At 36.9% G+C, this 129828-nt stretch overlaps 1 protein-coding gene across 6 annotated transcripts; it reads right to left on the reverse strand.

Moving 5' to 3' along the window:
* Nucleotides 1–16875: 16875 nt before the first annotated feature.
* Nucleotides 16876–81598, reverse strand: LOC148945823 (uncharacterized). Of its 6 annotated transcripts, none has more exons than XM_089098345.1 (4): nt 81503–81598; nt 29682–29786; nt 25769–25939; nt 16876–18297 (listed from the first exon to the last, which is right to left on the reverse strand). In XM_089098345.1, exons 2-4 carry the CDS (start codon nt 29722–29724, stop codon nt 17078–17080), a joined length of 1434 nt encoding a protein of 477 aa, XP_088954471.1. In that variant the 5' UTR covers nt 29725–29786; nt 81503–81598; the 3' UTR covers nt 16876–17077. The 6 variants fall into 6 exon arrangements, with proteins under 6 accessions (XP_088954471.1, XP_088954469.1, XP_088954473.1 ...); XM_089098343.1 differs by lacking the exon at nt 81503–81598 and adding an exon at nt 76712–76784; XM_089098347.1 differs by lacking the exon at nt 81503–81598 and adding an exon at nt 47593–47667.
* Nucleotides 81599–129828: the final 48230 nt, after the last annotated feature.

Genomic DNA, 129828 nt, shown 5'->3' on the forward strand with positions numbered 1-129828 from the left:
TGTGTGTCGTCTCTGTGTGTGTTTGTCGTATCTGAGTGTGTGTCGTCTCTGTGTGTTTGTGTTGTCTTTGTGTGTGTGTCGTCTCTGTGAGTGTGTCGTCTCTGTGCGTGTGTCGTCTCCATGTGTGTGTCGTCTCTGTGTGTGTGTCGTCTCTGTGTGTGTGTATCGTCTCTGTGTGTGTGTCGTCTCTGTGTGTGTCTCATCTCTGTGTGGGTGTCTTCTCTGTGTGTGTGTGTCGTCTGTGTGTGTGTCGTCTCTGTGTGTGTATCGTCTGTGTGTGTGTGTGGTCTGTGTGTGTGTCGTCTCTGTTTGTGTGTCTTCTCCGTATGTGTGTTGTATCTCTGTGTGTGTCGTCTCTGTATGTTAGTCGTCTCGTTGTGTCTGTCGTCTATGTATGTGTGTCGTTTCTGTGTGTGTGTTGTCTCTATGTGTGTGTCGTCTCTGTGTTTGTGTCGTCTCTGTGTGTGTGTCGTCTCTCATTGTGTGTCGTCTCTGTGTGTATGTTGTCTCTGTGCGTGTGTCGTCTCTGTATGTTAGTGTTCTCGTTGTGTCTGTGTGTGTGTGTCGTGTCTTTTTGTGTGTCGGGTCTGTGTGTGTGTTGTCTCTATGTGTGTGTCGTCTCTGTATGTGTCGTCTGTGTGTGTGTTTCGTCTCTCTGTGGTTGTCATCCCTGTGTGTGTGTCTTCTCTTTGTGTGTGTGGTCTCTGTGTGTCTTTCGTCTCTATTTGTGTGTCGTCTCTGTATTTTTTGTTGTCTCAGTGCGTTTATTGTCTCTGCGTGTGTGTTGTCTCTGTGTGTGTTTCGTCTTAGTGTCTGTTTCGTCTCTTTGCGTTGGTCATCTCTGTGTTTTTCTCGTGTGTGCGTTTGTCGCCTGTCTGTGGGTGTGACATCTCTATTTATGATTCGTGTCTGTGATTTTTTCGTCTCTATTAGTTTGTTGTCTCTTTGTGTGTGTCGTCTTTATGTGTGTGTCATCTGTGTGTGTGTATCGTCTCTGTGTGTGTGCGTTTCGTCTCTGTGTGTGTTTCGTCTCTGTGTGTGTGTCGTCTCTGTGTGTGTGTGCTCTCTGTGTGTGTTGTCGTCTCTTTGTGTGTGTCGTCTGTATCTGTGTGTAGTCTCTTTGTGTGTCGTCTCTGTGCGTGTGTCATCTCTATGTGTGTGTCGTCTGTGTGTTTGTGTCGGGTCTGTATGTGTTTTGTCTCTGTGTGTGTGTAGTCTCTGTGTTTGCGTCTTCTCTATACGTGTGTCGTCTCTGTGTTTGTTTAGTTTCTGTGTGTGTCGTCTCTGTGTGTTTGTTGTCTCTGTGTGTGTGTCGTCTCTGTGTGTGTTTGTCGTCTCTGTGTGTGTCGTCTCTGTGTGTGTGTCGTATCTGTTTGTGTGTCTTCTGTGTTTGTGTGTTGTCTCTCTGTGTGTGTCGTCTCTGTATGTTAGTCGTCTCTTTGTGTCTGTCGTCTATGTGTGTGTTTCCTCTCTCTGTGTGTGTCGTCTCTGTGTTAGTGTCGTGTTTGTTTGTGTATCGTGTCTGTGCGTTTTTAATCTCTGTGTGTGTCGTCTCTGTATGTGTAGTCTTTGTGTGTTTGTCGTATCTATGTATTTGTCTTCTCTGTGTGTGTGTAGTCTCTGTGTGTTTGTCGTATCTATGTGTTTGTCTTCTCTGTGTGTGTATCGTCTCTGTGTGTGTGTTGTCTCTGTGCGTGTTTTGTCACTGTGGTTGTGTCGTCTCTATGTGTGTGTCGTCTATGTGTGTGTGTCGTCTCTGTGTATGTGTCGTCTCTGTGTGTGTGTCGTCACTGTGTTTGAGTTGTCTCTGTGTTTGTATCGTCTCTATGTGTATGTCGTCTCTATTTGTGTGTCGTCTCTGTGTATATGTCGTCTCTGTGTGTGTGTGTTGTCTCTGTGTGTGTGTCGTCTCTCTGTGTATGTCGTCTCTATTTGTGTATCTTCTCTGTGTGTGAGTCGTCTCTGTGTTTGTGTCGTCTCTGTGTGTATGTCGTCTCTATTTATGTGTCTTCTCTGTGTGTGTGTGTGTTGTCTCTGTATGTGAGTCGTCTCGTTGTGTCTGTCGTCTCTGTGTGTGTCATCTCTCTGTGTGTGTCGTCTCTATGTGTGTGTCGTCTCTGCGTGTGTCGTCTCTGTTTGTGTGTCGTCTCTGTTTGTGTTTCGTCTCTGTGTGTGTGTTGTCTCTGTATGTGTGTCGTCTCTGTGTGTGTGCCGTCTCAGTATGTTTGTCGTCTCTGTGTGTGTGTCGTCTCTGTGTCTTGTCTGTGTGTGTAGTCTCTGTGTGTGTGTACTCTCTATGTCTGTGTCGTCTCTGTGTTTGTGTCGTCCCTGTGAGTGTCTCGTCTCTCCGTATGTCTCGTCTCTATGTGTGTGTCGTCTCTGTGTGTTTGTAGTCCCTGTGTGTGTGTTCTCTGTGTGTTTGTGTCGACTCTGTATGTTTATCGTCTCTGTGTTTGTTTCGTCTCTATTTGTGTCTCGATTCTGTGTGTGTGTCGTCTGTCTCCGTGTGTGTGTCGTCTCTGTGTGTGTGTCGTCTTAATGTGTCTGTCATTTGTGTGTGTGTATCGTCTCTGTGTGTTTGTTGTCGCTGTGTGTTTGTATTCTCTCTGTGTTTTTCGTCTATCTGTGTGTGTCGTCTCTTTGTGTGTGTCCTCTCTGTGTGTGTGTCGCCTCTTTGCTTGTTTGTTCTCTGTTTGTGTGTCGTCTCTTTTCGTGGGTCGTCTCCATGTTTGTGTCGTTTCTGTTTGTGTGTCGTCTATGTGTGTGTATCGTCTCTGTGTGTATGTCGTCTCTGTGTGTGTGTGTCGTCTCTGTGTGTGTCGTCTCTGTGTGTGTATCGTCTCTGTGTGTGTGTCGTCTCTGTGTGTGTGTCGTCTCTGTTTGTGTGTCTTCTCCGTATGTGTGTTGTCTCTGTGTGGGTGTCGTCTCTGTATGTTAGTCGTCTCGTTGTGTCTGTCGTCTATGTATGTGTGTCCTTTCTCTGTGTGTGTCGTCTCTCTGTGTGTGTCGTCTCTGTGTGTGTCGTCTCTGTGCGTTTGTCGTCTTTATGTGTGTGTCTTGTCTGTGTTTGTGTCGGGTCTGTGTGTGTTTCGTCTCAGTGTGTGTGTCTTCTCTATGCGTTTGTCGTCTCTGTGTGTGTTTGTCGTTTGTGTGGACGTGTCGTCTCTGTGTGTGTTTGTCGCCGCTTTTTTAGTTTGTCCTCTCTGTGTGTGTTTGTCCTTTCTGTGTGTGTTTGTCCCCTCAGTTTTAGTTTGTCGTCGGTAGTTTTGTTTGTCGTCTCTATGTGTTTGTCTTCTCTGTGTGTGTGTTGTCTCTGTGTGTGTGTCGTCTCTGTCTGTTAGTAGTCTCGTTGTGTCTGTCGTCTATGTGTGTGTTTCCTCTCTGTGTGTGTGTCGTCTCTGTGTTAGTGTCGTCTTTGTTTGTGTATAGTGTCTGTGCGTTTTTCATCTCTGTGTGTGTCGTCTCTGTATGTGTAGTCTCTGTGTGTTTGTCGTATCTATGTGTTTGTCTTCTCTGTGTGTGTGTAGTCTCTGTGTGTTTGTCGTATCTATGTGTTTGTCTTCTCTGTGTGTGTGTCGTCTGTGTGTGTGTGTCGTCACTGTGCGTGAGTCGTCTCTGTGTGTGTGTCGTCTCTCTGTGTGTATCGTCTCTGTGTGTGTGTTGTCTCTGTGCGTGTCTTGTCACTGTGGTTGTGTTGTCTCTATGTGTGTGTCGTCTATGTGTGTGTGACGTCTCTGTGTATGTGTCGTCGCTGTGTGTGAGTTGTCTCTGTGTTTGTGTCGTCTCTATATGTATGTCGTCTCTATTTGTGTGTCGTCTCTGTGTATATGTCGTCTCTGTGTGTGTGTGGTCTCTGTGTGTGTGTCGTCTCTCTGTGTATGTGGTCTCTATGTGTGTGTCTTCTCTGTGTGTGAGTCGTCTCTGTGTTTGTGTCGTCTCTGTGTGTATGTCGTCTCTATTTATGTGTCTTCTCTGTGTGTGTGTGTTGTCTCTGTATGTTAGTCGTCTCGTTGTGTCTGTCGTCTCTGTGTGTGTTTCCTCTCTGAGTGTGTGTCGTCTCTATTTGTGTGGTGTCTCTGCGTGTGTCGTCTCTGTTTGTGTTTCTTCTCTGTGTGTTTGTTGTCTCTGTATGTGTGTCTTCTGTGTGTGTGTGTTGTCTCTGTATGTTTGTGGTCTGTGTGTGTGTGTCGTCTCTGTGTATGTTTCGTCTCTGTGTGTGTGTCGTCTCTGTGTGTGTGCTGTCTCTGTGTGTATGTCGTCTCTATCTGTTTGTCGTCTCTTTGTGTGAGTCGTCTCTGCGTTTGTGTTGTCTCTGTGTGTGTGTCGTCTTTGTGTGTGTGTCGTCTCTGTTTGTGTTTCATGTCTGTGTGTATGTCGTCTCTGTGTGTGTGTCGTCTCTGCATGTGTCATCTCTGGGTGTGTCGTCTCTTTGTGTTTGTCGTCTGTGTGCGTGTGTCGTCTCTGTTTGTGTGTTGTCACTGTGTGTTTGTCGTCTCTGTGTGTGTGTCGTCTCTGTGTGTGTGTTGTCTGTGTGTGTGTGTAGTCTGTGTTTGTTTGTCGTCTCTTTATTTTTGTCGTCTCTGTGTGTGAGTCGTCTCTGTTTGTGTGTCTTCTCTGTGTGCGTGTTGTCTCTCTGTGTGCATCGTCTCTGTGCGTGCGTCGTCTCTGTGTGTTTGTCATCACTGTGTGTGTGTCGTCTTTTTGTTTGTGTTGTTTCTGTGTGTGTGTCGTCTCTGTGTGTATGTTATCTCTATGTATGTGTCGTTTCTCTTTGTATCGTCTCTGTGTGCGCGTTGCCTCTGTGTGTGTGTCGTTTCTATGGTTCAGTCGACTGTGTGTGTCTTTCGTCTCTGTGTGTGTGTCGTCTCAGTTTGTGTGTCGTATCTGTGCGTGTGTCGTCTCTATGTGTGTGTCCTCTGTGTGTGTGTGTCATCTCGGTGTGTGTCGTCTCTGTATGTGTGTCGTCTCTGTATGTTAGTCGTCTCTGTGTGTGTGTCGTCTCTGTGCGTGTGTCGTTTCTGTGTGTGTGTCTGCTGTGTGTGCGTGTCGTCTCTGAGTGTGTCGTGTCTGTGTTTTTGTCGTCTCTCTGTGTCTGTCGTCTCTGTGTGTTTGTCGTATCTGAGTTTGTGTCGTCTCTATGTCTGTGTCGTCTCTTTGAGTTTGTGTCGTCTCTGTGTGTGTGTCGTCTCAGTGTGTGTGTCATCTCTATGTTTGTGTCGTCTCTATGTGTGTGTCGTCTCTGTGTGTGTCTGGTTTCTGTGTCGTCTCCGTTCGTGTGTCGTCTCTGTGTGTGTGTCGTCTCTTTGCGTGTGTCGTCTCTATTTGTGCGTCTTCTCTCTGTGTGTGTATTCTCTGTGTGTGTTTGTGTCATCTCTGTGTGTGTGTCGTCTCTGTGTGCGTGTCTTCTCTGTGTGTGTTTGTCAGCTATGTGTGTGTCGTCTCTGTGTGTAAGTCGTCTCCGTGTGTTTGTCGTCTCCGTGTGTCTGTCGTCTCTGTGTGTGTGTCGTCTCTATTTTTGTATCGTCTCCGTATATGTGTTGTCTCTCTGTTTGTGTAGTCTCTGTATGTTAGTTGTCTCGTTGTTTCTGTCGTCTATGTGTGTGTGTCGTCTCTCTGTGTGTGTCGTCCCTATGTGTGTTTAGTCTCTGTTTGTGTCGTCTCTGTGCGTTTGTCATCTCTATGTGTGTGTCGTCTCTGTGTTTGTGTCGTTTCTATGTGTGTGTTGTCTCTGTGCTTGTGTCGTATTTGGGTGTGTTTCGTTTCTATAAGTGTGTCGTCTCTGGGTGTGTGTCGTTTGTATACGTGTGTCGTCTCTGTGTGTGTTTCGTATCTGTGTGTGTCTTCTCTCTGTGTGTGTGTCGTCTCTGTGTGTGTTTCGTCTCTGTGTGTGTATCTTCTGTGTGTGTGTCTTCTCTGTGTGTGTTTTCTCTCTGTGTGTGTCGTCTCTGTATGTTAGTCGTATCGTTGTGTCTGTCGTCTATGTGTGTGTTTCCTCTCTCTGTGTGTGTGTCGTCTCTATGTTTGTGTCGTCTTTGTTTGTGTATCGTGTCTGTGCGTTTTTCATCTCTGTGTGTGTCGTCTCAGTATGTGTAGTCTCTGTGTGTGTGTCGTCTCTATGTGTTTGTCTTCTCTGTCTGTGTGTCCTCTCTGTATATGTGTCGTCACTGTGTGTGTGTGTCGTGTGTGTGTGTTTGTCGTCTCTGTGTGTGTGTTGTCTCTGTGTGTGTGTCGCCTCTATGTTTGTGTCATATCTGTGTGTGTGTCGTCTCTATGTGCTTGTCGTCTCTGTGTGTGTGTCGTCTCTGTGTTTGTGTCTTCACTGTGTGTTTGTCGTCTCTGTGTGTGTCGTCTCTGTGTTTGTGTCGTCTCTCTGTGTGTCGTCTCCGTGTGTGTGTTGTCTCTGTGTGTGTGTAGTCTCTGTGTTTTTGTAGTCTCTGTGTGTGTGTCGTCTCTGTGTGTGTGGGGTCTCTTTGCGTGTCTCGTCACTGTGCTTGTGTCGTCTCTATGTGTCTGTCGTCTATGTGTGTGTGTCGTCTCTGTGTATGTGTCGTCTCTGTGTGTGTGTCGTCACTGTGTTTGAGTCTTCTCTGTGTTTGTATCGTCTCTATGTGTATGTCGTCTCTATTTGTATGTCGTCTCTGTGTATATGTCATCTCTGTGTGTGTGTCGTCTCTGTGTATGTGTCGTCTCTGTGTGTGTGTCGTCACTGTGTTTGAGTCTTCTCTGTGTTTGTATCGTCTCTATGTGTATGTCATCTCTATTTGTATGTCGTATCTGTGTGTATGTCATCTCTGTGTGTATGTCGTCTCTGTGTATGTGTCGTCTCTGTGTGTATGTCCTCTCTATTTATGTGTCGTGTCTGTGTGTGTGTGTCGTCTCTGTATGTTAGTCGTCTCGTTGTGTTTGTCGTCTCTGTGTGTGTGTCATCTCTCTGTTTGTGTCGTCTCTATGTGTGTGTCGTCTATGCGTGTGTCTTTTTTCTGTCTGTTTCTTCTCTATGCTAACATCGTCTCTTTGTGTATGTGTCATCTGTGTGTTTATGTCGTCTTTGTTTGTGTGTCGTCTTTGTGTATGTGTCGTCTGTGTGTATGTGTAATCTCTGTGTGTGTCATCTCTGTGTTTGTGTCGTCTTTCTGTGTGTTTCGTCTCTGTGTGTGTGTCTTGTCTGTGTGTGTATCGTCTCTGTGTGTTTTTCGCATCTGTGTGTGTCATCTTTGTGTGTTTGTCATCTCTGTGTGTGTGTCGTCTCTGTGTGTGTGTCGTCTCTATTAATGTGTCATCTTTGTGTGTGAGTCATCTCTGTGTTTTTGTCGTCTCTGTGTGTATGTCGTCTCTATTTATGTGTCTTCTCTGTGTGTGTGTGTTGTCTCTGTGTGTGTGTCGTCTCTGTATGTTAGTCGTCTCGTTGTGTCTGTCCTCTCTGTGTGTGTGTCATCTCTCTGTATGTGTCGTCTCTATGTGTGTGTCGTCTCTGCGTGTGTCGTATCTGTGTGTGTGTGGTCTCTGTGTGTGTGTCGTCTCTGTGTTGGTGTCGTCTCTGTGTGTGTCGTCTCTGTGTGTGAGTCATCTCTGTGTTTGTGTCGTCTCTGTGTGTATGTCGTCTCTATTTATGTGTCTTCTCTGTGTGTGTGTGTCGTCTCTGTGTGTGTGTCGTCTCTGTATGTTAGTCGTCTCGTCGTGTCTGTCCTCTCTGTGTGTGTGTCATCTCTCTGTGAGTCGTCTCTGTGTTTGTGTTGTCTCTGTGTGTGTGTCGTCTCTGTGTGTTTGTCTTCTCTGTGTGTGTATCGTGTCTGTGTGTGTGTCGTCGCTGTTTGTGTGTCGTCTCTGTGTGTGTCGCCTCTGTGTGTGTGTCGTCTTTTTGTGTTTCTCGTCTCTGTGTGTGTGTCGTCTCTGTTTGTGTGTTGTCACGGTGTGTGTGTCGTCTCTGTGTGTGTGTTTCGTGTCTGTGCGTGTGTCTTCTCTGCGTGTGTGTCGGCTCTGTGTGCGTGTCGTCTCTAATTGTGTCGTCTCTGTGTGTTGTCTCTGTGTGTGTTTGTCGTATCTGAGTGTGTGTAGTCTCTGTGTGTTTGTGTCGTCTTTGTGTGTGTGTCGTCTCTGTGTGCATGTAGTCTCTTTGTGTGTGTCATCTCTGTGAGTGTGTCATCTCTGTGTGTGTGTCGTCTCTGTGTGTGTTTTGTCTCTGTGTGTATCGTCTGTGTGTGTGTGTAGTCTCTATGTATGTGTTGTCTCTGTGTGTGTAGTCTCTATGTGTCTGTCGTCTCTGTGTTTGTGTCGTCTGTGTGCATGTATCGTCACAATGTGTGGGTCGTCTCTGTGTGTGTGTCGTCTGTTTGTGTGTGTCGTCTCTGTGTGTGTATCGTCTCTGTATGTTGTTTCTGTGTGTGTGTCGTCTCTGTATGTGTGTCGTCTGTGTGTGTGTATCGTCTGTGTGTGTGGGTCGTCTCTGTGTGTTTGTCGTCTGTGTGTGTGTGTGTCGTTTCTGTGTGTGCGTCTGCTCTGTTTGTGTGTCGTCTCCGTGTGTGTGTCTTCTCTGTGTATTAGTCATTTCTGTGTGTGTCGTCTCTGTGTGTGTGTCGTCTCTGTGTTTGTGTCGTCTATGTGTGTATGTCGTCTCTGTGTGTATGTCATCTCTGTGTGTTTGTTGTCACTGTGTGTGTGTCATCTCTGTGAGTCATCTCTGTGTGTGTGTCATCTCTGTGTTTGTGTTGTCTCTGTGTGTGTCATCTCTGTGTGTGTGTCATCTCTGTGTGTGTGTTGTCTGTGTGTATGTCGTCTCTGTGTGTGTGTCGTCTCTGTGTGTGTGTCGTCTCTGTGTTTGTGTCGTCTTTATGTGTGTGTCGTCTGTGTGTGTGTCATCTCTGTGTTTGTGTGTTTCGTCTCTGTGTGTGTTTCGTCTCTGTTTGTGTGTCGTCTCTGTGTGTTTTTCGTCTCTGTGTGTGTGTCGTCTCTTTGTGTGTGTCGTCTCTGTGTGTGTGTCGTCTCTATGTTTGTGTCGTCTCTGTGTTTTTGTCATCTCTGTGTGTGTGTTTCGTCTCTGTGTGTGTTTCGTCTCTGTTTGTGTGTCGTCTCTGTGTGTTTCTGGTCTCTGTGTGTGTGTCGTCTCTGGCTGTGGGTCATCTGTGTGTGTATGTCGTCTCTCTGTGTGTGTCGTCTCTGTCTGTGAGTCGTCTCGTTGTGTCTGTCGTCTATATGTGTGTGTCTTCTCTGTGTTTGTGTCGTCTCTATTTGTGTGTCGTCTTTGTGTGTGTCGTCTCTTTGGGTTTGTCGTCTTTATGTGTGTGTCGTCTCTGTGTTTGTTTCGTCTCTGTGTGAGTGTCGTCTCTGTGTGTGAGTCTGCTCTATGTGTGTGTCGTATCTGTGTTTGTGTCGTCTCTGTGCGTGTATCGTCTCTGTATGTTAGTCGTCTCGTTGTGTCTGTCGTGTATGTGTGTGTGTCGTCTCTCTGTGTGTCGTCTCTATGTGTGTGTCGTCTCTGTGTGTGTGGTGTCTCTTTGCGTGTCTCGTCACTGTATTTGTGTCGTCTCTATGTGTCTGTCGTCTATGTGTGTGTGTCGTCTCTGTGTATGAGTCGTCTCTGTGTGTGTGTCGTCACTGTGTTTGAGTCTTCTCTGTGTTTGTATCGTCTCTCTGTGTATGTCGTCTCTATTTGTGTGTCGTCTCTGTGTGTGTGTCATCTCTGTGTGTATGTCGTCTCTATTTGTGTGTCGTCTCTGTGTGTGAGTCATCTCTGTGTTTTTGTCGTCTCTGTGTGTATGTCATCTCTGTTTATGTGTCTTCTCTGTATGTGTGTGTGTTGTCTCTGTGTGTGTGTCGTCTCTGTATGTTAGTCGTCGCGTTGTGTCTGTCCTCTCTGTGTGTGTGTCATCTCTCTGTATGTGTCGTCTCTATGTGTGTGCCGTCTGTGCGTGTGTCTCGTCTGTGTGTATGTCTTCTCTGTGTGTGTGTCGTCTCTGTGCGTGTTTCGTATCTGTGTGTTTGTCTTCTCTTTATGTTTATCGTCTCACTGTGTTTGTCGTCTCTGTGTGTGTGTCGTCTCTGTGTGTGTCGTCTTTGTGTGTGTGTTGTCTCTGTTTGTATGTCGTCTCTATCTGTTTGTCTTCTCTGTGTGTGATTCGTCTCTTTGTTTGTGTTGTCTCTGTGTGTGTGTCGTCTCTGTGTGTATGTGTCTTCTCTGTTTGTGTATCGTGTCTGTCTGTGTGTCGTCTCTGTGTTTGTGTCGTCTCTGTATGTGTGTTGTCACTGTGTGTGTGTCGTCTTTGTGTGTGTGTCGTCTCTGTGCGTGTGTTGCCTCTGTGTGTGTGTGTCGGCTCTGTGTGCGTGTCGTCTCTGTTTGTGTCGTCTGTGTGTGTGTGTGTTTGATGTATCTGAGTAGGTGTCGTCTCTGTGTGTTTGTGTCGTCTTTGTGTGCGTGTCGTCTCTGTGTGCGTGCTGTCTCTTTGTGTTTGTCATCCCTTTTTAATAGTCGAAAGTGAGTTGCGAGTAATTAACCCCCTTCTCACATTCACCATTTCCGCAAACACATTTAATCAAAGTTTAGAGATAGCCATTTTGTTCAATGTAGATGAAAGTTCTGAAAATTATGTATTTAAGGATGAGAAACCACCCAAAGCCCCCAGGGCAAAGGTTGTAAGTTATACCCTAGGGGCAAAAAAGGTTTTTATAGATAGAGTTGTCATAAAAACTTCAAAAGGGGCTCATTCAATTGGCAATTGAAAGAGCTAGTGCCCTTTTTAATAGTCGAAAGTGTTTGGAGTGTAACTAACTCCCCTCTCACGCCCACGATTCCCCCAAACACATCCAATCAAAATTTTCAGATAGCCATTTAGTTCAACGTACCAGACAATTTTGGAAATAAGGTCTTTGAGGAGGACAAACCCCCCTCCCAGCCCTCAGGGCAAGGGTTCTAAGTTATGCCCGGGAGGCATATAAGGTTTTTATTGAAAGTGTTGTCGTAGAAACTTCAAAAGGGCTCATTTGATTGGAAATTGAAATTGCTAGTGCCATTTTTAATAGTTGAAAGTGATTGGAGAGCGACTAATGCCCCTTTCACGCTCACCATTTCCCCAGACACATCCATCAAAAATTTGAGATAATCATTTTGTTCAACGTAGTTATAAGTCCCAGGGTTTCTGTCTTAGATGATAACGACCACTCTAATTACCCTTAAAGTAAGGGCTGATATTTATACCCTTGGGGCACATAAGATGCTTATAGAAAGCGTTGTCGTAGAAACTCAAAAAGGTCCCAGTTGATTTGAAATCGAAAGGCCTAATGCCCATGTTAATAGTCGATAGTGATTGGAAGGCTTGACATTTTTATAGTAGATCGATGTGGGTATAATGTATTATTTCTTTTTGTTGTTGTTGTTTAGACCAAGGCACTTCGTATCGAACGAGTTGTCGTGAGAACTTCGAAGAGGGCTCATTCAATTGAAAATAGAAAGGGCTGATGGCCTTTTTAATAGTCGAAAGTGATTGAAGGGAAACTAATCCACCTCCTACGCCCACCCTCCCATTAACCTTTATGTTTAAAAACTAGATGTTGCCTTAAGATTAAATCAAAATGCATTGTGTTAATGCTAATTGCCGATGTGTTAATGCTAATGGCATCTCAGCAGTATCCCAAGAACGACTGAGGGTATTATGTTCAAACTTTCGGGGCTACTTCTGCTCTTAAAATTTATCCAAATCAAAATAGCGTAGGTGTATCAAAGCTATAAAAGAAAGTAAACAGATTTTTTTGCGAATGGCATTTCGCAAAAAAATCTAAAATCAGAGTTTTTAACAGAATATACGAAATCTTTGCTGCCGCATGGCTGAAAAAATACCTTTTAAAAGTAACTGATCGATAGCAATTTGGTAACATCCCTAAGTGTTCGACAGTTCATTACCTCGCTAATTTAATTGATTTCATTTTAAAACACCTGGATGAACCTGGAAAATGGATAAATTTAATTGCAATTGATTTTACAAAAGCATTTGACCTTGTTGATCACAAAATCCTTTTAAAAAACATGGCTGAAAAAAAATATACCCGGCTTTATTATTAAAATCATCAAAGCTTCTTAACAAATAGAGAGCAAACTGTAAAGTATAAAGACCAATTTTCCACTTCACTGTCAGTTTTTTGTGGAATTCCACAAAGAACTGTGATTGGGCCGCTGGGCTTCCTCCTCATGATAAATGAAATTGCTGCTGAGCTGGAGGACAGATGGATGTACGTTGACTACTTGTCCTTAACGGAAGTCGTATCTGAGGATCCGAAGAGCAATGCTGCTGGTTTCGCCGACCAAGTTACCTCAGAGGTGGCTGAACTAAACATGGTCGTGAATAAGCACAAATGCTCGGTCACGACATTTTATTTTCTTCGGAAATCTTAACCGTCTTTTGAACCTCCTATAGCTAATAAGTCATAAAATAACGTTACTTGGCGTGGTGATTTCTTCTGACCTCTCATGGCGGGAGAATACAAAGACAATTGTAAAAAAAGGCTAACGGCGCAATCCAAGTGCTAAAAACACTACAAAAATTTTGAGGACAAGCTGAAACTAATATTTTGCACGTTCATCCGCCCCTTAGTTGAATATGCTTGTCCGGTTTGGCACTTTGCCCTTATTCGGGATGATAGTGATAAAATAGAACGAGTTCAGAAGAGGTTACTGCAAATCATTATTGACGGTTCCCCTCTACCTTTCTCCTTTTACCTCAAAGAATTTCAACTTGAATCCCTTTCTTCCCGCCGAGAAAAATTATGCCAAAGATTTGGCTCCTCCCGCCTCCAACATCCCATCTACCGATCATTCCTTCTACCCCCTTTTTTCCCTATAAGATCTCGTCCCCAAGGGAAATGGCTGAGAATGTTCCGAAACTGACCCCAGTCCACTGTAACACCATGCGCTACAGTAAAAGCTTTGTGAAATATTACAATGATCTCTAGTGTTTTTATTCTTTAGATTATTTTATCCTGACGAAGTTTTATCAGACAACTTTACTTTGCTATTTATGACTAGAGACATCATATTTGGGCTTTGTCCACGAGAGCTATGTCTTGTTTTTGAATTGAATGAATTTGAAATGCCTATCTTAGAATTTCTATCAGATCCATTTGGGGAAACACTACGTGTGGGAGGGGGGTAGATGCCGTTTCATCACTCTGACTCTTAAAATGGACACAATAATTTCTGATTGCCAATCCTTTGTCCAAAGTTTGTGACAATCCCTTTTGTAAAAACCTTATACCCCCCATGGCATAACTTACAACTCTTGCCCTGAGGGCTTTGGGGGGGGGGGGGGGGTGTCATCCTAAAAGATATAATTGCTGAACCTTTAACATTCACTGAACAAAATGGCTATCTCAAAATTTTGATTGGAGAAACGGTGAGAGTGGGGGACTGGTTGCCCTCAAATCACTTTCGAGTATTAAATAGGGCACTAGCCATTTCAATTTCCAATCAAATACGCCCTTTTCGAAGTTACGACAACCGCTCCTATACGAAGTGCCTTGGTCTAAAAAAAGAAGAAGAAAAAGGATAGCCTACATCGAACCCGCATCACTCTTTACTTAGGTAGCACTATTGAACTGCCTATCACTACACAAAGAGCAGCAGGATTTTTCAACAGAAACTAAGAAGCAACATTAAACTCAATACTCTTTATGGTTTCATTAGTATAAACTTTTTTTAGTATAAACTTAAGTTTGTAGAAAAGGAACCCTACTCATGAATGGAATAATTTCGGTTCATTTTAAGTTTTAATGTTTCTCCTTACTGTCAGAGATTTTTTTTTTTTTTTAATCTAAAACAGAAATAAAGTGAAAGATTTAAAGTCGAACTGGCCAGCTATAACAAAAACAAAGAGAAATCTCAAGATGAAGAAAACAGACAGGACTACCAGTAGAAGCATAAAATAAACAAATACGACACGGATATTTCGCCTGTATATGATAAGGCGTCTTCAACACAAAGAACCAAAGATAAAATCTAAACTAAACCAAAACTGAATAAGATCTAAAACCAAGAGATAAAAAAAAAACAATATCTAGGTATACCTTTTGTTGCTAGTGTGATTGAGCACCACGGAAACCAAATAGAGTTGCTTCAATAAGAACACTGAAACGACTGGATAATATGAAATGAAATATTTAGTTGCTAAATAATCCTCTTGCTTGCTTGTATGCTGCAATTCTCGTATGTTTCTTCCCCTGGTGATTTTGTAAGACATTATTACATTTATACATTCCCTTTTAAGAAGAATGTTATAAATTTCATCAATATTTTCATTACCAGTATGTCTGTTTATTTAACAATTAGCAAAATTTTTTAGCAAAATTTTTAGCAAAATTAGCAAAATTTTTTTTCAATATTTTAAGTACCACTCTGTTTATAGCAAAAAATTTTTTTTGCTTCCCTCGCGCACTGTGTCGAGGCTCTAACGTTAGAAATGGCTGCGGCAATGTCAAATTGTATGCAATGATCAGGATGGTAGCAAACGTGTTCGGCCAAAGGCAAAACAAACGTATCAGAAGGCTTAATAACTTTTAAAGCTTATCTATTGAGTTACGCTGCTCAATAAATCGTTGATCAAACTGTTGATGGGTTCGGCCAATGCAAAACCTTCCACAACAGCCAGGAATATTATACACACCACTGCCCAAATTTCCACGATTTCGATCGTTTCCAGAATTTAAAACATTGAAAATGGTCTAATTGGCACAATGCCTTATCAATGTTATATTTGCGTAAAATTCACTGAAGTTTTTCACTTAGACCAGGTACATAAGGTAAAGAAACATAAATTTTTGTCAAATTCAATTCAGAAGACGGTGAAACTGCAGCTGGTGAATTATTATATGTAACGTGTCTATATCTATTATTTCGTTTATGAATTTAATCGGATAATTATTACAAAATAAAATTTTTTTAAATAAAATAATTCTGAATCACGATATTCCTGCGAAAGAATTCCAAGAATTCAGTTTTAGTGTGAATTGAGAAGAAATTGCAGTTGTTGATGAAACTGTCGATGAAACTGCAGTTGCTGTTTTATAATAGCTTTTTGTCAAATTCAATTCGGAAAACTGTAAAACTGCAGTATTTGTATTATTAGGTTTGACGTGTCTATTTTCTAGTATTTTGCTTATAAGTTTCATTGGATAACAATTACAAAACAAAATGTTATTTTAAATACAATAATTCTGAATCAGAATATTCCTGGGAACAAATTGTAAAAATCCTATCAACTAACGAAATCACAACTCCTATTTTCACTGAAACTGGGTGACATGAGTGAAAATTAATATATCTGTCGCTATGTGTAGGTTTTCTATATATTATGAAAAGCAGATGGTTATCGATTTTAATTAACAAAATATTACGAATGGTAGTCTGTTATTTCCTTCAAACTCAAGTGCATATTTAATGTATTTATCAAGGCTATTAAATGTTAAAGAAAACAATTTAAGGACTCAAACCCCTATTTCCAAATACAATCTACCTCATCCAGCAATTTACCCCAAAAATAAGGAAAGAGTATAAACCCTGTATAGCAGACATTTCAACAAATTCCACGAAAAGGTTTGCCCACAGAGGTTAGATGACCATTTGCTTTTCACTAAATATAGAAAACCTAAACATAGCGAGAGACATCTAAATTTCGATATCAAGAATTGCAGCATTACAAGCAAGCAAGAATATTATTTCTCAACTAAATTATTGATTTCATATTATTTTATCCAGTCGTTTCAGTGTTCTCATTGAGGCAACTCCTTATTTAGCTTATGTGGTTCACGATCACAGTAGCAACAACTGTATATATAGATATTAATTTTTATTTTTAATTTGAGACTAGTTTGGATTTTATCTTTGTTTCTTAGCGTTGAAAACGCTTTGTTTTATACAGGCAAAACATCCTTGTCGTTTTAGTTTGTCTTTTGCTTCTACTGTCTTTAGTTCTATTTGTCTTTTTTCATCTTGAGATTTCCCTTTCTCGTTTTTTTCAGAAATGAAGTGTTTGACAGAAAAAGGCTGGTCTTAGATTCAGCTTATTCTTAGGAGTGGCGATTGTGGCATATATTCTACCACGGTGCAATTAGCTTTCTCTTTTACGAAGTACTTTTTATTAGGGTCTAACCCTGGAGTTCTCGGATATCCTATAGACGACTTTAAAAAAGACAATCTTTCAGATTGGTAAATATAAAGAGAGGAGAAACAAATTGACAAAGAAAAAGGATAATGATGTGGTAAAGAAAGGAGAATAGTCCAAGTTTGTGTTTTTCCTGCAGTTTTTTTGGAAAGTGGAGAGATGATTGTTTTTTTTTTAAGTTCTGATATTGCGATATGTTCTTTATAATGCTACTTAGTATGGTCTTATTTAGATAATCACAAAACTTATTATTACTATAAAAAAAGCTTTGTATTAGCATATCACATTTTAGTTTGGACATCCCGTAGATCTTAAAACGCCATCTTCATTCTTTCTCATTAAAGCTTAAAGCTAGACATTAAATAAACAAAACCTGAGTTGAACTTCAAAAATTTGAATTTACAGACCTTTGTTCTGCAAGCCCCATGGAAAAGACAGATGTAAACAACTCTTCAAAAACACACCAAACTTCAAATGTGTTAAATATGATCGTGGTTAAAAGCACAGCTTCTTTTAAAACAAGGATTAGCTATAGATTATAAAAAGATATCAGAAATGAAATTAAAGAAAAAATTGTGGAAAACAAAATACTTTGGAGAAAATAGTTTGTAGGTGTCATTTAGTCTTGAGAATGTTGTCAAATTCAACTTCGGTTATCTTGTGCTCTAATGTAATTCTTAATAAAAAGAAATTTTCAAGTAAATAGCATTATATTTAATAAAACTGCTTTAAAAAAGGCAAATCTTTAACAAATGTAATTAGAAACATGTTAACAAGCTGATAAATATACATTGCTGAATTTAATAAAGTGTTTTAATACCTATTGTTAACAAGATTTTCCAGATGAAAAAAAAACTATATACATACAAAAAAGTTTTTCTCCAGCATGAATTCTTTGATACTTTTTATTAAGAAAGTTTCGTGAACATACAAAACCCTTACACACTGATATACAAAAAGGGTTTTGACACAGTGTGAGTTCTTTGATGATTAAATAGGGTGGATCTTAACCTGAATTTGTTCTCACATCTATCACATTCGAAAGGTTTTTCTTCAGTATGAGTTCTTTGATGACGAGACAGGGTGGACTTTAGGCTGAATTTTTTCTCACATCTATCACATTCGAAAGGTTTTTCTCCTGTGTGAGTCATTTGATGACCAGATAGCTGGGATCTTCGGCTAAATTTTTTTTCACATCTATCACATTCGAAAGGTTTTTCTTTAGTATGAGTTCTTTGATGATTAGATAGAGTGGATCTTTCGCTAAATTTTTTCTCACATCTATCACATTCGAAAGGTTTTTCTCCAGTGTGAGTCATTTGATGACGAGATAGGTGGGATCTTCCGCTAAATTTTTTCTCACATCTATCACATTCGAAAGGTTTTTCTCCAGTGTGAGTTCTCAGATGCTTAAATAGTGTAGATTTTCGGCTGAATTTTTTCTCACATCTATCACATTCGAAAGGTTTTTCTTTAGTATGAGTTCTTTGATGATTCGATAGAGTGGATCTTTCGCTAAATTTGTTCTCACATCTATCACATTCGAAAGGTTTTTCTCCAGTATGAGTTCTCTGATGCCGAGATAGGGTGGATTTTAGGCTGAATTTTTTTTCACATTTATCACATTCGAAAGGTTTTTCTCCAGTGTGAGTCCTTTGATGATTAGATAGGTCGGATCTTCGGCCAAATTTTTGTTCACATATATCACATTCGAAAAGTTTTTCTCCTGTATGAGTCCTTTGATGATAAGATAGGTCGGATTTTCGGCTGAATTTTTTTTCACATCTATCACATCCGAAAGGTTTTTCTCCAGTGTGAGTCCTTTGATGATTAGAAAGGTCGGATCTTTGGCTAATTTTTTTGTCATATCTATCACATTCGAAAGGTTTATCTCTGGTATGAGTTCTGTGATGACGGGATAACCCGTACCCTGAAGTAAAATACTTCTTACATATATCACATTCGAAGGGTTTTTTCTTGGTATGAGAAACCTCCACTTTTGTCATATCATTTTCAGTATGAATGTTACTTGGCACCTGATGTTGACAATTCAAATTCATTTCTTTCTTTAGAAATATTCTGGTAAGACCTGGCATGCTGGATAATTCACATCCTTCTTTGCTGATATCGTTATCACAGAGCGTTGTAACTGGGAAAACTAAAATAATATAAAATTCATCAAAATGAATCCCAAATTCATATATATTTTTTTAGCCATTATTTAATTTGGTATTTAACTCAGCTTTTAATATTTCTAACCTTATACGACTACTATAAATTTAATTATAATTACTTTTACCTTGGCTACAAATTTATAAAATCCAATTTGATGCATCATTCATATTACAGTACAAATTCTTTGTCCCTTTTTTTGTTTGGTATTTTTAAAATTTTTAAGAATGGAGACTTTAATAAATCTTCTTAAAAGTGGATTTGTATAAAAAGCATTGTATTACTATAATATTTATATGCTATATTAATTTCCTACTTTTACCAACTATGCCAATTTCTTCAAATATAATAATCAAATAATTTTTTTTTTGTTACACAACATAATATTCTAAATAACTCTACATTCCATCAAAAAAATTTGTCAAGTTTGTCAAAGCAATCCAGGCTTTAACATAAATAAAAGTTCAAATAGGGATAAAATCCTTTTAATAGACAGTGATGATGATAACAGTGGTAGAAATTCACAAAAATACCAGATATTTCGGTCACATATACATTTACCGTCATCAGTATTAAAACTGTTTTACTACTTATGACGGTCACTGTATATGTGACCGAAATATCTAGTATTTTTGTGAATTTCTATCACTATTATCACCATCACTGTCTATTAAAAGGATTTCATCCCTATTTGAACTTTTATTTATCGTCATGGAAAGGCAGTGTGGTCTCCGAAATTATCTACGGCTTTATCATAGGAGCAAATAATAGATTTCTGATAAAACTCTTCTTAATTCAATGCTCTGAAAAAAACTTCTATTTAACATTTCTGAAATATTTTAGTAACATGAACTTTATCCAAGTAATAGTCAAGGTCGTAATCCCTTTTTCAATTTTGAAAAAGTTCAAATTTATGAAAAGCCCGTATTTTATTTTATTCTAAAATCATCCTTGCAGCGACAAGGCTGATTCCACTCCACATACATTATCCACTTATTTGGTGACATTGTTGCCTTAAAAGCAAGTGAAACCAAAGCCTTGTTTGAAAAGAATGCCGTGAGTAGGGAGAACACACACTGGCATATTATTTTTGTTGTTAACACCTCGTTTCTGGATATTAACCTTCTAAAAAAGTAAGATTTCAACCTGTGCGATTCCCTACACAGATTTATAATCGGCTTATTTTATTTACTTGCTATTGACAGTTTTGCTGCTTGAATTTAAATTCCTTTGGGATTTAGTGACTTAGTAAGTACTAAGATTCAGACAGAACGATTTAATTACCTTAGAGGATTGTACTATTTGTGCATAGCAGCGATACTGATAACATATATTAGGCAATAAGCAAAAGAGGGGAGGGTTCCTGTCGCAAGTGTCGTTTGTACCTGCCGGTATTTAGTTACCCTTAAATTGCGGGGAATTGGTGAGCGGGTCCCGACGCTTCCCTTGTTCCTAGTATTGTGTGATTCAGTGGACATCGGCTGTTTTTGTGTGAAAGTGATGACTGAAAAGCTGACTCAACCCAGTTCTGAACTTTTTGAGCAGATCACTCACTGAAGGGGTGAAATTCGATCAGACTGTGAAAAGCACAGTAAACTATTTCGAACATGATACAATCATACAAGCTAAAAGACCCTTCACAGCGAGTTGGACATTCAAAGCCGGATGGTTTCGTATGCCAAAGATGAGGACAACATTACTGATATGTGCAAGTCGCTAGTCTCTCCGGCAAAGTAAAATGTCCCGATCCCAAAATTTGTGATATTCAGTCCGTGTGAAGTACCTGCCATCGGTTAGGTAGTTCACACTACAGTGGTGCCCAAAGTAAACGAACTCTCCAGAACATTGGATGGATTTATGCTAAATACTGGCCGCTCTACAGTCACCCTGCCAGATAAATCTCAATCGTCCCAAACCGCACCCCCGAGACCGCTTTACTCTGTGATGCTACAAGACCCTCCAACAGACTTAAAATGCCCAAGCGAACGCAAAGCATTTATCGACAAATTGTGTCCATGTCCAGACGGCGATATAACCGAGTTATGCCGCTCTAATACCGAGTGGAAACTCTTGGTTCGTTCCAAGCAAACTGCGAGCCAGATAGTGGATGCAGCTAAACGTGCGAAACCATCGCTCAATATCTCCCTCAAGGAACCTGCTTTTTTAGCTGCGATCAAGCGAGTGCCGGAGGATCTAGACGAACAGTCTCTTAAACAGCTATTCCCCAAGTGCAATAAAACCCTACAGTGTGGCAAGTCTCGAACATTTAAAGTCTACTTTCCGACACGAAATGACCTCAATACCTATCTCAAATTTTCATTGAAAATCGGATAAGAACGCCTCCCAGCTGGAGAGTTTGTGTTCTTACCTCAGCGCTGCTTTAATTGCCACGCAATCAGTCACCTAGCCGAAGATTGTAAGAACGGTTCATTATGTTCCCAATGCAGCTCCGCCTATCACAAATCTACGTCCAATACCCCGTGTCAGAAGGCAGCCTTTTGTGTTGGTTGCAAGAAGCAGGGTCATACTTGCTATAGTGTGAAGTGCCCGAAAAACTGTAAACCCTTGAACTAATGACCTTGTCACTAACTCTTTTATCGTGGAATATAAACGGCTTTTTTATTAATAAACTTCCAGTTCTGGAAAGCCTTCGTTCTGAGTTTAGTGTGATTTGTCTCCAGGAACATTTTGTTACCAAACATGGTCTGAACATACTTGAGCTTGAGGATATGACAACTTATTATGTAACCGCTAGACAGCTGAATAATAGAGGCCGACCCTCGGGTGAACTTATTACATTTGTGAAATCAGCTCTCCGTTCTAGTATCTTCGAAGCAAATAATTATTATCTAGCAGTGAGAGTGGATTGTTCTGTGTGTATTATTGTGTATCTTCCCACAGACTACAATAATGACCAGTCTGAGCGTAAATTTGCGCTATCTTGTGAAAAACTAGGTTCATGTATAGACAAAATTCGACACTTAGGTTTACCTTGCATTATAGCCGGTGACTTTAATTGTAATCTATCAGAGCCGAGTTCTCAAGCTTCACCACGTACAACACTTGTTAAGCACTTATTTAGTGATTTCTTGTGTGTTTTAGATAAATCGTCCGATTTTACGGATGTTCAAACTTCCTCGCGAACTTCCAACCGGACCACGTTGTAGTATCGTGTGATTTGCGAGCAGATATAGTAAAGGTAGTGTTTCATTATCAGTTGTCTGATCATCTTCCCATAACTTGCTCTGTCGGTATGCCATCTTCTGGTCACCAAACCACACCTCTTGCTCCTTCAGCACCTCGACACCGTCGTAACTGGTCGAAAATTGATCAAGCCTTATTCATCGAGTCGTTAGATTCAGTCCTGAATAAAATAAGTGTCCCATTTCTTCTCCTTCAGAAGTCACTCCAGTTACCTCAAAAAGAGGTTTCGATTTGTCTAAATATACATTGCGCAGAAATCATCCATGCTCTCCGCTTCGCAGAAAAACAAGCTGTTCCTTTGCAACGAATTCGTAAAGGAATCATTCCCGGGTGGTCGTCAAATCCAGATCTCGTCATTTCACGTAGTCAAGCAAAATTTTGGTTCTCAGTATGGAAAGAGTGCAGACGTCCGAATATGGGTATTGTGAACAGCATAAGGGTTTTCACGAAGCGAAAGTTTTCTAAGGCCCTGGCTCGGCATCGGAAAAATCTAGTCAATCATTATTCTGCCCGTGCCAAACAAAATAGATATATGATCTTCAAGTTTGTCTCTCGTTCTGCAAAAAATTCTTCGTCACCATCCCCAGCCGACATCCCTGAAGATGAATGGTATGCCCATTACGAATCGGAGTTCTCAGCTCCTGACCCCTCCATCGAACAATCTTACGAGGCTGCCTTAGATCAGTTTCTATCTACTCATCCCGATGAAGATTTATCGTCAGTACTCGCTCTGTTGAATATGCCATCTGTAGACTCAAATGGAAAGGCTCATCGGGCATTGACGAAGTCAGAGCGATCCACTTGAAACACGGAGGTAAACTTCTCGCGGCACATCTCTCTCTGCTTATGCAGATGATTTTCTCTCAAGTGATTGTTCCTGCCTCTTTCTGCATCAGAGATCTGACTCACATTTCTAAAAAGGGAAAATCTGAAATTCAATGTACAACATTCCGTCCGATAACTGTAGCTACGTCACTGTGCAAGCTCTTCCAGTCACTGTTTATACAGGAACTCGAAAAAGTATACTACACTCCTCCAAATCAGTTGGGTTTCAAGCAAGGAACTGGGTGTGTTGATGCCTTAACAGTCGTTGCTAATGCCTTAATACATGCCAAATCTTCTGGAGAGCCTTTATCTGGCAGGACACGACATTAGACGTGCATTCAACTCTCTAATCCATGTTGCGATGCTTTTGAAAGCAGGTAAACGTGGGTTGAATCTAGATGTCATTCGTTCTCTCAGGAATCAGTATTCTAGATTAAGGATTCGACTGAAGCTACCTCCTGAAAAGGGTTTGACCCCCGTTCCGCGCACCCGACTAGTTCCAGTCAAGAAAGGAGTGCTTCAAGAAGCAGTCACCTCTCCCGACCTTTTCAATAACCTTTTCTAAGCCCGACCTTTTCTAAGGCCCTGGCTCGGCATCGGAAAAATCTAGTCAATCATTATTCTGCCCGTGCCAAACAAAATAGAAATATGATCTTCAAGTTTGTCTCTTGTTTTGCAAAAAATTCTTCTTCACCATCCCCAGCCGACATCCCTGAAGATAAATGGTATGCCCATTACGAATCGGAGTTCTCAGCTCCTGACCCCTCCATCGAACAACCTTACGAGGCTGCCTTTGATCAGTTTCTATCTTCTCATCCCGATGAAGATTTATCGTCAGTACTCGCTCTGTTGAGGATGCCATCTGTAGACTCAAATGGAAAGGCTCATCAGGCATTGACAAAGTCAGTGCGATCCACTTGAAACGGAGGTAAACTTCTCGTGGCACATCTCTCTCTGCTTATGCAGATGATTTTCTCTCAAGTGATTGTTCTTGCCTCTTTCTGCATCGGAGATCTGACTCACATTTATAAAAAGGGAAAATCTGAAATTCAATGTACAGCATTCCGCCCGATAACTGTAGCTACGTCACTGTGCAAGCTCTTCGATTTACTGTTTATACAGGAACTCGAAAAGGTATACTACAATCCTCCACATCAGTTGGGTTTCAAGCAAGGAACTGGATGTGTTGATGCCTTAACAGTCGTTGCTAATGTCTTGATAGATGCCAAATCTTCTGGAGAGAGCCTTTATTTGGCAGGACACGACATTAGACGTGCATTCGACTCTCTAATCCATGTTGCGATGCTTTTGAAAGCTGGTAAACGTGGGTTGAATCTAGCTGTCATTCGTTCTCTCAGGAATCAGTATTCTAGATTAAGGATTCAACTTACGCTACCTCCTGACAAGGGTTTGACCCCCGTTCCGCGCACCCGACTAGTTCCAGTCAAGAAAGGAGCGCGTCAAGGAGCCGTCATCTCTCCCGACCTTTTCAATAACTGTGTCCTTGATGCAGAGAATCAATGTCCATCTTCGCTGATTCTGTCATCTGCTAACTTGTCTTTGGTATGTTACGCGGACGACATCCTGAATCCTAGCCGATCCCCTCAGCGGATAATTGAAATCTTCGAAATTTTCGAAACCAAATATCTTAAAGTTGGACTTCAGTTCAACTCTTCAAAATCGGATATCATCCTATTCAATTTTAAAACGTATTTTCATGTTACAACCTTGGATCTTGGCTTTACCTCTGCCCTGAATGTGGATCACCTCATGCATCGAGGTGCAACCACTGCTTCGTGTGTCTGCAATAACTAAAAACGTCTACTCAAACAGCTTATACGACAAATTTCAACGTCTTACGCTTCAGATGTATCGTCCAAACTTCGATTCAGCCGGCTGCTTCTCGCAAGCTTGTATAACGCCACCGCTCTTCCTCACATTTTATATGCCACGCCCTTCTGGAAACGTCTCAATGAAACTGACGAGAATATAATCAGAGCAATGTATTTTCGTTTTGTGAAGTATTTTCTTCGTCTACCTCCGTGGTATAGGAATTCGCATTTAATTGAAAATTTTAAAGTCGCAGACGCTGACGTCGCTAGACGAATAGCGAAGCATAATAGAAAAATACACCGAAATCAACACGAATGGTCCCATCTGCTCATTCAATGAATCAGTGATTTGTTTTCTTTGTTGGTTCAGTTTGTTATAGTTTGTGTCTTCTTTTCTTTTTCTTTTTTCTTTTAAGTTATCCGTCTTGTTGTATTATTTGACGGGTTTTTCAATAAATAAATAAATAAATTGTACCCAAAACAACAGTAAATATCCCATATGTTTTAAATTGTCAAATAGTTCTAGAATTATGAAAGCTAGAAAAAAGTTCCAAAAAAAATTCAGTACAACGTTTTATAGAGGCGTTTAATTGGGATGGAAAATTTTATGCCCTAGTTGAAACCATCCTTGCCTATTATATACTAAATGTTTTTTAATGCATTTCACAATATCAGAGAACCCTACTGTAGAGATTTAAAGTTCCTATCTGCAAAAATGGGGAATTCTGTATTTTTTGCAAGAAGAAAGATCACGGATGCGTTTTTTTCTCCAGGGGTGATAGTATCTACCCAGTGGTCCTAGACAGTCGCAAGAGGACTAATTTGAACCAAAATTAAAAGTTGAGGTGCCCTTTTTAATTGACCAAAAAAATGGAGGGCAACTAGGCCCCCTCCCACGCTCATTTTTCCCAAAGTCACCCGATCAAAATTTTGAGATAGCTATTTTGTTCAGCATAGTCAAGAAATTTAATAGCTATGTCTTTGAGGATGACTCAATCCCCCACAGTCCCCGGGGGAAGATGTGCAAGTTATAAACTTTGTCCATTGTTTACATATAGTATTGGTTATTGGGAAATATAGACACTTTTAGGGGGTATTTTTTGGTGTGGGAGGGAGGGGTAGGGGCAGGGGCTTATGTAGGAAGATCTTTCTATGGAGGAAGTGTTCATGGGGGAAGGGACATTGCTATGAAGGGGGTGCCGGATTTCCTAGAATTATTTAAAAAACGATAAGAAATTAAATAATAAATACAAATTTTTTCAACTGAAAGTAAGGAGCAATATTAACATAAAACCAAAAGATATTATTGCGTATATTAAGGGGTTTGCCCCCCATTGAATACCTCGCTCTTTAGGCTAAAGTTTTCCTAGTACGTTCAAAAGAGCCATTTATTCTATTTAAACGACCTTTGTTATTCAGGGGTCATTCTTAAAGAATTGAAACAAAATTCGAACTTTAGCGTAAAAAGCGAGGTATTGACTAGTGGGCGGACCCCCTAATATACGTATTAATTTTTATTCGTTTTAATTCTTAATATTGCTCCTTACCTTGAGTTGAAAAAACTTTTTTTTTTATTTAACCATATCTGAAGCATACCTTTATCCTCGTCAATATTCGACTCCCGTTTAAGATGGTCAGCACTAAGTTTACAATTTGTAGAGATGTCAGGGGCAACAGCATACAGATTGGCTTCATGTTTCATTAATAAAAAAGAATAAGTACTTCCAAAAACATCTTTATCATCATTTAAGGATGTATCTTCAGGTTCTACAAAAATCAGAGTAAACATCATATAAAAGCACATAAGAAGTTTGTTACTTATAATGTGTTGAAACGCATTATAAATATTTAAAAAACCAAAATTTTAATAGGGTACTCAAAGGACGAGTAAAGATGAATTGGACCTTCTTGCATCTAAAGACCTTGTAAATATAAGAGCAAGAAGGGTTGCAAAGAGAGGTAAATTTAAAAATAAACAATTTTGCGAAAATACTGGCCGATTATAGTAAATTCTGTCAAAATATTTTTTCACTATAGTTGGAAGTAATAGCTACCTATTAAAAAACTAATAACAACCCATAGTAGAAAAAAGGTTAAGACAAGACTGGAAAAAAATTGATGAATGACTCACCATTTGGGTGAAAAATAAATAAAAATAGAAAATAAAAAGTATACAATTGAAATCGCCAACGTCAAAATGATGGAGTAGAGACTTCGTGCCCCACCCCCCTTACCAACAATAAGATAATTTTTATTTTGTTGCTGATTTGTTCATTTTTGGTATTTTATGATCTTTAATTTTTGCTCCTTGTCATCTTTGCTCCATCAAGTCAATTGTCATCTTTATTTTAGAACCAGACTCCTCGAAGTTTATCAAAAAACTTCTTATACAATATATCTTCTTTTTTTAATATATCTTATGTTGTGACCAAAGATAGGAAAGTTTCGACAAGAAAAGTTTTTAATATTTAAGGGTTTAGGTTTAAAGGGTTTGAAGAAAGAGATAGGAAACAAAAAAAAGGAAAAGAAGGGTTTAATTAAAGCTGAAATGCTTGATAATTCTTGCATATATTAATGCTTTTTACAATTTTTTAATGTATGCCTCTCCTCCAAAACCTGTTCCTAAAGTAAAAGTAAAAACCTATAAGAAAAAACCACAAATTTTAATAGAAACCAAAAGTTTAGCATTAACGAGAGCAGTTCGATCATTTGAAGCAAAATAGGACTGACATTCCTAAAACTACCATTCCTAAATATTACCATTCCTAAAACATTGCATCTTTTCTATTTTGACAAACTGGATTAATTTACACTCTTTTGATTTAGTTCAGCTATACAAGCAGAACTATTAATAGTGGCAGCCTTGAAATTTTCAATTTAACACCCTCAGTTGGCCTTGAGATATTGATGAGGGGTCTTAAGGACAACCAGCATGCACGTATTGCCATATGATTTAGTTTTCAAGCAGCATAACCTTTCCGTGAAAGTTTCTACTTTATACCTTGTTGTATTCCTAAGATATTCGGCCTGGATATATTGACGGCCTAGATGCACTTCTATTTTGACTTAGTTCCATTGTTGCGACAGAAATAGTGGTAGAAGTAGCAGTAAAAGTATCAAACCTTGAGATTTTCAGATACACTATACACTTCTTTGGTAACCCACATGTAAATAGTTTGCCTCCATTCAGTTCAACACCTTCCTCGCCATTTTCAGAAAGTTTAATTAATATCCTTAGAATTAGCACTAGCAGTAGGCATAGCAGCAGAATCAATAGTATGATCAATTTGAGTAGTAGCCTATTAGTGAAAGCAGTACTAGTATTATTAGTAAACAGTAATAGTGCTCATATTTGTGCTTTTTGGTCTAGTGCAATATCCGTGTCTCATGTCCTGATAGTTTCAACTTGATACTTCAAGCCATTTTTGACATATTGCTGATACGTCCTATTGATAAGCATCATGTACATAATATGTTTAGCTTAGCCCAACATCCCCTCAACAGTCCCTGAAAGTTCCACATTAATTCTATAAGCCTTAGTAATATTAGTACTAACAGCAGTAGTGGTACTACTACAACGAGTATTATTATGAACATAGTATGTTTTTATTAGATCAGCATACCCCTTAACATGCCATGATAGTTTCAACCTAATACTGAAAACCATTCTTGATATACTGCTGATATGGCATTTTGATAGCCTTCATGCAGGTGTTATGTTTCAATTTAATTTAACATACCCCCTGAAAACGTCTAATACCCTTAGTCTTATTAGAAGTAGTAGGTGTAACATTCATACAGTGTCTTTTGACTAGTTCAACATCCCCCTCAACACGCCGGAAAATTTCACCTTCAGCATGTTGAGGTACAGTTCAACTTCGACTTCAATATAGTCATAATAGTAGTAGAAGTACAAATAATACTAGCTGTAGGACTAGAAGTAGTACTAGTAGCAGCATGCAAATTTTGTCTTTTGGTCAGTTAAACATCCCCCTCCTCAAGCCCTGAAGTTTTAATTCAAAACAATAAACTGTTTAGATTATCTGTATGTTTATGGTATGTTTTAATTTAGATCAATTTCCCCCTTGACATTTTCTGAAATTTTTATCGTAATACACTTAGGCTTAGCAGTGGTTGCAATTGAAGTAGTGGTAGAAATAGCAGTAATAAAAGCCAGGGTCGTTACTAGCCAAAATGTTTGGAAGGGGAGCGAGGGATTTTACCACCTAGCTTGTCATTTTCACAAACAATTTTTTTTTTTTGAATAATTATCATAATGTCCGTTTTGAATACGATACGGAAAATCACTAAACAAGATGGTAAAACTGCTGCATTTACTAACCAAGATTGATATTTTGGTATATGTCATGTTACTATTTTCATGCTATTTACTAAACCAATTCGAAAATTCTGGCACCATCTGTAAAATCATGGCAGGAGTTGGTAAAACTGCTGTGTTTACTGAAAAACTTCAAGATTTCTTTAGATGATATGTCAGTATTTTGGTGGTTTTTAATCAACCAAACAAAAAAAAAATGGTGACGTCAGAAAAATTGTGGCACTTTGTGCCAAAGTAGTAGCCACAGTAATGATAGCAGTAGTAATATGTACATGTTGCCTTTTGGTCAGTTGAACATCCCCTTCATGGTTCCATGAAGGTTTACGTTTGATATGGTAAACTGTTCTAAAGATATTGCTGATACGCCCTTTAAAAAAAAATGTATGTAAAAGGTATGTTTGGATTTAGTTCAACTTTCCGTTCAACATTTCATCGAATTTTACCTCAATATGCTCAGCCTTGGTAGTATTCACAACAGAAGCAGGTTTTTTTTTATTTATTTCAACATTCTTTGAAAGGATCACATGAATGCCCTTTGTGTTTTTGGAAGCAAAAAGTCAAACATGCCACCTTTTCCCAATAACTAATACTATATGTAAACAATGGGCAAATCACATCTTTGGGGGGTTCAGATTCCAATAGAAATGGTTACTGGACAGTTCAACTATGCAGAACAAAAAAGATGTCTCAAAATTCTTATTGGATGTTTTTGGAGAATTGATGGGCATGGGAGATAAGCTGGTTGCCCTCCAATGACTTTTGACTCTTAAAAAGGACATTGGAACTTTCAATTCAAAATCAAATGAGCTCCTTCCAAAGTTTCTAAAATTACTCTTTCTATACAAAATGCCTTGGTTAAAAAAAAATATATTGTCCCCAAGTTGCTCTTCACACAGCCTAGGCAGCATTTTTTTTTTTTTTTTTTCATTAATTAGTAGCTAATCATATATCAAATTAGACAATAAAACAAATAATAAGCAGAACATTAGTTTGAACGATTTTTTGTGGAAGCTTTTATTTTAATTAAAAATACATCGGTTTTATAGTTTGTTTAATTTTTTTTAGATAAAAGTAGCAGAAATCATAGTAGAATTGAAATATCTGTTCTTTTTTTAGCAAAAGCACCATAATTAGGCATCATTGAGCTCAACCACCAATAATACCAATTACCTTCTTTAACAGCAGTAGTACCAAAGAGCTTGGATGCTTCCATGTTTCCCCAACTCAGTCAAACACAGTCAGCTTCTCTTGACTACTCTCGGTGATTAGAAATTTCTAGAATATAAACAGTTAATGATTAACAATATCATATTTTCAAAAGAGAAGTGCATTTCATATCTGCTGTACATAGTGCATTTCATATCACCTCAACATGCTGAAGGTGAAATTTTCCGGCGTGTTGAGGGGGATGTTGAACTAGTCAAAAGACACTGTATGAATGTTACACCTACTACTTCTAATAAGACTAAGGGCATGGGAAATCTGAATTTTCACAGACCCAACTTCAATAAAGGAGCAATAGGAAAGGAATGACCAAAGCTGAGGTGTTAAATACCATTTAAAACGTTTTTGCTTTTTTAACCAATTCAATTATTTCTCCTTCTGAAAAACCCCCTTGATATTAAAGTTTAGAAAAAATGTTCAATTTTTCTTTTTTTTATTACCTTATGTTAAAAAAAACAGTTCAACTGTTTTGAACCACAATTCCAAAATAAGAGAACTGCTTCCTTACACCCTCCTTGTCTTTGACAAAGAGCATAAGGGTCATATTGTTTACTCTAATATTTCAATCTTTAGCACCTGGGGGAATATTTCCAGAGAAATGAACATACGAGATAAGAACTATACATGTTATTAGGTATAAATAGTCTTGCCTAATATAGGTTAGCCCTTTGAATGTTGTTCTTGGCTTCTAGAACTTGATTTAGTCTATTCTTATACATTTGCTGTTTAAACATCTCATTTTACTTTTTTGTGCTTCAATGGCTGCTGTGAACTCTTTCTCTATGAACATTTTGTGATTTTCTAGCTGTGTGATTTTTCTACCATCATCTAGCTGTGAACTGTTTGGCATTACAAAGAATCAATACATCAATGGGAATCAAGGGAGAGACTGAAAACTAAAATTAAGGTATTATATTGTTGTCGTTTTTTTCAAAATTAAAGTGGCATAGACCTGTCAAGGTGGCAAATTTTTAAGGCTTAAAAATTAGAAAAGAATGGACGTAGTAGCTTGGCAATACCTTCGCAGAGTGTATTTTGGTCTTGAATTACTAAAATCTTCACTTCTCTAGGTCAACTACATTTCAAAATAGCAAGATGCGCCCTAAACTAGAATTTTCTGGACTCTTCCCCTTAACCCTTCTTATATTTATTTGAATAACCATGGAGAGTTAGACAACCGGCACATTAAAATATGCACTGCAAGCATTTTGACACTCCCTGCATAAACAATGGCCAGCCACCTCTCCTTCATTAGCGTATAGGTGATGCAGAATTACACATTGACTAAACATAATTACATGAAAAATCATTTGAGGTAGATTAATTTAATAGAGGAGTAAGATAAATGTTTATATAAATCATTTCTCTAATATCAACTACAGGACTTGGTGTTTACAAGCAAACCCAGGTGGATCTTATAAAATTGAGCCCTGGATTATAGCCCTCGGACTGTGAAATAAACACACTTATATGTGTCTTTATATGTATTTATATATACCATAATGTATGTGTTATCCCCAATCTAGTGGCACCCTAATTTGAGGCTCCCAGGGCATCAATAAAGTTAATAAAGTTAATAAAGTTTTTCATGCAATTGCTAACCATAAAGTTTATCCCACTAACACAAGGATTTTACCTTTTTTTTTCTTTACAGCAATTTTTCATATAATATAACTAAAATAATCAGAAATGAAGTTGAGAAAATTATCTTAATATGTAGAAACTAGTTTGTGCGTGCTTTGTTTGAAATTTTCAACAAGTCTTCTGCTATTTGCTGAACTTTGCAGACTTTCTAGAAAAAAATTAATGAAGTTCAACTTTTTTTTCATAGCAATAAAGACAACACAGTTATGGAAGGAAAACGGTTATTAACTTTGTGGACAGCTTTATTAACTTTATCGACACTGTGGGAGTCCTGAAGTAGACCTAAGTGGCTTACCTAGGTGCTATATTCTATATTTTTGGACTTTAAAGTTAAGCAGTTTTGCAATGTCAAAATTTTTATCTGTACCAAACAAAGCTCTAAAAATGTACTTTCCAGGAAAAAATGTACCAGACCCCAAAAATTTGTGCATATGTTGTGCTTTGTGCAACAAGTGCATCTCCCTACAAACATTACCGTGCAAAACATAAAATTCCTCCCTTTCTCTTTTTTATCATTGTTATTATCAGTTTATCTCCTTCACAAATGAGGAGTATCTAAAAAGAAAAAGTTGTAGTCAATGTAATACATTATGTCCTGATCATTTTCTTTTCTTTTCTATTGTACAAATTGTTGGAACGTCTCTGCAAACAAGAACACATAATCTAAAGTTGGGGCTTCACCTATGGGAATATCCAGATTCTGGGCTTTCTGGATAGTGAAGCTGGTTCAAAAAAAAGAGCTCCCAGATGGTTTTTCCTTTCCCAATGTCCTGCACTTTTCAGAGCTTCTATATTCTTTTTGTTTTCAAATTTAAGCAGTCACCTTTTAACTTATTCTTCTGTTTCTTTCACTATTAAAGATATTTTCTTCAGTGAAAAGGCTTCCAGGACCCGGAAATAAGAAAGTTCAAACGCACCTTTCATCTAAAATGGTCTTGGGTACTTTTGGTTGGACTTCACGCTCTAGATTATATGCAAAGGAAATGTAAACCCAGATTCCAAAAATTCAGGGTGAATCCCCAGCTCAACTCTTTTTCTCTTGGCTTGTACGACTCCGGTAAAAGCCCAAGAAAACACATTATTGTTAGGCTTATATATTTTTTTTCAGCTCTAGACTTTGTTCCAAGTCAGCAATAAATTATATAGAAAGTAACTATATCTGAGTTTTAGTTAAAGCAATTGGAAGGGACTGTTGAATAAAATAGACCCTAGGGTTTTAAAGAACATCTATTAAAAAAAAATTAATATTATAATTTATCAATTAAAGGCTTAAAAAACATTGAATTAGGATAGCAGTTACTTCCAATTCCTCCAGCTTAAATGCAGCCATGGGTACTTTTTATATACTTTTCAATCAGCCTGGAACAAACCTCTACATAATCAGGAGCATGAAAATTTGAGTTGCCCAGCTTAGTTTTATTGGATCAAAGATCAGGATTTTCTTAGAGACAGAAAACAAATCAGTTGTTCAGACACTAAAATTGTAATAAAAGACTTCAGAGCGTCACATCAAGGTCTCTGTAAGGTCAAGTTCATTATCCCTTGAAAGTCTGTGTAAGATGTGAAGCGTTTTTGGGGAATGCTGTATATGGTTGTATACATTGCAGAAAGACTTGTCAAATTATAGGAGGATTTCCTTGGAGGTGCTAGACATGCAAAGAGTGAGGCTATGGTAGACACGGCCAACAATAACAATATGTGAGTTGTCAACTTTCACCAGATCCTTCAACCCATTTATCTATCCCATTTATTCACCAAGAAATTATCCCATCCAAACCCTATTTCATAGGGTTTGGAAGTCTATGATGCGTTTTGGTGAATGCTGTATATAGTTGTATACATTGTAGAAAAACTTGTCAAATTACAGGGGGATTTCCTTGGAGGTGTAGACATGCACAGAGTGAGGCTATGGCAGACACAGCCAACTAGAACCACATGTGGATTGTCAACTTTCACCAGAGCCTTCAACCCATTTATCTCTCCCATATTCACATAGGCATTTTCCCATCCAGACCCTATGAAATTCTTTCTTGGAATATTTCTAATGCAAAGGCAACTTATCTACTTTTTCTTTCATTATTTGAGTCATTGCTGATAGCACCTCAACAAGCCCAAACAAGTCATTGCAGACACATTTCAACTGGGGACACCAGGAATAAGATACTGCAGCCATAGATTGAACAACAGATTTATCCATTAATTCATCATGCAAAATTAAAAACTTTCCTTTCTGAAGTTTTTCTGAGATGGACTGATAATTTAACCTACAATCATTGCTTAAGGGAACACACTTTTCAGGAAGCCTGGTAGTTACTCCATGACCCTGAAAGGCAGGTTAGGCTCTACTATTAAGTTGCTGAGCTTCAGCTTGACATTCTTCTGCAATATTACACTCTTCTGAAATTCAACATAATTTGAGTACATCTTTAATAGGTTGGTCCCATGCTGCTGTGTATTGAAGTTCTTGATGTGAAATTTCTTTTTGGTATGTCAAAGAGCAAGGATCTTTCCTCTGATAAAACTTTTATTAAAAACCTGGCAAAAAAACTACATACTATCCTTGTCATACTTCTGAATTCATTTCTGCAGGTCTTTGTGAGAAAGTCAATAGCTATTGAATTTGTATTAGCAATTTGTCTTTTTCTTTTTTGTCTTTGCCTTGATAGTCTTACCATCCTTTGCACAACTGTCATCAGTAACACTCATCAAATTTGCTGTCATTTTCTTTGTCTACTGAAATCATATCCTGAGCACCATTTTAGCTGTTATTATTACTGCACAGGTTTGCTAGGATATCAGCATTCAGTTATATGTAGTCTTCATTCCTGTCGGATTCTCTGGTTGCTTAGCTGTCACAACTGCAGGTCCAGGCTTTTTGAAAAACTGCTAAAGCTTTTGCTTGCTTCAGTTTGTCCTAAAAATTTTATATAGTATGAAACCTACTAATATTCCAATCTAGTAGGCCAAAGTCTTTTAAGGATAAAAAAAACAAAGGAAAAGAAAAAATAAATCTTCTTTAACATTTTTCACAGGAAAATAATAGTACATTAAAGAAAAGGAAGAAACAAATTTGCAAAATTCAAAGGTGAGTTTTATCAAACTTCTTATCTCCAAGCAGACTCTGCTTTGCAGTGGAAACAGAACCCCAAACAGAAAAACATTCAACTGGAACAGACAATGGTATGGTAGTACTGAACTTTTGGAAAGCTCTTGCAACATCTGAATATTCTTTCAAGGGCTCAATCAAATGGTTTTTATTGTCCATGAGCCTCAATAACTGAACTTTCATGCTACAGCCAAAAGAAGAATCTGTGCTTGTCTGAATACCATCACTGTCAAAACTAAAAAAAAGTCATTAGAATTGATCAATGTTACTTTCTTGTAATCGGCATCACAATCAGTCAACTGATCATCAGCTTTGGTTAGCAAAGTATGTTTCATTTCATCACAAATCACATCATTGATTCTGTCACAGATATATCCCATTATCCATCTTCCCTTGAAACCAGGATGACTTCCGCTGTCTATTGCTATCTCCTGAAAACTAGGTTCACTTATCTGTATTGTAAAAGGGCGTACAAACCAGTTCTCTAAACCATAAAAGATTGCTTTCATGAGAGCTTTAGCATACTTGATAGAGCATTTTGGTTTCATGTCAATTATTTTCTTTCTTAGTGCAATCAACATGGGCAACAGCATTCCCGGAATTCACGTCCCCCTCTAGTATGTCAAGTGCACAGGCAACAGGCTCAGTTACCTTGACATACTCCTCGAGAAACTCAAACTCATTTGCTTTCAACTTTGATAGGTTTAGTTTGGCATAAGCCTGCCCGGTCTGGTTCAACACTTCAGCAATCCTTTTTGCAGCATCATGACAAGAATTCCACTGAGCCAAACTTTGCACAAGGTTTTTGAAAGATTTTTTTTTTGCTACAGTCACAAGAGGCTGGATTTCTTCAATTATGTAGTCGACTATGACATCATCTATTTGCCTCTGAGAAAGGTTACTTCGAGTTTTCTCAATAAGTCTCTGCTTGGAGTTCTTTTTCTAGAAGGCTGGTCTGTCATGGCTTCAGAATCCAAACTGCTGCAATGTTCAGGTTGACTTCGAGTCTTGGTCTTTGAAAACAAGGTCTCCTGGTCTTTGAAAACATGCACTTTCTTCTTTTTTTCTTGTACTTTTACTTTTTTTTTTCTCCACTGTACTTAAGAAATAATAATAAGCCATTAATGAACAAACACTCTATAAAAAATGAAACATTTTCAGACATCTCTACCTGCCTGACAAAGCAATAAGTTGTAGCCAAACCTTAGTTGGAAGAGAAAGATGCAATGGGACACCAAATGAAGTAGTGTAGAGCTGTTCTGCAAGATCTATTCTCTTTCTACTGTTCTATCTGCAATACATTGCTTGTCTGCAATATAGGCTCCTATGTTTTACAGCAGTACACCAGAACTGCTGAATATAAGAAAAATGTTACCATATACCTAACACCAAATCAGCTTTGTCTCTTGGCAGCAGTGGCAGATCCAGGAGGGCGCCCCTAATGTTACCTAAAGTAGTTTAATTTACTTAATTAATTGACACAAGTTTTCATTAACTAATCTTGCTCCTAATGCAAGATTATTGGATCAACCTATTTTGCCCCCCCCCCCCCCTGAAAAAAGTCCTTGATCTGTCCCTGCTTGGCAGCATCTTCAATGGAGAGCAAAAAAGCAGCAAAACTGTCTATGCACATAGGTACTTATGTAGTGCTGAATGAAACAACAGTTATAGAAATTACATGGGCTCTGAAGACAATTGAGTCTGACTAGTCTGGGAAATCTACAGACAGAATATCAGATGTATTTGGAAAAATGTTCAGAGATATGGTGGTCAAAACTTGTCCTTCAGGAAAACTAAGTTTGCTTATTTTTTAACCAAAGCTCTTCAACCTAATTTCTGGAAGATGACCCTTGATGAAGTTGGCAACAGTTTTTGTACCTGCAAGATCCATTTGGTACCGTACACATAGCTTTTTGGATTTACACAAAGCTTGGCAATGATTTATCTCTCTCTATATAACAAATAAAACCACCTATAGAAGCCATGTCACCATTTGATTGGAAGGGAGTGATGATCATTTCAGCCTTGGTGCCCAGACAACAATTTGTGTGCCACACAACAATTTTTGGCGATATAGTAAAAAAATTGACTGTAATAGTCCTAAAAAAGCAATTTTGTCCTATTTTAGCACTATTTCAACAACCCTGAGCACATGCTATAGTTTTACACATAATAAAATATTGCTAAAACAACACTTTTGTGAAAGAGGCAGCAGCCCTGCTCTTACAAAATCTCCCCCTCCCTCAGAAAATGTCTGTATGCTTCCAAACACTATTTGTAAACAATAGGCAAATTTCATAACCTGGAGCCCTTTCCCAATGAGTTTTTTTTTCACTAAAAAAAAGAAATGGCACATATCAATACAAATAACTTTGTAGCAAAATTCAAGCATCACTTTCCTGGTGGCCACTTTAAAAATTATTCAGCATCTGACAAGCCATCTCATTAAAATGAAAGGTTGACAAGACATGCTCCCTTAATATGACTGAGATCTAAATAAGAAGTTTGGGCCTACTTATAAATCACTTTGAATGAGACTTTCAGAAATCAGAGTAAAAAGACAAGCTTAAATCAAGGTATGAATTAGAAACCAACAGTCAACACAAATTACATGACAACAGAAGATGAAAATAAGGCCTACTAAAAAAAAACAAAGGATTTCAAAATTTTAGAGCAAATATATTTTCCTTAAGTTTATTTTTCAAATTTTAATAAGTCAACTCACTCACTATAATAGACCAAAATAAAATAATCAAGCTTGTCAGCTTGATATGACATAAACTTCCCTCTATTTGAGTGTACTGGCCCTAAAATAGAATAAAAATTGTAAAAATAAACAATATGTCTGAAATCTGGGCTGACAAAGTTCTATTCCCCAAATGAGAGGATTTGACAATCTTCTGCTATTATGTGTATTCTGTATACTACTGTCCTATACTTTTGTGTTTAAAAGTGTGCTTTATGCCTACGCCACATCATAGTCATATCTATCAATAAAGAAAGCCAAGTATTATGAATGACATAGCAATTTTCTTGATTTTAAGGTCACACTTGTATTTAAAAAGCAAAAAATTAAAATAGCAAGAAATTAGTTTAAAGTTTGCACCAATAGTAATTTGTGTCCAACTGTTCTCTACTAATAGCAAGTCTTCTTAACTTTTGTCAGATTCCTCTCCCAGATAGAAAAACTGCTGTTCTAAGTTTTCATCTATTCTAGCTTTAAAAATTATGCCTTAAACCATGACTCTGATTGGTCAGTCAAGAAAATTAATGTTTGAAAGTTGAACAATGTTCAACTCAAGAAATTACAAACAGCAAACTTAATTGGTGCTGTAGTTGTGCATAATTTTGATTTCATTGACAAATGTGACTATAATGTGGCATGGGTATTAGTTTTTTTTTTTTTTAGATATTTATGTGACATTTTTGTGCCCTATTACATTACTCCTTAAGCAAATGTGAGAGAAAGAAGCCAAATAACCCTGCCTTTTAATCTGTTGTTGTAATTACCTGTTATTTGCATGTCAAATTTTGATCCAGTAAAGCAGTGTTCATATACATGTCTAGCTAGAATCCCATGTCTAGACAATTGGTTTCTTTTGGCTTTGCACAGACAAAGCAGTAAACTTTGTTGTTTTTTGCCTAATGGAAGTCAAATATAACATTACATTTGACCAACAAGATACCAAGTTATGTAAGGCTCTTTCAAATGGACAATTAGGGGGGGGGGAGATGAGGGCAGAAAAATTATATATATTTGCATATCTTTAAAACCTTATAAATGGAGACTGAGCAAAGTTTTGAAGCTGAGAACACTTTTATTGTACTTCATTTAAGCAGAAGATATATTTTGCAATGTTTTTATTTTATAACACACAGATTATTAAAGATCATCAAAGGTCAGGACCCTCTAGAGAGAGAAGTGGAGGTAGGTATTCAAAATACCTTCCAGGGACATGCTTTACCCAGTAGCTCCATCCCTGAAAGTTTCATTTTCCTAATCTAACCCCTTTTCAAGATATATGAAAGTAGCTAAAGTAGAATTTTACTATCATAAATTAAGGTTGACAAAAATTCAAAACAATTTCTCCATTATTCCAACCACCATATTTCTTCTGTTGGCTTTGATATTTTTATACATATAAGTGAAACAGCAATTTTTAAGTGGCCTCATAGATTAAGAAGAAAACATGGCAGGTTTGTTTGAATTTTTATTATTCAACTTTGGCTATCTTGACAAATCAATGTATTTGAATTATACAACTTTTACCAAATGGATTTATAGTAAGTTTGAAACAAATTTTATGACCCTTTACAAAATAATTATTTTCAAGGGCTCAAAACTGAATTTGCAAGAAAATTAGTTATTATATAGCCTACAAAAAAAAAAGCATAAATAAGGGCATCTAGTTGTATGTCCACTTTACTTTTAGCCTATTTTTAAAACCTTGTAAATTGGGATTGAGAAGTTGTGAAGCTGAAAACAATTGTGTTGTACTTCATTTAAGCAGAAGATCTATTTTGCAAGGTTTCACTTTCATAACACACATATTTTTAAAGTTTAGGACTGTCAGGACCTTCTAGAGGGAGAAGGATTGGAGATAGATACTTCAAAATACCTTCCCAGGGCATAGGCCTACTTTAGTCTGTAGACCCATCCCTGAAAGTTTTGTTTTCATAATTTAACCTGTTTCAAAGTTGCCAGAAGTGGCTAAAGTAGAATTTTACCCAGTTTTCTTGTAGGCTACTGTATTTGGTGTCAACCAGGGCTAGATAGGTGACTGGACATAAAGAAACATTCTAAAAATAATTCTTATTTTATAATATGCAGAATAAAGACATTTGACACATTTTTTTATGTGGACAACCTTTATTTTCACTTCTTTCATTGTTGTACAAATTTTTTAACAAATTTCTGGAAAATAAGAATAACAAGCATTTTCTATTTCTCCTTCTTCAACAAATCTGTTCTGAGTTTGTTGTACTACAACTACAAATTTTGAAAACCTGTGAAAAAAGTGCCAAAAACCTGTGAAATTTGTCTAAAATCTATGGTGCCAGATGGGCTTGTTTTCCACCCCGTGAGCTTGTTTTAGCTGTCAGGGGCTAAAACAAGCCCCTGACGGCGTCAGGGGCAACAAACTGTAGCCCATGTTATATTAAAAGACAATTTTAGTAAAGAACCAACTCTACTGAATTAATAATAATTCATTCAATCTTGAATGAATACAAGATTAATAATGCAAATAACAGGTAAATACAAGTATTTACCTGTTATTTGCATGTCAAATTTTGATCCAGTAAAGCAGTGTTCATATACATGTCTAGCTAGAATCCCATGTCTAGACAATTGGTTTCTTTTGACTTTGCACAGACAAAGCAGTAAACTTTGTTGTTTTTTGCCTGATGGAAGTCTTTTATAACATTACATTTGACCAACAAAATACAAAATTATGTAGGGATCTTTCAAAATGGACAATTAGGGGGGGGGGGTGAGATTAGGGCAGAAAAATTATATATATTTGCATATCTTTAAAACCCTATAAATGGAGACTGAGCAAAGTTTTGAAGCTGAGAACACTTTTATTCTACTTCATTTAAGCAGAAGATATATTTTGCAATGTTTTTATTTTATAACACACAGATTATTAAAGATCATCAAAGGTCAGGACCCTCTAGAGAGAGAAGAAGTGGAGGTAGGTATTCAAAATACCTTCCAGGGACATGCTTTGGTCAATATCTACAAAATCATATTATTGAGTTAGGACAAAAGTGAATACTCCATTCAGTGCCTTTTTTTATGCTGATTACAAATATAATAAGCATTTCTATCAGAAATGAGTTTCAGCCCCTCCCCCCTATATAGGCCAATTCAGGGTTAGGTTAGGTATAGCCTATATAGGGGGGGGGGGGGCGGAAATTCATTTATGATAGAAATGATTATTATATTCTTAATTAGCATAAAAAAAGGCATCAAATGGTGTATTCACTTTATTCCTAACTCAATAATATGATTTCGTAGATATTGACCCATGCTTTAGCCAGTAGCTCCATCCCTGAAAGTTTCATTTTTGTAATCTAACCCCTTTCCAAGATTGTTGAAAGTAGCTAAAGTAGAATTTTACTATCATAAATTAAGGTTGATAAAAATTCAAAACAATTTCTCCATTTTTCCAACCACCATATTTCTTCTGTTGGCTTTGATATTTTTATACATATAGGTGAAACAGCAATTTTTAAGTGGCCTAATAGATTAAGAAGAAAACATGGCAGGTTTGTTTTGAATTTTTATTATTCAACTTAGGCTAATTGGTCAATATATACCAAATCATATTATTGAGTTTCAAATAAAGTGAATACAAATAAAGTGTATTCACTTTAGTCCTAACTCAATAATATGATTTGGTATATATTGACCAGCTAATCTTGACAAATCAATGTATTCAAATTATACAACTTTTACCAAATAGATTTATAGTAAATTTGAAACGAATTTTATGACCCTTTACAAAATAATTATTTTCAAGGGCTCAAAACTGAATTTGCAAGAAAAGTAATTATTATATATCCTACAAAAAAAACCATAAATAAGGGCATCTAGTTGTATGTCCACTTTACTTTTAGCCTATTTTTAAAACCTTGTAAATTGGGATTGAAAAGTTGTGAAGCTGAAAACAATTGTGTTGTACTTCATTTAAGTAGAAGATCTATTTTGCAAGGTTTCACTTTCATAACACAGATATTTTTAAAGTTTAGGACTGTCAGGACCTTCTAGAGGGAGAAGGATTGGAGGTAGGTACTTCAAAATACCTTCCCAGGGCAAAGGCCTACTTTAGTCTGTAGACCCATCCCTGAAAGTTTTGTTTTCATAATCTAACCTGTTTCAAAGTACCAACGATACTTTAAAGCCTAGCGCCCACTAGCGCCCAAAGAACCCAAATTCATTAATACTTTAGCGCCCAGCGCCCAGATCCCACAGCTCCCAACTTGAAAAATATATACTAACATTACCTTTAGCACAGCACATTTATAGTCCATTTCTTCTTTAAATAGTGATTTAAAAAAGTATCATATCTAAAGTTCGCAAATCACAGATGGTACGGACCCATACAAAAGAATTCTACTAATAGTCCGGGCGCCACTAAAGCGTATCTCGCTTATTTCTGAGTTGAGGTGATAAGAAAAACACAGTCAGTTTGACAACAGTTTCCGACTATATCGACCACGCTGAATCTGAATATGGGTGGTGCCAAAGCTGGAGATCACGGCTTGACCTTGTAAAAGCAAAAAAACTCTCTTTTTAGGCCTATAAAACGTGTACAGACTGTTTATTTTTTTTCTAAGGTTGTACCACTCCGATGTAGTGGAGTGACATCTCATTTTGTTCCTGACATAGTACTCTCATAGAATATGTTCGATTTTTTCCGATATCTCGTATAGCCCAGGAGCTATAGGCTAATATTTATTGATTTTCCCCGAAAATCTCAAAATTCAAAGGTTCATTTTCCGCTAAACCACGTATCTTGGACCTTTCTATAATTTTTGGATATTTCATCCTTTTCCAGAATTTACCTTGAGTATTTAGCTTCACATTGCCGTAAAGTTCAAAGCTTCAACTGTTCGGTGAAGCCGTCTAGAATTTTTTGAAAAAGTATACGTCAAAATGTATATGCAAAAATACATTTTTCCAAAATGATGATATGACACATCTTTTATGCTAGAATTTAACTCCAAATCTGAATATGAACTTTACTTTTCAACCAAATATCAACTTCAGTTTTTATAGGCTAATTGTTTTACTACTCCACCTTGAGATTCCCAGGGACGTATTTTGTAGGAAGAAGAAGACGAAAATTATAAAAAGAGCTTTCGTGAAAGAAACAATCTTGTGAACTCTGTTGCTTATTAAACTTGAGGTTGGTAGTATGATTGAGAAGCTCTACTGTTAGTGGTTAGAGCTAAGAATAGGAACTGAACGACGCCTAATGCCTGCCTTATGTAACTGTGTAATGTCATGGACAGGTAGGCTAAATAACTTTCAGATTCCTGGAAATGAGTGAACAGAAACTGAGTATTAGGCTTCAAGATGAAAACTCAAGACCAGGTTGGAATTAAGAATGAGTTTTTATCTCAAACTGTTTGATCGACATTTTGTGACATTTCTATGTAGACTTGGCCTATACTGTAATTAGGCTAAGTTAGATCAGACATTTTTTAGGGTATGTTAGTCTTGATGTTGCTGAGGCCACCTTAAACCAATCTACCACAAATCCAATATTTTGGATACCCTACGCCAAATGCTGGGTATATCTAACAGTTGGCGCAGCCTACCCTTGCCTACAGTTAGGGATATTACTTGTCTTATGTACTACCATCAACATAATGTACTATTTCACCCCTGCAGTAGTACACCATGGGATCTGTACCTCAGAATTTGAGTACTACACCCCACCATCAGTACTACATTAAACATGGTGTAGGTCCTATTATGCTATACCTGGAGTAGTACACTGTTGGTTAGACATAGGTCTCAAATTTTGAGGTACAGATCCTGTGGTGTACTACTACAGTGTTGAAGTAGTACATTATATTGATGGTTATACATAAAATAATTAATATCCTTGACTGCTAGCCTATACCTAATCTAGTCGATGCCTATCAACAACTTAAAATATTTACAATAAATTGTTTGCCAGTTGAGCGAGCATGGCTTGAAAGTGAACTTGGACACTAAAGTAAGCCTCCTGTACTTGGCTTAGTTAAACTGCAATGATATTCTGCTCGATTTGGTAAATATGAAGACTACTGGCATGGTCAGCAATGAAAAAAAAAGCAATATGAAATGATTTTTGTGTAAAGTTTATAAAAAGTGGACTTTAAAGACAATTTCTGATGTTTTTCTTTCTAGTTCAACAATGGAAAAGCTGAAGGGAAAACATCTGAGCTTCATGCTTAGCCCCCAAAATAAAACAACGATTAATTTCTCTTTGTGCATTATTTGCCAGAACAAGACAAAGAATGAGAACTTGTATAAGCTTACAGACATGCGTCGAGTTGTGAGTGTCCTTCAAGTCAGGTGCAAGTGCAATTTAGATTACAGAGCATTAAAAAAACAATCTTATGAACCAGATTTTCATGAGAAAGAGCACAAGTGGCACAAAGCCTGTTTCAAAAAGTTCCTCCGTCGTAAGCACCACAATAAAACTGCTGATCAAGCATCAGCTACTGAAGAGAGCATTCAAATTCCACCAGCATTGCCAGGCAGGACTCAATCCCAAGCTGGGGATGTTGAATTTGACTATAAAACCTGCTGCTTATTCTGTAGTATGAAGGGAAGTACTAAAAATAAGAAACTGAATGTGTATCAAATTCGGACTCTTGATAGACAGAACAAAGTGCGTCGACAAGCAGAAGAACTATGGCAACAAAATCCTGAATTTCTTGCCAGGTGTAAAGATAAAGACCTTATTGCTCTTGAAGCCAAATACCACCAACGGCATTTTACTCCCTGGAACTGCGAAAAAAGCTATGACTGGAAAACCCTATTACAGGTGTATGCAGGCTCACATCATCGTAGTAGAGGCCTTGTACAGAGTATATTGGAATGCTCTTGAACAGTATTGCATTGAATCAGACGAAGAAACAAGTACTTTTGATGAGCTGTCAGATTTGATGTCTGCGTTCATGGATTGCGGAGGCTCATTCGACAACCTAGACAAACACTTGGAATCTATGAAGACTTTGATGAACCAGTTCAACAAGTCGCGTGACAAAAACCTTACAACGAAGCTGTGGATGGAGTATATGAATCTTGTGCTGATTCTTCTCCAGTTCCTGATGGCAGAGCGTGGGGGAGACTGGGAAGGTCATATTATGGGTGCAACCCGCATGTTGCCGAATGTGACAGACGCAGGGCATTATAAGTATACTGCATGTCTACTCCAGTATTTGAGTGACATGAAAACCTTGCCACCTAGCTTGCATGATATCTTTGTCAAAGGACTATTCAACGTGAAGCGGAAAAATTGCAAGATGAATTTCCCCAGATCATGCACTGGAATCCACACTCAACCTTGAATCATAACAAAAGGGAGGACTAAAGGGAATCACACTGAGCTCAATGGCAGTTGCCAAGTGGACTACCACCATACCATTCTGTGCTGAGGTTTCCTCTGCCCTTTGTCGACCTGCCGGACTTGAGAGCATGAGTGAATTTGACGGTGAAGGAAGCAAAAATGGAGTCTTTGAGAAGCGCCAAGAAAACCTTGTCAGTAGTGTGGTCTCTGTTGTCGAAGACCATATTGATCCGTTTACATGTGATGAGGAATCATTGGTGAATATCATTTCAAATCAAGTCGCTGATGAGGCAGTGGCAAAGAACCTCCTGGGTGCACGTGCTAGTGGTTTAAAAGCATTGGAAGCATACTTCGATGGAAAACCCAACCCCTTTTCCAAGGTTAAAGTAAAGACTATGGACTGCAAAACAAAACAGGCCAAACGCTCGACAACCAAGACCGGTAGCAGCGTTCATGCTGAATTGGAAGCTGTTAAAAGGATTTTGGTTACTGTTGGCACTAGTCAAGAATCTACGCTTGAGATGCTAAGTAAGATCATGCCGCATGAACTTTTGCCCTACGCCCCAGCAATATTTAAAGCAGGAGCTGGTGAACGTATTAAACTTCGATCGGGTACGAAGTCAAGTTTTCTCGAGTTCATTCGTACCTCTGCAAGTTTAGAAAGTTGGCCTAGCGAAGTACCTATTAACACGGTTACGGGAACTGGTGTGGTGGTAGATTTCATGCCGTTAATCCGGTCGCAAGTTCCAGAAAAAACCGAAACCGTTGAGGCATTTTCGAAACGAATCCTTGCAAGGATCTTAACTCGACTCCCAAAATCTACAACCGAGCTGCATATTGTAGCTGATGGGTATGACGGAGTGTTTGGCCTTGCAAACATGTCCGGGCATCCTATTGTTCTAAAAGACAGTAGTGGATGTCATGAGCGGAGAGGAATTACAGTGACGAAGAGTTTTATCATTACGAAGAGCATGGTGCTAGAAAACTGGGATATTTTGCTTATGCAGTCAGAGAGTAAGGCAAGACTTATCGAATGTATTTTTGAATTATGGAGCCATGTCTCTCTTTCTGAATTAAGATTTACCACTTACCTCTCTGGCGGATTCAGTGACAGAATGAAGGTCCTAAAACTGGTCCCATCCAAAACGACATTAGATCCGAACCCGGACTACGAAGCTACCTTGTGCAGCACACATGAAGAAGCCGACACGCGTGTGCCTCTCCATGTTGCCGAATGCTACAGAAATGGATGTTCCCAAGTAATTGTTGAAGCGAATGATACAGACATTGTGGTCATTCTATTACAGAACTATCGCGAAATATTCCTCTGCAGGTGTGACTCGGGCTATGAACCCGAGCTCTACGTTCAGTTCCGTGTAAAAAGTCTTTCCGATCCATACAATTGTGAACAGAACATCGTGGGCTGTTGTAGAGTCAATAGGACTGCTACATTGCATTAGTGGATGTGATACGGTCAGTTTTTTCTTCTCGAAGGGCAAAAAAACATTTGCTACATCTGCTGTTAAATCACAGCTCATTCAAGAAATTGCTGATCTTACACTGAAAGTGAGGAGTGATATCCGAAACATCATTATGTACGAGCCCGAAATCTTGCGTATCTGTACGAAATTGGCCGTATCGGTATATAGCAAAAAACAGTCCGAATTTGATTCTCTCAATGACCTCCGAATTAATTTATTTCCCAGAAAAAAGAACTTGAACAGCTTGCCCCCAACAGATGGTTCTTTCGTATATCACGTCAAGAGAGCTATAATTCAGTGGAGCATTATTCTTCAGGCTGTGATTCCTAAGCCCTTTGTCTTCAACCCACTTGAGTTTGGCTGGACCCATCACGACATTTTAGGAGTCAGTCCAGTGACTTCAGCGCTGCCCCCTGGCCTCTAACTGTCAACAAGGCTTCGACCTTTTGTTACTGTAAAACTGTGTGCAGTAAAAAGTGCCCTTGTTTGGGGATAAAGCCATGCGACATTCTTTGCGCATGTGGTGGGCGATGTGGTGCCGACAGCGACGATTCAGACGAGGATTAGCGGGATTTTTTTCGTACGTTGGGGGAAAACCGTTGGGATGCGCGCGAACTGTATTTTGACAGGCTTTACTTGTGTTTTTACTCAATTAATTTCAACCCAATAGTATTTTTATACAAGTATTTTAATAAAAATACAAGTATTTTTATATATATGTACAGTACTTCAAGAAAATCAGAGCTTATAGCAAATTCAATAGTATATAGCAAATAAAGTTGAAACACGATGACCAAGTCAACACTTCCGTTAGACTCGGCGTCAAAATTTAGCATATAAACATGTCTCGCTGTACCATTTAAAAAAAAAATTGGCCTACAAAAAATTAATTAGCCTATAACAAACTAACTTAATATTGGGTTGAAAATTAACGTTGATATTTGGAATCTACGCTAAATTCTAGCGTAGAATATTGTGTCATATGACTATTTGGCAAAGATACATTTTCGCATACATTTTTGGCTTACACTTAAAAAAAAAATTCTGTGCAGCTTCAACAAACAGCTGGAGCTTGGAAATGTTCGGCAATGTGAAGCTTAATATCCAAGGTAAATTCTGGTAAAAGATGAAAAATCCTAAAAATATATTAAGTTACGAGATACGTGCTTTACCTTGAAATAAACATTTGAATTTTGAGATTTTCAGGAAAAATTATTAAATATTAGCCTATAGCTCCGGGACTATACAAGGTATCGAAAAAAAAAAACCATTTTCTAAGAGACGACCATATTAGGAATAATATGAGATGCCATGCAACTAAATTGGAGTGGTACAACCTTAAAAAAAATAAACAGTATGTACACATTTTATAGGACAAAAAAGGGTGTTTTTTGGATTTTAGAAGGTCAAGCCGTCACCTCCAGCTTTGCCACCACCCATATTCAGATTCAGCGTGGTCGATATAGTCGGAAACTATTGTCAAACTGACTGTGTCTTTTTGATCATCTAGTTGTCACATTATAGAGGTCTGGCGCCCAAGCTATACTCACAAAGATATATTCAATTTATGTCAGCAAGTGCATTGTGTCGGTAAGGTGAATATGGCAAAGAGAGATCATTATCAATTACAGGAGGGGAGATTTGACTTCTGTTGGCAAACACATTTCACAAAGAGGCAATTTGCGTGTTACAAATATTCGAGATATGTCATTCAGTGTTGGCTCCTGCACCATCTGTGATTTGCTAACTTTAGATATGATATTTGGCTTCTGTCGGCAAACACATTTCGCAGAGACATATCAAGTTACAGGAGAGATCAAATTGGGGTTCTTTCTGGGCGTTCAGAAATATTTCAAATATGTCATTCATTTTTGGGTTCTGACAAATTAAAAATGCTTGTATTACATGCATGCGGGCGTTAGCCTTGGTTGGGCTTATGATGCCCTATACAGTGTTTTTGTTAAGTGAAAAATAATTCATACTTATATTTTCGGCCAAATAAGTATTCAAATAATCAATTTATTGTCAGTATAATTTTATTTTTAACTTGGACGCCAGATTGAAAGGTAAATAAAAACCAGATCGCATGGGATTTTGCGAGTTCGCGAGTTTTTCTTCGTTGCCTCCAGTAAAAATCACTATTTAAAGAAAAAAGAAGAATTTGCTGTACCAAAGGTAAAATAACTTAATATTTGGTTTTATGAATTGATACTTGGATGTGCTTGTATTTATCTTCCAAGTTGGTAGCTGTGGGCGCTATGGATTCTTGGGCGCTAAAGTAAATGTTGCTTTGATCCTGGAAGCTAGATCTGGTTTCAGCAAAGGTTTATATTTACCTTTGAATCTGGCGCCCAAGTTAAAAATAAAATTATACTGACAATAAATTGATATTTTGAATACTTATTTGGCCGAAAATATAAGTATGAATTATTTTTCACTTGACAAAAACACTGTATGGGGCATCATAAGCCCAAGCAAGGCCAACGCCCAAAGGCCCAAGCAAGCAAAGGTTTTTATTTACCTTTGAATCTGGCGCCCAAGTTAAAAATAAAATTATACTGAAAATAAAAATAAATCGAACAATCGAAAATAAATGGGATCTGCCTCAAGGAGAAGGTTCAGAGGCCCTTCCTTCCCCCATTTCTGAGGGCAGGGGTGGGGGGTAAATTTTGGAGGGAAAACAAAATGCTCAGAATCGAAAATACAGCGTGATCTGCCTCAAGGGAAGGCTCAGTGGCCCCTCCTTCCCCCATTTCTGAGGGCAGGGGGGGGGGTCAATTTTGGAAGGAAATCAAAAATGCTAAGAAGCTAAAATAAAGCATGTTCTGCCTCCAGGGGAAGGGTCAGCGGCCCCGCCTTCCCCCATTTCTGAGGGCAGGGGAGGGGGGGTCAATTTTGGAGGGAAAACCAAAAATAATCAGAACCGAAAATAACCGGGATCTGCCTCAAGGGGAAGGCTCAGAGGCCCCCCCTTCCCCCTTTTCTGAGGGCTGGGGTGGGGGGTCAATTTTGGAGGGAAAACAAAAATACTCAGAACCGAAAATACTGCGTGATCTGCCTCAAGGGGAAGGCTCAGCGGCCCCTCCTTCCCCCATTTCTGAGGGCAAGGGAGGGGGGGGGGTCAATTTTGGAGGGAAAACCAAAAATACTCAGAATCGACAATAAACGGGATCTGCCTCAAGGGGAAGGCTCAGAGGCCCCTCCTTCCCCCATTTCTGAGGGCAGGGGAGGGGGGTCAATTTTGGAGGGAAAACAAAAAATTCTCAGAATCGAAAAATGCTCAGGCAAACTATTACAGCTATATTATCGAAGTTTTCGCCACTTCGCAGCAGAGATTTTTGTTTTCAAACCATTTGCTTGATTTTATTAAAGATAAAATTTAAAATATCCATGCATTTTTTCTTTTATTTTTTTGAGGAATTCGTAGGTGCAATGGCGTTTTGTGGCGGCACCGTTTCGTCGCCCCCCCCCCCCCTCTAAAGGAAAATTGCTAGCAATGCCCCTGACCTTGGCTACAACTAGAAGTATTCGAGACAAGAGTATAATTTTATTTGGCAACCGAGTGTCAATCCCCCCCCGGAAATCCTGGATCTGCCACTGTTTCTAAGTTGTAAATATAATAGAAAATTCATTTTTTTTGTAGGGAATCTGCATAATTTTCTGCAATGACGTGGAAAAAACTTTTTGAAGTTCCCCCCAGGACTTTTCTGAAATTACGCCCCTGGCCACAACCTTATTATTTAACTATTACCTGTAAATACTTTTTTAATAATTTTTTGTTACTGATCTCTCAATTCAATGCTAATGCTAAAGACCCCCCCTCCCCTCTGTTGTTTTTTGGGGGTTAGGTGGGGAGGGGAGGTACCAAGTTTATGTTACGGATTTAAAATATCTTATTCTTTAACCCTATATTTTATGCTTCACCCGTATTTAATATATTTTATATTCGACTTTTGTATTTAACAAAACCAGTTGCCCAGCTCCCAAGAACCCAAACAAAGATAGATCATATCAAGTTCCAGGAGAGGAGATTTGACTTCTGTCAGCAAAAGCATTTCACAGAGATGCATCAAGTTACAGGAAAGATCAACTTTGGGTGATACAAATATTCAAAATATTGCATTCAGTGTTTGGTCTCATAGACATATTATTAAATAAACACCAGATCGCATGGGATTTTGCGACTTCGCGAGTTCCTTGCGCTTTTTCTTCTTTGCCTCCAGTAAAAATCGCTATTTAAAGAAGAAAGAAGAATTTGCTGTACCAAAGGTAAAATAACTTAATATTTGGGGTTATGAATTGATACTTGGGTGTGCTGTATGAGGGGGGTTGCTCCTGTCTCAGTACCTCTTTCTTTACGCTAAATTTTGACTTTTCTAGAATATTTTAAAAGGGTTATTATTCCGATTAGACGGCCCTTATGTTTTATGAGTAGTTTTCAAGAACTGGGGCAAATAGGAAAACTTCATCACAAACAGCGATGGATTGAGGAAGGCGCTACCCCCCCCCCTCATATACGGAGTAATTTCTGGTGGGTTTTAGTTTTTTTGTTCCTCCTTACTTTCAGCTGAAAAAAATAATGTTTTTTTTATTTGATTTCTGATTGTTACGGAATACTGGCGGGAAATCCGGCTCCCCCTCAGTAGAATTCTTTTGTGTATACCCGCACCATCTGTGATTTGCTAACTTTAGATATGATATTTGGCTTCTGTCGGCAAACACATTTCGCAGAGACATATCAAGTTACAGGAGAGATCAAGTTTGGGTTCTTTCTGGGCGTTCAGAAATATTTCAAATATGTCATTCATTTTTGGGTTCTGACAAATTAAAAATGCTTGTATTACATGCATCCGGGCGTTGGCCTTGGTTGGGCTTATGATGCCCTATACAGTGTTTTTATCAAGTGAAAAATAATTCATACTTATATTTTCGGCCAAATAAGTATTCAAATAATCAATTTATTGTCAGTATAATTTAATTTTTAACTTGGGCGCCAGATTCAAAGGTAAATAAACACCAGATCGCATGGGATTTTGCGAGTTCGCGAGTTTTTCTTCGTTGCCTCCAGTAAAAATCGCTATTTAAAGAAAAAAGAAGAATTTGCTGTACCAAAGGTAAAATAACTTAATATTTGGTTTTATGAATTGATGCTTGGATGTGCTTGTATTTATCTTCCAAGTTGGTAGCTGTGGGCGCTATGGATTCTTGGGCGCTAAAGTAAATGTTGCTTTAATCCTGGAAGCTAGATCTGGTTTCAGCAAAGGTTTATATTTACCTTTGAATCTGGCGCCCAAGTTAAAAATAAAATTATACTGACAATAAATTGATATTTTGAATACTTATTTGGCCGAAAATATAAGTATGAATTATTTTTCACTTGACAAAAACACTGTATAGGGCATCATAAGCCCAAGCAAGGCCAACGCCCAAAGGCCCAAGCAAGCAAAGGTTTTTATTTACCTTTGAATCTGGCGCCCAAGTTAAAAATAAAATTATACTGAAAATAAAAATATATCGAACAATCGAAAATAAATGGGATCTGCCTCAAGGAGAAGGTTCAGAGGCCCTTCCTTCCCCCATTTCTGAGGGCAGGGGAGGGGGGTCAATTTTGGAGGGAAAACAAAATGGAGGGAAAACCCGCACCATCTGTGATTTGCTAACTTTAGATATGATATTTGGCTTCTGTCGGTAAACACATTTCGCAGAGACATACGAAGTTACAGGAGAGATCAAGTTTGGGTTCTTTCTGGGCGTTCAGAAATATTTCAAATATATCATTCATTTTTGGGTTCTGATAAATTAAAAATGCTTGTATTACATGCTTGCGGGCGTTGGCCTTGCTTGGGCTTATGATGTCCTATACAGTGTTTTTATTAAGTGAAAAATGATTCATAGTTATATTTTCGGCCACATAAGTATTCAAATAATCAATTTATTGTCAGTATATTTTTATTTTTAACTTGGGCGCCAGATTCAAAGGTAAATATAAACCTTTGCTGAAACCGGATCTAGCTTCCAGGATCAAAGCTTTGATACTTTAGCTCCTCAGCTTCCAGAGTCCAAGCGCCCAGGATCAAAAAAGAGCTTTAGACTTTGGGCCTGGGAGCTTATGCTCAAAATTTCAGCTCAATCTGATCCTTCCTTCCTTATTTTCCGAAAACCAAATATCAAGTTTTGTGGGAATTCGCTTGCGTCAAAAATAGATACTGGACGCTAAAATAATAAGTCTGTTAGTGTCTCAGTGGTACAATGGTCGCTGTTCCTGACTGTCAGGCGGAGAGATCCGGGTTCGATTCCCTGTCAGAGAAAATTTTTATATACCGAATTTAAAGTTTAAAAAAGAAAATCAGTTTATTTTTTAAATCCAATCTATTACTTGGATTTAAAAAAGATGGAAAAAAAATGTTTTTTTATTTGATTTCTGATTGTTACGAAATAATGGCGGGAAATCCGGCTCCCCCTCAGTAGAATTCTTGTGTGTATACATGCACCATCTGTGGTATTTTAACTATAAAAATGATTCATGAATATAATTGACAAATATGCGTAATAGAGAAATATCAAATTATTGGAGAGATCAACTTTGGGGTCTTTTTGAGTGTTCAGCAATGTTTTCGACAAGTCTTTATTTTTTGGGTCCTGATAAATTAAAATGCTTATATTACGTGCATGCGGGCGTTGGCCTTGCTCGGGCTTATGATGCCCTGTACAGTGCTTTTATAAAGTGAAAAATAATTCATACTTATATTTTCGTCCGAATAATTAGTAAAATAATCAATTTATTGTCAGTATAATTTTATTTTTAACTTGGGCGCCAGATTCAAAGGTAAATATTAACCTTTGTTGAAACCGGATCTAGCTTCCAGGATCAAAGCAACATTTACTTTAGCGCCCAAGAACCCATAGCACCCACAGCTCCCAACTTGGAAGATAAATACAAGCACATCCAAGTATCAATTCATAAAACCAAATATTAAGTTATTTTACCCTTGGTACAGCAAATTCTTTTTTCATTTTTAAATAGCGATTTTTACTGGAGGCAAAGAGGAAAAAGCGCAAGGAACTCGCAAACTCGCAAAATCCCATGCGATCTGGTGTTTTTTTACCTTTGAATCTGGCGCCCAAGTTAAAAATAAAATTATACTGACAATAAATTGATTATTTGAATAATTATTTGGCCGAAAATATAAGCATGAATTATTTTTCACTTGATAAAAACACTGTATGGGGCATCATAAGCCCATGCAAGGCAAACGCCCGCATGCGTGTAATACAAGCATTTTTAATTTATCAGAACCCAAAAATGAATGACATATCTGAAATATTTCTGAACGCCCAGAAAGAACCCAAAGTTGATCTCTCCTGTAACTTGATATGTCTCTGCGAAATGTGTTTGCCGACAGAAGCCAAATATCATATCTAAAGTTAGCAAATCACAGATGGTGCGGGTATACACAAAAGAATAAGACTGAGGAGGAGCCGGATTTCCCGCCATTATTTCGTAACAATCAGAAATCAAATAAAAACACAATTTTTTTTCATCTGTCCATCTTTTTTAAATCCAAGTAATAGATTGGATTTAAAAAAGAAACTGAGTTTCTTTTTTAAACTTTAAATTCAGTATATAAAAAATTTGCTCGGACAGGGTATCAAACCCGGATCTCCCGCCTGACTATTAGAAACAGCGACCATTTTACCACAGAGACACTAAGAGACTTATTATTTTAGCGTCCAGTATCTATTTTTGACGCAAGCAAATTCCCACAAAATTTGATATTTGGTTTTTGGAAAATAGGGAAGGAAGGATCAGATTGAGCTGAAATTTTGAGGATAAGCTCCCAGGCCCAAAGTCTAAAGCTCTTTTTTGATCCTGGGCGCTTGGACTTTGGAAGCTGAGGGGCTAAAGTTTCAAAACTTTGATCCTGGAAGCTAGATCCGGTTTCAGCAAAGGTTTATATTTACCTTTGAACCTGGCGCCCAAGTTAAAAATAAAATTATATTGACAATAAAAATAAATCGAACAATCGAAAATAAATGAGGTCTGTTTCAAGGGGAAGGCTCGGAGACCCCGCCTTCTCCCAGTTCTGAGGGGGGGGGGGAAATTTGGGAAGGATAATCAAAATTGCTCAGAATCAAAAAAAAAGCCTGACCTGCCTCAAGGGGAAGGCTCAGTGGCCCCTCCTTCCCCCAGTTCTGCGGGCAGGGGAGGTGGGGGGTCAATTTCGGAGGGAAAATCAAAAATGATCAGAATCGAAAATACAGCGTGATCTGCCTCAAGGGAAGGCTCAGCGGCCCCTCCTTCCCCCATTTCTGAGGGCAGGGGGGGTGAATTTTGGAGGGAAATCAAAAATGCTCAGAATCGAAAATAAAGCGTGATCTGCCTCAAGGGGAAGGCTCAGCAGCCCCTTCTTCCCCCATGTCTGTGGGCAGGGGTGGTGGGGTTCAATTTTCGAGGAAAACAAAATATACTCATAAGCGAAAATAATCGGGATCTGCCTCACGGGGAAGGCTCAGAGGCCCCTCCTGCCCCCAGTTCTGAGGGCAGGGGAGGGGGGTCAAATTTGGAGAGACTACAAAAATTCTAAGAATCTAAAATACAGCGTGATATGCCTCAAGGGGAAGGCTCAGCGGCCCCTCCTTCCCCCATTTCTGAGGGCAGGGGAGGGGGGGTCAATTTTGGAGGGAAAAAAAAAAATGCTCAGAATCGAAAATAAAGCGTGATCTGCCTCAAGGGGAAGGCTCAGCGGCCCCTCCTTTCCCAATTTCTGAGGTCAAGGGAGGGGGGGTCAATTTTGGAAGGAAAACAAACAATCATAAGACTAAAAAATAAACGTGATCTCCCAGAATGGGTAGGCTCAGCGGCCCCTCCGACACCCCTGTCTGAGGGCAGGGGAGGGGGGTCAATTTTGGAGGGAAAACAAAAAATGCTCAGGCAAACTATTACAGTTATTTTATCGAAGTTTTCGCCACTTCGCAGCAGAGATCTTTGTTTTCAAACCATTTGCTTGCTATTATTAAAGAGAAACGTTAAATGATCCATGCCTTTTTTCTTTTCTTTTTTTTGAGAATTTCGTAGGTGCAATGTCGATTTCTGTCGGCACAGTTCCGTCCCCCCCTCTAAAGGTTTGAACGTCTAAAGTGTTTGTCTTTCTCTCTTTGTGTGGCTGATTTTATTTGTTTGTATGTCTGGGTTGTTGTTTGCAAGTCCAAGTATTTGTCATTGCTGGTTTGAATGTCTAAATTATCTGTCCTTATATGTTAGTGTGTCTCATTCTACTTGTTTTCATGTATGGTTTGTTATTTGCAAGTCCAAAAATTTGTCTTTGTTGGTTTGAATGTCTAAAGTGCCTGTCTTTCTCTGTTTACATGTCTGATTCTATTTGTTTGCATGTCTGGGTTTGTGTTTGCAAGTCCAAGTAATTGTCTTTGTTGGTTTGAATGCCTAAAGTGTCTGTCTTTCACTGTTTGTGTGTCTGATTCTATTTGTTTGCTTGTCTGGGTTGGTGTTTGCAAGTCCAAGTATCTGTCTTTGTTGGTTTGAATGTCTTAAGTATCTGTCTTTCGCTGTTTGTGTGTCTGATTCTATTTGTTTGCATGTTTGGGTTGGTGTTTGCAAGTCCAAGAATTTGTCTTTGTTGGTTTGAATGTCTAAAGTGTCTGTCTTTTTCTGTTTGTGCGGCTGATTCTATTTGTTTACATGTCTGTGTTGGTGTTTGCAAGTCCAAGTATTTGTCTTTGTTGGTTTGAATGTTTAATGTGTCTGTCTTTCTCTGTTTGAGTGTCTGATTCTATTTTTTTGCATGTCTGGGTTGATGTTTGCAAGTCCAAATATTTGTCTTTGTTGTCTTGAATGTCTAAAGTGTATGTCTCTATCTGTTTGTGTGTCTGATTCTATTTGTTTGCATGTCTGGGTTGATGTTTCCAAGTCCAAGAATTTGTCTTTGTTGGTTTGAATGTCTAAAGTGTCTATCTTTCTCTTTTTGTGCGTCTGATTCTGTTTGTTTGCATGTCTGGGTTGGTGTTTGCAAGTCCAAGTATTTGTATTTGTTGATTTGAATGTCTAAAGTGTAGGTCTTTCTCTGTTTGTGTGTCTGATTCTATTTGTTTGCATGTCTCGTTTGGTGTTTGCAATTCCAAGAATTTGTCTTTGGTGGTTTGAATGTCTAAAGTCTCTGTCTTTCTCTGTTTGTGTATCTGATTCACACCAACCCAAACATGCAAACAAATAAAATCAGACACACAAACAAAGAAAGACAGACAATTTAGACATTCAAAGCAATAAAGACAAATACTTGGACTTGCAAACACCAACCCAGACATGCAAACAAATAGAATCAGACACACAAAAAGAGAAAGACAGACACTTTAGACATTCAAACAAACAAAGACAAATTCTTGGCCTTGCAAACATCAACCCAGACATGCAAACAAATAAAATCAGACACACAAACAGAGAAAGACAGACACTTTAGAAATTAAAACTAACAAAGAAAAATACTTCTACTTGCAAACACCAACCCTGACATGCAAACAAGTAGAATCAGACACACAAACAGAGAAAGACAGACACTTTAGTCATTCAAACCAACAAAGACAAATTCTTGGACTTGCAAACACCAACCCAGACATGCAAACAAATAGAATCAGACAGACAAACAGAGAAAGACAGACACTTTAGACAATCAAAACAACAAAGACAAATACTTGGACTTGCAAACACCAACCCAGACATGTAAACAAATAGAATCAGACACACAAACAGAGAAAGACAGAGACTTTAGACATTCAAACCACCAAATACAAATTTTTGGACTTGCAAACACCAACCCAGACATGCAAACATATAGAATCAGACACACAAACAGAGAAAGACAGACACTTTAGACATTGAAACCAACAAAGAAAAATAGTTGGACTTGCAAACACCAACCCAGACATGCAAACAAATAGAATCAGACACACAAACAGAGAAAGACAGACACTTTAGACATTCAAACCAACAAAGACAAATTCTTGGACTTTCAAACACCAACCCAGACATGCAAACAAATAGAATTAGACATGTAAACAGAGAAAGACAGACACTTTCTTGTTTACAAGTCCAAGAATTTTGTGTGTCTCAGTCTATTTGTTTGCATGTCTGGGTTGGTGTTTGCAAGTCCAAGAATTTGTCTTTGTTGGTTTGAATGTGTTGTGTGTCTGATTCTATTTGTTTGCATGATGGGTTGTTGTTTTCAAGTCCAAGAATTTGTTTTTGTTGGTTTGAATGTCTAAAGTGTCTGTCTTTCTCTGTTTGTGTGTCTGATTCTATTTGTTTGCATGTCTGGGTTTGTGTTTGCAAGTCCAAGTAATTGTCTTTGTTGGTTTGAATGCCTGAAGTGTCTGTCTTTCGCTGTTTGTGTGTCTGATTCTATTTGTTTGCATGTCTGGGTTGGTGTTTGCAAGTCCAAGTATCTGTCTTTGTTGGTTTGAATGTCTAAAGTGTCCTTCTTTCTCTGTTTGTGTGTCTGATTCTATTTGTTTGCATGTCTGGGTTGGTGTTTGCAAGTCCAAGAATTTGTCTTTGTTGGTTTGAATGTCTAAAGTGTCTGTCTTTCTCTGTTTATGCGGCTGATTCTATTTGTTTACATGTCTGAGTTGGTGTTTGCAAGTCCAAGTATTTGTCTTTGTTGGTTTGAATGTTTAATGTGTCTGTCTTTCTCTGTTTGTGTGTCTGATTCTATTTTTTTGCGTGTCTGGGTTGTTGTTTGCAAGTCCAAGTATTTGTTATTGTTGATTTTACTTTATAAAGTGCCTGTATTTTTCGGTTAGAATGTCTAATTCTATTTGTTTGCATGTTTGGGCTAGTGTTTGCCAGTCTAAGAATTTGTTATTGTTTATTTGAATGTATAAGGTTTCTGTCTTTCTCTTTTTGTGCGTCTGATTCTGTTTGTTTGCATGTCTGGGTTGGTGTTTGCAAGTCCAAGTATTTGTATTTGTTGATTTGAATGTCTAAAGTGTAGGTCTTTCTCTGTTTGTGTGTCTGATTCTATTTGTTTGCATGTCTCGTTTGGTGTTTGCAATTCCAAGAATTTGTCTTTGGTGGTTTGAATGTCTAAAGTCTCTGTCTTTCTCTGTTTGTGTATCTGATTGACACCAACCCAAACATGCAAACAAATAGAATCAGACACACAAACAAAGAAAGACAGATAATTTAGACATTCAAACCAACAAAGACAAATACTTGGACTTGTAAACACCAACCCAGACATGCAAACAAATAGAATCAGACACAAAAACAGAGAAAGACAGACACTTTAGACATTCAAACCAATAAAGACCAATTCTTAGACTTGCAAACACCAACCCAGACGTGCAAACAAATAGAATCAGGCACACAAACAGAGAAAGACAGACACTTTAGACATTCAAACCAACAAAGACAAATACTTGGACTTGCAAACACCAACCCAGACATGCAAACAAACAGAATCAGACGCACAAACAGAGAAAGACAGAAACTTTAGACATTCAAACCAACAAAGACAAATTCTTGGACTTGCAAACATCAATCCAGACATGCAAACAAATAGAATCAGACACACAAACAAAGAAAGACAGACACTTTAGATATTCAAACAGACAAAGACAAATACTTGGACTTGCAAACGCCAACCCAGACATGCAAACAAATAGAATCAGAAATACAAACAGAGATAGACAGACACTTTAGACATTCAAACCAACAAAGACAAATACTTGGACATGCAAACACCAATCCAGACATGCAAACAAATAGGATAAAACACACAAACAGAGAAAGACAGACACTTTAGACATTCAAACCAACAAAGACAAATACTTGGACATACAAACACCAACCCAGACATGCATACAAATAGAATCAGACACACAAACAGAGAAAGACAAATTCAAACCAACAAAGACAAAAACTGGGACATGCAAACACCAACCCAGACATGCATACAAATAGAACCAGACACACAAACAGAGAAAGCCAGATACTTTCGACATTCAAACCAACAAAGACAAATTCTTGGGCATGCAAACACCAACCCAGACATGCAAAAAAATAGAATCAGACACACAAACAGAGAAAGACAGACACTTTAGACATTCAAACCAACAAAGGCAAATACTTGGACTTGCAAACACTAACCCAGACATGCAAAGAAATAGAATCAGACAAACAAACAGAGAAATACAGACAATTCAAACATTCAAACCAACAAAGACAAATACTTGGACTTGCAAACACCAACCCAAACATGTAAACAAATAGAATCAGCCACATAAACAGAGAAAGACAGACACTTTAGACATTCAAACCAACAAAGACAAATTCTTGGACTTGCAAACACCAACCCAGACATGCAAACAAATAAAATCAGACACACAAACAGAGAAAGAAAGACACTTTAGACAATCAAACAAACAAAGACAAATTCTTGGACTTGCAAACATCAACCCAGACATTCAAATAAATAGAATCAGACACACAAACAGAGAAAGACAGACACTTTAGACATTCAAACCAACAACGACAAATTCTTGGACTTGCAAACACCAACCCAGACAAGCAGACAAATAGATTCAGACACACAAACAGAGAAAGACAGACACTTTAGACATTCAAACCAACAAAAACAAATACCTGGACTTTCGGACACCACCGCAGATAAGCATAAAAAGAGAATCACACACACAAACAGAGAAAGACAGAAACTCACCTTAGATACTCAAACCACAAATGAAAAATACTTGGACTTGCAAACACCAATCCAGATATGCAAAAAATAGAATCAGACGAACGAACAGAGAAAGACAGAAACTTTAGACATTCAAACCAACAAAGATACATTCTTGGACTTACAAACATCAACCCAGACATGCATAAAAATAGAATCAAACACCCAAACCAAGAAAGACAGACACTTTAGACATTCAAACCAACAAACACAAATTCTTGGACAGACAAACACCAAACCAAACATGAAAACAGATAGAATCAGACGCACAAACAGAGAAAGACAGATACTTTAGACATTCAAACCACCAAAGACAAATTCTTGGACTTGCAAACACCAACCCAGACATGCAAACAAATAGAATCAGAAATACAAACAGAGAAAGACAGACACTTTAGACATTCAAACCAACAAAGACAAATACTTGGACTTGCAAACACCAATCCAGACATGCAAACAAATAGGATAAAACACACAAACAGAGAAAGACAGACACTTTAGACATTCAAACCAACAAAGACAAATACTTGGACATACAAACACCAACCCAAACATGCATACAAATAGAATCAGACACACAAACAGAGAAAGACAAATTCAAACCAACAAAGACAAATACTTGGACATGCAAACACCAACCCAGACATGCATACAAATAGAATCAGACACACAAACAGAGAAAGCCAGATACTTTAGACATTCAAACCAACAAAGACAAATTGTTGGGCATGCAAACACCAACCCAGACATGCAAAAAAATAGAATCAGACACACAAACAGAGAAAGACAGACACTTTAGACATTCAAACCAACAAAGGCAAATACTCGGACTTGCAAACACTAACCCAGACATGCAAACAAATAGAATCAGACACACAAACAGAGAATACAGATACTTTAAACATTCAAACCAACCAAGATAAATACTTGGACTTGCAAACACCAACCCACACATGTAAACAAATAGAATCAGACACATAAACAGAGAAAGACAGACACTTTAGACATTCAAACCAACAAAGACAAATTCTTGGACTTGCAAACACCAACCCAGACATGCACACAAATAAAATCAGACACACAAACAGAGAAAGACAGCCACTTTAGACATTCAAACCAACAATGACAAATTCTTGGACTCGCAAACACCAACCCAGACATGCAAACAAATAGAATCAGACACACAAACAGAGAAAGACAGACACTTTAGACATTCAAACCAACAAAGACAAATTCTTGGACTTGCAAACAACAACCCAGACATGCCGACAAATAGAATCAGACACACAAACAGAGAAAGACAGACACTTTAGACATTCAAACCAGCAAGACAAATACTTGGACATGCAAACACCAACCCAGAAATGCATACAAATAGAATCAGACACACAAGCAGAGAAAGACAGACCCTTTAGACATTCAAACCAACAAAGACAAATTCTTGGACTTGCAAACACCAGTCCAGATATGCAAACAAATAGAATTAGACATGTAAACAGAGAAAGACAGACACTTTAGACATTCAAACAAATAAAACAAATACTTGGACTTCTAAACACCAACCCAGACATTCAAACAAATAGAATCAGACACACAAAAAGAGAAAGACAGACACTTTAGACATTCAAACCAACAAAGACAAATACTTGGACTTGCAAACACCAACCCAAACATGCAAACAAATGGAATAAGACACACAAACAGAGAAAGACAGACAATTTAGAAATTCAAACAAATAAATAAAATTACTTGGAATTAAAACACCAACCCGGACATGCAAACAAATAGAATCAGACACAAAAACAGAGAAAGATAGACACTTTAGACATTCAAACCAACAAAGACAAATACTTGGACTTGCAAACACCAACCCGGACATGCAAACATATAGAATCAGACACACAAACAGAAAAAGACAGACACTTTAGATATTCAAACCAACAATGACAAATTCTTAGACTTGCAAACACCAACCCAGACATGCAAATAAAATAGAATCAGATATACAAGGAAAGAAGGAGAGACACTTAAGACATTCAAACCAACCAAAACGATTACTTGGCCTTTCATCCACAAACCCATACATTTAAACAAATATAATCAGACACACAGACAGAGAAAGACAGACACTTTAGATATTCAAACCAACAATGACAAATTCTTGGACTTGCAAACACCAACCCAGACATGCAAACAAATAGAATCTGACACATGAACAGAGAAAGACAGACACTTTAGACATTCAAACCAACAAAGACAAATAGTTGGACATGCAACCACCAACCCAGACATGCAAACAAATAGAATCAGACAAACAAACAGTTAAGGACATACACTTTAGATATTCGAATAAACAAAGACAAATAGTTGGACTTACAAACGCCAACCCAAACATTCAAACAGATGTAATCATTCAATCAAACATAGACAGATATACAGTTTATATAAACAAACCGACAAAGACAAATAATATGACTTGCAACCGTCAAACCAGACTTACAAACAAATAGAACCAGATATACAAACAGTGAAACACAGACAGTTAAGAAAATAAAACCAACAAAGACAAATACTTGTACTTGCAAACACCAACCCAGACATGCAAACAAATAAAATCAAACACACAAACATAGAAAGAAAGACACTTTATACATTAAAACCAACAAATACAAATACTTGGACTTGCAAACACCAACCCAGACATGCAAACAAATAGAATCAGGCACAAAAACAGAGAAAGACAGACACTTTAGACTTTCAAACCAACAAAGACAAATACTTGGACTTGCAAGCACCAACCCAGACATGCAAACAAGTAGAATCAGACACACAAACAGAGAAAGGCAGACACTTTAGACATTCAAACCAACAAAGACAAATACTTGGACTTGTAAACACCAACACAGACATGCAAACAAATAGACTCAGACATACATACAGAGAAAGACAGACACTTTAGACATTCAAACCAACAAAGACAAATACTTGGACTTGCAAACACCAACCCAGACATGCAAACAAATAAAATCAAACACAAAAACAGAGAAAGACAGACACTTTATACATTCAAACCAACAAAGACAAATTCTTGGACTTGCAAACACCAACCCAGACATGCAAACAAATAGAATCAGACACACAAACAGAGAAAGACAGACACTTTAGACATTCAAACCAATAAAGACAAATACTTGGACTTGCAAGCACCAACCCAGACTTTCAAACACACAGAATCAGACACAAAAGAAGAGAAAGACAGTCACTTTATACATTAAAACCAACAAAGACAAATTCTTTGACTAGCAAACATCGATCCAGACATGCAAATAAATAGAATCAAACACACAAACTGAGAAAGACAGACACTTTAGACATTCAAACCAACAAAGACAAATTCTTGGATTTGTAAACATCAACCCAGACATGCAAACAAATAAAATCAAACACACAAACAGAGAAAGACAGACACTTTAGACATTCAAACCAACAAAGACAAATCCTTGGACTTGCAAACACCAACCAAGACATGCAAAAAAATAGAATCAGTTACACAAACAGAGAAAGACAGGCACTTTAGACATTCAAACCAACAGAGACAAATTCTTGGACTTGCAAACACCAACCCAGATATTCAAACAAATAGAATCAAACACACAAACAGAGAAAGACAGAAACTTTAGACATTAGAACCAACAAAGACAAATACTTGGACTTGCAAACACCAACCCAGACATGCAAACAAATAGATTCAGACACACAAACCGAGAAAGACATGCACTTTAGACATTCAAACTAACAAAGACAAATTCTTGAACTTGCAAACACTAACCCAGACATGCAAACAAATAGAATCAGACACACAAACAGAGAAAGACGGACACTTTAGACATTCAAACCAACAAAGACAAATTCTTGGATTTGTAAACATCAACCCAGACATGCAAACAAATAAAATCAAACACACAAACAGAGAAAGACAGACACTTTAGACATTCAAACCAACAAAGACAAATCCTTGGACTTGCAAACACCAACAAAGACATGCAAAAAAATAGAATCAGTTACACAAACAGAGAAAGACAGGCACTTTAGACATTCAAACCAACAGAGACAAATTCTTGGACTTGCAAACACCAACCCAGATATTCAAACAAATAGAATCAAACACACAAACAGAGAAAGACAGAAACTTTAGACATTAGAACCAACAAAGACAAATTCTTGGACTTGCAAACACCAACCCAGACATGCAAACAAATAGATTCAGACATACAAACCGAGAAAGACATGCACTTTAGACATTTAAACCAACAAAGACAAATTCATGAACTTGCAAACACCAACCCAGACATGCAAACAAATAGAATCAGACACACAAACAGAGAAAGACACACTTTAGACATTCAAACCAACAAAGACAAATTCTTGGACTTGCAAACACCAAACCAGACATGCAAACAAATAGATTCAGACATTCAAACAGAGAAAGACAGGCACTTTAGATATACAAACCAGCAAAGACAAATTCTTGAACTTGGAAACATCAACCCAGACATGCAAACAAATTGATTCAAAAAAGTATTTTAAAAATATGCTGGGGCCCGGGGGGCTTTGGGGCCCCGGGAGTCTTTGGGGGCTCAGGGGCCTTTGGGGGCCCGGGGGCCCTTTTGGGGGATGGGGCCCTTTGGGGTTGGGGTAGGGCCCTCACAACACTGTTCAAATGGAACTTGTGTATTATAACGACCACAGAGTTTCACCCCAAATGATCTTCTAAATCGTCTCAAACTGTTTCGCCTAAATTATCTTCTAAAATGTCTCAAACGGTTTCGCCCAAATAATCACCTAAAAGTAATTTCTGCGTGTTACTTTTGTTTTGGCATTCCTGCGTTGTCACATTTGAAATTCCCAGGAAAAAATTCCCGCGTTAATCTCTTCATGTCTTAAGATGTTCCTAACTACACTATTATGGTTTCGATAGAATATCAATTTATCACTCTGACCTAAAGATCGGAGAAGCCATATTCAGAAATAGAATATTAATTTATGTCTGTCACTAAAGACCAAAGAAGCCATATTTAAAAATGGAATTTCTATCTCTTTAGAGTCCCGCATAATTCCTAGGAAACAAATGATGTTATTTATCATTCCGTTAGACTCGATCAATACATTCCCCACCGATTATGTAAATCAATTTTTCAGAAATCTACTTCCCCTCGATTATGCAATCAATTTCTCAGAAATCTTTCCCCCTTCGTGGATCAATAATCCTTGAATAAATTATGTATGCTTGGCGTTAGACTCAATTGTAGATGGCGGCACATGTGTTCTTACGGAAACTGTTGATAGCTTCCTACTTTAATCAACTATTATAAACTAATAGAGAAACTATCTAATGACTTTCAAGTTGAACCTTAAATAATTAGAATAATTGCGCCCTTCCTCTCTAATAGAACGCAAGTCGTAAAATACCTGAATGTATATTCTGGTCCCCTCCCAATTTATAAAGGTGTGCCCCAGGAAACCCTCTTAGGTATAATTTTATTTCTTACAATGACTAACAACTTTGACGTTGATATCCCAGATAGATGGAAATTCGTTGACGATCTAACTAATTTAGAGACATGATTCAAAAATTTAAAAAGTAGGCTAACCCAATAGACATCTTGGAATCGATATCAGCCGAAGCTCATACTAATGATATGTAAGTCAACCCTTTAAAGTCAACTGTTCCTACTATTAATTTTTTTTAAACTCCCCCTTCTTTCTCCTGTACAATCCCCCCTGAAATGTTTGTTTTCACTATGAAATTACTGGGTATTACTATCTCAAGCGACTTAAATTGGGATTACCATATTAATGACATCTTAAAACGTGCAAATGCCGCATTTTTCCCTCCTCAAACTCTTAAAAAAATACAAATGCCCCAATAGCATTGTTGGAGGATTTTACTCTCATTTGTACGCCCAACCCTTGACTGCACCAGTCCTGTTTCTTATTCTGCCATCTCCATGGAATTGTTGAACAGAATGGAAGCAGTCAAAAAAAGGTAGAACAACTCCCCTTTTATCTAGTCAATATTCACCCCTTCGACCTTGCCTCACGTGTTCTGTTTCAACAAAAATCCCCCTTCTTGTCCCAATAAGAGTTCTCACTTAAAGATATAGACAAACTTTTATCTCTTACATCTTCTTCTTCTATTTAACAGCAGGCGGGCTTTTCAGTAACACTATTTAGCCCTTTTCCTTGTGCTTCACTCTGTTGGCTACAGAGCTACTGGCTTTATTGACTCATATTTATTATATATATTCAGATATCTTTCAGCAGATCTTTCGACTCTAGGAGTTCAAATATAAGATGATAGATGTCGATTTCTATACTCTGTGTGCAGGTATAGTTGGCTAGGCTCTTGGCTGATAGTGGGATTTTGTGGTGTTTGAAGTATTTTAACAGTTTAGAAAGCAAGGTATGTTGTGCAGACGTCAGCATATTACATTCAAATAGGCAATGGTCAATTGTTTCATTATTCATATTACAATGCCTGCAAAGAGGGGACAGGGGAATTGAACCACTTGAATTAGAAAGCTTATATGAGAATGCAAGGAAATTTAGTCCATTTGTTCCAGAACGAATTCTATGATAAATTTTAGAAAGATACTTATTGGGAAAGGGGGAAAGGATAGGATTAATCTTATTAAAATTAATATCTGATAGCCTCCATCGGTAAATATCTCTAATTGGGATTGGTCTCCCACTTGGCTGGTCAATATTTATAGCATTTTTTGCTATTTCATCAACCTGATGATTACCACTTATGCCAGAGTGGCTCGGAATGTACTGAAAGTAAGTTTTTATGCCACTTGAAGCAAGATTATCAATAATACTGAGACAATGATAAGTGTCAATGTCCAACTTGTAGTGAGGAGCTGAGGCCAGCAACTCAAGGCTTGATAAAGAGTCAGAATATATGATAATATTATTCAAATTTTCAATCAAAGATTGATTTTGCTTAAGGTGTTCTAATGCCATGATTATGGCATTTAACTCAGCAGACATTATAGATAAATTATTAAATAATCTCTCGCCCATTGCAATTTTCAGGTGAGGAAGGAAAACACCACGTGCAACCTTCTCATTCATTTATGACCCAACAACAAATATTTGGAAGTGATTTTTATATGTAATTGTATTAAGTTCTGCAAATTTTGTCTGAACAAAAGCTATGGGGGTTAAATCTTTATTCCATTTTTGAAAAATCAGTATTTATTATGGGAGATGACCAATTCCATGGAGGGGATTGGGGGAAAGTAGGTGCAATAGACTTTGCTGGTACAGGGAACTTCTTTTGAATATTGGCATACTTATCTGCAATACCTCTATAGATGGCTGGATTTCTTAACCAATTATGTAATGTGTGTGAGCTATTTGATTCAATTTTTGTAAGATGTTTTATCAAGAGAAAGCTACGTCTCTCCCTTATTGTTGTTAATCCACTCTCCATAAGCAGAAACTTGGTGCTTGTGGGTTTCCTAAGACCAAATATGAGACGTATTATATCATTTTGTGTTGTTTCAATCATTTTGTGTTGTTTCAAAGAAGTCTTTTTAGTATATTTGCTTTTCTATAACATTTTTTTATTGTGTTTGAAATGTGGAGGTGGAAATTAAGTTTTTGGTCAAGCATGAGACCTAGGTAATTAATATTATTATCTTCTGGAATAGTTGTTTTATTTAGAGTTAGTTTTGCATTAACATGGTTTCGCTTCCTGTGAAATTGGATTATTTTTGACTTGGTGGGTGCAATGGGTAAATCTGAATGTTGAGAGAATTTTTCAAACTGGAAAAGTGACTTTTGCAGATTTGACTGTGCTATCTGAAAGGTGTTGCCAGATGACCATAGCACCAGATCATCAGCATATTGTAGATTCGTGTGGGGTAGGTTCATGTCCCAGAGATGTAAGGCAAATAGGAGGCAACTGAGGACTGCTCCCTGAGGTAGGCCTTTGGTTATTGTCTTTTGGGGTGAAGAGGCTGAACCAACACAAACAATGAAACTTCGCACTTCTATGAAGGATTTAATAAAGGATACTAGCTTGGGAGGTACTCCAAGGTTTGCAAGTTTATCTAAAAGGATTTGGTGGTTCACATTGTCATATGCTCCTTCAAAATCAAGGAAAGTTGCCACTAGGATATTATTTTTTGAGAAAGATTCATTTATTGCATTTGTTAGCAAAATGAAAGCATCTGTTGAGGAGTGGTATTTCCTGAATCCAGTCTGAGTGTGTGGGATCATGTTATTTTTCTCAACAAACCAGAGAAGTCTGTGATAAATCATTTTCTCCATTATTTTCCCCATCACAGGTGTAATCATTATGGGCCTATAGGACTCAGGGTTATCTTTTGGTTTATTTTTCTTTAGAATTGGTAGGAGGGACGAACATTTCCATATATTGGGGAACCTAGACGATGCCCAAGCGTGATTATAACAATTTAGCAGTTCTTGTTTGTATGAAGGTGTGAGATTCTTTATCCATGTAGGGTGTATATTGTCATAGCTGCTGCTAGTTTTGGACCTAATATGATGTATTGCATTATTCAATTCCTGGATTGAAAATGGATTAGTTATGTACTCGGATCCTGGGCGTGGTTGGTAACTAGGGTTCATAGGAATTGTGGACAGATTGCTTTGATTGTTTGATGTTAGCTTATTAACAAAAAGAGTTGCAAATCGGTTAGCCTTTTCAATATCATTGTCATAATGGGTATTATTATGTATAAGCTCATACAGGAGTGGGTTGGGAGAAGTCTTTTTCCCATATATGTGGCTTATGACTTTATGTATAATTGGCTCATGCATTTCTCTGGAGAGATTATTTGCAAAATTATTCCAGTATTTATATTTAGCATCTATTATAGTCCTTTTTAGATTAGATTCTGCTTGTAATTTTTTTAAATATGTAGTAGGTGTTGGTTTTTTTATGAATTCTGTCCTAGCTGCCTTTTTTATCTTCCATTTATTTAGGCACTCATTTGTCCACCATGCTTTAGGAATTTGTTTAGGGAATGTTTTCTTAGGTGTTGTCCTGGGGATAGCATGATTAGCTGTATTTATTAGTAAAGATGTCAAGGCTTCAGCATGTGTGTCAACTGTTGTGTTAGAAATGCATGAACTTTGGGTGAAAGTTGTAATTTCATCATTTAGCTTATTTTGGAAAATAGACCAATTTGCTTTAGTGTTGACATAATTGGAAGTATGAGAAGAAGTTTCAGCAGGTTCATTTAGGGAGCAAACTATAGCAAAGTGGTCTGTACACAGACTATCAATTTTATTTATGTAAATTTTGTTCAAAAAATTTAGAGACACAATTTGTAGGTCAATTGTGGAGAATTTGGCACTTTTGGGGTTAAAATATGTTTTTAGGTTTGGAGGGGTAGCAACAGCTAATTCATTATTATTTGAAATCATATGCTCAATAAATTTACCAGCTTTATTTGCTGGTTTATTCCCCCACAAAAGGCTGTGGGCATTGAAATCACCACAAATAATGATGTTTTTTATCATATTAGAATTATTTATATAATTAAAGAAATCCTTGGCATCTGAAGTTTGGCCATTAGGGTTATAAAAGCTTATTATGTAGGTTTTTAAATTATTCAGCCAAACACTTATACCAATTACATCAACATCATTTTCAAAATCTGGAAAATTGATGCCACAAAATTTTATATTATTATTAACTAATAAAGCTACACCACCTCCTTTTCTCTCTGAAGATCTATCCTTTCTCAGGATAGTGTATCCCAGAGACTTAATTTGTTGATTTTGGGTTAAATGAGTTTCCTGGAGGCAAGCAATATTAATCAAATTATTATTCATAAAAGATATTAGTTCATTTAGCTTATTTTCTGTGAGTGATCTTACATTCCATTGGAGTATTGATAAATGTTGTGTTGTTGATTTATTCTTCATATGAATGTGTATCAATGTTCAGCTTTGTTAAAAGTAAAGCAAGATCTTTTTTTGCTTGAATGAGCATATCATCTGGGATGTAAATTTTTGCCAATTCTGCAATAATTTTTGTTTTCTGTAGTTGATGTATGTTCATGGCCTGAACTGCATTACAGTTTAGAATGAATAAGCATATATTTGGGGATTGCATTTTTGGTAGTGCATCCTGGTTGTTGGTTAATGGATTAATTCCTGGTAGTGTTTCTGGTTTGTTTCTTCTTGGGAGGGAGGGCCAGGCTGGCCTCATTTCACCGGACAAGGAGGCTTGTTGGCTTGGTGATTGCTTCTGATAGGGATTTGCGCTAGGGGGCTTAGAAGATGGTGTTTGATATGGGGTGCTTGATGCATTGGGGGCATTTGACTTGGGGGTTTTGGTTGGTTTCATTACAGGCTTTATTTGGTATTGTTGGGCAGCATTTGCTTCCATGGCTGCAAAGGGGTATGGGATTGCCTTCTCTGTTGATATTTGAAGTGTTAGAGCTCTTTTCTTGTATGCAGGGCATAATGATTTATTTGTAGATTCATGTGGGCCTTTGCAATTGATGCATGTAAGCTGAGTGTTGTTGCAAGTTGTCAGCTCTTTAGGATGGAAAGATTTACAATTACTACACTCTTGGAGAATTTCATTGCATTTGTTTGTTGTGTGTCCCAGTTTGAAACACTTCTGACACTGAATAGGCTTAGGTTTGTATTCCTTGTGTGGTTTGATTTGCCCAAATAGGAATAATTTTTCTGGGATATCAATTTTATCCTTCAGTGTGAATAAGAAGGATCTACTTGTTTTTAGGCCAGTAGAGTTAGGTTTTCCAAGTTGGGTAACATCCTCAACTGGGATTGTGTTTCCAGCCCTAACTGAAAGGCCTTCTTTTAACTCCTGAGTAGATATCTCTGGGGGAACATTATAAACTACTATTTTTGTTGGTGATTGTTTTGGGTTCCAATTAGATGCAATAATTGGGGTATTCAGGAGGGATTGAAGGTTAATTATTGTATCTGCTGATTTCTGATCTTCTACAGCTATTAGCAGAGATCCATCACGGTTAATGTTAAGAGAGAACATTGATTTTAGCAATTTAAAAATTGCAACTCTTATTGCAGAGATCATTTTTATTTCAAAGGGGGTAGTGGGATTAATTTTAAGGTAAATTCTTAAGTTTTTGGAGGGATGATCTTGGGCAGGGAGAGGGGAAATGCTTTTAATTGGGGAGATTTTTTTCCTTTTTTAGAACTTCTAGAGAGGACCTCTTGAAACCCATTATCATCATTTATGGTTACATTAGCCCCTACACTTATCATTGTCCTATTCTCCGAATTGGAGCTATCATTTGAACTTTGAGAAAGTGTGCTTGACCAGCCAAGATGGGTATCTTTCACTATGGCACATTCACTGGAATTTGATTTGGGATCTGGGGGGACATTTTTTTTGGAGGACTTCTAAACATTGCCTATTGGAAAAAGCTTTAAACAGAGAAAAACAAAACTAAAGCAAGAAGGGAAAATGGAATGATATCAAACCGTCTGCACTATACTATGGGGAGAAGAACACCACAGTATAGCCCTGAGGATGAGTTGAGCAGGATTGGTTTGGTATAACTGCTGATTAGAAGCGATAATAATTCACAAGAAAATTTGTTTTAATTTTCTTATAGAGTTGCTGTTGCTTGGTCTACCTAGTCGACATTTTTTCAATTAGTGAATCTCCGCCGCCCCCCCCCCCCGCCGTCACTTTTTACCTCACGATTTTTAATTTTAATGTCCATTTTGCAAATTTGGAGGTTTTTTATTCTTTTTAGTCACTAACTAACTTAGGTTTTTGTTTTAATTATTTTTATCCCCATTTTAGTTTTAAGAGTTTTTTAACATTTTTGCTTATTTGACATTGACCTTCTAAATTTATGAGTTTAAATTGTTTTTGTTTTTAACATTTTACGTATTTGACATTGACCCTTTTATAATTCCTAGTTGTTTGTGTTGTTCTTTATTCATTTTATTTGATGCTAAAGTACGAATTCGGCCCTTTTGGGCTTGTGATAGCCGTTTTTCAGCAATAAATCTCATCTTATGTAACTTAATGCAATTTTAATTTCTCACTCTTTTTTTTGAACACGTGCTGTGAGAATAATGTAGACGGCTTTTCATTTAACAAAAACGGCCAGAAGCTTGACATTTAATAGAAATCGCAGAATCGATTCCATCCCTCTATAGGGTAAGTGCTACATACTGAGCATAGGTACATAGTGAGCCACTAAGCTTAACTGTCATCCACTGAGTTGAAAAAATGACCCCTAGGCCATGTGATATAGTTTACAAGATTATCGACTTTTTTGTCCACTTTTGAAGATATGTTTCTATCTTCGATTTTCAACAGCTTTCTTTAACCTTTTTGTTATACCCTAGAAAAAATATTTCTTGTATGCACTTCTTCATTTTTCACTGCCACGGTTTATCCTAGAAGGTTGTTTTTACCTTGTTTGAATCCTTATTTATCAGAGAGTATAATGAGTGACATCTTTTACCTGTGCTTACGACCAGCTTCAGGTAGTTTCACTTTTAAAGAACAGATGACCTGTGGTACATACTGAGCCACTCAGAAGTGGTACATACTAAGTCAGTGGCTCACTATGTACCATAGGATTATTCGCTCAAGTTTCTTCTAGAAACCGATTTGCTAATCAAAGTACTTTTGTTGTAGAAACTGATCTACAAATAGAAAAAAGTCTCAAAATACCAAGACTCCCATGGAGCCAGATAGAGCAGTACAGACAGAATGCAGCGGAAAAGCAGGCTGAATCCGAAGAGAATATTAGACTAGCTTTGAATAAGGTATTTGAAGGTCTTAGTGTCTGAAAGGCTGGAAGTATGTTTGGCATTCCCATAGCAACGCTTCAGCAGCGGTACAACGAATACAAGAATTTCAGTGATAACCAGAAGGTTTCATCTAGTCTTGCCAGAAAACATGGATTGTCACTGTGTTCTCTCCCAATGAAGAAGCTGATTTCGTCACTTATTTGATCACCCCTTTGAGTATGTGTTACAGGCATACTGAAATAGAGGCCAGGAAACGGGCTTATCAGTTTGTACTAGCAAATAGCTAAAAAATGCCTCAGGCATGGGATGACCACGAAAAGGCGGGTAATGAATGGATATGTGGTTTCAAAATTTGGAAATCTACTTGATCCTTGAGCAAACCAGAAGGAACCAGCCTCAGTCGAGTAACCAGCTTCAATCCTCACAATGTGATGCAGTTTTTCAACAATCTGCGCACTGTGCTTGAAAAAAACTGCTTTGATGCAGCTGATATTTACAACAAGGGACGAAACAGATGTTCACGACAGTTCACAAGCCCCCAAAGGTCCTTGACAAGAAAGGAAGAAAAATAGTAGGTAAAGTCACTTCAACAGAAAGAGGAGCTCCAGTGACAGTGATTGGAACAGTTGCTGTAACTGTACATTTTTTTCCTCCGTACTTTATCTTTCCCTGAAAGAAATTTCAGCCAGATATGCTCAATGGAAGTCCTTCTGGACTGGCAGGAGGAGCAAACCCATCTGGATGGGTATCCCAAGTATTGTTTTACGACTACTTGCAACATTTTGCCAAACATTCGCTTGCTTCAAGCGAGCAGAAAAAGCTGCTCATACTAGACAATCACGAATCTCATATCTCGGTAAATGTGCTGGAAATCTCCAAGAAGAACGGCGTAGTCCTACTGACTATTCCCCCACACTGCAGCCACAGGCTACAACCCTTTGATGTCAGTGTCTAATTTTCATTCACGGCCCAGTATAACAGGGCAATGGATAATTGGATGTTGAGGCATCCTGGAAAACCCGTCTCGATCTACGATATTGCTGGACTAGTTGGTTCAGCCTTTTCACTCGCATTCACCCCTTCCAACAACCACAGTGGGTTTGCTAGATCAGGCATTTGGCCTTACAACCCAGGCGTATTTACAAAACAAGATTTCCTGTGCTCATATATCACGGACAGACCCGAAAGTGATGAGAGTAGGGTTGCCAACCAAATATTTTTGGAAAAATATCCCTTAAGTATAATCACTAGACATAAATCACTAAACAAAATTCCCTAAACATAAATCACAGGCGTATTTACAAAACAAGATTTCCTGTGCTCATATGTCACAGACAGACCTGAAAGTGAGGAGAACAGATCAAGCAGTACCAGAAATCATGACACAGAAGCTGTAAACTCTCGCCCATTGGCCAACAGCACAAGTGCAAGTACCAGCCCTCAACTTGGGAGAGCAAGCATGACTGAAAATGTAAGACAGGTGCACATATCCTTATCTTCCATCGCCTTCAATCAAGAACAGGTGAGGACTTTTCAGAGGTGGGAAGAAAGGATGATTCGAAACCTTTATTGATACGCCTGTAAAGCAACAAATCGAATCAGAGGAAGTAGCAAGAGCCAGCAGAAAGGGGAAAGCTGCAAAGCCAAGAGGAGTGCGAAAGAAAGCAGCAAAGTAGGTTTTACAGTTTGACGAGGACAGTGATGGATGCCTTTCACTCTATGATGACAGTGATGAATTGTTGCTTCACATTGGACAGGAAGAAGACTTAAAAAATGAAGCAGCAAAATTGGGCTGCCACTACCTCAATAGGCCTAACAGTCAAAATATTTTTTGTTTTTGAATATAGTCATGTAACACCTCATTTGAAAGCTCTTGACAAAGCAATCTCAAATAACAATGAAAAATTCTATGAAGTAAAGAATTTCAGGCATTAATTTTAAGTTCACGCTTATATTTTTACTTTTAAGTAAAATATCAAAAACAGAAAGAAATTCAAAAACTTAGTATCATTTGAGAGCTGTAAGTGTTGGCAGTTTTTTTTAAGGATAATTTTTATTTTCAGAACTATAGGGTAAGCAATTTTAGGTCAGGGAGATAAACCTGGAGATGGGAGCCAGGAGATAACTTCATCCTGGTAAAATAAAATGAGCATACCACTAGATGCCATTATTTAGCCTAGGCTCTGTAATAATTGCCTTTCTTGGAAATTCAGTTTTAAGCCCTTGAAAATAATAATTTGCTAAATTCTTTGCAGTTCATATTATTGACTTACAAATAAAGTAAACATACGACTTGAGCCTCTTTTATGCTCTTTCCAAATAGCCTATAATAATCATTTTTGTTGGAAATGAATTTTACCCACACCCTTGTATATACCAATTCAGGGCATATTTTTGCACGTTAGGGGGTAGGGGTAAATTTTATTTTTGATGTAAATAAGAGGTAAGTTTAAACTGCAAAAAAATTACCAATAATTTCATTCTATATTTTCGGATATAAAAATATAATTTGTTTTAAACTTATTATTTTATTAAAAATTCATTTTGTAAAAGTTGTACAATTCTGACACATTGATTGGTGAAATTCTACTTTAGCTACTTTTGACTATCAGGGAAAGGGGTTGGGTTAGGAAAATGAAACTTTCAGGGATGGGTCTAAAGGCTAAAGTATGACCCGGGAAGGTATTTTGAAGTACCTATTTCCACTCCTTCTGCCTCTAAAGGGTCTTGACCTTGGATGACTTTTAAAAATTGGTGAGTTATAGAAGTGAAACCTTGCAAAATAGATCTTCTGCTTAAATGAAGTGCAACAAAATTGTTCTCAGCTTCACAACTTTGCTCAATTCCAATTTATAATGATTTAAAGATATGCAAATACATTTCTTAAATTTGGAAAAAAAATGATTGATATGGCTTAAAATTCTGCTCAAACAACAGGAATTGCATTTTTCAGAGCTAAAGCAAGAAAAAAGAAACTAATAACTGAAAATTAAGTTAAAATATTGTTTTGTCAAAATTTTAATGGGTAAAGATCTGTCATGTTGGCAAATTTCAGGACCCTCTAGAAGGAGAAGGAGTAGAGGTAGGTACTTCAAAATACCTTCCCGGGACATACTTTAGCCTGTAGACCCATCCCTAAAAGTTTTATTTTCCCAACCTAACCCCATTCCAAGATAGCCAAAAGTAGCTAAAGTAGAATTTTACCGTATTTTGGAAATTTTTCAGTTTGGGGGGAAGGGGGATTTTAAAAACCTCTTCCCGTGATATAACGTCTCCTCTGAAGTCGATTCTGATGTTTTTAGCACTCTATCTTTTAGTACTTTAGAAATACTTTAAAAGCTTCTAAAGTAGAATTTTGGAAAATTTTGAGTTTGGGTGGAAGAGGGATTTCAAAAACATCTTCCCATGACATAATTTGTCCTCTAAAAACGATTAGGTTATTTTTACTGGTCTCTCTTGTCCAAATCCTTTCCCTAATTAATACAGTTTAAATGGTCTTATCAACACAGAGGTGTTAGACATGTGCCTGCTACCCTCAAGGGTAAGGGTTTCTGATAAGCAAAGTTGTGACATCACAACAAGCCTGGTTTTATTATACCAAAACTTAAATGGTTTAGGATTTAAACAGGATTTTGGAATATATTTTAATGAACAAGGTTAAAAGCTGAAGTTGTGTAAGGTAAGCAGTGATTTATAATTATGATAGTAATATAGGATGAAATATGAGTTAAAACAACTAGTAATGTGCAGTAATTTACCATTATATAGAGGGGGGAGGAGGATTGGAGGTAAGTACTTCAAAGTACCTTCTCGGGACACACCTTAGCATGTACATCCATCCCTGAAAGTTTCATTTTCCTAACCCAACCCCTTTCCAAGATAGCCAAAAGTAACTAAAGTAGAATTTTACCGCCTTTTTTTATGCTGATTACGACTATAATAAGCATTTCTATCTGAATTGAATTTCAGCCCCCCCCCCCCTATATAGGCTATACCTAACCTAACCTTTCTTATAGGCTACATTATTTGATGTCAGCTACACCTAAATAGCCTAGGTGACTGGACATAAGGAAACATTTTAAAAAGTAATTCTTATTTTATAATATACATCTTCACTTCTTTCATTGTTGTACAAACTTTTTGACCAATTTCTAAAAAATATGCATCATTTTCAGTTTCCCGTCTTCAACAAATTCTATCTGAATAGATATATAGATAGATGGCATCCATGAAGTAGCCAGAATGCCAAACAGGACAGGCGTAGTTTTAACACTGCTCCTAATTTTCAGTTGAGAAAACTAGTCTTTTGTTTGTTTAATGTTTGATCATTTCTTCAAATAATGCCGGGGAAAAAGAAACTTTCAGGGATGGGTCTACAGGCTAAAGTATGTCCCTGGAAGGGATTTTGAAGTACTTGCCTCCACTCCTTCTCCTTCTAGGGGTCCTGACCTTTGATGACCTTTAATAGTCTACGTGTTATAAAAGTGAAACCTTGAGAGATAGATCTTCTGCTTAAATGAGGTACAACAAAATTGTTTTCACCTTTACAACTTTCAAATTTAAAAATTTCTATTTTAAGAGGTCAAAATAGACCTGTCATGTAGGCAAATTTCAGGACCCTCGAGACGGAGAAGGAGTGAAGGTAGGTACTTCAAAATAGTGGCCGGCATTTATACCCCCTCCAGGGATAATACCCCCCTCCCCCGGAAAATGCCCCCCGGAAAAAAAACGGGCAATACCCCCCCCCCCCACCCCCCGCGGAAAACCCCCCGTGGAAAATAAGGTTTTCCAAATTTGAGAATTTTGTTTAAGTTTTTTTTTTATTTCCGTAGGGGGAAGGAATTTTGGTACTTGTGGATTATGCACCACTCACTAAATTTTATGCTGTGTAAAACTCGAGAACAAACCTGTTTCTTCGTTAGTTTTTTCAGCTTGGCATGAGACAACACAATGAGAAGTGGCAGAATATATGGGAAATGTATAATTTGGGCTATATATTTGCACATAAGGGGGGGGGGGTAAAGTATTTGGAGAGTTTGAAGTCAGAAAACAATTTTTTCTAGGCATGGCCACATAAAATTACAGAAGAATAGTGAGGTATCAAGAACATTTGTTAACTAAAAAATAAAAATGAAAAAAAATCCCAATATAAAGTATATGTGATGTTTTATTTGAGCGTTTTTTCCCAGTGTTAAGTTTTTTTTCAATGACTTTTAGTATTAAGTACTATTATTAGGTTAACGTATTGTTTCATTTAAGTATTTTATGATGATCGCTGATCAAAGTTTATGTTATTTGTGCCTTTCATTTATGTTATTTTACTGTGTTCATGGCCGTATATTTGGCTTTAAAATACAATTTTCTAAATATCTATCTAATATGCAGAATGATTGTACCAAACACATTTTGCATGCAGACCTGCTATACTTTTCTCTCCCCCCCCCCCCCCTAATATGCAAATATATAGCCCAAATTTATTTCTAAGGCAATGAAGAAACTAACATAAAACTGGTGCGTTCTCGAATTTTACACAGCGTAAACTTGAGTGTGTGGCGTATAATACACAAGTAGTGTGTATTACTGTGGGGGTAATTCCCGGGGGTAAACGCCTAGAACCTTCAAAATACTTTCCCAGGACATATTTTAGCCTGTAGACGCTTCCCTGAAAGTTTCATATTCCTAAACCTGACCCCTTACAAAAAAGCCAAGCATAAAAACAAGAATATTTATTTAGGAATCAAAAGTATATACGTAGCCTCCCGAAAATAAATCAATCTATACCGCTTTTTATAGTCTAAGAGCAGATGTGATATCAGTAACTTTCAGTATACAATTAAAATTATCTTAAAATTTTGTCATAAAAATGAAAAATTTAAAGTCATTGAACAGCATATAAAATAATGGACTGATTCATCAGGCAACATCTTGGTCTTACATACTATTGCTCGAAAATGCAGAACATCAACCCTAATATGAACTTTGGAAATTTGGTCTTTAACGAGAACTATTTGACAAGAACCTTAAGAATTTTGTATAAAGACCGATGGTTGAGGAAGGGGTAGCCCTCCTCACATACAGAATAATTGCTGCTCATTTTAAGTTTTAATGTGGATTCTTACTTTCAACTTAAAAACTTTTTTTTTACTTGATCTCTCTAAAAATGAAGATTACGACGCGTTAAGATAAACTATTGTTCTATAAGAATGGCTCTTATTAAGTAAATATTTGTATATATTTTATATAGCATGACTATATCTCATTTTGATATATGTGTTAATATTAAAATCTCTTTTAGTTTCGGTTACTGTTGAGCCGCGTCACTCCTTACCTACACTTCGTTACGACGAACTGTATGAACAGTTATTGTTTTAGTTAATTTTTTTTACAGTCGGCACGGATCACTGTTTACACTTAATTTGCTGCCACAATTTTAATTCATATGCATTTATGTCTCGCTCTTTTTTTCTGTGTATAAGCGTTTATTCACCCCCCCCCCCCCTCCCTTTTTTTTATGTCCGTTATAATTCTTTTTCAGATTCGTATTTGTGTAAGTTTAGTTTGATCAGTTTTTATCTTTTTAACTTTTTCATTGACTTTTTACAGTTTTAATTATTGACTGTTAAATGATTGTTCATTATGGTTTTTCTATTTCATTGTTGTTGTTTCATTTTTGCCAGTTTTAGTGCAATCATTTATATTGTCGACTCCGAAGTCCGAATTCGGCCCTTTGTGGGCTTGTGATAGTGATCTTTTTGAAATAAATATCTTACCTTATCTTACAAGCTGTTTGACATGATTTCTAAAACAACTATGAAACTAATTAATATTTACAAAAGTAAATTGATAAAAAAAAAGACTTAAGAAAAGATTTATAAGGATTTCCGAGTTTTCTCATTACTATGTGCATCTGAGGTACTGTTCATCTTATTTCATTCCCCGTTTAACTACTATGGAAGTAATATATACTGTATAAAATCACATGCGCAATATTCCACCAGGTATAATATTTACATGTGCATATTTCTCTAATTTTTATACGTTAGAGAACGTCGTAAAATAAAAAAATCATATGATTAATTTTTGCCTATTAGGTGTTATTTCAAACCAAAAAATTCATAGAGTGGATGGAGACGAAAAGAGGAACACACTTGGAGGTTTGCAACGATCTTTGTGTATTTTGTAAGACACATCAACTTTGTATAGAATACTGCAAGGGAGGTGTAGTTAAGCCTGATGATTTTTGCACTGGATTATGAGGTAATCTAAGTGACCTAACAAGAGAGCAAAAATGTAGAAGAGAAATTTTAAAAGAGGGACTGTAAACTTTTGGTTCATGATTTCTTACCATTTAGATTTGTGCTGTATTCTTTTCATGCTTCCTAGCATGGCGGCTCAAGAAATCATGGTTGCAGCGGTACCTGCAACCTAGTAAAGAGCGAACTACACCGCATTATAACCAAAAGTTAAAAAAAAAACAAGTTTAGAAAAAAAAACTGCTGAGTGAAACAAAATTGTCATCTGACACTAATCTAGCAACAGTAACTATTATTTCGGTTGATCTTACAAGTAAATACCCTGGTCTAAATGCCTTGGTTGTATCTATGGTATTTACTCACCTTCCCCCCATTAACGAAATTACAGGACCAGCGGATAATTGCTAATATGCACAAAACATATACTCATTTTCTGGCCTGAAAACTTGAGAAATTCCCCTCCCCCAATTATGAACAAAAATCAGAAGCCTGTTCCTCCTTTTCCACAGAGAAAGGTCGTTGGGATCCAAGTATATGTGTTGTAAAGTTGTTGTTAATCTGATCCTTGGAGGAGGTAAGGAGTACTGTCTTAAGGTGACTAATACTAGGATAGTGTTTTCTTAGTTTTGGCCTGCCTAATTGTACGAGGGGCAGTGTTTCCACTTCTGCCGATTTTTCGGGATATCTACCGAATTTTTAATCCATCTCCCGACAAAAAGAAGATACTGAATCTTCAGAAAATTTAATCCCCAGAAAATTTTACTTTGTGGTTATTCTTTGTTTTTTATTACCAGACCGCTGTCTGTTGTCTCTTAGGAATTATTCTTGACGTCCCAGACAGTTAAGGCAGCGCAATTGGAATTTATTGCCGTTTGTATCAACATTGCCCATTATCCATCCAACAGTGATTGCATTGATTTTCTGTTTTTGATCATTTAAGCACCTTTAAGGTTTGTAATTAACTAATTATCTTCAAATCATAAGCTAACCAAAGAGGTCGGCTTGCACCAAGAAGATGAGAACTAGCACTATGTGGGTCCAGCTGACTCAGTAGGTTCAAAACGATCCAAAATTACTACAAATTTAAAGAAATATAACAAGTATTAGACTTTATCTGCAGCTGCTCTGTAGAATTGAAGGGGTTTGCTTCCTTCCTGATCTAGAAATGATCTAGTACAAGATACAGAGACGAAAATTACAGCATTTTGAAAACAATTTACCATTTTTGCTTGTTGACAAGTTAATCCCATTCCTGAAAAATATACCACATAAGAATGTTACTGATAAAGTAAGATTGGGTAAGCAGAAAGTGACGAATATAGTCCGCCAGGGCCTGTCAGTGTATTATAAAATAATAAATCGCGAAGAAAGGATAAAAAAGAGGACAATTAACAGCCAGTGAAAAACTTGAAATTAGTTTTATTGAACCCAAAAAAGCTAAGTCACCCACCCATCCGTGGCCCATATTTAAGACGCTACTCGTTGCCAGGGTGGTCGAGACGTCCCATTGACAAAGAGTGGCAAGAACATTCCGATAGTTCAAATGATGATGAAACAGTAACTGCGACAGCCGTGGATTACTGAAAATTGGCTTTAGGTGTGAGGGACCACCGTGGCAACCAAAATTAGCCAAGTTTTTACAATACCTGTTTTCCTTGCCATTTTTGAACGTAGCTTCAGAAAGACTGTTCAGCTTACTCAATGAAGTAAAGACAGACAGAAAAAATCGTTTGGTAACAGTAACTTTGGCTTCCACAATTCAGACGAAACAAGCCGGAGTTACAGCAGACACACTGATGGTTGACCAGCCCCTCAGAAAGAGGTTATAACGAATAGTAGTGTCTGCCAGTACAGCTGAGTTACTGCATGATCAGAGTGGGCTGCTCACATAAAAAGCCATGCGATAGACACAGATTATGGATGTAATGCGGTATCTGAAAGTTTTGCTATTTCTTGTACTTTTTTTCAAGTTATGTGAATACTAATGAGCAGCAACTTTGCGTTTTCTCTTTATCATTTGTGAATAACTCTGGCGATGGTGGTAAAAAAATATCCGCTTAACTCAAACTCAATGGTCTAAGGCCTGGTGTCCGTATTTCGTCCATATTTTCTGTCTCTGTCCTGAACTTCGCGGGCTGTCATGTGGAACCTGAAAGGGCGAGAAATAGTAGGAGTCGATGAAAAAAAATGTCTCAATTAAACAGCGTTAGAGTCTGAATGAAATACGACTGCACTTAGTTTAAAAATTAAATACATAACAAGCTTCTCGCTGACATGCAACAAACAATTTACAATTTTGATTTTATAAAGGGTAAAGAAAAAGAAGAAAGCAATAGCCCCTGAAAAATATTGGGGGGGGGCAAGTCCCCCTGGATCCACCCCTACCTATGATGTTTCTTTTTACAGACTAAAAACTGTAAAGCACTTTTATAAGCCGGCTTCTCTTTATTGAGAGTAGGGCCTACAGCACAATTCTGAAGACAGCTATGCATAATGAAAGAATAAAATGAAGAGCTAAAAGATTCAAACTCTAAAACTCAGAAACAAAAAATGCATACCGAGTATTTCATCAGTGTATTTTTTAAATAATGACAGGAAATCAGAAAATGTCCCTTTCGATATACTTATTAATATCAAAATTCGTTTTTTTTTAGTTTTGATTACTATTAAGCCGCGTCATTCCTTTCTTAAATTTCGTTATCAAGAACTGATTATTTTTTAGTGAGGAAGAAGGGGTGCCAGAAAACTTTTTCTCAGGGATGATGCTGCATACTCGCACTTGTTATAATTGTGGAGCAACTTCACAGGTCTGCGAGGAATTCAAAACGCTTACCCATGACCGTTACAGACACCTACATTAGCTGTCTTGAAAAGATATTTGGGTCTGAAGATATTGGATATAGGTAAAACCTTTTTAAAATACTTCTAATCAGAAAGTAAATAGTATTAAGAGGCTGCTCAAATGGATGCATTAATTAACTATTTTTCCACTATCTATAATTGTATAAAAACTTAAGCCAATTTCCATAATTTATTTTTACACAAATAATATTATGTAGTAAAAAATAGCCTAAATAAATTTCAGAACATGTTTCCTGAAGATATTGAATATGTAAGGTAAAAACCTTTTCCGAATTCTTATGATCAGTAAGTCGATAGTAACAATTAATTAACTGTTTTCCCATTATCTATAATTGTATAACAGCTTAAGCACATTCTCATAATGTATTTTTACACAAATAATAGTAAGCAGCCAAAAATAGCAGAAGTGAATTTCAAATCGTATTTTCTTACGACAAAATACCAGCCGCTTCTCCTGTAGCAAAAAAACAGAGAAATGGGAATAGACAAAATATCCTAGGTGCTCTTACAATCTATAGAATACAAAGTTAATTGATTGGTGAGAGACTAGCCGACATTGTTTTATTTATTTGTGTTACTTAAGAAAGTTAAATTGTAAATTATGTATTTACTTACAAGCAAAGTGTTAACATGAGCTGTTTTTTTTTTATGAACTTTCTTAGAAGAAGTTTCCTTTAAAAAGAAATTTACGCTGAAAATATTTTATTTGATTTTTTTTTTGAACATTTTATAAAAATGACAAATTTACCCCCCCCCCCCCCTAGGTGTTGACAGAGACATTTTGCCCCGTCTTCCCTCTATTTATTTGAATCGACTCCACTGTGTACGTGAACTGATATTAACCTAGAAAGGGTGCTTTGCGTCCTGTATGCATTGGATCCAAGGCTGCATCCAAGGAAGAGGGGAGGTTACAATGTGTGAGCTCCCCCTCCCCTGAAATATTTATTCGACTCGTAGAAACCTAATAAAAATGCAAAATAACATATTTTTGATGTTTTAAGTCTTTTAAACCCCCCCCTCCCAACAAAAAACGGATGCTTCCCTATCGTTAATCAATTCTAGAAAAAAAAATGGTTTATTTATTTGAATTTGCTTTTGAAAACCTCTCTTTAAATGCTTTTTATATCCGCTCATGTAAGTACTTGCTAAAGTTCTTTAGGATAGTCTAGAACATTAGTTTCGAGATATGGTCTTTATTGAGTATTAAGTTAAAAATAGATTTTTTTCTACCAGAAGTAAGGATCAATATAAAAATTAAAAGCAAACAAAAATTATTCGGTATATGAGGAAAGGATGCCCCCTAGCTACCACCCCCAAATCTTTTTAGTCACTTGAAAGCAGAACTATCAATTATAATTTCCGTTCGAATGAGCCGACTGCCAATCTTCTAGAAAAATTGGTTCGATAATATTCCCCTTATACCATCATAATTGTATAGCCCTTTTCCCTGGGTCAATGGATCATCACCAAAAGTATAATCATTGGGCTCTTGAACTATGCTGAAAAAATAGTTTTCCCTATTTTTGATGGGACGACTTTGGGGGAGGGAGGTCGGAAGCAAAGGTCTAGGTGCTCCTCCCAGTCCTTTTGGTTACCTCAAAAGGGCAATAGAAGATTTATTTTCCGTTTGAATTAGGCATTTTGCAATGTTCTAGGACCATTGGTTCGATACGATCACTTCTTCTGGCAAAAAATATATACAAAATTCCACATTTTGGCAGACAGGAGCTTGGAACCTCTTAGCTAGGGTTCTCTGATACGCTGAATATGATGGTTTGATTTTCATTAATATTATTCGACTTTTAGGGTGTATTTTTTCCTTCTTCAAATATTCGAAAAAAAAAATTCGACTCGTAGCCTTTAGTGTGTATCACAACAATAAATGAATATTGAATATTTGGAACCAGCATAATAAGCCAATTCTTTCGATACATCCATTGATATCAAAATTCCATCTTTTAAAGTTTCGGTTACTATTGAGTCTCATTACTCCTTACTTATAGTTCGTTACCACAAACTGTTTGATAACGGTAAAAGCAAATGTACAGTAAGTAATGGTAAAAGATAAGTGTAATGTTAAGAAGAAGGTGAAATATGGGCTAGTATCAACAGTACCCAATTTGCCACAATTCCTCCAAAACGGAAGTCCCTTGGATAGGTTATTTGACTAACACTGCCAATGGAGTTGTTCCCATGATTTAGCTGTGAGTATAGAGGCCCCCCTAGAAATGACGATACCTTACAAATTATTGACTAGACCTCCCTAGAAATTAGACACCCAGAACAGCTAGAATTTACTCTTCCGGATAAACTTAAGTCTTTAAAACGAATAGAGATTATTCAGTATGTGAAGACGGTTTCCCCCTCCTCTACCCCTCCCTTGATACAGAAAAATTTTTGGTGCTTTAAGAAATCCTTTTATTCTAATTCAAGGGCTTTTGTGTTTCAGCAGTTGTTCAAAAGAGACTGGCTCTCTTTTAAAAAGAGAGAAACATAAAAAGAGACTGGCTGATTTTTAGGATGATTTTAAGCTTCGGAAACTATCTCACTTGCTTTAATATAAATTTGTTTACTTACTTAATTACTTACTTGTTCCTTTAACCATATTGCCTTTATTTTATCTATTTTTCATATGAATTCAATTGTCTTAAAAGATTTTTTGTTTTTCAGCTGTGATAACTGTTCTTGTACATTACACAAGAGGATTTGTCAAATACTTGTATACCCTACCATCATGCTGATCCAAATTAAAAGGAAAGATTTATGCTGATACTACTACTACTACTAGTAACACCTCAATGCAGCACCCAGCCGACTGAGGCCAAAACAGCTACGTGGGCTCCTCCTACATCACGATCTTATCAAAGCCTCCCTCTTTACACCCTCCCTGGAAATTCCCATTTCCCTTAACCATTTTATGTATGACATCCACCCACCTCAATCGCGAACGACCTGCTTTCCATTTAATGGTTTGATGTGCTGAATATGATGGTGTGATTTTCATTAGGATTCTCTGACTTTTAGTGGGTATTCCCCTCTTTTTTCGAAAATCAGGCAAATTTTCTCAGGCTCATAGTATTTGATGGGTAGAACTAGACTTAATGAAACTTATATATTTAGAATCAGCTTAGTAAGCTGATTCTACCTTAACAAGTCTTCCAAATCAGCTTAGGAAGTCTACCTTAACAAATACAGGTTATCCACATAATCATATAGAGGACACAAAACCATGATTGAAAATAAAGCCCTTTAAGGACTCGAACCTTTGACGTCCTAATTCAAAGTCCAAGCTCTATCGACTGAACTACCAACTCTTTTAATCTAATTTAATCTATTGGATTTCGTAGGACCATATTTCCGTAACTCAAAACCGTTTTCCCAGGGACAAAAGAGTGTCAGGTCATCACCAAAAGTATGGTTATTAACCTTTCAACTATGCTGAAAAATTGCTGTCTCATAATCCTGATCGGACTACTTTATGAGAACGGGGCCTTTGGGGGAAGGCTAGCTGCCCTCCAATCTTGTTGTTCACTTAAATAGGGAACTAGCAATTTTCATTTCTGTTCAAATGAGTGGTTAATGATCTCTTTTATGTTATTCTGGTAATTCACTAGCCCTGGTTAAAAAAAAAGCAAAAAAGGACACATTAATGCTACCCATGCAAAAAAGGGATTTTCTTTGTTGTTCAAGGTGGGGGACTCTAATTTCCCTAAACAAGAATTTTGACCACACTGATTCCAATGGTACAACTTTGATTTTGATCTGATGCCATTTTCAAAGGGTTTCCGGCTCTTTCTAAAAATCATCTAAAGTTTATTTTCTCAGTAAGCTTTTACTTTTAAGATTAACCGAAATAATAGCTACTATTCCTGCTAAATCATAGGTAGCACGCTAGCGCTGCTAAGTAAAGAACGATGTGCGCACAATGTGTTTTTTTCTCCATACCCGGGCATTTCGTATCGAAGGAGTCGTCGTATAAACTTCGAAAAGGGCTCATTCGATTAAAATTGGAGTGGCCAGTGCCCTTTTTAACAGTCGAAAGTGATTGGACGGTAACTAGCCCCCCACGCCCATCATTCCCCCAAACACGTCCAATAAAAATTTTGAGATAGCCATTTTATTCAGCGTAGTTGATTTCCAGATAGAAAATATATTTTTGGGGAGGAAACTCCTCCACAAAAGGCAGGGCAAGGATTATAAGTTATGCCCTGGGGGCATATAAGGTTTTTATTGAAATCTTTGTCGTAGAAACTTGAAAAACAGCTCATTTGATTTGAAATTCAAAAGGGCTAGTACCCTTTTTAATAGTCGAAAGTGATTTGAGGGCAACTAATCCCCTTCTCGCACCCACCTTTTCCCCTAACACATCCAATCAAAATTTTGAGATAGCCATTTTGTTTAACGTAGTTGAAAGTTCTGGAAATTCGGTATTAGAGAATGACAACTACCCTAACAGGCCATATGGTAAGGGTTGTAATTTATGCCCTGGGGCCATATAAGGTGTTTATAGAAAGCGTTTTCGTTTCAAAAAGTGATCATTCGATTGGAAATCGAAAGGCCTAGTGCCCTTTTTAATAGTCGAAACTGATTGGAAGGCTGACTTTCTTATAGTAAAGATCGATGTGTGTAAAATGTATTATTTTTTGATGTTGTTGTTATTTAGACCAGGGCACTTCGTATCGAAGGAGTTGTCGTGGGAACTTCGAAAAGGGCTCATTCGATTGAAAATAGAAATGGCTGATGCCCTTTTTAATAGTCAAAAGTGATTGCAGGGCAACTAATCCCCCTCCCACACCCACCCTCCCAATTCCCAATATTGTTAAAAAACTATATATTGCCTTAAGATTAAATCAAAATGCACTGTGATAATCTTAATTCCCAATAAGGCATCTCAGCAGTATCCCAAGAACGACTGAGGGTATTATGTTCAAGTTGGGTGCAAAACCCCAATGCCTTCCCAAGGCCAGAACAAAATTTGCTCTTTACTGAAAAAATACAAATGATTGTGCATTGTAAGTTTAATATACATATACTGATATTTAGTAATCAAAATGTTGATATTATTTGATTTATTAAAGTTACAAAAGTAAAAAATATTTATATTTTTTTAGTAAAGTGCAAATTTTGTCCTGGCCTTGGGAAGGCATAGGGGTTTTGCGCCCAACTTATGTTATTTTTGCTCGCTTTGTGTTTGACTCTGTTATTTATTGTAATTTCTGTTCGTTTTGGGTTTCATTTATTGATCGATGTGGATTTGTGGTAGTTTCACGCTTGGTAGATTGTTTGATTTTATTTTCGCTCATTTTTTGTTTAATGGAGTTCTTTACTTTTCTTTGAAAAACTTATTTTGTGGAAAAAGTTTTTTTTTTAATTAATCAATGTCAGATGGTAATTTTGTCTCATTAAGCAGTTGTTTTTTTTTTAATATGCTTTTCAACTTTTGGTTACTATGGGCTGTGGTTTGCTCTTTACTAGGTTGCAATTTCAAAGATAAAACTTAAAAGATAACTATCATATTGACATTTTAACTTACGAAATCAAACGCTTCGGAACAGACTTAAGGAGTTTCAGAAAGTTTTATCAAATAATATATTATATATGATATGAATACAGTAGCTCTTCTTGTACCAGAAGCCAAAAATAAGAGCCACATAATCGTGCTAGCAACAGTTCCAATTAGGATGTATCTTTTCAATAGACATTGAAAAATGATGACAAAAAACTCTGAATATTTTGATCATATATGCAGTGACCATCAACAGCAGATATATGAGTTTTATGGGATGCGAGTTATCGTGCTAGCAACAGTTCCAATTAGGATGTATTTTTTCAATAGACATTTAAAAACGATGACAAAAAACTCTGAATATTTTGATCATATATGAAGTGACCATCAACAGCAGATATATGAGTTTTATGGGATGCGAGTTTTTGTCATTGTTTTTTTACTGTCTAATAAGTGGATTTATGCCTATTAGAACTGTTATTTGTAAGTGATTTAGGACAGTTTGGTCTTGGAAATACCAACATATATGTGTCAAGAAGAGTTTTAAATGATCCTTTTAATGTTTTTTTCCTCCTTACCACCATATCGATAAATAATCAATACTTCCAGGTTTTTTTATTACGGCATAAAACAAGCAACCAATTAGTTTTAACGAACATATTTGGATGAATAAACTAAACAATTCACAAAGTGAGATACAATATTCATTAATAGGCTTTATTCAGTATCAAGGCATAGACATTCAGCATTGGTAGGTTTTATTCAGCATTCAATAGACAGTGAAAAACGATGACAAAAAACTGAATATTTTGATCATAGATGCTGAATAAAACCTACCATTGAATATTAAATCTCACTTTGTGAATCGTTTAGTTTATTCATCCAAATATGTTCGTTAAAACTAATTGGCTGCTTGTTTTATGCCGTCATTAAAAAACCTGGAAGTATTGATTATTTATCGATATGGTGGTAAGGAGGAAAAAAACATTAAAAGGATCATTTAAAACTCTTCTTGACGCGTATATGTTGGTATTTTCCAAGACCACACTGCCTTCAATGACGTACAAATAATAGTTCTAATCGGCATAAATCCACTTATTAGACAGTAAAAAAAAAACAATGACAAAAACTCGCATCCTATAAAACTTTATTAAAAAAACGTTGCACTTTATTAAAAAAAAAAATTACTTTTAGAAAAAAAGGGGTAGCAGATTTGTCGTTTTTGATCCATTAAAATTCGATTAGTATTATAAAATGCGTCCAGTTTACTTTACCCAAGCGCTTGTCATAAGACTAGTTTCATTCAATCCAAATAAAAAAATTATTCATATAATTGTGGTTACTGAATATTATGTATTAGAATAACTGGTCATTCCTCTTATTCAGTGAACGTCGAATATATGTTAATCATTTCCTGACAGGAATATGTTGATCATTTACCGGTTCTATTTGTAAATGTATCTTTTGTACTATGCTAATGAGGTGTAGGTTATAATCATTAGAGCTTCAGGCGTTAGTTCTACCTCAACAATGGCCATACTACTTTCACCTGAATGCCCTTCATCTTTTTGGAATGTAAAGTTTGAAATATATACCTTTCTCAATAATATGTACTATATATAAGCAGTGAGTGAATTGCCTTTACGACTTTGGGTAGGTCAATATCCTCAAAGATATAATTACTAGATCTTTCAACAGTGCTGAACAAATAAGCTCTTTTAAAATTTTGATTGGATGTGTTTTGTTTGGGAATGATAGACTCGGTGGAGGATGGTTACCCTCCATTCACTATTGACTCTCAAAAAAGGCAATAGAACTTCCGACTTCCAATCAAATAAGCCCCCCCCCCTAATCCAAATTTGATACAAACACCCATTCTATAAAACCTTAAATGCCCCCCTATTATGTGATCTTTGGACTATTTTTTTAACTATTATTTGAACTATCTTTATGGTTTCATTAGATTTTTGTTTTGTTTTTCTTTTTTTAGTAAAAAACTTAAGTGTGAAGAAAAGCAACCCCACTCATGTAGGGAATAATTTCGGTTTGTTTTAAGTTATGCTGTTTCCCCTTACTTTCAGAGAATTTTTTTTAATCTAAAACAGAAATAAAGTGAAAGATTAAAAGCCGAACCGGCCAGCTATAACAAAAACAAAGAAAAATCTCAAAGCATAAAGCGCAAATTTTGTTCTGGCCTTGGGAAGGCAGAAGGGTTTTGAGCCCAACTTATGTTAATTTCTACTCGTTTTGACTTTGACTCAGTTATTTATTGTAATTTATGTTCGTTTTGAGTTTCATTTATTTATTGATGCTGATTTGTGGTAATTTCACGCTTGGTAGATTATTTGATTTTAGTTTTGCTCATTTCTTGTTTAATGGAGTTCTTTACTTTTCTTTGATAAACTTATTTTGTGGAAAAGTATTTTTACTTAATTTTTGTTCGTTTTATATTGACACAGTCTTTTCAAGGAAAAAGAAAATACTACTTAAAATCTTTTCGTTTTTTTTAAGACTTCATAGTTTGGCCTGCTATTTGTATGCTGGAGAAAAATTTGCAGCAATTTTTAACAAAACACACCATTTTAAAAATCTGGATACAAATAATAGTGTTTAATTTAGTTTCATACCTCCTCTAGTAGACCTGAAATGGAAAACTTGATACCATTTTCAAAAAAATCTGTTTACTTTCTTAGATAGCTTGGATACACACGCTCTTTTGATTTGGTTAAAATTTAAGAGCAGAAGTAGCCCCGAAAGTTTGACATAATACCCTCAGTCGTTCTTGGGATACTGCTGAGATGCTTTATTGGGAATTAGCATTAACACAGTGCATTTTGATTTAATCTTAAGGCAACATTTAGATTTTAAACATAATGGGTAAATTAGAGGGTGGGCGTGGGAGGGGGATTAGTTGCCCTCCAATCACTTTTGACTATTAAAAAGAGCATCAGCCCTTTATATTTTCAATCGAAAGAGCTTTATTCGAAGTTCCCAGGACATCTCCTTTGATACGAAGTGCCCTGGTCTAAACAACAACAACAAAAAATAATACATTATACCCATATCGATCTTTACTATAAAAATGTCAAGCCTTCCAATCACTTTCGACTATTAAAAAGGGTACTAGAATATTCGATTTCCAATTGAATGAGCCCTTTTTGAAACGAGAACGCTTTCTATAAACACCTTATATACCCCCAGGGCATAAATTAAAACCTTCACCCTAAGGGCTATTAGGGTGGTTGTCATCCTTTAAGACCTAAGTTCCAGAATAATTAACTACGTTAAACAAAATGGCTATGTCAAAATTTCGATATGATGTGTTTGGAAAATAGTGGGCATGAGAGGGGCGTTAGTCGCTCTCTAGTCACTTTCGACTATCAAAAAGGACACTAGCCATTTCAATTTCCAATCGAATGAGCACTTTTTGAAGTTTTTACGACAACGCGTTCTATAAAAACCTTATATGCCCCCAGGGCATAACTTACAGCCCTTCCCCTGATGGCTATGGGGGATTGTCCTCCTCAAAAACAAAATTTCTATCTGGAAATCAACAACGCTGAACAAAATGACTATCTGAAAATTTTGATTGGATGTGTTTGGGGAAAAGGTGGACGAGAGAGGGGGATTAGTTGCCATCAAATCACTTTCAACTATTAAAAAGGGCGCATGCATTTCAATTTCTAATTGAATGAGCCCTTTTTGAAGCTTCTACGACAACGCGTTCTATAAAAACCTTATATGCCCCCAGGGCATAACTTACAACCCTTGCCCTGAGGGCCGTCATCCTCAAAGACCTAATTTACAGAACTTAAAACTACGTTGAATAAAATGGCTATCTCCAAATTTTGATTGGATATGTTTAGGGAAAAGGTGGGTGTGAGAAAGGGGTTAGTTGCCCTCTAATCACTTTCGACTATTAAAAAGGGCACTAAACATTTCAATTTCCAATCGAATGATCCTTTTCTGAAATTTCTACGACAACGCCTTCTATAAAAACCTTATATGCCCCCATGGGATAACTTACAACCCTTGCCCTGAAGGCTGTGGGGGAGTGTCCTCCTCAAAAATATAATTTCTATTTGGAAATCAACTACGCTGAACAAAATGGCTATCTCAAAATTTTCATTGCATGTGTTTCGGGAAATAGGGGGCGTGGATGGGGTGTTAGTTGCCTTCCAATCACTTTCGACTATTAAAAAGGGCACAAGCCACTCCAATTTCCAATTGAATGAACCCTTTTCGAGGTTTCTATGACAACTTCTTCGATACGAAGTGTCCTGCTCTAAAGGAAAAAAATAATAAATAATACATTTTGCCAACATCGTTCTTATATGCCCTCAAGGCATAAATTAAAACCCTTGCCCCGAGGGTTGTGAGGGAGTCTCCTCCTCAAAAACATTTTTCTATCGAGAAATCAACTACGCTGAACAAAACGGCTATCTCAAAATTTTGATTAGATGTGTTTGGGGAATGATGCGCGGGGGGGCGGGGGGGGGCTAGTTGCCCTCCAATTACTTTTACTATTAAAAAAGGCGCTAGCCCTTCGAATTTCCAATCAAATGAGCCTTTTTTGAAGTTTCTACGACAACGCCTTCTATATAAACTTTATATGCCCCCAGGGTATAACTTACAACCCTTGCCCTAAGGCTCTGGGGGAGTGTCCTCCTCAAAAACATAATTTCTATCTGGAAATCAACTACGCTGAAGAAAATGGCTATCTCAAAATTTTGATTGGATGTGTTTTAGGAAATTGTGGGCGTGGAAGGGGTGTTAGTTGCCTTCCAATCACTTTCGACTATTGAAAAGGCTACAAGCCATTCCAATTTCCAATTGAATGAGCCCTTTTCGAAGTTTCTACGACAACTTATTCGATACGAAGTGCCCTGTTCTAAAGGAAAAAAATAATAAATAATATACTGTGCCAACATCGTTCTTATATGCCCTCAGGGCATAACTTAAAATCGTTGCCCCGAGGGTTGTGGGGGAGTATCCTCCTCAAAAACATATTTTCTATCTTGAAATCAACTACGTGAACAAAAAAAACTATCTCAAAATTTTGATTGGATGTGTTTGGGGAAATGATGGGCGGGGGAGGGGGCGGGGGCTAGTTGCCCTCCAATCACTTTCGACTATTGAAAAGGGCACTAGCCCTTTGAATTTCCAATTGAATGAGCCTTTTTTGAAGTTTCTACGACAACACCTTCTATAAAAACCTTATATGCCCCAAGGACATAACTTACAACCTTTGCCCTTAAAGCTGTGGGGGAGTTTCCTCCTCAAAAACATATTTTTTAACTGGAAATCTACTAAGTTGAACAAAAAAACTATTTCAAAATTTTGATTGGATGTGTTTGGGGGAATGATGGGCGTTGGGGGGGGGCTAGTTGCCCTCCAATCACTTCGACTATTAAAAAGGGCACTAGTCCTTTGATTTTCCAATCGAATGAACCTTTTTTGAAGTTTCTACGACAACGCCTTCTATAAAAACCTTATATGCCCCAAGGGCATAACTTAAAACCCTTGCCCCGAGGGTTGTGGGGGAGTATCTTCCTCAAAAACATATTTTCTATCTGGAAATCAACTATGCTGAACAAAATGGCTATCTAAAAATTTTGATTGGATGTGTTTGGGGGAGTGATGAGCGGGGCGGGGGGGGCTAGTTGCCCTCTAATCACTTTCGACTATCAAAAAGGGCACTATCCACTCTAATTTCCAATCGAATGGGCCATTTCTGAAGTTTCTACGACAACTCCTTCGATACGAAGTGCCCGGGTATGGAAACCAAAAAAATTGAAAATAAATAAATAATATATTTTGCCAACATCGTTCTTTACTTAGGCAGCGCTGTTGCGCTGCCTATGATGCTCAGTCTCCATTCAGTCTCAAAAGTGAAAACATCTTTTTTGGATATTTCGAACTTTAAAGCTTGCTCTCAACTAGTATTAATTCAATTGCTTTGAACTTGACCTAGATTCTTGATATTCATTAATTCACTGCTTGAATTTAGTTTGGAATAAATAACAGTGGACTTTTGGTGAACTTGATCTAAATTCTTGACATTCCGTGAGGACATAAACTGGATTGAACTTTGAATCTAATCGGATTGCGCAACAAGTGAAATCGAGTGCAGTAAGAGATTAAGGAATATTATTAATTTTGAGCATTCAAAGAGTGTAGACGTTAAGTGATTTAATAAGACATTAACGTAACCCTAATTGGTAAGCAGGAGAGGGGCAGTTCCCCCCGTCAATTAGAATCAATACTTTCCCTTTTATTAATGCCTAAATATTATTGTCCTGAATGTGAAAACCCAGCAACCAGTGGGACAGTTCAGTGCACTAAATGCAGCCAATGGTGGCACCCCAAATGTCCAAAGATTACTCTTAGTTTAAGAAAGAAGCTATAGAAATGGCTTTGCTTAAACCGTGATTTTCCTACTTCCTCTTTGATTAAAAGTGATGAAAAAATTTCTAGAAAAGTTACGGCAAAAGCGAGCCCTAGATCTGTTGCAAAAAATCCGCTTATAGTCATTCCCGGGTTCTCCAATCACCAAGTAAAGACAATAACTAGGCCCAGCATATAGCAGAAAACTCCCTGTGTCGATTGAGCAGAACATATACGAGAAATTTCAGCGTTAAGAAATAAATCCTCTACCCTTGAGAATGAAATTTCAGCCCATGATTCTGTTATCGATAAGCTTGGCAATGAAGTCAGGTCTGTTTCTAAGAAGCCTTCAATTGGTTTGCAAGAATACCGTAAGCTAGAAATTTTAGTCGACGAAAAAACAACAGCAATCGATTCTCTGAAGATGCAGTTAAATCAGTTTCAAAACCGGTTTCCCTTGGACCAAATCCCAAGTGGCCATGAACTTGGTACCCAGCCAGCCGCCCAAAATAACCAACAAGAAATGAATACTTTAAGTGTGACGTCAGTTACATCGGATGCGCCTCTTCCAAGTGCGGTGAATAATAATACTGACATAGCCGCAAGCAATGAGAATAATGTGATTTCAATTGACAAGTTACAGGAAGAGGACTTACGTATCATTTTCAAGAAAATAATGAAGCCACCATATAAAAGAGAGTGTTGATTCTTTCGGAATGGTTTTTGCAAGAGGGGAGCTAGTTGCAAATTTGCTCATGAAAATAAAATTACTCCGGTTAACAAAAATACAGTTCGACCTAACCCTGAACAGCCCAAGTCAAAAGGGGTGAGTAAATTTTTCAAAAAAGGAGCATGTAAATTTGGTATTCACTGCCGCTTCCTACATCTATGTTATAATTTCGTTGCTAAGTCATGTAGTAGTATTAAATGTGTCCTTGAGCATATAGAGATGTGCCCTCGTTTTAGATGCTTAGATGAAAATTGTAGACTAGCGCATTTCAACCTTACTGACCCAAGCTCATCAAAAAACATCCACCTTCGACGACGTGAACAGCAGAAAATCCAAAACAAACCATCTTGGGGTGTAGAAATGAGGAAACACTCTTGGGTTAAAACGCTGGGAATCCAGCACCCATTTTTAGTACACCACCCCTCCTATGACACATCTCAGGAACTTCTTAGATCCCCTCCCTCCTCCTCCCCCACCTATCAATTTTCATCAACAGCTAATCAACAACCCGTCCCTACTCTATTCCCCCTACCCTTTACCTCTTTCCCTGCAGTAGGAGAAAATTGTTTATGACTTCAGTTTAAATAATCCTGTTGCTGTTCCAGTCGCGATAAGGGGCAAGAAATTCCAAAATAAAACTATTACCCGGGAGTTTCACGACAAACGTTACGTATTTCCTTCCTTCCTTTACAACAACGCCGAAAGTTTAAATCTAGAGAAATTTACTGAACTTCAGGCCATGGCTCAAATGCATGGCTTTTCCGTTACCTGTGTTTCTGAGGTTCACCAACAAGATTTTAATTTATTGAAGGTTCCTAACTTTTCTTCTTTTATTAAACCTTGGCCTGATGACCATCCTCTTCGGGAAAAAGGAGGAGGAATTATGACCCTCATGCACGAAGATTTTAAACCTGAGCTTTTAAATATGCCTTTTCTTGAAGATAATGATAAAATTATTTGGGTCAAAGCCCAACCTAAGCGACTCCCTAGGCCGCTCTCTGCCGTAGAAGTGTGCGTTTTCTATTATTCACCTGGTCAGCCCGCTGCGGCAAGAAAGGCTTTTTGGGAGAAGCTGCAGGAATAGACAGATTACGTCCAGAAAACTCACCCATATTTTCGGGTAGTAATACTAGGAGATGCTAATGAACTCGATAGCAAATCGCTGGCCAGATCACTTAACCTTAAAATGGTAGTCAATTTCCCAACGACTAAGGGGAGTACTTCTCTGGATGTAATCCTGACAAATCTCTCGGAATATTACCAGAATCCAAGTAAAAAGCACCACTTGGTGGAAGTTATCATTATATGCTACATGGAACCCCTTGGAAAAAGTAAAAATTAAATATTCAGTAACCGAAGTTACTTCAAGGCCGATCATTGACCATGGTCTGCTGCAATTCGGTGACTGGATAACGGGAGAAAACTGGGTCGCGTCTCTTCAGCTAAATACTTGGATTCCCAAGTTGAAGAATTCCATAATAAGGTAAATTCAAAATTTCTCGAGTGCTTTCCTGATCGTAAGACTAAATTCTGTTTTAGTGATAAACTATACGTAAATCATAGCCAGCGCAATCGCGCTGCCTAAGTAATGAACGATGTTGGCACAATGTATTACTATTATTTTTTTTTTTTACATGCCAGGGTACTTGGTTTCGAAGGAGTTGTCGTAGAAACTTGGAACAGGGCTCATTCGTTTGGAAATTGGAACGGGTAGTGCCATAGCTACCTAAGTAAAGAATGATGTAGGCACAATGTATTATTTTTTTTTCTTTTTCCGTACCAGGGCACTTCGTATCAAAGGAGTTGTCGTAGAAACTGGAACAGGGCTCATTCGATTGGAAATTGAAACGGGTAGTGCCCTTTTTAATAGTTGAAAGTGATTGGAAGGCAACTACACCACTTCAACGCCTACATTTCCCCAATTAAATCCAATCAAAATTTTGAGATAGCCATTTTGTTCAGCGTAGTTGATTTCCAGATAGAAAATATGTTCTTGAGGAGGTCACTCCCCCCAACCCTCAGGGCCCGGGTTTTAAGTTATGCCCTGGGGGCATATAAGAACGATGTTGGCACAATTTATTAATTTTTCCTTTAGACCAGGGCACTTCGTATCAAAGAAGTTGTCGTAGAAACTTCAAAAAGGGCTCATTCAATTGGAAATCAGAGTGGCTTGTGCCCTTTTTAATTGTCAAAAGAGATTGGAAGGTAACTAACACCCCTTCCACGCCGAATATATTCTGAAACACATCCAATCAAAATTTTAAGATTTTGTTCAGCGTAGTTGATTTCAAGATAGAAATTATGTTTTTGAGGAGGACACTCCCCATAACCCTCAGGGCAAGTGTTGTAAGTTATGCCCTGGGGGCATATAAAAATTTTTATAGAAAGCGTGTCGTAGAAATTAAAAAGAAACTAATTTGATTGGAAATTCAAAGGGCTAGTGCCCTTTTTAATAGTCAAAAGTGATTGGAGGGCAACTAGCCCCCCTTTCGCACCCACCTTTTCCCCACACATCCAATCAAAATATTAAGATTACCGTTTTGTTCAACTTAGTTGAAAGTTCTGGAAATTAGGTCTTTGAGGATGAAAACCCCTCCCCCGCCACAGCCCTCAGGGCAAGGGTCTTAAGTTATTCCCTGGGGACAAATAAGGTTTTTATAGAACGAGTTACCGTAGAAACTTCAAAAAGAGCTCATTCGATTGGCAATTGAAATGGCTAGTGCCGTTTTTAATAGTTGAAAGTGATTGGAAGGCAACTAACACCCCTTCCACGCCCACCATTTCCCCAACCACATCCAATCAAAATTTTGAGATGCCCATTTTGTTCCACGCAATTTAAATTTCAGGAAATTATACCTTTGATTAGAACAATCCCCCCACAATCTTCAAGGCAAGGGTTATAAGTTATGCCCTGGGGGCATTTAAGTTTTTATTGAGATGTTTGTAGTAAACACTTGAAAAAGGGCTCATTCGATTGGAAATTGAAAAGGCTAGTGCCCTTTTTAATAGTCTCAAAAGTGATTTGAGGGCAATTAACCCCTCTCTCCCGCCTACCTTTTCCCCAAACACATCCAATCAAAATTTTTGGATAGCCATTTTATTCGACATAGTTAAAAGTTTTGGAAATTAGGTCTTTAAAGATGACATCCCCTCTCCCGTGGAGCCCTCAGGGCAAGAGTTGTAAGTTATGTCCTGGGGGCATATAAGGTTTTTATAGAAAGTGCTGTTGTAGAAACTTCCAAAAGAGCTCATTCAATTGGAAATTGAAAGGACTAGTGCCCATTTAATAGTCGAAAGTGATTTTAGGGCAACTAATCCCCCTCTCACGCCCACCATTTCCCCAAACACATCCAATCAAATTTTTGAGATATCCATTTTGTTCAACGTTGTAGAAAGTTATGGAAATTAGGTCTTTTAGGATGATAGCCCCATCACAGCCCTCAGTGCAAGGGTTGTAAGTTTTGTCCTGGGGGCATATAAGGTTTATATAAAAAGTTGTTGCAGAAATTTCAAAAGGGCTCATTTGATTGGAAATCGAAATTTCCCTTTTTAATAGTCGAAAGTGAGTTGAGAGTAATCAACCCTCCTCTTACGCCCACCATTTCCCCAAACACATTCAATTAACGTTTAGAGATAGCCATTTTGTTTTGGAGAAAGTTCTGGAAATTATGTATTTATGGATGACAAACCCCCCAGAGCCACCAGGGCAAAGCTTTTAATTTATGCCCTGGGGACATATAAGGTTTTTCTAGATAGAGTTGTCATAAAAACTTCAGAAAGGGAGTAGGGTGTATCTATGGAATTTACTCGGAGGTATAGCAATTCCCATGCTATGATTACCAGACTGGTTATTTGGCAGTGTATAATGTGGTCAAACATGTTTTGAGAGTATGGTCATGATTATATAACTTAAGCAGACAGGTTTTTTTCTGTTTTTGATAAGAATTGCACAATGAATGTACCTTGTGAGTTCACGTGCACATTTTTTAAAAAAAAAAAGCATGTGGTTATTGCTATTGTTGTCAACTGCTCACGGAAACAGTTTGACGTGTTTGGGGAGATTACGTTCCTTGGCGTTTGATTGCCATTTGTAAAAAAGGGGTAATTAGTGATTGGATAATTTTTTACATGAAATCTCTGAATAAAATATTTTTGGAGTATGTACTTGACGATGGAGAAAAAGGGTTAATGTGATTAGCAATTACGAGCGAGGATTCCCCCATTGGTTTCTGGTAGTAGGCTACGCATATTAAGTTGGAAATTTGACAGAATGAGGTATTTAATTGATTTTTGTGGGTGGTACGGAAAAATGGTACGTGTTAAATATTCGGGTAAACATTCGACTATAAATAAGGCTATTGTGTCTATCTGAAATTTCTGTGAGAGACGGGGTAAGTATTTAGTTGAAATAATTCTAGGAGGAATTGAGTTTTGTGGCTGGTGTGGAAAAAATGGTACGTGTTGAATATTTGAGTAAACATACGACTAAGAAACGCTTCACTATAAATAAGGCTATTGTATTTTTCTGAACGTTCTAGGGCGGGGGTAACTATTTAGTTTAAATAATTCTAGGAGGAATTGAGTTTTATGGATGGTATGGAAAAATGGTACATGTTAAATATTCGGGTAAACATTCGACTATAAATAAGACTATTGTGTCTGTCCGAACTTTCTGTCAGAGGTGGGGGTAAGTATTTAGTTTAAATAATTCTAGGAGGAATTGAGTTTTGTTGCTGGTGTGGAAAAATGGTACTTGTTAAATATTCGGGTAAACATACGACTAAGAAACGCTTCACTATAAATAAGGCTATTGTGTTTTTCCGAACTTTCTAGGGCGGGAGTAACTATTTAGTTTAAATAATTCTAGGAGGAATTGAGTTTTTTAGATGGTATGGAAAAATGGTACTTGTTAAATATTCGGGTAAACATACGACAAAGAAACGCTTCATTATAAATAAGGCTATCGTGTTTTTCCGAACTTTCTAGGGCGGGGGTAAGCATCTAGTCTAAATAATTCTAGGAGGAATTGATTTTTGTGGGTGGTACGGAAAAATGGTACGTGTTAAATATTCGGGTAAACATTCGACTATAAATCAGGCTATAGTGTCCTTCAGAACTTACCGTGAGAGGCGAGGGTAAGTATTTAGTTGAAATAATTCTAGGAGGAATTGAGCTTTGTCGCTGGTGCGGAAAAATGGTACGTGTTGAATATTTGAGTAAACATACGACTAAGAAACGCTTCACTATAAATAAGGCTATTTTGTTTTTCTGAACTTTCTAGAGCGGGGGTAACTATTTAGTTTAAATAATTCTGGGAGGAATTGAGTATTATGGATGATATGGAAAAATGGTACATAATAAATATTCGGGTAAACATTCGACTATAAATAAGGCTATTGTGTCTTTTTGAGCTTTCTGTGAGAGGCGGGGGTAAGTATTTAGTTGAAATAATTCTAGGAGGAATTGAGTTTTATGGATGGTATGGAAAAATGGTACTTGTTAAATATTCGGGTAGACATACGACTAAGAAACGCTTCACTATAAATAAGGCTATCGTGTTTTTCCGAGCTTTCTAGGGCAGGGGTAACTATTTAGTTTAAATAATTCTAGGAGGAATTGAGTTTTATGGATGGTATGGAAAATGGTACTTGTTAAATATTCGGATAAACATACGACTAAGAAACGCTTCACTATAAATAAGGCTATGGTGTTTTTCCGAACTTTCTAGGGCGGGGGTAACTATTTAGTTTAAATTGTTTTAGGAGGAATTTAGTTTTATGGATGGTATTGAAAAAGGGTACTTGTTTAATTTTCGGGTAAATATACGACTAAGGAAAGTTGCACTCTAAGTAAGGATATCTTGTTTTATCGAACTTTTTTGGGTAATCGTAAGTATTTAGATTAAATAATTCTAGAATGAATTGATTTTTGTGGGTGATACGGAAAAATGGTACGTGTTAAATATTCGGGTAAACATTCGACTATAAATAAGGCTATTGTGTCTTTCTGAACTTTCTGTGAGAGGCGGGTGTAAGTATTTAGTTTAAATAATTCTAGGAGAAATTGAGTTTTATGGATGGTATGGAAAAATGGTACTTGTTAAATATTCGGGTAAACATGTGGCTAAGAAATGCTTCACTATAAATAAGGCTATTGTGTTTTTCTCAACTTTCTAGGGCGGGGGTAACTATTTAGTTTAAATAATTCTAGGAGGAATTGAGTTTTATGGATGATATGGAAAAATGGTACTTGTTACATATTCCGGTAAACATACGACTAAGAAACGCTTCACTATAAATAAGGCTATCGTTTTTTTCCGAGCTTTCTAGGGCAGGGGTAAGTATTCAGTCTAAATAATTCTATGAGGAATTGATTTTTGTGGATGGTGCGGAAAAATGCTACTTGTTAAATATTTGGTTAAACATTTGACTATAAATAAGTCGATTGAGTCTATATGAACTTTCTGTGAGAGGCGTGGGTAAGTATTTAGTTTAAATAATTCTAGGAGGAAATGAGTTTTGTGGCTGGTGCGAAAAAATGGTACGTGTTGAATATTTGGGTAAACATACGACTAAGAAACACTTCACTATAAATAAGGCTATTTTGTTTTTCCGAACTTTATAGGGCGGGGGTAAGTATTTAGTTGAAATAATTCTTGGAGGAATTGATTTTTGTGGGTGGTACGGAAAAATGGTACGTGTTAAATATTCGAATAAACATTCAACTATAAATAAGGCTATTGTGTCTTTCTGAACTTTCTGTGAGAGGCGGGTGTAAGTATTTAGTTTAAATAATTCTAGGAGAAATTGAGTTTTATGGATGGTATGGAAAAATGGTACTTGTTAAATATTCGGGTAAACATGTGGCTAAGAAATGCTTCACTATAAATAAGGCTATTGTGTTTTTCTCAACTTTCTAGGGCGGTGGTAACTATTTAGTTTAAATAATTCTAGGAGGAATTGAGTTTTATGGATGATATGGAAAAATGGTACTTGTTAAATATTCGGGTAAACATACGACTAAGAAACGCTTCACTATAAATAAGGCTATCGTGTTTTTCCGAACTTTCTAGGGCGGGGGTAAGTATTTAGTTTAAATAATTCTAGGAGGAATTGATTTTTGTGGGTGGTACGGAAAAATGGTACGTGTTAAATATTTGGTTAGATATACGACTATAAATAAGGCTATTGCGTCCTTATAAGCTGTTTCTGGGAGGCGGGGGTAATTATTTAGTTTAAATAATTTTAAAAGGACTTGAGGTTTGTGGCTGGTGCGGAAATATGATACGTTTTGCATGTTTGAGTAAACATACGACTAAGAAACGTTTCACTATAAATAAGGCTATTGTGTTTTTCTAAACTTTCTAGGGTGGGGGTAAGTATTTAGTTTAAATAATTCTAGGAGGAATTGATTTTTGTGAATGGTACGGAAAAATGGTACGTTTTAAATATTCGGGTAAACATTCAACTATAAATAAGGCTATTGTGTCTTTCTGAATTTTCTGTGAGAGGCGGGGGCAAGTATTTAGTTAAAATAATTCTAGGATGAATTGAGTTTTGTGGCTGGTGCGGAAAATGGTACGTGTGGGGTAAATTAAGTTTTGAGAGGGTTAAAAATGGTAGTTATTTAGTACCCGATAAACAGGTGACTTGAAATGCTTCATTAGAAATGGTTTATTGCTAATGATACCTCCTCGACATATATTTTTATGGCTCTAACAATTGTACTCTATGCTTGCCCAGAGACACGATGTGGCTTTCCCACTATTGCTCTATGACCGGTTATCGACACTACCTAGTTTATTGCATGTATTAAATCAGTATTTTGTACACAGTGGAACGATAAACACATAACTAATATCTCTAAAAAAGTGAAGATGAAGCATTTTAAGAAAGTGTGTTCACATGATAGTGTTATTGTAGCATTGAATGCTGACGAGGAGAAGTATTCAAACTAAGAAATAAGTACAAGTGGTAGCACTATCGGAAACGTATGCGTGTATTGTTTTGACAGTAAGGAATTGAATTTCTTTGGAGTACCAAAAAAATTCAACTCTTATGATGGTGGATATGCGAGATTGAGATCTCCGGAGATGATTGCACTCAAAGAGAATTCCAACATAAAAATAATAGTTGATAAAGAGGGGCATCTTCTTGCTAGTGCTTGTGGTAACATGTTACCCAGTGTTAAACCATATCGTCAGCTTTCGGGTATAAGCATTCAAATGAAAGCAAAGACGAAAAGAAAGACCTACTCTTCTACTAATATCATAAACCATATTCTGTCTATGTGCCGGAACTGTTACCTGTGTGAAAATAGTTTGATAATGGACAGTGAAGTTGCTAGAAAAATAAAAAGGGCATTGGCAGAAAATATCACTAAGGAATATAAAGATGAATCGATGAAAAACAAAATACCAGCAAACGTTACTGCCATTGATCAAACAGTCAATGAATCAAATAATACCAAAGATGAAAAGCATATTGACCCTGTCGATGACACACCTATAAAAATTGTGTATGAGTCAAAATGGAATAATGATTACTCTACTGATTACGAACTAAGAGAAGACGATAGCTATAGTATCAAGAGAGAACATGGTGAACCATTTTATGGAACAGATTCAAAATGTCCAAAGTTGTTCATTGATATTAATAATGTATAATAATATATATTTTTTGTATTAATATTCTACATGACATTATTTGATTAAAAATATATTATGCCTTACAATTTTATGTTTTCATTTTTTTTAGGTTAAGCTAATATATCTAATGTTTCGTATATTTGTTAATACTTCGGATGTGTAAGGAAAGAAATTTACCTACGTGATATATCGGATAGGTGCGTTAACATATAGAAAATAGAATTATAAGAATGAATAAATTATATATCAACATCCAGTGAAAGATACTTGGGATAGCATTGACAAAATCAAAGTATCAGAGTGAATAAGTTCTTTATAGATGTCTTTTGACAGATAGGTTTGATAACACTGACATAATTTAAGTATCAAATTGAACAAATTCTTTATTAACATTCTTTATTGATGTCATATGTCGGATACGTCGGTTAACATTGACAAAATCAATATATTAGAATGAATAAATTCTCTAACATCATCCATTGTTGGATTCCTCATTATGAAAAAATTTTTAGTAAGTAAGTAGCGAACTTTCTTGAATTCAACTAATGGATAAACAATACAGATATTGTAAAAAAATTTCGTAATTTCCAGACTTCAGTTGCAAGCAATAGATACCGAGAGTTCTATGACTCCACCCCGCAATGAATTCTAAGGGTTTTATGACCCCTCCCCACAATGAATTCAGATGGTTTTAGGACTCATCCCCCTAGCCATAACTCTATTCAACCTTGAGCGAAGGTATAAAAGTTTGATGAAGTATTTCTCTACTTAACAACTACATTAATAGCTTCCAAGATGATAGGACTGTATGACACCGAATTTATCGGTTTGAAAAAATCATCTTTTGGTGTTGTATTTGAATGTGCATATTTATTATTGTCTATGGAACTCGAGGAAACTAACTGTTATCATTGGATAGTGAACTATAATATGTTTGAGTATGATAAAATCTTGTGGAGTACTACATTACGTCGTATAACCAGACTAGGATTCTACGAGAGTGATTACACCACTTAATAATACTGGTCAGGAACTGAAAAATGTTTTGGAGGAAGTCAATGAAATTTGCAGCTTTTTTGGGGTCGAAGCACCCTACGTAAAGGGTAACGTACCTACAGATAAAGTTTTAATTCAAAAGTGTTACCCTAGGATTCCACTTTTCAATCTAGAAGAGTTTAAGTGTCCTAAATTTGAAGGGGCTTATCACCGTCCTGAAGACGAGGTTAGGTTCTTCGCGCAGTGGACACCTAAGGACATACCTGATCGTGATAAATCCATAAGACATGGTAAAAACTATTCTATATCATGGGACCATCGTTTCTGGACGTTTAAGAGTGAACTCTATGTACTATTTTTATGTAAATATGTGTTGTTGTTTTTTCTAAAAAAATCTGTTAATACGTTTAGCAATAAATACCTTTAAGCCTAACCTGTCTTTATTCTTTAGAATAGTTCCATTCATTTCATGGAATTATGAAGAAATTGTAAATAAGTAACAATCGCTTTCTTGAATTCGATTCCTGGACACAATACAGTTATTTAATTCAAGAAATCACGATAAAACTGTAAGTAAGTAATAAACTCTTTATTGTTTTCACCTATAGAATACACAATACGGAAATTTCATTCAAGGAATTATGATGAAATTTTAAATAGGTTACAAAATCTTTCTTGAAGTCAGCTCTTGTATACATGAAGCAGAAATTTCCTTCAAGAAATAATGAAAAAATTGTAAGTAAGTAACAATGTATCTGTGCGTGCGCAAGGCAGAGCAATTTCCTCACAAATTCCACTATTTAATGCCCCCCCCCCTGCCGTGACGTTCCCCACCCCCGATGTTTGCTAGATTTCTTTAAGAATGACCCCTGAATCACAAAAACCATTTAATTAGAATAAATAACTCTTTTGAAAGTACTAAAAACACTTTAGCATAAAGAGCGAGGTATTGACTAGGGGGCGAACACCACGGATGTCTCTGAGTGGCTCCTAAAAAATGGTAAATTCCACTATTTAATGCCCCCCCCCCCCGGCCAAACTCTTTCTTGAAGTCACCTCTTGTATACATAAAGCAGAAATTTCCTTCAAGAAATTATGAAAAAATTGTAAGTAAGTAGCAATGTGTCTGTGTGTGTGCAAGGCAGAGCAATTTCCTCACAAATTCCACTATTTAATGTCCCCCTCCACCCCACCGCAGCCCGCTGCGGTGGGGTGGTACTAAAGTATTTTTAGTACTTTCAAAAGAGTTATTTATTCTAATTAAACGGTTTTTGTGATTCAGGGGTCATTCTTAAAGAATTCTAGCAAACATCGGGGGGGGGGGGAGAACGCCGCGAGGGGGGGGCATTAAATAGTGGAATTTGTGAGGAAATTGCTCTGCCTTGCACACACACAGATACATTGTTACTTACTTACAATTTTTTCATAATTTCCTGAATGAAATTTCTGCTTCATGTATACAATAGCTGACTTTAAGAAAGAGTTGGTTACCTATTTACAATTTCTTCATAATTCCTTGAATGAAATTTCCGTATTGTGTATTCTATAGGTGAAAACAATAAAGAGTTTATTACTTACTTACGATTTTATCATGATTTCTTGAATTAAATAACTGTATTGTGTCACGGAAGAGAATTCAAGAAAGCGATTGTTACTTACTTACAATTTCTTAATAATTTAATGAAATTAATATAACTATTATAAAGAATAAAGACGGGTTATTCTTAAATATATTTATTGCTTAAATGTATTAACAGCTTTTTTTGAGAAAAAACCACCACACATATTTACATAAAATTAGTACATAGAGTTCACACTTAAACATCCAGAAACGAAGGTCCCATGATATAGAATAGTTTTTATTATGTATTATGCCTTGATCACGATCTTGTATGTCATCAGGTATCCACTGCGTGAACAACCTAACCCCGTCTTCAGGACGGTGATAAGCCCCTTCAAATTTAGGACTCTTAAATTCTTCTAGATTGAAAATTGGAATGCTAGGGTCACACTTTTGAATTAAAACTTTATCTGTAGGTACGTTACCCTTTACGTAGAGTGCTTCAACCCCGAAAAAGCTGTAAATTTGATTGACTTCCTCCTGAACATTTCTCAGTTCCTGACCAGTATTATTAATTGGTGTAATCACTCTATCGTAGAATCCTAGTCTGTTTATATGACGTAATGTAGTACTCCACAAGATTTTATCATACTCAAACATAGTATAGTTCACTTTCCAATGATAACAGTCAATTTCTTTGTGTTCGATAGATAATAACAAAAATGCACATTCAAATATAACACCACAAAATGATTTTTTCAAATCAATAAATTCGGTGTCATACAGTCCTATCATCTTGGAAGCTATTAATGTAGTTGTTAAGTAGAGAAATACTTCATCAAACTTTTATACCTTCGCTCAAGGTAGAATGGAGTTATGGCTAGGGGGATGAGTCCTAAAACCATCTGAATTCATTGTGGGGAGGAGTCATAAAACCCTTAGAAGTCATTGAGGGGAGGAGTCATAGAACTCTCGGTATCTATTGCATGCAAGTGAAGTCTGGAAATTACAAATTTTTTTTCTAATATCTGTATTGTGTATCCATGAGTTGAATTCAAGAAAGAGTTTGATACTTACTTACTTACAATTTTTTCATAATGAGAAATCCGACAATGGATGATGGTAGAGAATTCATTCATTCTAATAGATTGATTTTGTCAATGTTATCCGACGCATCCGACATATGATATCGATAAAGAATGTTAATAAAGAATTTGTTCAATTTGATACTTAAATTATGTCAGTGTTATCAAACGTATCTGTCAAAAGACATCGATAAAGAACTTATTCACTCTGATATTTTGATTTTGTCAATGCTATCCCAAGTATCTGTCAATGGATGTTGATAGAAAGTTTATTCATTCTTATACTTAGATTTTCTCTATGTTAACCTATCTATCTGATATTTGATGTATGTAAATTCCTTTTCTTACATCTCCGATGTTTTAATAGACATTCTAAACGTTCGATATGCTAGCTTACTCTAAAAATAATGAACAAATAACAATGTAATGCATAATATATTTTTAATGAAATAATGTCATGAAGAATATTAATACAAAAAATATAAATTATTATACACTATTAATATCAATGAACAACTTTGGACATTTTGAATCTGTTCCATAAAATGGTTCACCATGTTCTCTCTTGATACTATAGCTATTGTCTTCTCTTAGTTCGTAATCAGTAGAATAATCATTATTCCATTTTGACTCATACACAATTTTTATAGGTGTGTCATCGACAGGGTCAATATGCTTTTCGTCTTTGGTATTATTTGATTCATTGACTGTTTGATCAATGGCAGTAACGTTTGCTGGTATTTTGTTTTTCATCGATTCATCTTTATATTCCTTAGTGATATTTTCTGCCAATGCCCTTTTAATTTTTCTGGCAATTTCACTGTCTATTATCACACTATTTTACACAGGTAACAGTTCCGGCACGTGGACAAGATAGGGTTTATGATATTAGTAGAAGAATAGGCCTTTCTTTTCGTCTTTGCTTTCATTTGAATGCTAATACCCAAAAGCTGACGATACGGTTTAACACTGGGTAACATGTTACCACAAGCACTAGCAAGACGGTGCCCCTCTTTATCAATTATTATTTTTATGTGTGCATTCTCTTTGAGTGCAATCATCTCCGGAGATCTCAATCTCATATATCCACCATCATAAGAGTTGAATTTTTTTGTTACTCCAAAGAAATTCAATTCCTTACTGTCATGACAATGCACGCATACGTTTCCGATACTACTACAACTTGGACTTTTTTCATAGTGTAGATACTTCTTCTTGTCAGTATTCAATGCTACAATAACACTATCATGTGAACACACTTTCTTAAAATGCTTCATCTTCACTTTTTTAGAGATATTAGTTACGTGTTTATCGTTTCACTGTGTAAAAAATACTGATTTAGTGCATGCAATAAACTAGGTAGTGTCGATAATAGGCCATAGAGCAATAGTGGGAAAGCCACATCGTTTCTCTGGGCAAGCATAGAGTACAATCGTTAGAGCCATAAAAATATTTGTCGAGGAGGTATCATTAGCAATAAACTATTTCTAATGAAGCATTTCAAGTCACCTGTTTATCGGTTACTAAATAACTACCATTTTTACCCCCCTCAAAACTTAATTTACTACACACGTACCATTTTTCCGCATCAGCCACAAAGCTCAATTCCTCCTAGAATTATCTCAACTAAATACTTAACCCCACCCCTCACAAAAAGTTCAGAAAAACAAAATAGCCTGATTTATAGTCGAATGTTTACCCGAATATTTAACACGCACCATTTTTCCGTACCACCCACAAAAATCAATTCCTCCTAGAATTATTTAAAATAAATACTTACCCCCCCCCCCCCTCTCACAGAAAGTTCAGAAAGACGCAATAGCCTTATTTATAGTCGAATGTTTACCCGAATATTTAACACGTACCATTTTTCCGTACCACCCACAAAAATCAATTCCTCCTAGAATTATTTAAACTAAATACTTAGCCGCGCTCTAGAAAGTTCGGAAAAACACGATAGCCTTATTTATAGTGAAGCGTTTCTTAGTCGTATGTTTACCTGAATATTTAACAAGTACCATTTTTCCATATCATCCATAAAACTCAATTCCTCCTGGAATTATTTAAACTAAATAGTTACCCCCGCCCTAGAAAGTTCAGAAAAACATAATAGCCTTATTTATAGTGAAGCATTTCTTAGTCACATGTTTACCCAAATATTTAACAAGTACTATTTTTCCATATCTTCCATAAAACTCAATTCCTACTAGAATTATTTAAACTAAACACTTACTCCCGCCTCTCAAAGTAAGTTCGGAAAAATGCCAGAGCATTATTTATAGTCGAATGTTAACCCAAATCTTTAACAAGTACCAATTTCCCGTACCATCCACAAAAATCAATTACTCCTAGAATTATTTAAACTAAATACTTACCCCCGCCTTAGAAAGTTCGGAAAAACACGATAGCCTTATTTATAGTGAAGCATTTCTTATTCGTATGTTTACCCGAATATTTAACAAGTACCATTTTTCCATACCATCCATAAAACTCAATTCCTCCTAGAATTATTTAAACTAAATATTTACCCCCGCCTCTCACAGAAAGTTCAGAAAGACTCAATAGCCTTATTTATATTCGAATGTTTACCCGAATATTTAACACGTACCATTTTTCCGTACCACCCACAAAAATCAATTCATCCTAGAATTATTTAAACTAAATACTTACCCCTCCCTTGAAAGTTCGGAAAAACACGATAGCCTTATTTATAGTGAAGTGTTTCTTATTCGTATGTTTACCCGAATATTTAACAAGTACAATTTGTCCACATCATCAACAAAACTCAATTTCTCCTAGGATTATCTAAACTAAAGACTTAGCACCACCCTAGACAGTTCGGAAAAAACATGATTGCCTTTTTTATAGTGAAACATTTCTTAGTCTTAGGTTTACCCGAATATTTAACTGATACAATTTTTCCATATCATTAATAAAACCCAATTCCTCCTAGAATAACTTAAACTAAATAGTTACCACGCCCTAGAAAGTTCGGAAAAACACGATAGACTTATTTATATTGAAGCGTTTCTTATTCGTATGTTTAACCGAATATTTAACAAGTACCATTTTTCCATAACATCCATAAAACTCAATTCCTCCTAGAATTATTTAAACTAAATACTTACCCCCGACTTAGAAAGTTCAGAAAAACACAATAGACTTATTTATAGTGAAGCGTTTTTAGTCGTATGTTTACTCAAATATTCAACACGTACCATTTTTCCACACCAGCCACAAAACTCAATTCCTCCTAGAATTATTTAAACTAAATACTTACCCCCGCCTCTTACAGAGAGTTAAGAAAGACACAATAGCCTTATTTATAGTCGAATGTTTACCCGAATATTTAACACGTACAATTTTTCCGTACCACCCACAAAACTCAATTCCTCCTAGAATTATTTAAACTAAATAGTTACCCCCGCCCTAGAAAGTTCAGAAAAACACGATAGCCTTATTTATAGTGAAGCGTTTCTTAGTCGTATGTTTACCCGAATATTTAACAAGTACCATTTTCCTATTCCATCCATAAAACTCAATTCCTCCTAGAATTATTTAAACTAAATAGTTACCCCCGCCCTAGAAAGTTCGGAAAAACACGATAGCCTTATTTATAGTGAAGCATTTCTTAGTCGTATGTTTACCCGAATATTTAATAAGTACCATTTTTTGATACCATCCATAAAACTCAATTCCTCCTAGAATTATTTAAACTAAATAGTTACCCCCGCCCTAGAAAGTTCGGAAAAACACAATAGCCTTATTTATAGTGAAGCGTTTCTTAGTCGTATGTTTACCCGAATATTTAACAAGTACCATTTTTCCATACCATCCATAAAACTCAATTCCTCCTAGAATTATTTAAAATAAATAGTTACTCCCGCCCTAGAAAGTTCAGAAAAACACAATAGCCTTATTTATAGTGAAGCGTTTCTTAGTCGTATGTTTACCCGAATACTTAACACGTACCATTTTTCCACACCACCCACAAAATTCAATTCCTCCTAGAATTATTTAAACTAAATGCCTACCCCCGCCTCTCACAGAAAGTTCAGAAAGACACAATACCCTTATTTATAGTCGTATGTTTACCCGAATATTTAACACGTACCATTTTTCCATATCATCCATAAAACTCAATTCCTCCAAGAATTATTTAAACTAAATAGTTACCCCCGCCCTAGAAAATTCAGAAAAACACAATAGCCTTATTTATAGTGAAGCGTTTCTTAGTCGTATGTTTACTCAAATACTCAACACGTACCATTTTTTCCACACCAGCCATAAAACTCAATTCCTCCTAGAATTATTTCAACTAAATGCTTACCCCCGCCTCTCACAGAAAGTTCAGATAGACACAATAGCCTTATTTATAGTCGAATGTTTACCCGAATATTTAACACGTACCATTTTTCCGTACCACCCACAAAAATCAATTAAATACCTCATTCTGTCAAATTTTCATTTTGATATGCGTAGCCTACTATCAGGAACCAATGGGGGAATCCTCGCTCGTAATTGTTAATCACATTAACCCTTTTTCTCCATCGTCAAGTACATACTCCAAAAATATTTTATTCAGAGATTTCATATAAAAAATTATCCAATTACTAATTACCCCTTTTTTGCAAATGGCAATCAAACGCCAAGGAACTTAATCTCCCCAAACACGTCAAACTTTTTCCATGTGCAGTTGACAACAATAGCAATAACCACATGCTTTTTTTTTAAAAAAAAACGTGCACGTGAACTCACGAGGTACATTCATTGTGCAATTCTTATCAAAAACAGAAAAAAAACCTGTCTGCTTAAGTTATGTAATTATGACCATACTCTCAAAACATATTTGACCACATTATACATTGCGAAATAACCAGTCTGGTAATCATAGCATGGGAATTGCTATACCTCCGAGCAAATTCCATAGATACACCCTACTAAAGGGTTCCTTCAATTGAAAATTGAGAGGGGTAGTGCCCTTTTTAATAGTCGAAAGTGATTGGAGGATAACTAACCCTGTTCTCACGCCCACCATTCCCCAAAACACATCCAATCAAAATTTTCAGATAGCCATTTGGTTCAACATAGTAGAAAATTCTGGAAATTAGGACTTTAACGATGATAATCCCCGCCCCCCCCCCAGCCCTCCGGGCAAGGGTTGGAAGTTATGCCCTGGGGGCATATAAGGTTTTTTTTGAAAGCGTTGTCGTAGAAACTTCAAAAGGGCTCATTTGATAGGAAATTGAAATGGCTAGTGCCTTTTTTAATAGTTGAAAGTGATTGGAGAGGGACTAAGACCCCTCTCACGCCCACCATTTTCGCAAACACATCCAACTAAAATTTTGAGACAGCCATTTTGCTTAACATAGTTGAAAGTTCTGGAAATTAGGTCTTACAGGATGACAACCACCCTCACAGCCCTTAGGGTAAGGGTTGTAATTAATGCCCTGCGGGCATATACGGTGCTTATAGAAAGCGTTATCGTAGAAATTCAAAAAGGGCTCATTTTATTGGAAATCGAAAGGCCTAATGCCCATTTTAATAGTCGAAAGTGATTGGCCGGCTTTACATTTTTATAGTAAAGATCGATGTGGGTATAATGCATTATTTTTTTGTTGTTGTTTTTGTTGTATAGACCAGGGCAGTTCGTATCGAAAGAGTTGTCGTAGGAACCTCGAAAAGGGCTCATTCGATAGAAAATAGAAAGGGCTGATGCCCTTTTTAATAGTTGAAAGATGGTTGGAGGGAAACTAATTCAACTCCCACGCCCACCCTGTCATTTGTATTTATGTTTAAAAACTAAATGTTGCCTTAAGATTAAATCAAAATGCACCGTGTTAATAATAATTCCTAATAAGGCATCTCAGCAGTATCCCAAGAACGACTGAGGGTATTATGTTCAAATTTTCGGGGCTACTTCTGCTCTTAAAATTTAACCAAATCAAAATAGCGTAATTGTATCCAGGCTAAAAAAAGAAAGTAAACAGATTTTTTGCGAATGATATCAAGTTTCTCATTTCAGGTCAACTAGAGGAGGCATGAAACTAAATTAAACACTACTATTTGTGACCAGATTTTTAAAAGGGTTTATGTTGTTAAAAATTGCTGAAAATTTTTCTCCTTTATAAAAATAGCGGGCCAAATCATAAAGTCTTAAAAAAACGAAAAGATTTAAACAATTATTTTGTTATTCACTGTAAAGAATATTTCAATACAAAACGAACAGAAATTAATTTAAAAAACATTTTTCCAGAAAATATGTTTTTCAAAGAAAAGTAAATAACTCCATTAAACAAAAAAGAGCAAAAATAAAATCAAATAACCTATCAAGCGTGAAACTACCACAAATCAGCATCGATAAATAAATGAAACCCAAAACAAAAAGAAATTACAATAAATAACCGAGTCAAACTCAACACGAGCAGAAATTAACATAAGTTGGGCTCAAAACCCCCTTTGGCTTCCCAAGGCCAGAACAAAATTTGCACTTTACTGAAAAAACTACAAATGAATGTGTATTGTCAGTTTAATATACATATACTGATATTGAGTAATCAAAATGTTAATATTACTTGATTTATTAAAGTTATAAAAGTAAAAACATTTATATTCTCTTCAGAAAAGTGCAAATTATGTCCTGGCCTTGGGAAGGCATAAGGGTGAGCCCAACTTATGTTAATTTCTGCTCATTTTGAATTTGACTTGGTTATTTATTGGAATTTCTGTTCGTTTTGGGTTTCATTTATTTATCGATGCTGATTTGTGGTAGTTTCACGCTTGATAGATTGTTTGATTTTAGTTTTGCTCATTTTTTTTAATGAAGTTCTTTGCTTTTCTTTGAAAAAAAAATTTTTCGGCAAAAGTTTTTTAATTAATTCAAAAATAAAGCGACTGATAAAACATAAATTGTATCTAATACGAAAAGGTCAAGAAAACCAAGCAAAACAGCTGGCAAACCAAATAAAATGGGAAATCAAAGAGGCACAAACAAATTACTATGAAAATGAAGTTGACCATCTTTTGGAGTCCAAGCCTTCGCAGTTCTTCACTAAAGTAAAAAGTCTGATTGGTAAAAGTTCTTAACCAGTTGACTTCATGAAGGAGGAGCCTCTAGAGAAAACTACAAACGATTTAAATGCCCATTTTTCTTCAATTGTACAGTCTTACCCCCCTCTTTCACCTGACGATCCTTCAGTAAATTTAACTGCTCCTTCAGATGATAATTTAATTGCTGATATTTCATCGTTTATATAATCCGTAAACTCTTTCCATTAAAAAGAACTTCCGTTGCCCCTTTTGACTTTCGAGTTGCTCTCATTAAAGCATTTGCTAAAGAATTATCATTTCCCCTTCAGATAATGTTTAATAATATAAAGGGTTTATTACCCCCATTCCAAAGAAAATAACAGCTAATGATTTCTCTGGTGTCCGGCCGATTACAGTTACGTCGGTTTTTAGCAGAATATACGAAATCTTTGTTGCCGCATAGCTGAAAAAATACCTTTTGAAAGTAATTGATCGAAAGCAATTTTGTAACATCCCTAAGTGTTTGACAGTTCATTACCTCGTTAATTTAATTGACTTTATTTTAAAACACCTGGATGAACCTGGAAAGTGGATAAATTTAATTGCAATTGATTTTAGAAAAGTATTTGACCTTGTTGATCACAAAATCCTTTTAGAAAACATGGCTGAAAAAAATATACCCAGCTTTATTATTAAAATCATCAATAGCTTCTTAAAAAATAGAGAGTAAACTGTAAAGTATAAAGACCAATTTTCCACTTCTCTGTTAATTTTTTGTGGAATTCCACAAGGAACTGTGATAGGGCCGCTGGTCTTCCTCCTAATGATAAATGAAATTGCTGCTGAGCTGGAGGACAGATGGAAATACGTTGACGACTTGTCCTTAACGGAAGTCGTATCTGAGGATTCAAAGAGCAATGCTGCTGGTTTCATCGACCAAGTTACCTCAGAGACGGCTAAACTAAACATGGTCGTGAATAAAGACAAATTCTCGGTCACGACATTTTCTTTTGTACGAAAAACTCAACCGTCTTTAAAACCTCCTATCGCTTCCAAGCTAATAAGTCATAAAATAACTTTACTTGATGTGATGATTTCTTCTGACCTCTCATGGCGGGATAATTCAAAGAAAACTGTTAAAAAAGCTAACGGCGCAATCCAAATTCTAAAAACACTGAAAAAATATTGGTTTCTAAAGGACAAGCTAAAACTAATATTTTGCACTTTCATCCGCCCCTTAGTTGAATATGCTTGTCCGGTTTAGCACTTTGCCCTTATTCAGGATGAAACTGATAAAACAGAACGAGTTCAAAAGAGGTCACTGCAAATCATTTATGGCGGTTCCCCTCTACCTTACTCCTTTTACCTCAAAGAATTTAAACTTGGATCCCTTTCTTCCCGCCGAGAAAATTATGCTAAAGATTTGGCTCCTCCCTCCTCTAACATCCCATCTACTGATCCTTCCTTCCCCCACCTTTTGTCCCTATAAGATCACGTCCCCCAGGGAAGTGGCTGAGAAGGTTCCAAAACTGACCCCAGTCCACTGTAACACCATGCGCTGCAGTAAAAGTTTTGTGCCAAGCTTTGTGAAATATTACAATGATCTCTAGTGTTTTTATTCTTTAGTTTATTTCATCCTGACGAAGTTTTATCAGACAATTTTATTCTCAATCTCAAGTGTTTTTGTCCTTTAGTTTATTTATCCTGACGAAGTTTTATCAGACAACTTTACTTTGCTATTTATGACTAAGAGACATCATATTTGGGCTTTGCCAACGAGAGCTATGTCTTGTTTTTGAATTAAATGAATTTGAAATGACTATCTTAAAATTTCTATCAGATCTATTTTTTTTTCAAGTTCAAGTTCTTTTAATTTCTCATTAAATCACTACAAGACTTACAGCGGGTGCCCACACAGTGAGTTATACTCGAAAACAGGCACCCTAAAAAAAAAAAAAATAATAATAACAAATGATGAAAAGAAATAATAATACATTAGATATACTCGGAAGATAATATCTATAAATAAATAATTATCTATAATTACTTATTAGATATAGTTTGAATTTAGATTTAGAAACTGGAATAGAAAAACGCGAATCTATATTACTTTCATAAATTTTCCAGAAACTTATTATTGAATTTTTAGGAGAAAGTCTGGATCTTTCAGTTCGAATACTAGGGCAAGGTAATTTGGCTAAACTTCTTCTTGAACAATAATTATTCTGGACAAAAGAAACTAAAGAGCAGTTACTAGAATTTAAAGCCAATGGTAATAATTCTTTTATTTGTTTTGGTCTGAAAAGGACACAATGTACAGGAAGGACTAGATCAACTGGCAATATTCTTAAAAAAATATAAGTAAGGGATTTATCAGGGGGGGGGGGGAAGTTGGGGAAGGAAGGAGTGCTTTTAACGTACGAAGGGCATTATTTTTAAGACGTTGAAGGGGCTTAATTAGAGATTTGAAAGTATTTAAATAAGCAATCGGACAATAATTAAAATAAGAATGGATTAGAGAATAATAAACTGACTTAAGAGCAAGGAAAGGGAGGTGGAATTTTAGATACCGCACTAACTCCACATTCCTTCCTAGCTGTATCCTTAGCCTATCAAGATGAGGTTTACAAGGTAAATTTTCATCAACTGTTAGCCCTAGATAAGATAAGATATTTATTTCAAAAAATGACTATCACAAGCCCCGAAGGGCCGAATTCGCATTTCGGGGTCATATAATAAAAAAAGACATACAGATAGCACAACAACTAAAAAACTGGCTAAACAATGCCAAAAACAACAATATCAGAAAGGCAAAGCCATTCATTAGTCTAAAAACAAAAAGTGAAATTGAGATAAAAATAATGTTAAAAAGGTTTAAAAGAGAGTATATAAAAAGGGGAGGGAACGGAAGAGCCAAACGGACACCAGCATGGGTATCACCATTAAAAAAAAAAAAAAAAAAAAAACAGTAAAAAAAAAAAATATACCATCCGTGGTTTATTTGATCAGTAATGAAGGGGACAAAGGTTTTTTCATATCTGGAGGTTAAACAACGGATGGGGGACAAGATAGGGATGGGTTCAGATACAGTACGTGGCAGGCGGTGTCTGGATTGGGAGTGTCTTTTGGGGAAAATGTTTTCCGTGCGAGGGTTTATTATTGCATTTTTTTGCAAAACGGAGGCACAGCGTTCCTCTCCTGTGCTCAAGAGTTTCCAGCTTGGCCTTTTTTAGAATGAGTGAATATGGTACCAAAGTTTCTTTTAATATTATTTTTATGGCTATTATCTGAAAATATTCAATTTTATCTTATTCACCACGGGAAATGACAGGATGCCATATTAGACGAACATATTCATGGTGCAGGTGGACCAAGGAGGTATGGATCATTAATAACGGGTATGGGGGGGATGTTAAATTTATTTAAGAGCTTAAACAGAGACATAGATACATTAGATCTATGGGCAGTATCTTTCACATGGATATCAAACTTTAAATTAGAAGAAAATGCAACCCCAAGTAATTTAAAGGAAGACACAGTAATATTTGGGGGGATAGGGACAAGGATGGTGGGAATAGATTTCAAGAAATTTATCGTAATTATATTTGATTTAGTGGAATTTACTTTCATATTTAGGTTCTTAGCTTCATCCTAAATGTGGGATAAAATTTAAAGGGGGTCACTTTTAATATTCCTTTGACATACTTCAAGGATCGACAAGTCATCCACGTATTTCTACCTTTGGGGGAAGTCCTTACCGATATCGTTAATCATGACTAGAAATAAAAGTGGTCCCAATAAGGTTCCTTGAGGAATTCCAAAATATATAGGGAGGGGGTTAGAGAAAATATTTTGTATTTAAAAACTTGGGATCCATTTGAAAGAAACGATATAACAATATTTACTAACAGAGGATCAAGTTTAAAGTTAACCAGGAGTGAACGAATTAGGGTGGTGTGGTCAACCAGGTCAAAAGCTTTTTGGAAATCAACTAAGACAAGGTTCAGCCAGACATTTGGTTTATCATGATTACTTACGATGGTATGCATTAAGTGCACAAGGTAATGGGTGGTGGAAGTTTTCTTTAAGTTACCAAACTGCCGGGTGTCAATACGCGGACAAATTTTATCCTTAAGCCAGTCACAGAGGAAACCTTCATAAAGTTTGGAAAAAACAGAAGTGAGCGCAATGGGGCGAATGTTGGCAAAAGTCAGACTGGCACATTTTTTAGGGACAGGTGTTATAAAACCTTGTTTCCAGCAACTTGGGAATTTACCAAATTTTGTGATGTGGTAGAAAAAATTTGATAAAGGCTCAGCAATTTTGTCCAAAAAGGCTTTAATTAAGTCAACTGGGATGTCCAAGTGACAAATACTTGATTATCTAAGCTTAAGAATTTTATTTTTAAGATCAGAGGGAGAAATAAAGGGGAAGGAAGTATTGGGAGGAATAGTTGAACTTGAGCCAGTGAAAGGGGGGAGACTTTGCTAGATGGAAGCAAGGTACAAGTTCAGATCGTTCGCAGTCTTATTAGGGGGTTCAGGGAGATGAAAATCAATTTTGAAAGGACTTTTTCCGCATATTTCTTTAATTTTTCTGTACCATTGCTTGGGCTTGTTAGAATATAGATCTTTGACTTTATTATTATAATAATTAGAAGCTGCTTTTATTATTTTTTTCTTTAGGAACTTACTTAGACTATTAGCCTCAGTAATGCGACCTGCTTTGAAAAAATTGATTTTTTTTTTATAAGTTTTTTAAAAGACTCAGTAACAAGGCTTATCTGTAGAACATATTTTAAATTTTTTCTCAGGGAAGTGGAATTCATAATTACTCCTCAATAGATTTTGGAGGGACAAAGCCATGTAGTCAACGTCATTTGTTTGATATACAGAGGACCAATTTTCAGTAGTAATCCAGGAGCCAAAATTGAAAAGTCCTGAACCAGTGAGAGGTCTATAAGCGTTTTAAGTTATAGAAAACGACTGTTTAACTTTATCCAGCGGAGAGAGGAAACGACTAAAGTGGTAACTACCCCATAGAGGGGCCAAAGTGGAGAACGGGTTTGTACAACTTCGAAAGATTAGTGCAAATTAAATCAAGAGTAGCATTTCCTTTTGTAGTTGGGACGTTAACGACCTGTTTTAAATTAAAACTGTTACATGTACAATCAAGTCTTATATCGTTTGCGTCACCCGTCAGAAAAATTCCTGCATGTTGGTATTCTGATAGTACAAAGTAAGTACTTGCATTTAATTTATCTATAAAAGTAATTTGTTCAGCGGATCTCTGATCAGGGGAGTAATAAAAAAAACACAGGACAATTAATTGAAAGGACGCGGCAAGACTTTAGGTCGAACACACACCCACATAACTTCATCAAAGGGATTAAGGCACGGAATTGGGATTCCACTTGGATATAAATCATTACGGATAAAGAACAGAATTCCGCCACCTTTCTTACCCAGAGGGTGGTTTCCTGGTCTGAATTTGATAAACTGAGAAAAATTGTTAATCTTTAAATGTGCAAATTTTGATCTTGAACTTAATTAATAGCGATTACATATACTCTATATATTTTAGAAAGGGTGTCTAATTCATTGAGTGTTTCAAAGTTAAGGCTTTCAGCGTTGCTCAAGAAAAGTTTGGGGAATCTAAAGCGACTTGTGAATGTACCATTTTTACACTTTACTTTTTTTTTATCACAGATGCGGTCAGGGGTTCTAGTGGAATTCTTGACAGGGGCTAAAGTTGGATATTGAAAACAATGGACAGCGGGATCAAATCCCTATTTTTCAAATACAATTGCATTTGATTGAGCTGGTCCTAGCGGAGACTCTAAACAGCGGTAACTATGTGAAGTTTTAGCAAATCTGCACGGAGGTGTTAAGAGGATCACTCTGCCTGCTTACTCTTAAACCAGAGTCATACTGGTAGGGTAGCCAGGGGGATAAAGTGCAAGGGAAGGGAGAAAGGTTTCCTGGTGATCTGGGAATAAGTCAAGTTGGGAGTGTTCTTTAAATGGGGGATCCGGGGGCAAGATGATGCTGAGGGAGGGAAGTACGATACTTACAAGATGATGATGCTGAGGGAGGGAGATACTTACAAGACTCCTTCCTGGCAATGGTAACTAGTTCTCCGTTAAAACGGACAGATATTTGAGAAATCGACGGTACGGCATTTGAAATTCGAGAAAAGATGATAAAATGGGTCTTCGAAGAGTTTAACACCATGAGGTTGTCAGCAAACCACTGCAATAGCTTCTTTAAACCAAAACAGAGGTTTTCTCTGACGGAAAACTAATCTGTACCTGTAACAGAATTAGCCGTGTTGTCTGCGAATAGTAGAGCAAGTCCGTCATCGGTGATAGTGTCCAGAAGGTCATTGGCGCATATTAAAAATAGTAGTGGTCCAAGAATTGAACCTTGTGGTACTCCTACCTTTTCAGAACATGGCGTTTTTTACCGATCTAACTGCACCTCTATCCACAAATTGATTCCGACCACTGAGTTAAGACTGGATAAGTAAGAGAGCATTACCTCTTATTCCGCAGTTGTCAAGCTTATCCAGAAGAATCAGACTATCGCAAAACCAATATAGAATGTTCGGTTGAATGCCCAGACCTAAATCCAAACTGATGCTTGTTGAAGAAGTTAGACTTAGTCAGATAATTCATCAGTCTGTTGTAGATGCAATGCTCCATAATTTTCGAAAAAGTAGAGAGAATAGAGATAGGGCGGTAGTTTGAAGGCAGCTTGGGGTCACTACTTTTGTGGAGGGGTATAACCTTCACCGACTTGAAGACAGTAGGAAAGATGCCATCTTTAAATGAAGAATTGATGATGTGTGCAATAACGCCGACATAGCAATCGATGGTCTTCATTATGAGGTAATTTGACGACCCATCTGGACCTTCGGAGTGACCGTTTTTCATGGCTTGAACAATCTTCAACAGTTCGTCCTCAGTGACTGGCGACAGAAACATAGAGAGCAAAATAGCGAAGGTAGGTATTTTTTGTAATTATCCATGACGACAGTTGAAAGGCCATAAGCTTCCTCTACGGTTGCTTCTCCAATGCATGCAAAAAATTCATTTAACGTATTGGCTACTTCTTGTTGGGATGTTGAAGATGTTCCATCAGGCTTGGTTATGGTCTCAGGAAACTTATTAGTTTTTTGTTTATTCAGGCAATCATTTATCAGTGTCCATGTATTCTTTGGCGATCCTTCTGCTTCTTGAAACTGCTTATGGTAGTAAGCCTGTTTAGCTTTCCTGAGTAGGGTTGTCAGAGTATTTTTATAATTCTTGAATTGCGTACCAAGTACATCAGGATTATCAATATATTGCCTGAATAGCATATTTTTGTGTTCAATACTGGTTAGTAAGCCTTGGGTGATCCAAGGCTTTTTCGGGGTCGTATACCTGGAGCGCTTTTTCCAAAAGGGGCAGGCAGAGTCAAGGGTAGAAGAGAATTTCTCAATAAATAGGGTATCCATTGCATCTGGGTTGGCTTCTTCATAAACTGAAGTCCAGTCGCTACAAGCCAATTTGGCTCTTAAATTTTGTGATGATTTATCATCAATAGTCCTTCTTACTTTTATATTCGGGTTAGATTTCTGTCTATTTATCAAAAATTCACCAAGTAACATAGAGTGATCCGATTCGACATAACTCGAATGTAGATTGAAATTCGTAAAAATGTTGTCAATAACTGATGCCGACTGTTCACTAATACGTGTTGGTATTCTTGCTGTTGGAACCAATCCGGCAGAAAAGCAAGTAGCTAGTAAATCTACAGGTAGAGATCTTAATTCTTAGGACTCCGAACTCACCAGTCCCAAATCTATATTAAAATCATCCATAAAAACCACTTCATGGTTCTTAAAATTCATCCGTTGTGTTAGATCATTCAACTTACCAATAAAATTTGACGCACTTGGTCTCGGTGGTCGATAGAATAAGAATAGGAGTAGCTTCTCATTACCAGACTTGATCTCAACCATTAAAAATTCAAACTCCATCTCTTGATACAAATCATTAAAATCCGTAATTTTACGAATAGGGAGATTCTGGGTCAATAAACACGGTCAAGTCCACCTTTCGAACGGGTAGACCTGTTACTAGTAACTATCCTGTACCCAGATACACCAACCAAAGAACTATTACTATCACTAAGAAAAGTCTCACATAGTTCCAGAATACCAATACGATTACTATAAAGGAATGTGGATAGAAAATCTAAACTACTAAGCACTCCTCTACAATTCCAAAACACGATTCGGGAGTATTCTAACTGATTAATTGGAGGGATTTGGTCATTATTTATATATTTACTACGAGGAAAAGACTGGATAAAAAGATTAGAAGATTTATCACCAGTTGATCCTACCGATTTAAATAATTCATTTAGGTCAAGTTGTTTTTTTCTCAAAATCATGGAGCCGGTCCAATGTTTTCACATTTAACAATTATTATCATCATAATATCATATACATAAAACTTACCAAAATCAATATGAAATATTAGGCTAGTGAGTAAAAGGTGGTACCTCAGATAATTCCCAGCATGCGAGGAGTGAGAAGGTCCAAATTAAACAGCAGTAATACAGTTGGGTCTCCAATCTTGACAACGCAACAACAAGCTTGTTTGCTGCGGAAAGAAAAAACGAGCAGAACGAGAACCTTTTTTGCACAACTAGAGCTAGACAGAAAAGAAGGAAAACATGAAAATAATCACACATAATAACAAGGCACAAAAAACACACCATGACGAGATGAATTCCAATCTCTTTTTTCACTCGCGGAATATAATAATAAATCAAAATCGATGTCACAACTAATCCATTAACCAATCCGGAAGCTAGACCACGAAGACGAAGCAGATCCTTTAACTTCAAGCCATATGTCTATGCCTTTTTGACGAACCCGAGAAGACGTTATTTCGCCTTTCGTTTTCATCTCACGTGATTTGGCCAATGGCTCACTTCTTCGGATATTCAGTTCAGGCGGCAAGTCTGTGCAAATAATGATACCACTAGCCTTAAGTTTACCGACGTTTGACATAATAGCTTGAATCTCATTTTCGGACCCTAATGATACAAGCAAAGGCTTCACTTGCTTTTGCTTACTTTTGCGTTGCCGGGAGTCAGTAATATTTGCCAAACGAGAAGTAATACGACAGCACTTCGTCATGATTACTGGCTCATCAAAACCTAGCTTATTCACAAAAAGGTTTTTCACATTAGCTTCAGGCGTTTCATTAGATTTTTCTTCCGGTAATCCGTGAATCAACAAGTTAAGCTTTCGGTCTTTTACTTCAAAAGCAAGCAATCGTTTCTCTAGAGCTTCAGATTTAAGCTTCTGCTCCTCTAGTCTAGATTCTAGTTCAACTATTCGTGAAACACGGGTTATTGCATCACTTTTTAACAATGCAACTTCCGCCGAAATTGAGTCTAGTTTGCTGGAAAACTCCACCTGAGACGCAATTATCTTGTCCAGTTTTTCTTCGAATAAATTAACAAATTTGTCGAATGACAACTGACTGACGCATGACATCTTTAAATGCTACAAAATCCGCGAAGGGAAATCTTTAGTTTATTCCATGAAAAATGGTACTCTGATTACCTTAATTGGTATTTCACTTGGCAAATATCCACAAACAGGTAACACAGATGCAATTAGTCAAGCGTTGAAATGTAGTTTAAATCAAGTCAACTTTTAATCCTTAGTTTCTGTCATAAATAGCTATAATCCACTTTCGATCTTCACTCAATGAGAACAGAATGGCTACTATTTGGGGAACACTACATGCGGGAGGGGGGTATCTGCCCTTTTATCACTCTGACTCTTAAAATTGACACCAGAGCTTCTGATTGCCAATCCAATGTCCGAAGTTTATGTGACAATCCCTTTTGTAAAGACTTTATACCCCCCATGGCATAATTTACAGCCCTTGACCTGGGGGGTTGGGGTTAGGGGGGGGTCATCCTCAAAGACATAATTCCTAGACCTTTTAACTTCACTAAACAAAATGTCAAAATTTTGATTGGATGTGCTAGGAGAAACGATGAGCGTGGTTGACTGGTTGCCCTCCAATCACTTTCGACTATTAAATAGGGCACTAGCCATTTCAATTTCCAATCGAGCACGCCCTTTTCGAAGTTACGACAACCCCTTCTATACGAAGTGCCTTGATCTAAAAAAAAGAAGAAAAAGAATAGCCTACATCGAACCCGCATCACTCTTAACTTAGGCAGCAGTATTGAGCTGCCTATCATTACACAAAGAGAAGCAGTATTTTTCAACTGAAACAAAGAAGCAACATTAAACTCAATACTCTTCATGGTTTCATTATTTTTTTTTTCTTTTTTAGTAAAAACTTAAGTGTGCAGAAAAATAACCCCCCTTATGAATGGAATAATTTCGGTTCGTTTTAAGTTTTAATGTGTCTCCTTACTCTCAGAGAAATTTTTTTTTTAATCTAAAACAGAAATAAAGTGAAAGATTTAAAGCAAAACTGCCCAGCTATTACAAAAACAAAGAGAAATCTCAAGATGAAGAAAACAGACAGGACTGCAGCCAGTAGAAGGATAAGACAACAGATACGACATTGATATTTCGCCTGTATATATAAGGTGTCTTCAACACAAAGAAGCAAAGATAAAAGCTAAACTAAACCAAAATTGAATAAAATCTAAAACCAAGAAATAAAAAAAAAACAATATCTAGGTATACCTTTTGTTGCTAGTGTGATGGAGCACCACGGAAGCCCAATAGAGTTGCTTTAATGAGAACACTGAAACGACTGGATAATATGAAATGAAATATTTAGCTGCTAAATAATCCTCTTGTTTGCTTGTATGCTGCAGTTCTCGTATGTTTGTTCCCCTGGTGATTTTGTAAGATATTATTACATTTATACATTCCTTTTTAAGAAGAATAATCTCATCAATATTTTAAGTACCACTCTGTTTATTGAAAGATTTGCGAAAAATTTTTTTTGCTTCCCTAGCCCACTCTGTCAAGGCTCGAACGTTAGAAATTACTGCGGCAATGTCAAATTGTACGCAATGATCAGGGTGGTAGCAAACGATTTCTGCCAAAGCCAAAACAAACGTATCAGAAGGCTTAATAAATTTTAAAGCTTTATCTATTGAGTTACGCTGCTCAATAAATCTTTGAACAAACTGTTGGTGGGTTCGGCCAATGCAAAACCTTCCACAAGAACCAGGAATATTAAACACACCACTACCCAAATTGCCACGGGTTCGATCGTTTCCAGAATTTAAAAAATTGAAAATGGTCTCAATTTTATATTTGAGTAAAATTCGCTAAAGTTTTTCACCTACACCAGGTATATAAAGTAAAGAAACATAAATTTTTGTCAAATTCAGTTCAAAAGACGGTGAAATTGCAGCTGTTGAATTATTATATTTAAATTGTCTATATCTAATATTTCGTTTATGAATTTAATCGGATAATTATTACAAAATAAAATGTTTTTTAAATAGAATAATTCCGAATCATGATATTCCTGAAAAAAATTCAGTTTTAGTTTCAATTGAGAAGAAATTGCAGTTGTTGATGAAACTGTCGATGAAACTATAGTTGTTGTTTTATAATAACTTTTTGTCAAATTCAATTCGGAAGACTGTGAAACTGCCGTATTTGTATTATTAGCTTTGATGTGTCTATTTTCTAATATTTTGTTTATGAATGTCATCGGAAAACAATTACGAAATAAAATGTTTATTTTTAAATACAATAATTTTGAATCACGATATTCCTGGGAACAAATTATAAAAACCCTATCAGCTAGTGAAATTACAACTTCTCTTTTCACTGAAACTGGGTGGCACGATTGAAAATTCAGACATATGTCGCTATGTGTTGGTTTTCTATATATTATAAAAAGCAGATGGTTATCGATTTTAATTAACAAAATATTAAGAAATGGTAGTCTGTTATTTCCTTCCAACTCAACTGTATATTTAATGTATTTATCAAGGGTATTAAACGTTCAAGAAAACAATTTAAGGATTCAAATCCCTATTTCCAAATACAATCTACCTCATCCAGCAATTTACCCCAAAAATAAGGAAAGAGTATAAAACCCTTATAGCAGGCATTTCAAGAAATTCCACGAAAAGGTTTGCCCACAGAGGTTAGATGACCATTTGCTTTTCACTAAATATAGAAAACCTAAACATTGCGCGAGACATCTAAATTTCGATATCAAGAATTGCAGCATTACAAGCAAGCAAGAATATTATTTCTCAACTAAATTATTGATTTCATATTATTTCTACGACGGTTATATTCTACGACGGTTCAAGCAACTTTCTTTTTTACGAAGTATTTTTCATTAAGGTGAAACCCTGGAGTTCCCGGAGATCCTAAAGACAACTTTAGAAAAAGACGATCTTTCAGATTGGTAAATATAAAGAAAGGAGAAACAAATTGATAAAGAAAAAGGATAATGATCTGGTAAAGAAGGGAGAATAGTCCAAGTTTGTGTTTTTACTACTGTTTTTTTGAAACTGGAGAGATGACTTTTTTTAAGTTCTGATATTGCCATATGTTCTTTATAATGCTGCTTAATATGGTCTTATTTAGATGATCACAAAACTATTACTAGAATAAAAGCTTTGTATGAGTATATCACATTTTAGTTTTGACACCCCGCAAATCTTCAAACGCCATCTTCATTCTTTTTTCATTAAAGCTTAAAGCTAGACACTGAATAAACAAAACCTGAGTTGAACTTAAAAATTAAAATTTACAGACCTTTTATCCAGCGGCGTCATTTCATTCTGAACTAAGGGGGGGGGGGGGGCTAAGCAACTTCTGTGGGTCCCCCAAAGTGGCCAGCTCATTGCTGTTTAAGAGCAACGTTCCTTCACAGTGGATAGCACAGGCCTCTCCCAAAATCAACTATAATAATAAGAAGCAATTTAAAAGTTGTTAATAAATACAGAGAACTTAAGTTAGAAACTGGTTCACAGTTTATTGGAAAACTGGGAATCAACGAGGTCTCATTTTTCCAAAACTACCAACCATAGCCTCGAAATCCAATGATTTCACACAATTTTTTTTCACTAAACACCAACATCAGATCCCTGAGCCTTTCGTCAGCCGTTGTTGATCTTAAATTGGTTTTGATCAGGCTTAATTTGGAAAAGAATCTCATTGCAAGCCGTTGTGATAGGCAGAGTAATGAAGATTTGTATAATTTTCAAAACTTCAGAATATGTTATCAACACTACCTTCACAAAATTGTGAAGTGCTAAGAGATCTTTTGGCATATTGCCTAAAGAGTCGATGTATCTTCTCAAGAGATCTGTTTGTGAGGCAAACAGGGTTGTGTCAATGCAAACTTCTTTCTAATGCGCTGCCACACTAGCTAGTCAGCTCGTATTGAGAAAGTGCGGCAGATCAAGATCTAATGCAGGGATTGACTCTAACAGTGAAAAAGCATTCGTGAAGCGGCTTTCAAACTCACAGCAAAATCTGTCTATCACAAGAAAATAATCCCTTCTGAAAGCATCGTTAGTTGATTCTTCCACTTCAGCATGGTCACTTTTTCTCAAAGTCAACACGGGTACAACGTCAGGTAAGCTGGAAGCTACTTACTGTGCACGCTTTGGTCTTTTCCATGAGGAACCAGATTTCTGAAAATTTTACAAAAGTTCTTCAGTGAGGCCACACTCACGAGAAAATTCTTTTGCTTTATGAAAAATTACATCAAAAGTTTTTTCGGCTTAAATGTCAATAATTTTATCTCGCGTAGCTGCAGTAAGACCAGTAGCTCTAGAGAAAACTAGGTCTACCGCCTACAGTTGGTCAAACAGAGATATTATGGCAAAAAAAAAAAAAAAAAAAATCCGCTAGATAGAGTGTAAATACAAATTCAAATGTCTGAAGACTGGTTGCGAATCCGTGGGCCTGAGCCCACGTCTCAAGAATGTTTTGGTAATTAATAAAACAGTCAAGATAAAGTTGTATCTATTCAGTACTTCGTTCACCAATATATACCAGTATATCAACCTTGTTGTAAATGATTTTTTCAACTGAGGAACAGTTATGCCAGCGGCTTTCTGAGCATTAACAAACAGTTGGTAGTGTATATTGCTATTCGCGATAAAACAATACAGCTATTGAAGAGTGGAGGAGAAGGATGTCATTTGTCTCAAGTTCTAAATACAAGCACCTAACACAAGGTTGAGTTTATGAGCACGGCGGTGAATGTAAATAGCATGCGGTGCAACTGCTTTAAAACCAGCTTGCATAACTGAATGTGGCCACTCCTGACACTGGCTTGATATTTTCATAGAAAAAAAAAACATATTTATCCCCACCCCCCTCTAGATGTCAAGCAGTAAATTTACCCCCGCCCCCATCCAAAATTTTCTTGAATTGACACCAATTGGTAGGTCTCTTATTTGTTTTTTTTTTTCATGTTTTTCTCAACTTTTTTACAAGTTGTTTCAAGCCAAGCCCCCCTCCCCCCCGTGATAAGGCCTTTAAATTTTGAAGTAGAAATATTGGTCTTTGATTGTTGGTACAATTTCTTTTTAACTGTCCAATTAACAAATTTTTTGTTTTTTCATATTTTCATTTTGTTATAATCTTGGGTATGTAAGATAAGGTACTGTCCTGAAGATTTTTATCGATTCTTTGAAGTGTCCTTTTATATATAATATTTTGTCTTATCTTTCCTGAAACCATGAAAAAATAAATGGTCTGAAATTCTCACTATGATTGTCTAAAAATTCAAAAAGCTGAATTTCAAGACAATTCAGAACAGATTCAAGAACACAATCAAAGAAATAAAGAGTATATCATTCGTATATATAGAGGGGATCACTGCCCCAGAATCGCGTAACCGACATGTATAATTTTGTTACAGATCCAAGGTCACCTTGTTGTATTGTAATGAAAGTTGGGCACCGTGGCTTTTACAAAAAGACAATAAAAATGTGTGATGAAATATGAAATAGAAAAATAAATAAATATGTTTCGGAATGAAGCTCACAATAGATTGTTGTGAAGTAAAGCTCTATTAGAAACGAGAATGTTTTAATTGAAAACACAATTTTTTCACACTTACGATCAAATCAATATAATTGTGACTACTGATTTGGGGCCCCTCCTAAAATCAGAGGGGGGC

Source organism: Artemia sp. Qi Xiang Cuo, chromosome 12 (genome assembly GCF_049724085.1).
Source record: "Artemia sp. Qi Xiang Cuo chromosome 12, ASM4972408v1, whole genome shotgun sequence".
In the NCBI taxonomy this organism is placed as follows: Eukaryota; Metazoa; Arthropoda; class Branchiopoda; order Anostraca; family Artemiidae; genus Artemia; species Artemia sp. Qi Xiang Cuo.

Coding starts and splice junctions, on each gene's coding strand:
- LOC148945823 (XM_089098345.1), bottom strand. CDS start 29,724: ATGGAAGCATCCAAGCTCTTTGGTACTACTGCTGTTAAAGAAG. Junction 25,940..29,681: donor TACTACTGCTGTTAAAGAAG/GTAATTGGTATT, acceptor TGATTTTTGTAG/AACCTGAAGATACATCCTTA. Junction 18,298..25,768: donor GAATATTGACGAGGATAAAG/GTATGCTTCAGA, acceptor ATATTATTTTAG/TTTTCCCAGTTACAACGCTC.